Consider the following 143846-nt stretch of genomic DNA (forward strand, 5'->3'; position numbering starts at 1 on the left):
TATATAGCCAAGAATAACTGAATTCACAATCTTTCTCTTTCTACCTTCCAATGGTTAAATTACAGACCTGTATTACTATAGCTAATTTACACAGTGCTAAGGATCGACCCCAGGGTCCCATGGATGGTTGGCAAGCACTCTACCAACTGAATTTTCTCGGAAAAGAACTGATGAGAATAGGCAAGGAAGTTATTTGCTTATGCTGGTTTTAAATTAACCCCTGCCCTTCTCTTCAAAGATTGAAGCAGGTACATCTTACACTGCTTTTTATGTTCAGGAGTTTTCACTGATGTTGCTCTAACATTTGGCTGAGACAAGGTGTCTTGTAGTTCTGTGACAACATCTAGCATTTTAGGTGAACCACACACTTATCCCACTCTGTTGCTCCCCAAGGTATCCCATCTTTGTCCGGTAGTTCTTTCTTCTGTGGATTCGAGGAATCTTTTTCTATCCTATGTTATAAACTTCCTGGTTTTCTTAGGTGTATGTATATATTGAATTCCGTTGAAAGCTCCGGAATTTCCCTTAGGGTTTTTAGATTCCACTTCTTCCACCGTATCACTTTGCTCTGTCACACAAGCTTGTACGTTCAAAGGTCTACATTTAAGACTTTGCTTCCTTTAAACAGAAAAGGAGACACATTCTTCCTGTGCCAAATTCTGCTAGTTTGTGTAGAGAGTAAAAACTTACTTAGATCTTTAACCGTGTCTTCAAGTTCTTCAATTCAGGGGCTTCTCTTTATTTGTAGGTATGCCAGTTAAAAAAAATTAAATATGGGCAGGCACGTGTGCGCGAGTGTGTGTGTGTGTGTGTGTGTGTGTGTGTGTGTGTGTGTGTTTGATGTGAGTAACTGCACATGTGCCACTGTGTACAATATGAAGGGCAGAGAATAACTTGCTGATGTCAGTCCTCTGCTTCTACCATGTGGGTCCCAGGGATGAATTCAGCTTATGGGGTTTGTCAGCAAGCACCTTTCCTTAATAGGCCATCTCTTGTGCTCTAGATTGGTGTTTAGCACGGTTTAAGGTTTAGAGATCAGTGACTTCAATTCCTGAGCCACTTGGCTGAAACATGATTTCTAACTCTTCTTTCTGTCTTTGGTTCAGAGTCACTGAGGTTTTCTGGATGCCTGTAGCTGACAATTGAATTTGATGGTTGACAATTCCCTGGCTTCTGATCTGTTTAAGTTCTTTATGTTGGTAGATTTCATTTTCCACCTATTAGCTCTTCCTTCTACATAGCGAGTCTGAGCAATACTCCTGAAGGATCAGCTTTGTCTTGTAACCAAATCGACATTAAAATCCACATCATCTGCTTGGAAAGCTAATGCATGATTGGTACCACGATGGAATGTTTGTACAGTGCTCCTCTGCATAATGACAACCTCTGTTTTGCATTGTTGTTTTACTGCTCTCTGTAGCTGGGGCTGACCTGGAATTTGTGATCTTTCTGTGTCAGCCTCCTGAGTAGCAGATTTCAGGCCTATGTCACCACTGTCTAGTTTCAGGGTAGCAGCTGAATGTAGTGACTCAATGGATGACTCAGGTTTGACAAATGGTTTTGAAGTCCTGTCTGTTTTGCTTTAGTAAGTCTTGTTGGATGGGGTGCCATAAGCCCATTTGTCCAGTGGAGGCAGGAGGATCAGAAATTTAAGGCCATCCTCAGATACAGGAGATTCCTCAGAAAAACCAAACGAAACAAAAGCAGAACAAAGGCTTTATCTCAACACTTCCTGTTGTAATTAATGTTGATGATTTGCAGTTTTCTGCTTGACTAGAGGCTCCACACTCGAGACGTAATCACTACAGATTTTTAAATTTCTTGTTTTTTGAGCTCAAGATGTTCTTGGCATTAGTTACTTTGCTCTCCATTGTAAGGAAATTCAGGACAAGAAGCAATGCAAGGTTGGAAGGGTTTAGTCCAGCTTTCAGTTGGAGGAAGGGATGTCTTCCGTGATAAGGCACTGCAATTGGTATTATGAGCCTGCTCAAGACCATACTGCCTCCATGTTCAGAAAGCAGAAGATGAAAACTTCCAGCTCAGCTAGTTTTCTGTGGTCTGGGACCATGGAATGCTGTGGCTCACATTTAGAGTGGGCCTTTCCATCTCAATTAACCTGATGTAGGACATACACAGAGATTTGTTTCTAAGGTGACTCTAGATCCTGTCGAGTTGACACTTTAAACCAGCACACAGCCTGTAAAAGACGCCAGAGCCCACTGGATGTAGTGTATGTTGAGTATATGGAACCAAGGCTGCCAAGTCAGGAGACATGGCTGCAGGTCATAAAACTTACTTGATTCAGTTGGATGAAAGGGTTCAACAAAGAGAAATGAAATGATCCCACCAAGCTTCCCAGCTCCACTGCAGGGCTGGGAATTGGAACCTTGTGGTCATTTTAGGCAGCAGGGACTCTGAGGCACATCAGTTCAGGGGCCTAGTGAAGGCCAGTTTCCTTTGGCTGGGGGTTCTGGAAGTATAATCGATAGGTGGCCCTCATCTGATTGACCCTACTCATTTAGCTGTTCCATGGACCAGTGAGCAGCTCCTGCAAAGAATCGCAGGCCTCCTTGACATGCTCTCTCCTGATATTTTGCCTTTGGTTAGAACAGAGGGCAAGGGGTTTAAGGCATTGAGAGTGCGGAACTTGTTCACCCCCTTGATCTGCTTCAGCTCATTCCTTCCCTACTAGGATATACCCTGGTCTGACCGCCGCTCTAGGTTAGGTCCATTCTTTTCAGTTCGCCCTCGCTTGACTCGCATCACTCGACTAGGACCACTCCTATTCTGCTCCCGACCCCTCCCCCTGGCTGGCTTGACTCCCGGGTCGGGCTGGACAAGGCCCCATTCCTGTGTTCCGCTTTGCCGGACCGGATCAAGATCTGCGAGAAGTTCGCTCGCGTTCTAGTGGTTCTGTTCTGCTCATTCCGCCCAACTCTAATTCAGAGCCGCTGGATCCAAGGGCCCTGCTGGGCTTGTCTCGCTCTGGTCGGCAGAGCCAAGCTCATCCGACTCCGATTAGCTCAACTCCATCCCTCTTCGCTCACCGATTGGCTCAGCTCCACCCCTAAACTCGCCCAGCTCTGCTTGGTCCTGCTGGGCCTGACTTTTCAGGTTTCGGTGGGGCGGGGCCTAGCTCGGCTCCACCAATCTGGTTTCCGCCCTGTTCGGCTAAGCTCCACCCACCACGGCGCGACCTCGCCGGTCCCCGCCCTGATCAGCTAAACTCCGCCCGTCTTGGGTCGGTCCGCACCTGTTCCACCTCTCTGGTTTCGGCTTCTTTCGGCTCGGCTCGGCCCCTCTCGTGGAAGGGGCGGACGGCGGCGCTGGAAGTGACGCGACGAGGGCGGGGCCGAATTGTAGCCTCCGTCACCGCCTCCCGGGCCGGGAAGCGATGTAGGTAGGACCCACCAGACGGTCCCCAAGCTCTCCCCGGCCCGAGTGCCGCTGCCGCCACCGCCGCCGCCATGAAGAAGCAATTCAACCGCATGAAGCAGCTGGCCAACCAGACCGTCGGCAGGCGAGTGCGCGGGGCGCGCCGGCGGGGGGCGCGCGGGGGGCGGGCCGGTCCTGCGCGCAAGGAGCGGGGGAGCGGGGAGAGCCGGGCGCGGCCCGGCCTGGGCCCCGCGGGGCGGGGGTCTGCGCCAAGTTGCCGCTTGGGCGCTGCCCATTGTCCTGCCCCGAGGAGCATCGCCCTCGGGAGACCCACGCGAGTCTTTACTCCTCCCTGTCCCCGCCGGCCGGAGCTCGCCGCCTGGTGCGAAAACTCCGTAAACTTGTGTGCCTCACGCAGTGCCAGGCGCTCAGCTTTGGGACTGATGTTCTCAGGCTCTCCCCGCAGCGATCCCCCCCCCCCCCCAAGAGTTTGCTGGTCACTAGGAACCCAAAGGGTGTTAGTCTTGTGTGGCTTGCCGGGTTAAGTTCAGCCCCTCCCCTCCCCTCTGAAGGAATCGAGAAGTGCAGTCTCAAAATCCAGGCTTTTGGGAAATTTGCTGAGAGTTCTTGAAGTCTAGAGGTTTGGAAAGGGAAAAGGATGCCTTTTCTCACCTTGAATGTGGTATTTTGTGACACTGCGTGCTTGACAAGAAACAGTGATTTTCTTTTTTCAATTTGCGGTTTTTAGAGCTTTCAGGAGGCTGTTGTCTGTGCTGTGCTATCTGGAACAAATATTTCAAGGTCTTGCAGGGCGGATAGCTGTGCTGAACCAATTTGCCTTTTATTCTGCACGTAGATTCTTCACAGCTCTTGCTCTTTACCTCCTCCCTTAGCAGTTAAGGGGAGTTTGGTTTGGTTGAAGCACGTGAGACACTTCTTTTTTTATGTGTAGAAAAATACTTTTACTTCCTCTTGGGTTTTCTAAATTTTCTTTTTGCAGTGTTTCGTTTCCCTCAGCCTTTTGCTAAGTTTTGTTGAGTTTCTAAAAAGAAAAAAAAAAAAGGAGAGAGGGAAAAAAAAACATACACACACACCAAAACCTGTAATCTTGGTATCCTTTATTCAGACTCAGCCCCTGCCCCTTAAGCCCAGAAATGCCTATTTTTTTGTTGCTTGTAGAATTAGAGAAAGCGGAGGATCAAGGCAAGTGGTCCTCATGGCTTGAAGAAGCGATGTTATGAGAAATGAGAATTTCTTATGAGTTCTGTACTCCTTTCAGAGTTCTCAGTTGTATGCATGGCAGAATCAAAACGTAGTGGATACCACAATGTCTTTGATAGATTATTATTTATTTGTTAGGTTTTGTACTGTGTGGGACAAGGGAAGGTTGCTGGTTTTATGCAAAGTTCTATGAGCTTTCTGTCTTGAAAACTGGTTAGGGTTTTGTGGGCCCCTACTCCTCTTTAGCCTCTCTGCCTACTTTTATATTCTGGCCGTACTTGCCTACTTTCAGTTTCCATGGGAGGCCTATGTTTCTTATATGTTATCCTCTTCCTGGAATTCCCAGAATCCTTTCTTACCACACCTAGCTGATAGATAACCTCATTCTCATTTTTCACTTCTCTCAGTTTCTGTGCCTTAGAAGATCCTCGGTGTCTCAGATAGGCACTGTCTTGATACCATGCACTATCTGCTTTCTAAAATCAAACTGCCTCTTTACCTGCTTGTGTTGGCCATTTGAGCACCCTGAGAATCAGACAGAGTCTTTCCTATGTGTCTTTGATTCCCAGGGTCTGACTCCCATGACGGATGATCTGTCAAAATTGTCAGGTAAATTCATTCTAGGATTCTAACTTGCCTGTTGCCGTGGGATTTAAGTTTGGGAAAATATGAACAGGATAGGGTGGTAGTGATTCATACTGGGACAGTAATTCTGATCCTGACCTTTGACTCTGTTTGAAAGTCTTTATTGCTAGATGCCAGGGGAAGCTGCAGCTATTAAAGAGCTGTAAGGGTGGGGCAGCCATGAAACTAAAGTTAGAACATCTGTTTTTATTGGGGGGGAGACCTGTTGCTCTCTTGTTGTTGATTTCCTAGATAACCTCCCTTCTATCCCTGTGTGCGTGCGCGTGTGAGGGTTTGTGTGTGTGTGTGTGTGTGTGTGTTCCCTGTTAAGTGACCCTAAGAGGGTAGGAAGAAAAATGGAGGACAAAACTGAGAATTATTCAGTAAGCCAGATGGTTGGTACACATCAGAAGCAAATCGAGGGTGTATTTGGGTAAAAATGAATGCTTTACTAGCACAGATTTCTCCCAGCTGTGATCTGGACAGAGAAGGAGTTTATATATGTGAACCTCCACCGTTATCAGTTTGTGGAGCTCCAGGTGCTATCTTGCAGTGAGGAATTTCTGTAGGATGGAATGCTCGTGAGTAACTCCACTGAGAAGTTCCATGGGGCTGTCAAGGTTGAGGATTAGTAATGCCTAGAAAGAATGAGCTACCATGATGCAATTTGTGTACAGATGGATGATGGATGCGTCTGTGAGCAAGGCTTGTGAGCGGTCTCACAGTGTGGGTGCCCTAAGAAAGAGTAGTGGGACGGATGTCCTTGTCACCTGCTCTTTGTTGAGTCTCATTCAGAACACTGAGGCTACAGTGTATACCACTGTGAGATATGTAAGAATTAAAGACCAATACTAACGAGATCTCTGCCCTAGAGCTGCTCAGTAGATATATGGAGGAGATAAGCAAACCCCAAGTAATTGTGAACACAAGATAAGCACTTCCAGAAGGGTAGCAGGTGCGCAGAGGAGAACCTGTCTGCCACTGGATGGAGGAGCTCATAAGAGCTGCTCTTAGGAGGTGTGAGCAGAGCCTTTGCTTTCCTTCCACCCGCACACACTTTTTTCAGACTCTCTTGCAAGAATTAGGTCTCTTCTGGTAAAGAAAAAACATAATTCAAGGTGCCTGAACAGAAAGGAATTCTTTGGCCTGTGAGCAGCAGTCTAGACACAGGACTGCTTTTGTTTGAGACAATCTCACTGTATAGCAGAATTCCCAGTTCTCCTGCCCCAGTCATCCCAGTGCTGGATCTCAGGGCATTCTGGAGGGTTCACTCTTTAGACAGGCTGTGTTCACAGACTTCCATTATCCTCAGCCCAAGTCTCAGAGGAAAAGAATACTTTGTGACTGTGGCCAAAGTCCCGGGATTGGCTTTGTTTCTGGGTCACATGCCTTTCCTGGGAAATGGAATGGACTCAACCCCACCCACATAGAGAGTGGAGTAGTGCTGATTCCCTAAGGTAAACCCGGGAGTGGGGGGCACTGTTACCAGAAGAAGGAGAATGGGCAGACACTGATTAGGCAAGCAAGAAATGCCCTGTTGAGTTTTTGCACTATTGCTGTGGAAAAGGAGAAGCAATCTCTTGGCTTCAGATAATCTAGAAAGGGCAGATGGTGCACCAGGGAGTCAAGGAGTGGTGGTGGGCGATTGTTGTCTGGATAGAGGAGACTGTGCAGGAGGATAAGGAGTATGAAGTTAGGAGCTGTTGTGTGTCAGCAGTGGAACTGGACAGATGTAACTTAGGGGCACAACTCTGGCAGTTTGCCGTCATAGGAGTTGTTCTGAATGCTCTCATTTGGCAAGACAAGGTTACAAACCCAGGTGTCTCTAGGGCTAGGGAAGAACTGCAGGGAACCTGAAGGGCCATGTTCTAATAAGAAGGTGGGGTGTGCCTATGGGACTGTGAGTCCCAACCTCTGGAATTCTCAGGAAGTTTCCTAAAATGTAAGTTTTGGGGAACATTAGCTGACTCGTAATTCAAGCAAGCACAGCAGTATTACATTACACTACACAGACATTTTTGAGGCCAGATGTGGTCTATGGCTGTGTTGGCAACTGCTTATCTCAGAGGACCTGGAAGTTTCCACTTCCTGGTTCCTTCTTTACCTGACACCATGGTGCCATTGGTTCTCTGGCTCTGGAGAGCTCGTTTTCATTTGCTGAGATCTTGAATAGGGACATGGTAATCATTTCTCCTTTCTACAGTGGTATGTCTAACCGAGGACTGCGCCTCAGCACCTGGCCTGGTTCTCACCCACAGTGACTACCATTTATATTTTATGAAGGAGGACAAATGATTTGCCAGGCTGGCACATCTACTCAGTGACCCACACAGGAATATGCCTCCGCAGCCCATATACTTCTGACCACAGAACTCAAGCTGCCTTACACCAGGAAAGGTGGCGTGTTTATGAACAAATGTCTTGAATGTCTTCCGTGATCATTAAGCTGATGCCCTTCTCATAAGGAACCTACTGCATTCTCCGAGCAGCTCTGGGGTGGTGTTGTTTATTCCTGATTTAACAATAAGGAAGCCAGAGATCAGAGAGGTCACAGAGCTGGCACATGGCGGAGTTGTGGATCCAAACCAGGTTTCTGATTTTGAAGCAGACATGTATGGTGTTTGACTCTTCAGTGCTACCTCCATCAAATCTTGGGAGCTGTGAGTTGGGTGTTACTGTAATCCAGTAGCATGCTTCCTTGGCTGTGTTTCCTCAAGGGACCCTAGGCAGTAAGTATCTAGATGCCTTTAGAGGCTTGGCTTAGGACAGGCGCTCTACCACTGAGCCACATTCCAGCCTTGATGGTCATAATTTGGGTAGGTGGGGTGGGAGTTGCTGCTGGCATCTTTTGCTGGCATGGGTCCTGACAGTACCAACAACAAAGAATTGTACAGTACCAGCTGCATTCGTGCCGAGACTCAGAACCCTGACTTAATCCTCTTTAATGCTCTGGATATATCCATGGTCACAGCCAAAGCAGACTATTGGCTTCCAGGTCATAGATGTATTCTCTTTGCTTTATTTGGAGCTTCTTCATTTATTGTTACTTCAAAGAATAAATATTTGTCATCAAAGATACAGATCTCATGCTTTTTACAAGAATCTTGGAAATTCTGTCCGGATCTGATATCCCTGTCCAGTACAGGTCCTGAAGAAAGCCACAGCTTTCCCATTGGCTGGCCATCAGCTTCCTGTGTGTAGCCCATGGGCAGTGGGCTTAATCTTTTTATATTCCTTGCTGACCCCTTCCTGATCATTGAGATTTAAGGACTCTCTCTAGGAGCAGAGGTAAGCTGTCCATTACAGCAGCAGGAGTTTTCAGTCAAAGTGCATGGCTACCTGCTGATGTCACAGTGGTACCATGGTGTACCCCTGGTACCATGTTGTATAAAACTTCTCTGTGAGGCAGCATTCACTGCCTGTGCATGCCTGTCACATACCAGCTCCTCGCTTTGCCTGTTGGAACAGTCTGTACTCCTCACTGACTTAACAAGCTTCTTCCCTCACTTGGGGTTTGCTCTACCTTTCCCCAGAGATCTCTGAACAGGGCATCTGAGGAAAGCGAGGTACCAAGCCCAGTGGCTTTCATTCAGCCTCTGATAGAGCAGGATAGGGAAAGGATCTCTATCTGAGCATCTTCTTAGGCCTACTGAGGCCACCTTGGGTGGGTTGCAGGTTGTGGAATTCAGAATGCCAAACAGCTTATTTACAGGTATATAACCCCCCCCCCCGTGCTGACAGATTCAAAACAAAACAAAACAAACAAACAACAGCCACAGAAAGATGCAGTCACCTAGCATCATCTTTATTTATGAAGGTAACATGGGACACTGTTATGAATCATCTGGTGACAGAAGTTCCTGTTCTGGGGAGAACCCTTCATACTTTGCAGTTGTAATGGAGGGTGAACTATGCCAGACTATGGAATATTTTGATGTATCATTCTGATGTAGGTGGATACCATGGTAACCAAGTAAAAATTCATTGAAACAAGTTACTGCACTCCATCTACTGTTCATGTAATTTCCCGAAGGCAGAAAGACCCACGGTTCCAGATGTGAAATCCTTCTGGTCTTTGTTTTGATGAAGGGTCTTGCTGTATAGGCCAGGGTAGACTTGATCTTCTTGCCTCAGCCTCCCATGTGCTGTGGTGACAAGGATGCTTCTGTGTCAGCTCCAGACGAGTTTCAGGATTCAGGACTTTGCAGGCTCTGGAGAAGCCATATGTGTATATATGCTGGTGTTATAGGTGACCTCCAACTGAATCTGGCTAACAGCTTCAAACCTAGTGTGTCATTTCTATAGCAAAACATATGCATATAATTGCCCCAAAGGATACAAAAAAATGTAGCTATCCATGCATGCTGTGTTCTTCTCATCACAGTCAAGTTTATAGTCAGTGGGTTTCAAGCTTATTTTTATATTTGTCTCCCCAAATAAAAAGAAGTGCGGATCTATTTTAGTTTTAGTAATGTACCTATATGATTGTCTGAAAATCTTCTATTTCAAATAATGTCTCCCACACTCTAAGAGATTAGAAACTACAATTAATAAGCAAGGCTCATACCCTTAAGTGCCAGGACAGATAAAGAATTGAGGTGGGAGGCGGGTGTGAGAATGAGAAATGGTGGGGATTGTGGAGCACTTATCCCTCTCAAGGGGGACTGCTTTTGGCTCTAGCCACTTGTTACCTTAGTGAATGGGCATACAGTTTAGCCACAACTACCTTTTTAAAAAGAGGGACACACGTACACATGCATATATTGTGTAAGTGTGTGCTGTGCATATCTTTGTGCACCACTGTATGTATGAGCCTTCAGAGGTCAGAAGAGGCATCACATCTCCTAGAGCTAGAGTTACAGATGGCTGAGTCATTATGTGGGTTCTGGGAACTGAACCCAGGTCCTCTGCAAGAACAACAAGTATCATAACCAGCTGACCCATCTTTCCAGCCTCACATCTCCTATTTTTAATGATGTCCCAGAATGCTGATTTTCCTGCAAAGTTTTATGATACTTAAATGTTAGCAACAAAAAAGAAGAAAAAATTCCATCCATGTAGGCCAAAGAAAACATATCTGCAAACTTTATCTGGCCTTGGGCAGTCTGCCTTGACCTCTAGCTCAGAGGCTAAAGCTTGTGGCATGAAAAGTTGTCTGACTAAGCTACTTCCTAAGATCTAGATGGCTAATTTTTTTTCTCTTTTTTTTTCTTTTTTAACGTATATGTTACTTTTTTGCATATACAGTAGCTTATTCTAAGAAGAAAACAAAAAGTTGGTAGTGTTTTATTTTAGAACTGCCTTACTTTCTAGCCAATTGGAGAGTTTCCTTTTAATCTACCACTACCAGTAACATTATTTACCTTAGACAAGGGAATGGAGCTGCTGGAGCGATGGCTCAGACCTTAAGATTACTTGCTGCTCTTCCTAGCATCAAAAGTCCACTCACAGCTGTCTGTAATTCCAGTTCCAGAGGACCCAGTGCCGCCTTCTGGCCTTCAGAGGCACATACATGATGTATATGCATGCGCGCAGTCGTACTCATGAAATAAAAATAAATAAATCTTTAAAATTGAGGAGCTCCCCCAGCCCCCTGCTTTTTTTAAAGACAGGATTTCTCTGTGCAGCCTTGGCTGTCCTGGAGCTCTGTATGTACGCCATGCTGGCCTCAAACTCACAGAGATCAGCCTGCCTCTGCCTCTACCTTCCAAGTGCTAGGACTAGAGGCTTGCCCCAGCATGCCCAGCAAGAGGAGCCCTGTTCTTTAAAGGATGACCTAAAGAAGGTTGTGCTATGCTATCCCTACCTTCCTGGGCCTTGATGGCTGTAAATGACACTGTGCACTCCTTGTGTATTTGTCACCGGGCACCTTTAGAATTGGTCGTGGCTCCCTTCAGATGTGAAAATTCTCAGATGTTCAGGTCTCATATAAAATGTCAAAGTGTGTGAACGTAGCCATTGAAGTTCTGTGTACTTTAAATCATCTGTAGATTGCTCACCATAACTAGTATATTGTAAAATACTATATAAATAAGTGTGATGCTGTATATTTCAGGGAATAGTGATAAAGGGAAAATCTGTTCAGATCAGAAACAGTTTCCTCCAGATGTTTCTTACCCAGGTTGGTTGGTGCTGCAGATGGGAATACAGGGGAAGGCCAGCTGTATAGGTACCGGGAAGCGCTGTTGGTCTCTTCTCTTCCCAAGCCACACTAGGTGATCTTAGCCCAGTAACTCTCACCTCTTGAATGATGATTGCAGTTTTATGTTCTGGTCCTGGCATGACTCTACTCCTAGGTGCTACTACCAACTCAGTCTTGACCGTCAATCAGTAAGTGTGCTATATGATGTCATCCTTAAATTCTCATTTTCTAAACCATGGATCACTAGACTTTTGCCTACAGGCGGAATCTGACCCATCCTGTTTTGTCAAAGAAGGCTTTTTGTAACCAACACAGTCACTACAGTAGTAGGGTTGAATAATTAGAAAGGTAACCTGGGTGACCCATAAAACCCAAAGAGCTGACTGAGTTTGCTGGGCTGGGGATGTAGCTCACTAGTGGAATGCTTGTGTGGCATTTGTGAATTCTGGGGTTCTGTTCCCAGCAACCATATAACAGAACAAAACTTTATTTTCCTTCCCCATAGATGCAAATGCCACCAGCTGGGGTTGCCCCAGCCATTTACAAGTCCTGTTTCTCCCTCATATTTTGAATCCTGCTGTCACCATCTCCAGATTCCTATTCTTATCCTTTCATGTGGTGTCCTTGATGGACATCCATCTTTCCTGTCACTATGGTTAGCGTCTAAGTTTTCACCTGAGCAGAAGATTGTCTTCCAACTAGTTTTGCATGTGTGGAGTAACATGTTCTGGACTAGCATGATTCTAAGAGAAATTCTAGGAGATAGGTCAGATCTGTGGGAAACCATGTCAGATGAAGTGAGAGTGTGTTTGCCTTGAAAACAGTATTCAGTCCTTTTTGTCAGATGTAAGGGCTGGTGACCATGGGTCACACTCTTTCCTTGATTGCAAGTTTGTGGTTATTTTGTTATTGGGTAGTGACTGTCCTAAAATGTATCTTTCTTCCACTCCCTTCCCAGTTTTCCTTTTTAAGTGTCTGCCTTATCAGAGATGCCTTCTGGTCTTGCCATCCATTTGATCTCCCCTTTAATGTTTCATTAGCATTTCTTCTCTAGTTTCTCATGTGCTGTCACGTGAGTCGGTAAAACATTTGCTTCATAAATGCTTGAACCCATAAGTCATGGAGCAAGTCAAGAGGGATTCAGGTGAACACAATTTTTCATTCAACAAATGTTGAGAGGTTCATGGAGATTCTTCCAGCTAATAGTTACCTGTTAGTGTAAACATTTAGAAACCCACTAGCTCAGATTTCACATGGTCATTGGATACTTGCAGAGGTGTGGGTTGAAGTGGCTGATTGAAACCAAGTGCAGCCAGACCTGGGGGATACACCGAATATTCCACTCATGGCATGTGGGACTGCTAGAGTTCCAGGTGTTTGGTGGAGCACAGGGGTCTCTGACATGTGCTGGGGGTAGGGGAATGTGTTCGGCTAGGGCTTCTTTGGATACAGGGCACCTGGGCATCATATGACAAGCTGGTGGAGCTCCTAGGTGACTTAACAGAGTTGCAACAGGACAGAAATAACCTTAGGGGACATGACACTCTGTGTTTTCCATCCTTTAATATCTTCTGCTTATAAATCAGACAGATAGTAGGGTCTGCTTCTCAGCAGGGGACAGTCCTCTCTAGCACTTTGGTTTTCAGGATGCTTGGGTAGAGGATAGCATGCACTAACAGCCAGTGTAGAGTGTAACTTGGGCCTTGAAAGCTTTAAGAAATGTTAGAATTGGTGTGCCTTTATTTTCTTTACCTGGTATCAACTGATGAACATCTTTTCTCCAAAGAGAAATTTGGTTGCACATTGAAATTCTATTGTGTTATTGTATTTATTATAGTCAACTTACACATATTTTATATTTTCCTATTAAAAATTCTTGGTAATTTCATGCATGTGTATAATGGATTGTGGGTCATTTTTACTCCTGTTATGCTCCCACATCCTCCTCCCTCTCCCAATGAACCCCCTCTTTTCAATAAGCCCCACTCCTACTTTTATGACTTTTGTGTATGGCCACTGGTTATGGTTGTTTGTGTGAGCAGGAATAGATAATAAAGAATGATGCCCCCTCCACTAGAAACCATTAACTGCCCACAGTCCTTCAATGGTGGATGGGGACTCACAAACCCCTCCCATAAATGTTGAAATGGTGATTGGACCTTTTTTGAGCAAGTTTATACTTCTCTTCTTCAGGCCATTATAATTCCCTTACTGTGTTTTCATTTTGGAAAATTAAGACTTAATAATGAACCTGTAGTAGTAAACCTACCATGCTATACCCAGCTATTCTCTGTCCCCAGTGGTCTCTCTGCCCCCATTGCTAGCCGCATGCCATGGCCAGTCTCTCCCTCTGGCTCTCTGGTGCGAACTCTGCTCACATTCCCATTTGCCCGCCCTCTGGGTTATTGTCACAATTCCCAATAGCCGGACAAAATCAAAACTCGAGAGGCTTGTAAATTGTCAATCAGATTTTTATCAGTAAATTCTCACATCACAAAACATCCACACAGTAAACTCAAAGCCAATTGATATGAGATAATCTGCCCACCTAGATAAGACAAATTGTCCTGTAATAATTCATCCCTTATAAGATATTCATAGTTACCTGTGACTATTTAATGCCACACGAAGATGAGTCATCTTCCTCCTCCATCTTGGCTTCTTCTTCTGTCTCTCCTGCCTTTCCAAAACTCTCTCTTCACCTTCCTTTTTCACTGCCCAATCACAGGCCTCGTCTTACTTGTGTCTGCCCTCACGTCTATACCAACCACAGTACCTGTGACATCCCCTGAATTCCCAGATTTCAAGATTAAAACACACAGTCTTTGACCACTACCACCCACTGCTGGAGACAGGCAGTATTGATAGCTTTTGCCTATTTGTAGCGTATCATTAATTTTCTTTTCCAATTTGAAGAGATCATGATTTGCATTCTACCACAGTCAGATTTGAGGGTCCTTTGTGGAATCTAAGAAGTGAAGATGCTTTGGGCTTGAAGTCTGGGAGCTCGTGTGTCTCGGATGTGTTAGGAGAGTGGCGAGGAAGCTGTGGCACTAGGCTTAGAGGAGAGGACACATAGACCTAAGGTGATGGCACCTAGACTGATGGGGAACCAGGACTACAGTGTTCAAGCTTCAGAAGAAGGACAGGAAGAACTGAAGACAAGTCACAGTTGGCTGCTCTTTACTGAAATAGGCTACAGGTGACTCTTCACCTCTGTGTTGTGTTTACAATACTCTTTCTTATTTGTTCTTGTGTCTTCTGCCTGCCCTCTGTGCTCCCACTGTTTCAGGATCTGCAAATGTGTGAGTGCCAGTTCTGCACTGTCTCAGTAACTAGTGGTCATAATCTAGTTTATTGATTCTTAATCTGCAATTATCCAGTCCTTTTTATGTGATCAGTTTTTTTTGTTTTGTTTTGGCTACCCCCATTCTTGTTTAAAAAGGAATATGGATATTACGTTTTTTCCCCAGCTTCTAGGAAAACCTACAATGTTGTTGCTTAGAGACTCATCATTAAAATATTAATTGGGCCAGGTGTGATGGCACATTCCTGAATCCCAGGACATGGAGGGAGGAAAAAGGAAGATGGTGAATTCCAGACAGCCTAAGCTACATAGTGACAACTTGACTGAAAAATAAAATAGACAAATTAGTAGTAATATTTTTAGGTACCTTTATGCTAGGCCCTATTAATACAAAAGTAAATGAATTTATTTGCCAGAAGTGCATGGTTTAGTATGTCTGATTTAGTAATCTGTGACTGAACCTCAGGGGACTTGGTAGATGCAGGTCTTTCAGGGACCATAGGGAGATTGAGCATAGCACTTCTTTTTATGTACACAGACTTTTATGTGCTTCCCAAGTGCTTTCTTATTCTTGAGGACCTAACTAACTGCTTTTATTGGTTAACCTGGGTGATAATAATGTAGTGTGTATAGTTGACTAGTTACAACTGATCTCATTTTATTATATCTTTGGTTTATTTGTGTATGTGTACACTATCTATGTCTGTTGTTCTATTTTTTATTATTTCTTTCTTTCATTCTTCCTCCTTTCTTTCTTTCCTCTCTTCTCTTCTCCCCTCCTTTTGGAAACAGAGTTTGTGCTCCCCAAGCTAGCTCTGAGCTGCACTCCCTTGGGCCTTATCTTTCAGAGTAGTTGAGACCATAGAATATACCATTGTGCAGTGACCTCTTCCTATGATTTCTTTTCTATCCTATTGTTCAGGCTCCAAGATATGTGTTGCTGTATCCTTATTGTTGTGTGGTGGGCCTGTGAGTCTGTTGCTACCTGGCTTTGCAGAAACATGATGAGGAATACTTGAATCCTGTCTTAGTAGGGTTTCTGTTGCTACAACAAAACACCACAACAAAAAAGCAAGTTGGGGAGGAAAAGGCTTACTTAGCTTATACTTTTACATCACTGTCCATCATTGCTGCAAGCCAGGACAGGAACTCAAACAGGGAAGGAACCTGAAGGCAGGAGCTGATGCAGAGGCCATAGAGGGGTGCTGCTGACTGGCTTGCTCATCATGGCTTGCTCAGCTGACTTTTTTATAGAACCCAGGACCACCATCTCACATTGGACTGGGTGGGACTTCCTACGTAAATCACTAATTGTGAAAATGCTGTACAGGCTTGCCCTCACCTGATCTTATGGAGGAATTTTTTAAATTAAGATTCCTGCTTCTTAGATGACCTTAGTTTGTGTCAAGCTGACATGAAACTATCCAGCACAAATCCTGTCTAAATGCAAGTGTTATACTCTGGGTTACTAGTGAAGCCCATGTTTTAAGTTAGGATTTTACTGCTATGAACAGACACCATGACTAAAGCAATTCTCATAAGGACAACATTTAACTGGGACTGGCTTATAGGTTCAGAGGTTCAGTCCATTATCATCAAGTCAGGAACATGGCGGCATCCAGGCAGGCATGGTGCAGGAAGAGCTGAGAGTTCTACATCTTTATCTGAAGACTGCTAGCAGAATACCGACTTCTAGGCAGCTAGGATGAGAGTCTAAAAGCCCACACTAACAGTGACACACCTACTCCAGCAAGGCTACACCTCCTAATAGTGCCACTCCCTGGGCCAAGCATATAGAGACCATATAGTCTACAAACAGCATTCCTCTCTATTCTAAGACACAGCATGTAGTGTGTCTCTTATTTGAGGCTGTGTTATTGGCAGGAGAGTATTTTTTTTCAAAAGAACACAAACTTGTCCTTTAATGACACTTCTAGGAGCTGATTGGCTTTGACCATTGGCCAACATGTTGACAAGTCATTTTATTTTAGAATGAAGTGTTCTCATGGGTATAATCTGAGAAGGAACATGGCAGATATACTTCTCAGATGTTGCTTAGAGTTGAGGAGGAACTATTATAGTCTGGTGCTGAAGCAAGTGAAACTGAGGCTTGTAAACCAGAAGAGAGGACATCCTTCATGAAAATGACAGGGTCTCAGCCCTCAGAAGCGTGAAAATGGTAATGGGACCTGCTAGGGAGGCCAAGCTAGGCTGACAGGTTTGCCTCTTACTTTTGGATTTTTTTTTTTTTTTTTTTCTTCTTGAACTTACTCCCTCATATATTTGAGTTCTCTCTACAACCATTTTTTGATGGCTGCCTGGAATATGAGTTTTAATAGGAAGATAGGGAGGGTGACTCTGTATTCCTTTTACTTGTGTATGTGTAGGGATGGGAGTGGGATTCAAGGTCTCGCTGTATATCCCAGGATGGCTTGGGATTGACTATGTAGCCCAGGCTGACTTAGAGCTCATGACAGCCCTTCTACTTCAGCCTTTCAGGTGTTTGGATGGCAGGCATGCACCACCATAATCAGCTGTCAACTATGCGTTTCTTCTAAGAGTTTCATGGGCCAAGTCCCTTTGGTTTTACATGGGCTCTCTGTTCTGTGTGGCTGCCTGGCAGGTGGCTGAGTCTTTACTACTCTGACTCTGAAGAAAACAAACACACTTCAGACAGAACTGAAAGAAGAACAATGGTAGAGGACTTGAAGTGGGTTATTGGTGACAGTGTTCATGTTGCTTTTAAGGAAGTGGTCAGCAAGTCATGAGGCAACAGACTTAACTGTAGGCTCTGACTCTTTGGGCATTCTTAAAGAATAGAAGCTTTACTGAAAATTTTAGGTGGAGGTTGTAACAGTCCTCGGGCCAGAACTCCTCCCACTGTCTAAGAGAATCTGGATGTAATTTCATAGGCTCTAGAAGCATCAAGGAAGGCCAAGGCCAAGGACACCAAGATGAGGAGACCTCACTTCCAGTCTGGCACTCAGCAAATTCAGCAGTTCTCAAAGAAGCTTCGCTAGAGGTCCGTGCATGGCCACTCTCTAGAGAGATGCTAGACTCTCTTTCGCTAGTCTTTAGAACACTTGCTTGCGTGTTAAATATGAGCTCCTCCCAAGCAGAAGTTTTCTCTCAGGGATGAGAATTCATAGTCATCAAATTATTTCCTCACAGAATCAGTTTCTTTGCACATAGTTGACTGCATTGTTCTTAAGACCATGCTGTGGGGTGTAGTGAGAGAGTGCTGAACTAAGCCCAAGGAGGTGAGGTGCCACTGTGCTGATCTCTACCTTGCCAGGGACTTTGCTCTCTGTGCTGTCTCTCTCCCTCTGTCTTCTCCCTCATTTCTCTTCCTCCATCCTTCCCTCTCTGTCTTTCCCTCCATCCTTCCTCCTCCCCCGCCCTCTCTCCCTACCTTGCCTCCTTTCTCTTTCTTACCTCAGCCTGGTCATTCCCCATGCTGTACTCCAAAGTCTTCTGAAACAGCAGTAGAACAAGCCCCAGTATATTTAAGACATTGGCATGTAAGAAAGAGGTATCATAAGACATCGAGGAAATAGCATGAGACAACAGGTTAATTAGTTAGCATTGTGGGCCAGTCAGGTTAGATTTCACCTTACCATCATATGCCGGAGTAAATCCCAACTGGATCAAGAGTTTATACAGTGGCTGCGGTCAGGTCAGTGTTAGAGCACTTGACTAGCATGCTTGAATCCAGTGGTTCCATGTCCAGTATAAGGAAAAACACCATAAAAATTAATAGAAATGAAAGCAGTTTATCACAGAAAGTACTTTGTGGTTTGGCATAAAAGTGCAGAGAAAGAACAGTAGGTAACCTGCAGATTTGAGCAATTAAATTTTGGGCAGAGCTCAAAAATTGCCTGGGTGCTTGAGGTTTTAGGTTTGGTCCTCAGCACTACAAAATAGTAGCCTTGTCTGTTGTGGTTTCATAGTGAATGCTATGTTGCATGCTATTTGGAAAAACCAGTAGCCACAATGGAGGGTTAACACCTAGTGTGTGAAGCTCTCACTTTTTTTTTTCTTTTTCTTTTCTTTCTTTCTTTCTTCCTTTTTTGAGCTTCATAGAGTCTATGAGTTGTTTTTTTGGGTATTCAGAGCTTTCTAAGGCTAGTGTCCAATTATCAGTGACTGCATATTGTGTCTGTTCTTTTGTGACTGGGTTGCCTCACTATTCTCTAGATACATCCATTTTCCTAGGAATTTCATAAAGTCATTGTTTCTAATAACTGAGTAGTACTCCATTGTGTAAAATATACCACAATTTCTGTATCCATCCATCTACTGAAGGACATCTGAGTTCTCTCCAGCTTCTGGCTATTATAAATAGGGCTGCTATGAACATGGTGGAGCATGTGTCCTTATTGTATGTTGGAGCATCTTTGGGGTATATGCCCAGAAGTGGAATAACTGGGTCTTCAGGTAGTACTATGTCCAATTTTCTGAGGAACCGCCAGACTGATTTCCAGAGTGGTTGTACTAGCTTACAACCCCACCAACAGTGGAGGAGTGTTCTTTCTCCACATCCTCACCAGCAAGTGCTATCATCTGAGTTTTTTATCTTAGTCATTCTGACTGGTGTGAGGTAGAATCTCAGAGTTGTTTTGATTTGCATTTCCCTGATTACTAGGGATGTCGAACATTTCCTTAGGTGCTGTGTGAAGCTCTCACTTTAAAGAACACTGGCCTAATGAGCACATAAAACAGAATGTTTATGGCTGGGTGCAGATGACCAGGAATGGATGAGACTCTTCTTTTTTCTTTCTTCTTTTTGTTGTTTGTTTTATTGAGATGGAACTCTGCTGTATAGTTCTGGATGGCCTGAAGTGAGTCTGTGTAGACCAGGCTGACCTGAAACTCACAGCTCCATCCACCTCTGCCTCCCCAGTGCTGGGATTAAAGGTGTGGTCACTGTGTCTGGCTGTGACAATTTTCAGAAATACAAAGCTTCAAGATTTAATTTTTTTTAATAAAATTTATTTGCATGATCATGGTGTGCTGCTGTCATAGAGGCTGGAAGGGTGTGTCACACACTACTGCTGGGGATGGAAATGGATTTTACACAGCTTCTAGAAATGTCACACTGATCCTTGGTCTCTCCCTTCTTAGAGTCCCCCGCCGAGGCAGTTCCTTCCCAGCTTCTCGTGTGACTAAGTCAGTGACGCTATTTCCTTTTGGACATCACTTTTAAGACTCATTCTAGCTGGCCTTTCCTTTCATCTCTCCTGCAAAATACCTAACTTTGGCTTCCCTCCTGTACCTGGGATGTGGGGTGTAGTGCGGAGAGTCCAGTTGTATAGGTTGGCACAGCCAAACCTTCCCGCCTCCAGCTCCTTTGGGCCTTCCCATCCTCAGCTCTGTTCCCAGTCCATTTTCCTGAGTGCCTTGACAATTTTCACTTTTATCAAGGCTGGCACACCCACTCCCCTTGATTACCTCCAGGTTTTCAGAGAACACTGGAGGCACTGCTGCCAGCCTCATGGTCTAGTGGACAGGCTCTGTTTTGCCGTGGCGACAGGTGTGCCCATGTCATCCCCCTTCCCAGACCCCTCTCTCATGCACAGAACTCTTGCCTTCTTGGTTGATAACAGCTTTCTCCTCCCTTCTTGGTATTGACTTGTCAGTGGCTTGCATCTTGACCTTTGATACCCATTTGGCTTATTTTTGTATCCACAGGACATAGCTTAGAGAAGGCACCTAACAAATACTATTTTAATGAATGAGTCCTAAACCATTGAAACTGAAAATAAAATTTTTTATTTATTTTGGTATTTTGAGACAGGGGGACTCTGTGTAGCTTTGTTTGTCCTGGAACTGATTTTATCGACCAGGCTGGCCTATGCTTCTGCCCCTGCCTCCCAAGAGCTAGGATTAAAGGTTTGTGCCACCATGATCCCATTTACTTATTTATTTATTTATTTCATGGGCATGGCTAATTTGACTATACGTATGTCTGTGTACCACATATGTGCCTGTTGTTCATGGAGAGGCCAGAAGATGGTGCCAGATCCTCAGGAACTGGAGTTACAGATGATTATAAGCACGCTGGGAACCAAGCCCAGGACCTCTGGAAGAGCCATCTCCCAGTCTCGAACTGAAATCTTTAAGTCAGCTGTTCTAGGAACTAGAAAGGGAGTGATAGCAATACTTGCTTTTAGACAAATACAGGGAAATCATTGAAGTGGGTTTTGAGGGGTGGCAGCCATCCTCTCCATCCACATACTGTCCTTCATCCCAGCCTCAGTCCACACCCATTCCTATCCTCAACTCTCCTGCCACCTGTCACTCAGCCTTGGTTTCTGAACACCTTTCTTCTGCCATTTTCCCTTTCTTCTGCAGGGACTCTATTTCTGTTCCCTGATGTGGGATCTCCCTTGTATGCATGGACATGCCTAGTGGCCTGTCTTCAGGTCTCTGGAACTCAACATTTCCAGAGCTGATCTCATTCACCCATTAGATCTCTGAGATAGTTTATTCAGTAGGTGCTCTTGGTGGTTGTGTGAAGTTCCTACTTCCCACTTACAAGGGCATCACCATTGGGTCAGTTCCTGCTCAGTCCACAGTTGGAGCACTTTCCTGACCCCTCTGCAGATGCCAGCCTATTTGTTTAGGCCCTCCCCTTCTCACCTGAATCACATCTTTTGTATGGCTTTTGATAGTTTCTTCCTTGGCCTCTTTCTTAGTCAGGCCTTACTGTGACTGTGATGAAACACCGTGGCCAAAGCAACTTGGGGAGAAAGGGTTTATTTAGCTTGCACTTCCACATCATGGTTCCTCAGGACAGGACTCAAACAGGGCAGGGAGGCAGGAGCTGATACAGGCCATGGAGGGATGTTGCTTACTGGCTTGCTCACTCACTTTCTTAAAGAACACACTTGCCCAGGAGTGGTACCACCCACAATGGACTAGTCTCTCCCACACCAATCACTAATTAAGAAAATGTCCTACACATTTACCTGTGGCCCAGTCTTACGGATAGGGGAGCAGAGGTAGGTGGGTTTCTATATAATAATTCTATGTAATTAGTTTCAGGACAGCCTTCTCTCAGATGATCCTAGCTTGTGTCAAGTTGACATAAAACCGTCTGGCAGAGCCTCCAATATGTGATCCCTCTCACTTCTTCCACACAGTTGCCTGGAGAACTTTCTGGAAGAACAGCTACAGTAATGATAGCTAATACTTACTTGATGTTTACTAGATATCAGCAGTTTTCAAATTTAGTCATGTACCAGCCCATTTATACTTAGCAAACCCTAGGGAATAATTGTCTAGTCCCTTTTTTGCCAGTAAGACAGGAGCACAGGTTACAGACCTGGTACATCTGGTTTTTTGTTTTGTTTTGTTTTCTAGGAAGCAGGCACTTTGCCCATCTATCTCTTTGACTCTTTCAAGTCTATAAGGTGGATATTCTTCCTAATAATTCCTAAGGTGGATTTATTTTCTAATAAGCACAGGCGTAGAGACACCACATAGTTTGTTCATAGTTTCTCAGGTCTTTTGTGGTGACTAGATCTGGCTCCAGGTTTACCTCTTACATATTTCCCCACCCTAAGGAGCTAATACATTCCTAGGAAGAGGCTTCCAGATAAATTTGTGGGTGTTTTGGGTTTTTTCTTCAGTGTTCTGGAGTAGTTGTAAACGTTTGGGGACAAGCAGGAAATAGCCCTGCTTCTACTTAGCGTGATCAAGGACCAGCACTATACCAGAGTGCTTGAAGATGTTCTCATGATTTCAAGAGAAAACTGATAGCCTGTTTGAACAGCATCCAGATAAGTTATGCTGGAACACTACATTTCCCCAGTAATCCTAGAGGTCAAGCCCTCCATGCCCTGCCTCTCTTCTCTGGGTTCATTAATTGACTTCATGAATTGATATCAATTTGTTTATGAGATAGGATGTCTTTGTAGGCTTAACTGTCCTGGAACTCACTATATAGAAATCCATCTGCCAAGCATGCACCGTCACTCCCAGCTTACAAATTGATTTTGACAGTCTTAGGTATATAATGACCACAATGGCATGTTTCAGCTGCACAGCACATTGAAGTTCTGTCTTTACCTCCTGGTACATATCTGAAACCCAGTGAGGAGAGAAATATAGGGCATTGGGGAACATGTCAGTTCAGTGGTTCTCAACCTTCCAAATGCTGGGGCCCTTTAATATACTTCATGTTGTGGTGACCCCAACCATAAAATTATCTCATTGCTACTCCATAAAGGTAATTTTGCTACAGTTATAAACTTCAAAATGTAACTATTTGTGTTTTTGATGGTCTTATGCAACCCCCTGTGAAAGGATTGTTCAATCTCCAAAGAGTTTCAACCACAGGTTGAGAACCACCGCATTAGTTTGAAACGATTAGCTAAACATGTTTAGTTTTTCTCCCCTATTTAAGTCCATTAAATGCTATGAGACATTTTTAAAAAATGATTTGTTTCTTTTTATTTATGTGCATTGGTTTATTGCCTGCATGTATGTCTGAATGAGGAAGTTAGATCCCCTGGAACTGGAGTTACAGACAGTTGTGAGCTGCCATTTGGTTGCTGGGAATTGAGCTCTGATCCTCTGGAAGAGCAGCCAGTGCTCTTAACCACTGAACCATCTCTCCAGCTCTGACATTTTCTGTTTTTTAAAGTCTTAGGGGAAAAAGGAAGCCATTTAGCAAAAGTTCCAGGTGTACCTATTAAGAAGTGGGTCACTGGACAAGGAAATCAAGTACAGTTTGTTCATTCATTCTTTGCCAGATCAGGACAGGAGGACATTAGATTAAACTTCAGAAATGCCATTATATCTATCTAGCCCTTAAAGAAAAGTGGGCAACCAAACAATGCAGAGTTCACAAAAATTAAAAACGGTCTCACTGTGACATGTTCAGAAGCAGAAGTTAAATTCGGACAGGAAGTAAAGCAAGTTTATATCCTCTGCTTTCCCAGAACCCAGGGCTTTCGATTTACACAATCCCCAGAGAACTGCCTGGCTACAATTACCTGGAGTAAGACACATAGGTCCTCTCACAGACACACCCTCCCTTTCTCTAAAGGATGTTTGGGAGTATCTGCAGACATTCTTTCTGTGAACTGTGGAGGAGGAGAGAATAGAACACATTATCACTCATTGCTATGTGGGTAGAGGCCAGGATGCTATGAAATACTCTACAGTGTTCAGGTCAGCCCCCACAGGAAGGAATTACCTACATCAAAATGTCATGAGTGTCAGGTTTGAGAAATATTGCAATTCTAATTGTAATAGTCTAGCTAGCTAGCAGCCCAAGTTTCTCTATCCAGGACCACAGAGACCAGAGAAGTCCAAGTCTTAAGGTTGAAAATTGGTAATCTTTCAGAAGTCATTGTATTCTGAAAGTCTCCTGGAAAGTAGTCAAAATCTTTATTTAAACTCTTCATTGTTCCTTGTGTATTTGCTTGAATAGTGGGGCTGAAAGCATGATCTCCAGACTGCCAGCCTGGAGCAGGGATACCCACTCTAGATCTCTCTCCCACTCCCTTGGGGGAGGGGCTGGGTGCAGCCTCCTTGGGGTTGGCTTGCTGTGAGAGCTCTTTGCTGTACTTCCCTAGGAGACTGTCTCCTGACTTCTCTTCATCTGCCTTTTTCTCGCCTGCCTGCCTGCCTTGTGATTGATTGTGTGGGTGGTTGGGGCTCAGGGGAGGCCATCAAGTGTTCTCTAGCACCCTCCACCTATCCCCAGGAGGCAGTCTCTCCCTGAACCTGGCCTTGTGTTTCTTCTGCTGAGCTGAAAGTCAGCAAGCCCTGTCAGTCCTTCTTTATTTCTTCCCACTCAAGATTTGGGGTTACAAGACTAAACGGGGCGGGGGGGGGGATAATACGCAGCTTGTTATGTGGGTGCTAGCATTTGACTGCACTCCTGGCGATTGGGTGACAGATGCTCTTAACTGCTGTGTAATTTGTTCATGGTTGCTCAGGTCTTTGGTGGTGGCTGGATTGGCTCCAGGCTTACCTCTTAGACATATACCCCACCCCAAGGGCCAGTACATTCCTGGGAGGAGGCTCCCACATAAGTTTATGGATGTCTAAGTTCCATTTTCAGGGCTCTGTAGGAGTTGTAAGAGTTTGTAGGAGTTTGTTTTTTAGAGTTCTTACGTGTTGACTCTACATGCTTCTTCTGTCCCTGTTCCCTCATTTCCCTACCTGGGATTAATAACACGCATGATAGACTTTTGGTTTTTATCCTTTAGATCCTGGGTACTTTGTTCTACTTCTTTTTCCCTGTGTTTTAGTTGGGAGAATTTCTGTACATTTCCAGATCCCTCATCTGCTCATGGTTTTTTTCTTTCCATTTTACTGACCCCTTTTATATATTTATCATACTGTTTTAAAGTCCCTGCATGACAGTTTGAGTCAGTGCCTTTGCTGTCTCAAGAGTTCAGTTGGACTGGCTGTCATGATACCTTCTGGGTTTTTTTCATAGTTATTCTTGACCAAATGTGTATGGAAGGTGAGAATGGCCCCTTCTGCTAGGCTGCTCGTGTGTTAATTTAGCTTGTAGTTGTTTAGGTCTTTGCTTTGTGTTGCTTGACATAGTTTCCTCTGGGCAGGTCTTACATGCTGCCTGGCCCCAGAACGAGGAGGACAGGCCTGTGTCCCTGCACTGAGGGCTCTCTCAGCCCCCTGTCCTGAGGAGGACTGCTGCCTGATACTCACTTTAAGGTTCAGAGATACACAGTGCTTCTCTCAGGCTCCCACTGTTCTTGAGCAGGCTCTGTATCCCCTTACCTCAGTTGTCCTAGAGGAGCTGAGGTATGTTAACACTGTCCATCCCCTCAGTGCTCTGCTGTGCCTACCTCTGCACAGGATAAGACCAGGATAGGGGATTACACTGGATAGACTGACTCGCTCTGACTGACCTGAGAATCATGAGAGAAAGACCAGCTCCCAAGTTTTTTAGTAAAATTTGAACTAAGTTTTAATTAAAGTGAGTGTGAATGATGGTGGCTGTGTCTGAATTCAGTGCCTCTGCATGTCCCCGCTCAGTTTCCATAGTTACTCTGTGGGTCCTTTTGAGAACAAGCCAGTTTCTAAAATGAGTTTTGATGTCTGTGGTAGTATTCATCGCCCAAGCACAGCCCAGCCTTTAGAAAGAGTGAGTAAGGTTTATAGTGTTCCACACCCAGGGTCTTCCTGTTCGCCACTGCAGCACAGCCTCACCCAGTTTCCAAGTGAACACATTTTCCTCTCATTTGTGAGCATGTTCATCTTGGAATCCTCTGATTGGTGGTCATTGTAGAAACCTGGATGAGTCCAGCTATTCCGGTTCTCAGTACTTCTCCTGTCTTGAAATGTTTGTAGAGACAGTCCTGCATTTTCAAAGCAGATTTGGATATTCTCTTTTTGGCTGTTTAATTGTATCATTCTTAGTGTGGAAATGATCGTGCAAATATAAATAAAATGAGGGCTGGAGGGTAAAGAGATGCATTTTTAGATCATGTGATTGGTTTGTGGTAGCATCAGCAACAGAAGAGAATAGAAGAGGAACCCAACTTTGGTGCTGAGGTTTCTTCTTCTCAGGGCTCAGAGGCTGGTCACATGGTGTCGTTCTAGCAGATGTCAACCTCAGAAAGTAAGGATTGGGCTGTAAAGGTTTCTATCATCTTATTAGTGTATTGACAGTATCCTCATAAAAGATGATAATGTCACATGTTAAGTTTTTAAACTGTTATTTGTAGTAGTGGGGTAGCTGTGAGGGGCTTGTATGTGCTAACCAAGTGTTCTGTATTGAGCCACACCCACTCCTGAGGCCTTTCTGAGTGATAATATCAGCAGTCTGGTTGTAAATGGGAAGCTCTCTTGATAGCCATTCTAGGTTCCCAAATCTTTTAGTTTATAAATTCTGCCCCTCCCACCCCCTGGTCTTTCTGACCTGGGTTTCCTGAGTGAGCAGTGTGTTGCCAGTGATGTTGCTGTACTACCTAGCCTGTTGAAATGGCTGCTTACCTTTGGCTTCGGGTCTGTGTTCTTGAATGTGCCTTGGCAGCTGAGAGGCCTGAGTCAGTCCCTACCTCTGTTCTTGTATGCCACAGTCAGAACTTTAAAAGACTTTTAAGCAACATGAGCATGTATTTTATCTGTGATGTTGCCACATAAACGCAACATTTCAAAACACCAATTCACTTAAATTAACGTCAGGCCAGGAGTGGTGGTATATGCCCCTTTTCCCAGTACTCAGGACATTTCTGTGAGTTCCAGGTCAACCAAAGCTAAGCTACATAGTGAGGGCCTGTCTCTAAACAAACAAGAAACAGTATTTTCATTTGAAAGCCCAACCCTGGGTCTTTAGATGGCAAAGATCTCATGGTATCCTTCAAAGGTGGCAGGGATCCTAGCCAGATCCTTGCCCTGCCCTGCCCTGCTTTGCTGAATCTAGACATTTTCACAAGGCTTTGTCCATATCCTTTCCTAGACCCTTTTGAAGTTGCAGGGATTGCTTGGGAAACCTGTCCTGGCCACACAGATGATTACTCTCCTGTGAGTAAGGTTGTTTGTGTACATTTCTGTCTTTTCCCATAAGCTTCTCAGGGATGGGGTGTGACTCCTCTCTGACTCTTTTTCCCTCTCCCCAGTTCTTGACATTTAGTGTTCTCCATAAATACAGGGCGAGCTAATGGCGAGCTAAGATCTGAATGCCTTAGGGCAAGTTCATTCTGGGCCTGGTACTTCAGGATGAGGCTGGCTCTGGTGGTATGAAGCTGGCTCTGGTCCTGTGAGCACCCGTCTGGGAACATCCCGTAGCTGAGTGTTTTGCAGCTCCAGATGCTGAGTCTTTAATGGAGGCTACACTGCACCTGCAATCCTGTTTCTTCATGTCCTGTTATTGTGTACCTATCCCACAGGTGTCATTACAAACTCAGTTTTCCTGGATGGCTGTTCTGCCCCTGCCCTCTCTTGGAGGTTGTCTTTTGTTACCACGAGATCTCTTTGAACAGCACCTTATTCCCAAGAGAAACTAGAACGGCTTAGTAACTTGTGAAAGGTCACCTTTGAATACAGTGTAGTTTTTATCTGAAGAGTGTTTGAATTTGTTGTACCTCTGAACAGCTGACAATCCCATAGACCATCACTGGATGCCTAGGATCTTTGTAAATGAGAGAAGTAATCAGAAAGGTGGTGTTGGGGCTGGAGAGATGGTTCAGTGGTTAAGGCCCTGGCTGCTTTTCCAGAGGGCCTGGGTTTAGTTCCCAGCAAACAAGATTCCTTAACTCTAGTTTCTGGAGATTCAGTGCCCAATTTTGGCTCTTCAGACACCAGGCACACATGCAATGCACATGTATACATACATGCAGCCAAAACACACATATACATAAAATACAAATAAATACATATGAAAAAGGAAAGAGTTGTAACCAGTATGGTGGTATTACTATTTTTATTTCTGCTTGTAGTTATAATGACTTCCATTTTACACTGGAATAGATACTTACACAAAGTCAAGGACATCTGGCTTCACAGACCTACTTCCTGGTTCCTAAATCCCTCTCTTTCTCTGAAATGAAACTCAGACTCTCATTCCTGGGTGACTTCCTGGAAGCAAAGAAGGTAAGAGAGTAGTTCCAACCATGAGTCACAAGCTTGAGATGTACTCCAGGCAGCCCTGAGCTGGGAAGAGTGTACTCTTGGCCTAGTCTGTGAGGAGCTTTAGGCTAGCCCTGTACCTGGCAGCTGTTCACTGCAGGGTCCCACTGCTCTGCTCTAGTGACTCTGTTGTCCCCCAAGACTTCCACTACCATGTCTCCCCCATGCCAGCTGAGCTTTTTCTGTAAAGGAATGCAACAGGAGAGGCAGAAGGCTGTAAAGAAGATTGACATTGACCTCTGCCTCCACATGTGTACAAAGTGCACACATGTGCATGCATACATGCTATAAATGTTTAATATCTATAACTAACTCCAGGGGTTTATGTGCTGGATCCAGGCATGGAGATTCTGAGTCATGTTTCCCTTAGGACTGGGGCACATCTCAGAAATGTACTATGGTTTTATTTTTGTGGAACCATTATGGAGTATACTTACACATCTAGATGACATACTTGCCCTGTGATATGGCCTGTTTTTCTGTTGTACAACCTATAATAGAGATTAAAAAAAACCCAAGAGACAATGATCAGAGCCAGAGAGTCAGCTGTAGGAAGCTATTACCATAGTAAATGAAGTACTTCTGTCTCTCTGTTTGTCTTTCTCTCTGTCTCTGTTTCTCTCTGTCTCTCTCACTTTCAGGACAGGCTCTCTACTATGTAGCCTTGGCTGACCCGGAACTAATTCTATAGGCCATGCTGGCCTCAAACACAGCAGTCCTGCCTCTGCCTCTGAGTGCTGGGATCAAAGGCGTGTGCCACCATGCATGCCCAGCTTAAGAAGTATTCTAAAATAGCAATGAAAAAAATGTAGTAGTGATGATTAGCATTGATTACAACTTGACACATCTAGAATCACCTAGGAAGAAAATCTCAATGAGGAATTGTCTGCCCTGGTTGGCCTGTGAGCATGTCTGTAGAGGATAGTCTTAAATTAATTGATACGGGAAGACCCAGCTCAGTGAAGGCATCACCATTCCTTTGGCTTGGGAATCCCTGGCTGTGTAAGAATGAAGAAACAGAGCCGAGTGTAAGCACAGGAGAATGTGTGCATTCATTTCTTTCTGACTGTGGGTGTTATGTGATTAGCTGCCTTGAGTTCCCGTCAATGGTGGATTATAACCTGGAACTGTAAATTGATACAAGCCTCTAACCTCCCCTTGAGTTGCTTTTTGTCACAGTATTTTATCACAGCAACAGAAATGAAACCAGAACAAGTAGTAAGAACGGAAAGTGGTAGCCATTGTCTTTAATCGTCATCTAGTACTGTATCCCCAGACATAACTGTCTGGGCAGCAAGGGCGTGTTTACAGCAGCATCTGCCAATGTGTGAGAAGTGCCCCGTCCTTCAGTGATGGACTTCCAGCTGCATCTTATGGGACTGCTTACCTGTGCATGAGTTTGGTCCATAAGTGATTATAATGCCATTAGGAGACACTTGTTATACATGTCTAACTCACTTCTAGTAAATTTTTCATCACCCCAAGTAAGAGTCCTCTTTCCCTTTTACAGTGAAACCTGATAACTGTTCCACTCAGCTGGCCATCCACTTACTGCCCATCAGTGGCCTTTTCTGGCCATTTTTGAAGTGCCAGGAGTGATAAGAACTCACTGTTTTTATCTTTAGTATTATTCTTTCATCACAATTCTTTGGGTCTGGAGTGGTTCACTAAAAACAGTAGGTCGTTCCCAGGGCTACATTTACATCAGCCGAGTGCCAGAGCTGCTTTGTGAGCCGAATTAGGAACTGAGTCATCTATAACCTGATTTCCGTAGAAACTCACTTTCCAAAGTCAAGATGTAGCAGCACTGAGTTAGCTTAGAGAACATTTACATTTGTGGTCTTTTGTGTGTGTGCACTCGAGCTGCGGTGACTCCTTTGTATCTGTGTGAATAGAACCTAAAGCCTTTGACATCTCTCATATGCTAGGCAATTATTCAGCCAGTGAGCCCCACCCAGACTGCTGGAGACTTTATGTGGTTTTCAGCAATTCCTGGCCTCCTGTTGCCTTGCCTAGCAGTGAACAGGTCTGCTTCCTCTAACTTCTCTCACAGTCCAAGGTGGTCCATGCCTTGTCTGCTTTTAGTAACCTGAATGTTTTATTTTTTACCTGTATCTGATTTTCAAAAAGAAACTTTGTAATCTGAAACTCTCCTCCAGGTGAAAACAGACCACTTAAGTGGACTAGGGGATGTGGAACTTTGGGGAGTCCTCTAGGACACCGCTGAGAGAAGTACAGTGTGCTGGTGGCAGAGAAGTTTCCTTGGACCCTACCATTGGCAAGAAGGTTTGGTGGAGCTTTAAGACTTAGGCCACATGGTTAGAGTAGGGCTAGCAAAAGATTCCGTTTCATGTGCCAGAGGGAAAAGACTAGCCAGCAAGCAGAAAGCTGTTGACACACTCACATATGTGAGAGAACAATAAAGTGTGACTGTTGGGCTTAGTCACTGACTGGGATTCAATGATCATCTGAAAAGATTGAGTTAAAATTGATAAGGCTTTATGTCTGTTAAAGTAAAAGTAAATAGATCAGCTCCATCTTAGAGAAGCTGAACAAACCCTAGGTTAGAATTCAGAGTGTAGAATGCTTAGCTTTTTTTTTTTTTTTTTTTTTTTTTTTTTGGCCTGGGACATTGCTTAAGTACTCTATATGACCTTTTCCAGGAGAAGCACCTTTTGATTCTGCATGTCATGCATGGGAAACCCCTACCCCCATATGACCCCTTTAGGGTTTTGTGAACTCAGGACTTTTCTAAACTATTTAGTGGAATGTGAAACAAATCGTTTGATGTATAAAGTATGAGAGGAGCCTTTATTTTTTTAAAATCCAATTAAGCAGATTTCAGATTCCTTTTTAGCAGCTCAAGAAGACAGCAGAGCTGGTGAGAGAAAACAGAGCTCATTGGGCCTGCAGCTCATTGGGTTTTGGAAGCATTTATAACAGGAGATGACAAGATCACACAAACTTGAATTTCTAGCGACAGAGAACCACTTATCTGTAAGCCTGGCCTGTGTCATTTTCCTGTGGATATAATCATGTGTGCAGTCTCCAGCTGTGTAGAACACTGGGGTTCCTTGACAAGCTGTAGCCTCCCTGTTCTTCACAGATGCATTTATGTTTCTAGATAACTAGAATTAAAGTTGGTTTATTAAAAATTATTTCAGCATTCTGTGGTAGATTTTTGTTGTTGTTACATGTCAAGGTGATGTGTGGGCAGGACTGTAATCTTACATGTGAGTATATAAACCAAAGGTAGCTGTGTGGTCTCAGACATGGGATGGCATTAGTGTTTGGTATCAGTATTGGTGCCCCATTTGTATGCTTGCTTACCCCAGACACCATATCAAGGCTAGAATTATGAGCCTCTACACTGAAAAGAATCAATTTGGTGAGTTCTTGGGCAGAGGTCAAATTCATCCATGTATTATCTATGGCTACTTTCAGGGGAGCTGAGCAAAGATAGCACAGTGTGGTCTGCAAGCCTGGAACGTTTATTCCTTGTTTTTTACAGAAGAAAACTAACTGAACCTTTCCTTATGTAGAGAGCTGTGCTCATTTCAGTTCTGTCCTGGAGTTTGTTTATGAGGAGACCTAAGAGAAGATAGTCTGTCTGTGCCTGAGGGATGGGGAGGGATGAGGAGAGACACATACTTTGTCACTGGTTCTGTCACCACCGACTATCCCTGAGATGTGCCTCTGCTTCAGGGCTATATCAGTTCAGCCACCACCATCCAGTGTAGTTAGTAGGCACATCTTGAACATAATGCTGAATATTAAGAAAGAAAATATAGTGGATACTAACCTTATACACCAGTCCACAGAACGATGCTGAAAGGCTGACTTTTGAAGTCTGCCATGCCCTGTCAGAGCTGCTAGTGTGGACCAGGTTGGGATGCACATTCCGTAAAGGCTCTGATAGTGAGTTCCTAGAGCTCTGATGACACTGACTCAGCTCTGCCCCAACTATCCTAGGTAGTGGCAGTGTGAGGCCTGGCAGTGTTTCAGTCAACTTTATTTATAGACTATGTTTATTTATCCTAGCTTCATTTCTGTTGTGCTGATAACATGCCCTGACCAAAAGCATCTTGGTGGAGGAAAGGTTTATTTGGCTTGACATCCCAGGTTGCAGTCTATCCTTGAGGAGAAGTGAAGAGGGGAGCTTAAGCAGATGATCATTTCAAAGGCACTGTCAAGAGAAGACAGAGCCATTGTCTGCTCATTGTTGCCACTGTTGCTCTAGGCTTGCTTCTTCCTCTTACATGGGCTGGGATCTTCTGCCTAGGGAATGGCACTGCCCACAACTGTCTAGGTTCTTCTGTGTCAATCAACAACCAAAATAATCACCCACAGACATGCCCACACCGTCAGCCTGATCTAGACAGTTCCTCAATTGAGGCTTTCTTCTCAGGCGATTTCAAGTTGTGGCAAGTTAAAGTTTTAACACTGACCATCACAAACATACACACGCTCATGCACACACACCTAATCGCACATGTTAACAGTTGAGTTTCAGGTGCTATAAAAATTATTACTCTTTTAAAAAATTGTTTAAAAATAATTTAAAAAATTCTTAGCTTTTCTGACTGGCTTTGGCTTGCAGATGTAGTTTGCTGAACTCCGGGATAAACAAGGGCTGAGGGTTCTGACCTGTGAGAATGAGTGTTCCTCAGGTATGTCTGCCTGTCAGACCTGTCTGGATGGGTGTCATATATGCATGATTTTATATTAGTGTAAATGTGTCACTGAAATCGAGCTCTTCAGCCTTGGCACTGTTCATATTTAGGACCTGTAGTAGACAAAAGGATGCTTGCTGTTCTTTCAGGTGTTCACACAGTAGTCTCCAAAACTTGTGCATGCATGACTTTGTAATGGCAGAAGGGAGCCATGGCTCCATGTAAGGGGACAGGCAATTACACTGGGTTTTCGGGTGGACCCACTGTCATCACAAGGGCCGGTAGCCATGGAAGGAGGGAGTCACTGACAGTCCTGGGTAGGAAGCTGGGACTGAGAAGAAAAGCACAGAGTGCACTTTTTGGGCCTGAACAGTACAGGAAAGGACCAAGGAATGTGGGTGGCTTCCAGGAGCTGGAGAGGAAGGAAGTGGATTCTCCTCTGAGTGTCCGGAAAAGTTTCTGCCCAGAGTCCTGCTTTGAACTTCTGACCTCTAGAATTGCAAGCTAATAATACATTTGTATGGTTTAAGCCACTCTGTGTGGCAGGCTGTTCAGCAGCAGTGGGGAGCCAATGCAGCTGGAGACTCCACCCCTCCTTCTCCCACTGTTGAGGAGAAAGCAGTGTGCTGTGGCGTGTGAAGGCCTCTTCTACATTCTGTCATTGCAACCTCCCAGCACAAGTCCAGACTAGATGTCTCTGGGGGTTGGGAGTTGTAAGGGTGCACCTCTTGTTGGGAATCACTAGTTTAGATTTAGAGCGAGTGACACAGGGAAGGATAAGTTGGTAACAGTAGCTCCACCTGCATTGTGGAGTCACAGGGTAAAGGGGTGACTTTCTCTCCTCTCTAATATAAAAGCTAAATATCTGCAGTAATATAGATGGGTTTACTCTTTTGATTTTTGTTTTGGCTTTCTGATAAATGATCTTACTAAGGCCAAGGCTGGCATTAAACTTGTTATTATTTGCTGAGGATGGCTTTGAACTCCTGACTTCCTGCCTCCCCCAAGTGAGCACTGGATTCAGACCTACACTACCATGCTCATTTCTTTCCTCCTAATTTTTAAACGCATTAATTTTGAAAACTACTGCCCTCATTGTGTTTAGTGGCAGTGGGTTTTGCTGGGGACGGCAGTCCTGTACACCACAGCTGCTCTTCTGCCTGGCTCCATTGGAATTGTTTTACTACTTCTTTTGAAGTAATGGTTAGTTTTCAGCACCACCCACCCATCACACAGTGAGGATCTCCTCAGCCCCTGCTGCATGACACGTAAATTCTGTACTCCTTGCTCTGGAGGAGTGATGGCTGCTCTCGGATGCTGGAGTGCCACAGTCTGGTCAGAGTGTTCACTGATGGCAGCTTACAGCTTACTGTGATGGTGTGGACTTCTGGGGAAGCCTGAGGTTCCCATGGCGGATGTTCTAGGCACCTGTTTGTGTGGAGACAGCATGGGCGTTTACAACAGTGGCATTTGTTTGTGTGGTGCCACCATGACAGTAGCTTTGCTGTAAGTCTGTGATTCCATGTGAGGATTGTCAAGCCACCTAGAGGTTTTCCTTTGAGGCTACTGTGCACTACTCTGACCACTGCCAAACTCTGCTTCTGTAAGTTGAATGATCTGGTTTGGAAATACTTATACTTTGTTCTTGCCTAGTGAGCTAAATGAAACATAACTGAGGGTGGATCTTCCCGGCCCTCATCCAGGGACAGGCAGGCATGTGAAGGCACCCACAGCACTGCTCTGAGGTCTTGAGAATTCCAGGGTGAAATCTTAGGGCTTTAGAAAAACTACAAGAAAAATCCTGCCTGAGCAGGTAATGGTAGGTTGGGGTGGGATAAGGTTCAGCACCGTCTTGGTTTGAATCCCCAGCACCCACATAAGTCTGTAATTCCTACAATGGGGCAGAGAGACCTACAGATTCCTGGAGTTTTAACTGCCAGCCACCCTGACCAAAACAGTGACCTCCAGATTAAGTAAGACCTGGTGGCCTTTCTGGCTTCCATGTATGTATACACACACACACACACACACACACACACACACACACACACCCTTTCTCTCACACACAAACACACAGATAAATAAATAAGTAAATAATAAATAAAGGAAAACAAATATTCTGTGTGGGGTAAGCCACATGTGAATGCTTTGTGGGACAGCAAAGGCCTGCGTAGGAAACAACAAGCCCCAGAGTGACATAGCAAGTGGGAGGTTCCTTCCTGAGTGCTATTGTTCTCCAAGTTATGGACAGGAAACTTCGGACACAGAGAGGCTCAAACAGTACAGAGTTTAAGTCTGTAGCAAGATATCTGGCTCAGAACTCTTGCTCAGCAAACATTTTACAATTGGCGTGTTTTGTACCATTGTTTTTCATTCCCATCTTTAGGTATCCTAGTTCAATCCATTGTCCTTATCTTTTTTCTAACAAGTTAAAAATGGAGACGAACAGTCAGTTAACAGCCCATGTTCACCTTGTGGAAAAAAACTATAGTCGATAATTATGATACAACTTAGGAAATTCAGCAAGCTTTTATACTGGATTTACTTGCTTACAGAGTGTGCACCTTAGCTAGTATTCTGAAGAGTTGCCAGCCTTTCTCTGGTAGGAATTTTACACCTCTGGTAAAGATGAGTACTTTAAAAATAGTTACTAAAAATAGAAAGGAGACTGTTGGGAAATAGGAAGGAGCCATGAAGGAAGGTGGGAGGATAGATCCTAGGACAGCATAAGTAAAATAAGTGTCATATACACATGTGTGATGATGTCACCAATATACACAGATGAGCAACAGTGGCACATAGAGAGTTGTGGACATTCAGCGAAGAGGGCAGGCTGGGTCATTGGGACTATATCTGGCAGTGAGGACGATAGTAATTCTCAACTGAGGTAGAGCTAGTACAGGCCAGCAGCGAGTCTGTACATAGAGCTCTCCATCCGCCAGTTACACCCTATAGTGAAATATCTACAAAGGCAAAAACAGGCAGATTCATTTTTAAACAGTATGTTGTTAACAGTTCAATGTAATATGGTCATTGTATTTTTTTTTTTGGCTTCCAGTACCTTTACATTACAGACCAGGTGTCTCTTAATTCAGTCACTTATTTTTATTTTATGTGTGTGAGTGGTTTTGCATATATATATCTGTGTATCATGTGCGAGCTTGGTGCCTGAGGTCAGAAGTGGGGCATCAGATTCCTTCGAACTGGAGTTTTAGGTGGTTATGGGTGAAATGAACTCAGACCTCTGTTCTTAACTTCTAACCCTTCTCTGCAGTTCCACCTCTAAATTTGAAGCAAATGATTAATTTGAAATAAATGATTGATTTAAAGCAAAAGTTAATTTGGGAAAGGATAATAATATTGTAGATTTCTTTTCTATTTTAGATACTTTGAGGGTTTAAGTATTTTGGTACTCTGTTAGCTTTTGTAGAGATTAATAGTTATGCCCATTGCCTTAAGTAACAGGTAATTCTAACCATATAAGGCTCATAGTGTAAAAATGTGAGTAACATGCTGCTTTGAAAATGTCGGGTGGGTGAGAGCTATTGAGATAACTTAGTCTTTAAAGCACTTGCTATGCAAACATGAGGTTCTGAGTTTGATTTCCCCAGCACCTATATGGAAAAAGCCAAGTGTTGTGGCTCACACCCAGTGCTGTGGAGGTGGGGATTGCAGGCCAGCCAGTCTGGCAGAATCGAATAGCTCCCATCCCAGAAAATAAGGTGGAGGTCAAAGAACATACCTGACTTCTACCTCTGCCTCCTCCACACACACTTTAGGTGAAGGTTACAGTTTATTGATAAATTGTCTAATTGCAAAGCCCTAAATCTGATCTATAACACAACACAACACACACACATACACACACAGACCGGGGAGGGGGGGATTGTAGTTACAGTACATTCTCCAGTAGCAGCTAGTAAGGAATTATAGCCATTTTTCCTGATGGCTACTTATATCAATGTTTATAAACAATACGTATAAGCAGTTATTCTTTGATTAGAGTACACTCGTAGAACCTCTCCCATTAACAGTTATGATATAATTTCTGGCTCTATTACCATTTGATATCTAAGTTATTAAACTAATTATTTGCAGCTCAGTATAGATGTTTTTAGGGTTTTGGGGTTTTTAAGGTTATTACTTGCCTTGTGTTTATATTAATTTTATTTAGGCTGTTATATTAGTGTTTACAAACTTACAAATTGTAAGCCTAGATCTCAAAGTTTTAAAAAGGCCAGTATGGTACTACACCTCCATAGTCCAGGGCTTAGGAGATGTAAGCAGAAGAACCAGACATTCAAGATCACACGTAACTGCAGAGTAAGGCCAACCTGGGCTACGTGAGATTCTGTCTCAAAAAACAAACAAACAAAATATGTAAAACAACCAAAGATTTAAAAGGCAATAATTTGAATTGTTTATGGTGGTTGTATTATATTTGTTTTTCTGGTTTTCTTCTTTCAGTCCTAGGGGTCGAATGCAGGGCCTTGCACGTGCCATGTTTTATTTCTAAGCTGTACTCCAGCCCTAATATTCTATCCCAAGGCACCCATAGGAGTCAGTGAACAGAAACTGGGAAAAACGACACATAGTCAGTTCTCCTGGAGCAGCTAAAGTGTCCCTTCGAGCTGCCTCGTGCCCACAGTAGGACTGTAGAACAAGTTTCCTCTGCTTGGTATGTGTTAGGTTTCCCCTGTTGTAATCTGACGGGTCTGCTCTTCACTTTTATTCTCTTTATGTAGACTTGTGAGAATGTTTAATAGGCCTTGGGACTAAGCAGCTTTAGAGCTGACAACGGTTCAGACAAGCTTACAAGGCCCTGTGCTGATTTCTGGGCCCTGGTGAGACAGGAAAAAGAAAAGGCTATACAATCCAGGATGGCCCTTTACTAGAGGAGGGTTGTGGCTGTCTGCATGGACATGGTAAATGTCAGCATTTACTAGAGGGGCACGGAGGGATCTGGGTGCCTGCATGCTTTAGAGAGTCCCTCGGAGTAACCTCAGGCTTCCTTCTGGAGTGTGTTTCAATTCATCTCCTGGTCAGTGGGCCCCTGCCACACTTCCCTGGCTGGCATGATTACCAGTGTTGGCACGCCAGTGTCCACACTACTCAAGACAAGACTGAGGGCACTTGTAGGCTGCTGCTGTGGAACTCCCTCACAGAGTTCAGAGCTCTACTTGTGCTGACTAGGGCCTTGGCTGTTCCAGCCTCAGGTCTAGGGAGGCCTGGTCTGTGTTGACCTGCAGAATCTGGTAAGCAAGCCACTCCTCTAGGTGTCTCCAGTTTAACCAGGACACTGTGTGACACTTGGTGCTGACATTTTGTGTAGTTGTGCCCATTTTGGTAACCATGCCACTGCTGTAAGCGTAGGCTGGAGAGCCCGACACTTCTCTCCCTTGCCCGCAGGTGGCATGACTCTGAGTGGGGTGTCCAGGTCATTCTAAGGGTCACCCTTATTTTTTTGCCAAACAGCTTTTTTTTTCCTCTTGTGTTAGTTCAAGGCTAAGATTATGCAGCCCTACATTCTACCGTAGTTTGTTAAAAAGTCATTTCTTCTAGGTGTGTGACACACTTTTAGACCCATTATTTGGGAGGCAGAGGCAGGTGGATCTCTTTATTTGAGGCCATCATGGTCTACATAGGTATAGGCCAGATAGTGTTTCATAGTGAGATCCTATCTTCCAGGGGGCCTCAGGCTTCTCGTTCATTTGGGCCTGTCCTAAGTATTCGGCTTTTCTCTCTCCTTAAAACTCTCCTTGTTCATTTTTAATGGAAATTTGGTAGGTTTCACAAACAGCTTCTCAAATCACTAGTTGAACCACAAGTCCAAAATAACACTTTAGACTTTAGTAATTTGGAGTTTTATATGTCAATAAGCAGCTGTAAGAACTGCAGACAAAAGCATTCTCCACTTGTGACAAAGTTCTTGGCACTTGAGAACCGGGTGGCTTGTGAGATGCACAGTGGTTAAAGTATTTCCCATGAGATTGTGAGGACCAGCGCTCAGGTTAGAAAGCAGGCAAGTATGGTGGCCTACCCTGGGATCCTCAGCACAGGATGGCTAGCTAGATTAGCTGGGTTGGTAAGCTCTGGCTTCAAGTGGCAGTCACTGCTTCAGTATAGACGATGGGAAGTAACTGAGGAGGATACCAGGCATCAACCTCTGGGTTTCACGTGTATACCTACCTACACACATGTATGTGCACCTGTGCACACATGAGCTTCCACACACTTAGGAACATGTATACACATGCACAAACACATATGCACATGCACATGCATGCATGCTGCATCCATGTCAAGCAATTAAGGAAGAAAGGGGTTTTTTGGCTGCTGGCTCCAGAGGTTTTGGTCCATGGTTTCCTGGTTCTGTCACTCTGCACCTGTGGTTGCACAGAATGTCATGGGAAAACAACAAACAAGCCTGGTCTCTTCATGGTCCAAAACGTGAGAGACAGGAAATCTTATGCAAGGCTGTGCTTCAAGACCTGCCTTCTTCAACTTGGCATGATCTACTAAAGGCCACCTTCCTAATAATGGCAAACACCCTTTAGCAATTGGGTCTCTGGGCAGTTTTATTCAGTTTTGGACTTCAGCAGCCTAGATGTGCCCTGCTTCCAGTAGCTGGCCACATCTGTTCTCTGTGAAGTTCAGCAAATCTAGTAGTTGATCTAAGCACTGCAGAGAGAAAGCTGGGAAATACCTTTGTTTCCATTAGAAATTAAAGGAAGAAATGTTTCTTGTTGTGGTGTGATGACTAAGTTTCACAGATTTAGGACCTCCTTTTCTCCATAGGTCTGGCTGTGAAAACTCAGCTGTGATCATTTTAGAATTTGAAGTTAAGCGTTCAAAGTGTGGCTTGTGTCGACCTCTGTCATTTAGAATTCTACTCCATACACATGGAGTCAGTCTAGAATGCTGTGTGGCCAGCCTGGAGAAAGACTGAGTGACCCTCCACAGCAGGCTGAGGGCTGAGGGCCACTGTCCCACACCATGGGCTCTTGTGTTGGTTGCTGTTCAGTCAGCCTGTTTGTTTTCCTTATGTTGTCCTGTGATGTAAATTTCCTCCTGCCTGTTTTGTTAAAAGTCCCCAGTTAACTGCTTTTAAGCTTCACAATTACTTTTCCTACACTTCTAATTCTGAACTTCTTTTTTCCCATAGAGCTGAGAAGACAGAAGTCCTTAGTGAAGATCTGCTACAGGTAACAAGATACATTTCCCCTGACTAGGGATCCTATCCTAAGCTCCATGCATGCTGACTGAGTGCTCTACGACAGGGCCGTACTGCACTGCCTAGGCTGGCCTTGAACTTGGCCCTCCTGCCTTAGCCTCCCCTGAGCTGGAATCACACATCTGTGCCTCTACTTGTCTCAAAACAGTCTCTTCAAGATATGGAATGGAAACAAATAATAAATCTGGGCTGGCGGCAGCTCTGGTAACGTGCCCTCTACCACACACGCCCTGCATCAGACCCAGCATGGGAGATCACTGAGAGAGCACGCAGATACTGCGGGGAAACAGACACAGGAGACTTCCCCTTTCCTGGGTGGAACAAAGTAACTGAATTAGCATGGGATTGTGTGGAGAAAGAGACAAATGGGATGGGATTGTGAGAGGAAGGGGATCTGAAACATTCTGTCATGTTCTGGAGTACAGATGGTGCTGGTCCTGCTCTCAAGTGACAGTTGTTAGGTGGGTGAGGCCTGGTCAGTCCCCAGCACAGTGGCCTGCTCACGGGTCCAGAGCAGGCTGGCACTCTGATACTGCTGTGATACTGCCCTTGCTGGAGAGGTCCTGCTCACTGCTTAGAGGCCCCAGTGGCTCCAACCTCGAGTGCTCTCTCCTGCTCATGCCGTTTCTCCCACCTCTGGCCTGCTTGGTCTTTGGAAGCTTAGGCTTGTAGTAGCATAGCAGATAAGGCAGAACCATGTAGAGGCCTGGGACACTTTGTGTCCTCACCTCAGACCGTCCTTCCTTTTCCTGCCAGGACACTTTTTGGCCAGGGCTATTCTGCTCCGTCTGTCAAGACGTTTTTCTAACTTTGGTCTTGGAGAAGACACTGGGGCCTTTATATGCTTCATCTCTGTTCCTGTCTCCACCCACTGCTGAAGGCTGAGGGAGGGCTAACCCCAGCTGCATAGTCTTTGTTAAGCAGTGTGTCCTGCCTACCTGCCTCGTGCTTCCTTAACCTATACAGCAGTCTGTCTAATCAAGTGTGGCTCTGAAGACCTAGAGTTTGACCCTAGGAGTTTGTCCATTTCTTCCTGTGGAGAGAGAAGCTGGCATAAGTCGGAAAAGAGTTTCCCTCCTTCGTAGCCTGCCAAACAACCTGAACTGCGTCAGCCACCTGCAGACAGAATGTAGTCGCTTTGGTTTCCACAGACAGATTTGTTCTAAACATCCTCATACAAACAGTGCAGTGTTGGAATTTAGCTTGCACACATCCTTTTGATAGCATCTTTATTTGCTTCTTGTTGTGGTGCTGAAAACCAAACCCAGGCCTTTGCACGAAGTAGGAAAGTGGTCTGCCACTGAGCCTCAGTCCAGCTCATCTGTACTTTAAACCCCTTCCTGGTTATTCACACTGCTGAACTTGGTGTTTGTGCTGTGTGCATAGTCCTCGTGCGGGCTTGTTTAGGGAACAGCAATGAAAACTGTGCAGGTCTTACAAAAAGTGTTCTTTTGAATAGTTTTGGTCTGTGGTTGGCTAAATATGGATGTCCAAATCCATCCATGGATATGAAGGCAGGAGGGCCACAGTTGGTTTGGGTTTTGGTGCTGGGGATTGAACCAAAAGCAATCTAAACTTGTATTCTGCTTTGAGCCACACCTACAGTTATTTTAAAAGCTTTTTTTTAAGGCAGGCAGAATCTAAGTTCAAGGCCAGCCTACAAAACAAAAAGGATTTTTAAAGGAATTACATTCTTGAGACTTCTTAGTTTGGGGCACATGTTTTAAATTCACTTCCTTCCTGAAGTCCTGTTTGTGCGCTTTAGCTTCAGCTAAGTTTTCAAATGTTTTATGCCATCCTGACTCAGTACTTAAATTACATTTAATCCTTGATGTTCTGAGATGAGACCCGTGTAGTTGGAAAAGAGTTGTCTATTGTCTGTGGGTGTGAAAGCTTTGCCCCTCTGGAACACCCTAGTTTGATAATGCAGACTCTTTGCTCTGTCATAACTGCCACAGATGTTTTCTCTCTCTCTTTTCTGCTGTTTTTAACTTAAAGGAAAATAACCACCACCACCACTACCACCACCCAAAAAACAAACAAACAGTGGTTCTTGGTGCTAACTCTACTGCCAGGGCTGACCCCGTGGCCTCGGGTTGAGTTACTCCCCCAATGCCTCAGTTTCCACTAGACTCCACTGAAGATGCTGGCAGTCTCTGCCCCTTGGGGAGAGACTAAGGAGGGAGGGCTAATGAGGGAATGGACAACATGGTGGGCCCTGACAACGGAGCCTGAGAAAAAGGTTTGTTTGATTCTTCTCTGATCTTCACTACAGGTCACCAGGTTTGTGTTGCTGACCCGTCTCTGAGGTAGCACTACCTTCTCTCATCTCTTTCTGCCAGAGCTGCCTTTTATTTTAATGGCATAGTGTTGTACCAGGAGTCTGAACTGCAGCCGAGAGGCCAGCATGCCTTCTCTGTTGCTTTTCTAGTAGCAGACACAGGAGAGCACTCAGCACTTGTCTAATAGTCAAGACACCTGTGACAGACGCTGAGCCAGGCACCTGGGGGCCAGTGAACAAAACAGACAGGGCTCTTGTCCCTGTGGAGCTGACGCATTGATGAAAAGTTCGGGGATTCTAGGTATTCATTTGCTCTTAGGACACATGAAGACTGCTGGTTTTCTAATGCAGAGTGGCCACTGTAGGGAGGGGGTGCTGTGGCACGTGCTCCTGAGTGTCAACTTGCCTGCAGGTCATATCTGAAGAGACACTGTGTCTGAGTACCTGTGAGAAACAGGCACAAAAAACTAGGGGTCAACATGCATTCTGCTTTGAGTTTGCTGATTGTTTTATTAAAATAGAAAGCGTCCTCGAGGGCTCGCTCTCACTCTTCATGAGTCATCAGAACTCACATTTTTGGCATTCCTTCCTGTATCAAGCAGCCTTCTTTGCCATAAACAGCTCTATCCCAGCAATCTTATTCTGGGAGGCTATTCAAGATGTGTGGGTTCCTAGGCCAGTATTCCCTCCAGCTAGGTATCCATTCTGCTGTGGGGGCCTCATTAAAACAGAAACAAAAGCCTACCCCAAACTTAATATGGAGGAAAGTTTATACTGATCTTGTTTCGGTTGTGCCACATGGAGTTTGGGCCTGTCGCCTGTGCTTCTGGTCTCCCTATTGACTTGTCCCACATGGCAGTAGGTAGGAGTTGGTGTGAGTGGACTGGAGCTTTGCTGGTGCTCTAGCTGGCGAGCTCACTGCCACTACCAGGCCTCATAAATGTAGACACAATTGTCCCTTAGCCTGACCAGACCTTTGGAGGGGTCTCAAGTATTCAACATAAGGAGGCTAGCTGTGTGCTCTCCTGGAGATGACAGCTTGGGGAGTGGAGTGCTCCTTGAAAGTAGGTAGAAGCCAGAGATTCCACCAAACACACCACAATGTACAGGACAACCTCCTGCAACCCAGGAATATTGAGTGTCAGCAGTGAGAACCATGGTATGAGTGGATAGGAACTGTCTGTCAACACTCAAGAGCTGACAAGTTTCACTGCAGCTTGCTTTTTCTACCACCATGTACACACCACCCTAAAGAATGGCTCTTTTGTCTCTGCTCTGACAGATTGAACGTCGCCTGGACACTGTGCGGTCAATGTGCCACCATTCACATAAGCGTTTGATAGCCTGCTTCCAAGGTCAACATGGCACCGATGCCGAGAGGAGACATGTGAGTATCAGATGCGCCTCAGAGCCACATTACAGTGGCCGTTCCATGGCACATCATGAAGCCAGGCTTTGCTGCTTTGTTCATCACCAGACATGGGAGAAAGAAGAAGTAGTATGCAAATAACTGTGTCACCCTTTTGAGCTTCCCACAGTTAATTACAGGGCACCTGACCACAAAGTTTTCCCTCCATTGCATAATGGTCAGGATTTTGCAGTTGTGTAAAGCTAGTGGGCATTTGCATACACCCGTGTGTCCAGGAATGCTTGCTTTGGTCTGTCTCTCAGAGACTGATGTCATTGGTTCTGTCCCCACTGTTCTTGCTCTAGCCTGGCTTCCGCTCTGCTGACCTTCTGCTCTCCATCCTCCCATAGCTGTCTCACTGGTTAGCCTTGTAGTTCTTGTTGTGGGCGTCTTTAAAATTCCTTACCCCTGCCTCATCCCTACCCTCTCCTCAAGGTGAGATCTGGTTGTCATAAATACCTGAACTGTCTGGGCTCTCATCCTGCTTTGGTTTTCTTCTGAACCACATTTCCTGACTCTAGTTTTCATCCTTTATAGTCAGTCTTCAGTCTGCTTGTCAGAGTCATTGCCAAGGTGGGAAAATGCTGCATATTCTGTGGTGCTGGTGGCTGAGCTGAACACAAGGAGGTGCCCAAAAAGCTGCTGAGACTTCTTCAGGGGTTCTGCTGGTTGCCAGTGCCTGGAATGCAGTTCAAACTCTTTAGCATGACATAAACTTTAGTGTTCTAATCCCCTTATGCTCAGTTCTGTGTTCCTTTCTCATTCCCACTGCAGTCCAGCCACATAATACCCAATCATCCCTAAATATCACACTGTTCTTTACCAGCCACGTCCTGTTGTTCTGCTGCTCGACTGTCACACCTCTTCATTAAAAACAAACTGGATTTTTATCAAATGCCTACTGTGTTTGGGCACTCGAGATATAAGAGTGCTCATGGGCCGGTTGGGTGATGGGTGCCACCAGTAGATAATTGTAAAGCAGCATGTTGAATAAATAGGATGCTATGAGAGGGAGGGCTGAGAACAGAGAGCAAAGTCAGGTAGGCTTCCTGAGTTGCTCAGTGCTGAGCTGTAGATAGGAGAGTGGCTGGTGGAGGGAACATAGCAGCAGGAGAAAGGGACTTCGTCTTAGTTTCTGAAATGTTGGATGACTTAGTCTTCCCTTAAAACCTGAAGCAAATGTGCCAAAGAAAAGACTGAGTAGAGACACGAAGAGTTGCCATGACAGTATTGATTAAGACAGGGAGTCCTCAGGAGAGCATATAACATGCAGAGGGGCTCCAGGAAACACAGGCAGAGCTCCCAAGGGCAAAGCAATAGCTCCACCACAGGAAGAAGCAGGAAAGGGTGGAAGAGAGATGGGCAGCTGTCAGCTCTGAGAGCCTCCACGCACAGCTAGGCTCACTCACCTGTCTGTCGTTGGCACACAGTCACCAGTGGAGAGCTTTCAGTTCCTCCTGATGAATGGAAGCCGGCTCTTTCCTTGTGGAGTTTCAGTGTGGCTAGATGCACCGTTGTTAATAAGCGCATTTGTTCAGCAGACTTTCTCTGTTTATGTGTCCCTGGAAACAGGGCTGTTGAGTCAGGGGTGGAAACCACAAGTGGGATCGTAAGTGGTACTGATTTAAAATAGGTTCTTTGTGATTTTCCCTCAGAGACTCATGGAGTTCTAGAATTGCATGACGTCTGTCTTTCTCGATTACGTTGTGTATCTTACATTTCATCTCTTTGAAAGGAGCTTACCTGAACTGTGACTTATCCTTAGTTATGCTCAGATCTTTCTTTTCTGACAGCATGACAGCCAGCCGTGGTCTCCTTCTGGGTGCTGGGAATGAAACCCAGGTCCTCTAGAAGAGTATAGCAAGTGCCTTTAACTGCTGAGACATCTCTGCAGCCTCATGGATAACTAATTCAGAATGTACAAAAGAACATGAGTAAAGTTTGTCTCAGATCTCCTCCCTCCTCCAGAACCAGCACTGTTGGTACTTTCCAGGATAGAAGTCCTCCCAAGTAGCACAAGCCAGTGCAAGCAGGCAAGTTAGATGACAGGTGGTGTCTGACATAAATGTCCTTCTCACTGGGGAGGCAGAATGACATGGTTTTTTAGAATGAAAGCATCGTGTTTTGAGCACTGATCATTAGAAGCATCCTCTCTGTTACTTTCCAGGCCTCTTCAACATGTACTCTGAGATAATGCCAGTCAATGGTATAAAGGTGCTGACTAGTGTTGCTCATTTATACCAAGGTCTGCACTTCCACCCTCTTTGAGGATCCAAGCCAGCCACATCACCCCCAGTCAGAAGATCCTGTTGATGATTAAGAACAAATCCCTGATAGGAAAATGATCGGCTTCATTCTTTAAAACACCACAAAACTTGCTTAGATATTTTAGGTACTTAAAACTATTTTAGGATTATAGCCAAATCAAGACCCAGTTTAAGAATGTTCTAGCCAACATTTTGCAGTTGACCATTTTGTTACAGTTATTTATGATGCTATTTAGAGAGCAAGTTCTATTCATAAAACACAATCTGAAACTCTAGAATCCAGAGGCTGGGGCTCTAGTTCTGGTAGGATGTTGGCCAGGCATGCACAAAGCCCTAGTGTCAGTCCCCAACACCACACAGAGAGAATGTGACAGTACCTGCCCATAATTCTAGCACTTTGGGATGTGGAAACAGTAAAGTCACCCTTAAATACAAATGGAGAGTTCAGGGCCATCGTGGGAGACACGAGGTCCTGTCTCAAGAACAAACATGGGCTGGCACAATGACTTGGATGGCAAAGGTGCTTCTTTCATGCTTGATGAGCTGAGTCCCATTTGTACTGGTCTAGGCATCCCCCCCCCCCCCCAAGTGAATGAATTCTTTTTAATAATTTTGAATTTTAATTAAAAATTAAAACAAAATCTGAAATCCAAAATGGTCTGAAATCAGAAACTTTTTGAATGCAGACTTTGGACCATTACACAGTTTAGATTTTCACATTAGAGATACTCAGTCAATAAAGACATTGCACCTGTTCCATATTCTAAAAATATAAAACACCAGTTCCAAGATTTCAGACAAGCATACTCAGACTCTGCTCACCTGATTAATTAGTGACAACAGCAGCAGCAGCTACAGTAGTAGTGTGGGGACACCGGCCATGTGCTGGGCATGCCCCATGTTCGAGACACCTAAAACTAATTTAGTTAAAGGACAACCATGGGGACAGTCCTCTTCCTGGTGCAGAGTGGCCTGAAGCAGACAGTGAGAATGACTGGGAAGCCACACATAAGCCACCTTATCTTTGCCTTCCAGAAAAAGCTTCCTCTGACAGCTCTCGCCCAGAACATGCAGGAGGCTTCAGCCCAGCTGGAAGAGTCTCTCTTGGGGTAAGTGGTACTTTTGGAGAGCCCTTGGCCTGGAACCCCCTCCCCGGGGTGGTGGTGGTGGGGGCAGCTATTGTATCTGGCAATCCCCATAGCAATTGGGAGCACAATAGTGGAGGCTCTTTCATCAGGGAGCAGCTTAGACCTTGGGGAGAGATACCTCAAGGCTGTGATGCTAAGGAAGAACTTGTCTGCTAGGAGCTTAGCCAGGCACAAAGGCCAGTCCATGTTCCTCCATGCTTGAACATGAACACATGCACCCCTCCCCATGCCAGTGTGTATCCTCAGAATTAGTACTGGCCAATCTTTAGTCCTTCGGTATCACTACAAGTGTGGCTACCAAAGCACAGAAGCGGTGTTCTCAGATGAGTACGTTTCCTGAACTGTGTGGCTTATGTGGTGCTATTCTAACTTCAAAGTGCTAATACACCTACTATATTTTCTTTTTAAATATATTTTTATTTTAATTGACCCATATATAATTGTATATATATTAGTCTAAGATATGATATATAATGATTGTATCTGGGTAACTGGAATACTTAACATACTCTCTCTCTCTCTCTCTCTCTCTCTCTCTCACACACACACACACACACAGACACTATTTTTTTCTCTGAAACCCATACAGGTTTCCATCTTTGCTTCCTTGTACTGTCATTTTCCTCAGTGACATCACAGCAGTGATGCTGTGTACAAGCCATTGCTGAATGCTCTCTAACTATTAGTTCTTAGCCTTCAAAACAACCTCGGAAGTAGGCAGGACGGATGCTTGCGTTCGTCATCACACGAGAAAAGGGGTAAGAGAGCTGCCTGAGAGCACACGGCTGCAGAGCACAGAGCTGTGTGCAAACTCTTCAGCTTGGGTCTGATAGGACAGCCACCTCTCACCACACCACATCCTTTTCACAGAGGGCTGGAGGGACACAGTGGAAAAGGAGGGTAGGTGGGGTCTGTGGGGTCACACATTTGCACATGTATTTGAGGTTACATCGGCTGTGTGTTTAAGGAAAATAAGGAAGTATGACCTTCAGTAGCACAGCGCTCACGGCATGTAGTGTTAGTCAACCACCTCACCTGCCATCAAGAACCCTGTCTTTATGGTGCTGGGGAGGAACCCAGATTGGTAAGCTGGAGACCCAGTTTTTGTGTTGACTCTGGAGGAAGCACCTCTGTCTTAGTTAGGGTTTTACCGCTTTGAAGAGATCCATGACCATGACAAGTCTTGTAAAGAACAACATTTAATTGGGGCTGGCTTACAAGTTCAAGGGTTCAGTCCAGTATCATCAAGGCAAGAGCGTGGCAGCATCCAGGCAGGCATGGTACAGGCGGAGCTGAGAGTTCTGCATCTTCATGTGAAGGCTGCTAATGGAAGACTAACTTCTACGAAGCTAGGGTGAGGGTCTTAAGCCCATGTGACACACCTATTCCAACAGGGCCACACCTAATAGTGCTACTCCCTGACCCAAGCATATACAAACCATCACAACCTCTAAGGCTAGACTCAGATACAAAACCACGTGTGAGGAGTGACCTTTGCACATGTTAAGTGTTTCGGGGTATTTTGAGAACACTCTTCTCACCTAACTTGAGAACCTAATTCTTGTTTAAGTTATGATCTCACTGTTCACACTTTATTTCCACCCACATTAAGTTCATGCCAGAGACAGTCAGTTCTTCCCCTTCAGCCTCCTGTTCGCAGGTTGGAACCTAAAGCCTCATATATGCTAGGCAGGAGCAGCATCAGTAAATCGTCTTTCTGTCTCCGTTCATTTCATTTTTAAAGCCCACATCTGGACTTGTATTTTAGGTGATAGCACACATGCAAAGCATTGTAAAGGTTTTATTGGGTAGTACTCTGCTGTGTTCCTGTCATAGCAGAAAGCAGCCTCATGACAGCTTGGTTTAACAAGTTCACAGCTATTGTTTGGGTGTCTTGTCCCTAAAGGAAGATGCTGGAAACCTGTGGGGATGCTGAGAATCAACTGGCTCTTGAACTCTCACAGCATGAAGTCTTTGTTGAGAAGGAGATCATGGACCCACTCTACGGCATAGCAGAGGTGGGTGCTCGTGCTGCCGGCCTTGCAGAACTCAGATAGTAAGCGGCTAGTGTGTTCCTATTTAACAGTAATCAGCGGCTTTAATGTACATCTGTTTGGGGAAGTAAGGGAAGTTTGTGTCTAAAAGAAAACTTTTGTAAAGAGGTAATTGCTCTCTGAAGAATTCAGCTAAAATCTCCAGATTTATCTGTGTGGTCTGTTTTTCCTTCTAGGTGGAGATTCCCAACATCCAAAAGCAGAGGAAACAGCTTGCTAGATTGGTATTGGACTGGGATTCAGTCAGAGCGAGGTAAGGTGGTGGTGAGAGAGTAGTGAAGAATTACAGCAGTTTGTTCTACTCCTGGGAAAATGTATTGCAAAAAGGGTGGGGCTGACAGTTCCAAGGTCCCAGTTCTCAAAACACTGGAGTTGAGAGATAACAGAGCTGTGGTCCTACCAGCTTTTGAGAGTCTCACCACGCCTTAAACCCTCCATGGTCAAGAAGAACCAGGACCATGGGGCTGTTGATCCATTCGCGGAATGTTAGAGTGGAGCCCCTATGACCTGAGCAGGCTGGCTGCCCCAGCAGCTCTGCCCTTATTTTAGCCATAATTTACATGCTTTATCCTGTCGTATGGGGGAACAGAAACAAAGGACCTACAGCCCAGTCCTTTCTCTTACTGCATCACAGTGGCCAACAAACTCCTATAAAAGGCCAGGCAGTGAATGTGTTTAACTTGCACCTCAGATTTGCTCAGTGTAACCCACCTCACTCTCCTGTCACAGCATAGAGCAGCTGTGGCCCAAGGTAAGCACTTGCCTGTCCTACAGAGAACCCTCTATTCCGTCCCCAGCACTGCAGCAGTAATTGAATGAGTGGGAGAGAGGTGCGGGTGGTGTATGCATGCTCCAGTGAAGCCTTAGTCTTGAGTTCTTTTGAGCCCGTGGCTCTGTGAGCTAAGGCGATCTCTGCCAGAGTGCCTTGGAAAGCACCTCCTGCTCTGGAGCACATGCCTATGGTGATGCTTCGTTTCTGTTGTTCCTCAGACACCACCGAGCCATCTCTAAATCAGCACCCACTTACAGGGTTGTGGGTGAAGGAAAAAGTGTCAGCCTATTAACTGTGTAAATCAGTTGCTCGGGATTCAGTGTAACTATCTGGTGGAGGAAATGATAGGAGGTCCAGTGGCCAAGCCTGTGTGACTTGTGGCGTGCCAGGCGTCAGTCTTCATGCACTGTTTGATTCTCCCACTGAACCCTCTGTTTCCAGCAAATACTGCTTGCTTCCCATTTAGTGCAGAGGAAGGGCCAGGATGGAGTTGGTACAAATGCCCTGTGCTTCTGTGAAGAGAACTGTTTCACATACAGGCTGGGACCCCACATGCTGGCTGTATGATTTGCTCCATACCCTAGAGATAGCTGGTGCTGGAGCTAGTACTCTGATAGAGGCTTCTGCTCTGTCCTTGTCATTTATACGTGTGTGTCCAGAACCCTGCATGACAGGGAGACCAGGGACTATGCCCTAATACATGCATTTTTGCTTAGAAGAAAGAATGTGTACCAGTTAATTTGGTGAGGTCCTGTGTGTCCCTCATTGTGCTTGGCTAAGCAAAATACAGATGTTTATCAGGCATCAACGTCTCAAATACAGATATCCAACATGGACTCTTACCATGTGTCCACAGTCATACTTGCTTAGTTAACCGAAGTGGGTGTTGGAGAGACTGCAGTGGTTGTATGTTCATTTGCTTGTTCTTGTTCCTGTGGCCCTGCTGTCCTTGAAGGAAAACGGTATCTAATGCAGTGAGCACCTGTTGTGTGTGCACTGCAAAGGACTGTGCCTATCCCCTCCTCTTTGGATTTGAGATAGGGTCTTACATATAGCTCTGGCTGTTCTTGAACTCACTATTTAATCAAACTCACAGAGATTGGCCTACCTCTGCCTCTCGAGTGCTGGGATTAAAGGTGTGTGCCACCATGATTACCTGCTTATCCCCTCCTTTACTCCCTGTTCTAGCCCTGCAGGGTAGACCGTATTCATCAGCTTCACCTAACAGGTGAGACAACCTAGGCAGTGATCAGACTCCAAGTCACACGGCTACATAAGATAGAATGCTCTTCACACAGATGTCACACTCCAAGTTCTGTGCTCTTCTCAAACTCAGCACTGGCTGCTTGCTTCTTGGGAAACATTCTGTGCATCACACCAAGAGTGGGATAGGGGGAAAAGGTGGCATTTGTGGGGCAGGCAGCAGGCTAGTGTGGGTTTTCATGCTGTGTCTGCATAGTTTCAGTGTTTCAATTTTCAACAAGACCAGCATCTGTGTTCAAAAGGAAGCATATTTGAAAACCAAAAACAATGTTGCAGATCCATTATTCTCATCTGCCCACCCCTGTTGCTGTATCTGAAGTGTTGCCATAGTTGTGAAGTTCTAGTTTTTACAGTGGAAGCAGCCCCAGGTCTCAAGTGGTAGAAAGGTACATCATGAGGTGCATCAAGAGCAGGGACTTGTTCTCAGAGGACAAGGAACCTTCCAGATCAAGCCAGCAGGAGGGTGCTTCATGGCAAGGATTTCATGATTGAGCCCTAAAAAGCAGAGGCTCCTCAGAGGTTTCACTGTGTTCCAGCAGTGGTGTTTGCATGATACGCAGGGTGCTTGCTATTACAGGGGTCCTGCCATTTGGGGACACTAGTACTTCAATTTTAGAGCCTGGACACAGGGGGAGGCCCTAAGAATCTGCTCCAAGGGAGTCGGGCTGCAGGAAGGATCTCTCTTCAGTCCTGAATCCTAGTTGAGTTTTTGTAGTTCCTTCTTAGCCTGACTCTTCCTCTGTTTTGCAGATGGAACCAAGCACACAAGTCTTCAGGAACCAACTTTCAGGGGCTTCCATCCAAAATAGATACTCTAAAGGAAGAGATGGATGAAGCTGGGAATAAAGTCGAACAGTGCAAGGTATGGGAACTCCCGTCTGGGTGGACTTTCAGCCGCCCACTGTTTTCTGTATGGTGGGTAAAAAGTCTGTTTGTTATAAATTCGTCAGTGTTTTGCCTACTTCATACTAGAATATTATGAATGATATTGAAGAGTTCTATTTTCTAATACTATAAATTATTTTATAATAAAAAATAACAGTCCAAGTGGGGTCTGAATTCAGAGAATTCAGAATTGGAGAATTGGAACACCCTCTCCTGGCTTCTGCAGGCGCCTGCACCCAAATGTTCGTATCATATACAACACATTCACATGCATGCACCTAAGTATAAATAAAGTAAATCTAAAGAAATACAAATGGGATGTTTAAAGAGAACTCGACTGGACTTACTTAAAATGATCAGTTGAGAGAGAGAGAGGAAAGTATGTATAATATAAAGTTATAACTAAAATGACATGACAGGGCTGAAGAGATGGATTAGCAGTGAAGAGCTCCGGCTGCTCTTCTAGAGGTCCTGAGTTCTAGTCCCAGCAACCACATGGTGGCTCACAACCATCTGTAATGAGATCTGATGCCCTTCTCTGCTGTGTCTGAAAACAGAAGTATAATAGTACAGGTTTTCTAATTATCCTAGAACTCACTATGTAGAGCAGGCTGGCCTTCGAACTCCCAGAGATTTCTTAATCTTAATCCCAAATACTAGTATTAAAATTGTGTTCTACCTTTCCAGGCAAGAAGGGTTGGTTTTGTTTTGTTTTTTAAGTTTCTACAAAGTTGGTTTATAAATTCTATTTCTGATTAGATGATTGAATGATATTATTCTCCTCAGGTCTAACCGTATAAATAGATGGACACTTACTCAAATGCTTTTAAAGGTCGTTAAAAAGCCAGTCCTTTGTGATCTTGGGAGCTTCAACATTGTTTTTTCTTGCCGATTCTTGGTTTTTCCAAAAATGCTCTTTTCCTCCTAGATGTGACCTTGGACTTCTTTGTTCATGTTGTATTATAACCCCTCCTTTGTGATAGCAAAAATGATGCTCTCTAAACTGCTGTTAGACACTGAATGCAGTAGGTAAAACTCTGAGCATACCTCAGAGTTACATCGTAGTTTTTGTGTTCATGAAGGATTGTGTAGACACAGTGCTGGCCTGGGATGCACAGAGCTCCAGGCTCAGTCCCAGAACCACACAGGCTGGGGGTGGTAATGCTAACACGCTTGAGACCTGGAAAGCAAGAGGAGCAGAAGTTCAAGGGCACCGTTGGCTACAGGCTCGTTTGCTACATGAGACTACCTCAGAGAGAAAGAAAGAAACAAAAAATAGGAAAAAATCATATTTAAATGACGCTAGCAGGGCCTGGAGAGATGATGGCTCAGCGGTTAAGAGCACTGACTGTTCTTCCAGAGGACCCAGGTTCAAATCCCAGCACCTACATGGCAGATTACAATTGTCTATAACTCCCAAGATCTGACTGACACCCTCACACATACATGCAGGCAAAATACCAATGCACATAAAAATAAATAAGTAACTGACACTAGCAGTTTGCTATGTTTAAGAGTGGCATTTGTCTCTGGGGCACTGGGAACTAGGGGCAGGTGTCTTAGCAGGCAGAATCTTCTTTCCTACACTCAGCCCAGCCCATACACACTGCTCAATTCTTTCCATGTACTGGTGAATGAATTGCTGCAATCTTTCCCTTTGTTGGCATATAATTCCTTAGAAATGCTGTCCTTAAGTAGGTTGGGCATGGTGGTACACTCTTTATTCCCAGCTCTTTAGAGGCAAAGGATGAGTTTGAGACCAGTCTGGTCTGCAGCTGAGATACATGAGATCCTGTCCTCTCATCCCCCCCCCCCAAAAAAAAAGGAAAAAAAAAGGAAGGAAAGGAAGAAAGATACACTGCACAGAAAACAAAGTTTTCTGACCCTTGAATGTACACAATCCAACACGCTGGACAGCACAGGCTGCCCCCAGCTTTAGTTTGTGTTTTGTTTTTTTTTTTTTGTTTTTTTTTTTTTTTTGTGATTGAACATGTAATTTATTTATACATGAGGAAAGCTCATTTTAGTAAATGATGGGAGGAAGCTTGAAATTTGACACCTGTCTCTTTCCCATCACAAAACATAGAATGGAATAAAGATCTAATTTTGTTATTTTTTTTAAACTTTATTTTAAAAAACAAAGATAAAAGAAAAAATTTTAAACATTTTTGCATAAATGTATACAAATACATTTTTGTCAGTGCTTGGCTTTTTTTTTTTTTTTTTTTTTGCTTTTTTTTTTTAAGGTTTGATACTCTGCATTAAGGTCTTACTAGTTACAATGAGCAAAAAGTACCTGTAAAACAGGATGTAACCTGGAATTAGTCAACGTTTTCTTGGTGTGTAAGGATTGAGCATAATGGTTTTTTTTTTTTTTTTTTTTTTTTGTTTTCTTTTCTTTTCTTTTCTTTTTTTCTTGAACTTCACACAGTCTGTGAGTTGTTTCTGGGGCAGTGCGAGCCTCTGGGGTTAGCATCCCACTATCAGTGACTGCATATTATGTCTGTTCTTTTGTGGCTGGGTTATCTCACTCAGGATGATATTCTCTAGATGCAACCATTTTCTTAAGAATTTGGTTAAGTCATTGTTTCTAATAGCTGAGTACCCCATTGTGTAAATGTACCACAATTTTTGTATCCATTCATCTACTGAAGGACATCTGAGTTCTTTCCAGCTCTGGCTATTATAAATAGAGCTGCTATGAACATTGTGGTTCATGTATCTTTGTTGTATATTAGAGTGTCTCTGGGGTATATGCCCAGAAATGGAATAGCTGGATCTTCAGGTAGTACTATGTCCAATTTTCTGAGGAATCGCCAGACTGATTTCCAGAGTGGTTGTATCAGTTTACAACCCCACCAACAGTGGAGAAGTGTTCCTCTTTCTCCACATGTGTTTTGTATTTGACTGTTCTTTTTTTCCCCCTCTTTTTTTGTTAGGAGCAAGGTGAGAGCTTAGGAAACGTACTTTCTTGTTTTCTCACTTATTCTAAAGGGATATTTGTCGCTCCTAACGTGCATTTCTGAATAAGAGAGTCCTCATATTACTTTGTGCACCTTGGTGGCGCCTCTCTCTTCTTTCTTTTTTGATATGTGTGGGGTCAGAGGACATCCTTGGGTGTTGGTTCTTCCATTTTGTCTGAGGAGGTTCTGTTGTTCACCACTGTGTACTCAAAGCTAGTTGGCCAACAGGCTTCCAGAGTCTTCTACCTGGTCTACCATCTTGCTGTAGGAGCGCTGGTCTTACCGATGTATGCACTCATGAGGCAAGTGCCAGTCCACTGGGCTGTGTCCCTGTCGGAAAGCTTTCTGTGTTTCGGGGCACAGTTGTCACTAGGTCAGCAGGCGTTTCACCTGTGGCTCCTGTCGTTCCTTTCATTTGATCTAAGAAATCTCAGCACTACTTTCACCTTGATGCATCTTCTCCCCAGGATCAACTCGCAGCAGACATGTACAACTTCATGGCCAAAGAAGGGGAGTATGGCAAGTTCTTTGTGACGGTAAGCATCTTCCTTTGACTGAATGCTAACACGTTATAAAATTGAATCTTTGAAGCTTTTTTGAAAGAGTTCATTTTCAGTTTTGCTCAACCACTGTGTCTGTGTCCATCCAATGCTAACGTTACTTTTGTTTTTGAATGTGGGTCTGTTCTCAGTTATTAGAAGCCCAAGCAGATTACCATAGAAAAGCATTAGCAGTCTTAGAAAAGGCCCTTCCCGAAATGCGCGCCCATCAAGGTAATGTAACCCGTGCGTCTCTTGACGCCTCCTCTCGCTCTGCCTCTGTTCTCTTCACCCTGGCTCCTTTGCATGCCTTTCCTTGGGACGAAGCCTCTCTGCTTAGCACTTCCCGGTATAATTTCATCCTTCTTGCTGCGTTCTCTAATTTCTTCCAAACTCAAATTAACACACTAATGGAGCATTGCACTTCCAACATCTTCCGTTAAAGAGAAACAGCCTCTCTGCTTCTTCCACTGGTTTGAAATCTCTGCTATCTAATTACCCTTTCCAGTCAGTTCCATTGGGAGCATCTTATCTGTTCTAGAGAAAGTATTCCAGACTTACCAAGGAAGAATTCGACAGGCCAGCCGTTGAGGCCTCTCTCTAACCTTCCGTGTTCATAGCCCCTACTCTTAACAGCTCCACTGAAGCACTTAGCCCCTTTGTCCAACAGTGCTGTTTACTTTCAAGTTGGATGGTTAAAGCCTGCACCCAGTCTCTCACTCAGCTCTTGCTATTGCATTTCTGTGGCTTACCATTAGGAAAGTTATTAGCAGACGTGGTCAGAAGTTGTTGATCCTGTCATGTTTGAGTTGGACTGTATTTGTCCCTTGGAGTCTGTGAGGGGTTGGCTCTCCAGAACAAAGGTCCCAGACTTGCAAATCCCTTATGTGAAGCAGCATAATGTTTGTCAACACCCTCCATTCACACACACCCTTGTGTTTTTAATCTCTAAATGACATAATGTCTATTATAATAACTCAAGTACTACATAAAGGAAATTGTTAGTTTATATTGTTTTGGAAATAACAACAGAAAATGAAGGTTTTTACATAATTTGGTACAGATCAGCTTTTTCCCTGTAGTACTGGGATGTAACACAGGGTCTTGTACATGTGAGGCAAGCATTCTACATACCCAGATACTTGTAGTGTGTACTTGTTGACCGATGGCACACAGTTACAGAGAGTGAACTCTAGGTTTGTTTAGTGCATAGAACTGACATCTGGGGCTTACATTCCCTGTGGGGCCATTGGGTTTGTAAGGCAGGGGGTCTGACCAGGTGCTGAGTGTGACAAGGTGGGTAAATGTGTGTGTTCGCCATTGTGTGAGGAGCTGGTCCTCTAGAGAATCCCATGTCTTCCCCTAAGTTTCAGGAAGCACTGATGAGTTACTCTGTGTACCTGGATGCATTGCACTATAGAGTTAGAGCTCCTTCGGCCTGACCCCTGACAGAGTGAACAGGGGCTTGAGCAGTTGCAGGTACAGTGCAGTGTTTCATTACTGGGCCATTCTTTGCGTGACAGGCTGCCCTTGTTTCCTAAATCCCTTAGCTTCCCAGTTCCTGGATGATATGTTGTGTCTCAGCAGCAAGTGTTCCTCATTCCAAGGGACAAACTATTGCTGTCAAGTTCAGGGCATTGAGAACATGTATTTGTGATATGTCCACTGCTGGGCACCATATGGAACAAGGTGCACATGTCATTCTAGTCTTTGAATGGTGAGAGCTGTGTTGGGAAGAACTGAAGATTAACATAAGCAAGAAGTTGGATTTCTTAGTCATCCTCATTCAATGTTCTTCTCCAGAGAAACAGAAAGTTGTGGGAGCAAAGAGGAGTTTAGTGGAAGAGGGAGTGCTGGGGTGTGAGGAGCCTGGCTATGTGCTGTCTGTCCCAGGCCACGTCCTCCCTGGTTGCAAGCTGTCTCCCTGACCTCCACCTGTCTATGCACTTACCTTTACCCCTGCCTTTTCTGTGGTAGTCATCTCTCAGCATATCAGAGAAATGTCATACAATGAGGTCCTCCTGTCCCCATGCCTGGGTGACTTCAGTCCCCTCAGTTAACGAGTGGTTGTTCAGCTCTTCCTGTCTTGAACTCATGCGCATCTAATTTTGGCTTACGCCTTTTTCTGAGGGATGCTGAATGAATTTCCACCTTCTTGTCTTCCTTTCTCTCTATCCTTAGCCCTTTGCAGTTTTACTTCTGTGCCCACTCAAGTATTAAAGGAAATTACATTTCCCCAAGGGCAGCAGCCTGTTTTTCCAAATCTTGATATTGGACACAGCCCAGGCCAGCACTCTACTGATGTTCGCTTCCTAATTCAGTCTCTCTTCACAGTTAGGACTCCACACGCCTTTGATTCATTCCTCTCATCAGTCTGCATTTTCTGAGGTCCGTCCCTCTCTCCCTCCCTCCCTTCTCCCTCCCTCCCTGTCTCATCCCTTTTTCTCTAGAAACCCCTCATCCAGACGCCTTCCCCAGCACCAGCATCTGCACCATAAGCATCAGTTGGTTGTGGGTCTGGGCTTCCTTGGACTTGACAGACCTCAAACAGCATGAGAGGCCACCTGCCCCAAGCTGCCTTTTCCTCCTCCTCTTCCAGGGCTGCCTTTCTCATGCGCAGCTGTGAAACCTGGGAGCGGCACTCTGTCTTCTGCACCCCTGTGGCTAGGATCTGGGTGGTTGGCATTGAGTTCCACCCCCTTCTATCCCACCAGCACTCTGATTGCCTTGTGTCTCAGTTTCCAGCCAGCTCCCTCACATGTGCTTGTCTGCTTCTTGATGCCTGTGAGTCCCTCTGCCTTCTCACTTCCTATGAGACGCTTCTCTAACCACTGCTGCCAGCGCTGAGTGCTTTGTCTCTTAATTGCTGTCACATTGATGGTCTGTACCAGAAGTCGCAAACAGCCATATCTCATTCAAATTTATTTTAAAAATCAGTTGCCACTGTTGAAAAACCAGTCAGTTTTTAACAGCCCTGACCTGACCTCTGGCTTCTCTTGGGCATTTCAAAGATCTCAGCACAGCACACTTTCCTCTGTGGAAACCTCCAATCAGCTCTCAGAGTGCTGCAGCCTTAGCTCTCCAGCCTGGCCCACAGACCTGTTCTACCTGTCTCCCCCAACAATTGTGTTTGCGACCCTTGTCTATACCATTGATTACCACATCTTAACAATACACTCTGTCTCTCTCTCTCTCTCTCTCTCTCTCTCTCTCTCTCTCTCTGTGTGTGTGTGTGTGTGTGTGTATGTGTGTGTGTGTGTGTGTGTGTGTGTGTGATGTGTCCATCACAGCCCAGTTGCTTTTACTGTGAAAGTGGGGAGTCCTTAAGAGTTTATGTGCCTCCTATGTGTACTTGACACATGTAGGCCTGTTACTTGAAGGCCAGCTCTTGAGCTAGAACTGTCTAGGCCAGAAGCTTTATGTGTTCCCTCTGTGGTTAACACTTTAAATTGAGTGTTAAGCCATACTGTGCTTGGTGTTTACTAGAACATTCCAAGAGAAGACTGGAGTATGGTCATCTTTCAGTTTAATGGGGTCCTCAGTTCTTGTCTTCTCATAGGAAAGTGAGAGACACTAAAAACTTAAGCCAAAGTTTATTTAGCAAGACAGGCACTACAAAGAGAAATTACAGTGGGCTGCCCCAGAGGCTGGAGGTCACACAGTGGGCTCTGTGTCATTGACTTTAAAGTCTTCATAAATGTATATGAGGTAGGTACATATTTATAGGGAAAGATGGCCCTTTTCTCATCCCAAATCCTAGTGGACTCGATCGCCCATTTAGTGTTCTCTCTGTGGTCCTCTGGTCAGGTTCACAGAGGAACAGAAATGCCGGCCCCTTGTTGGTGCTTGAGTGTAGGGAGATGTCCTAGATTCCTTGTGATCAGTGTAGCAGTAAAGACCCCTGTGCAGCTTCAAGGACATTTCACCATGGGGCATTCTGCCTGGTAAAACATAGCCACCAAAATGCTGCTGTACTTTTCTTGGTTCTCTCACACCTAACTTCCTTTTGAGATTATTCAAACTCTATGATTGAACTCATAACTGTCAAGATATTTTGCTGTTTTAAAAATTAAGTTTTTTTTTTTTATTAAGCTAACATGAGAGCTGGGATCATAGCTTTACATAGACTGTACAGATGGGAAACAGGACTTGGGTAGGGTTTAGGCTTCTTCCTTCCAGCTTGTATCTGTCTTCTGTTTGACATCAGCATCTTGGGGTTGGACATGTTGTAGTGACAATTAAGTGCAAATTCAAGTGCCTCCTGTGTATCCACAAAGAGAATGATTACATGCCATTTTGAGCCTGGTTGACCATCATTGCTTTAGGTAAAAGGGACAGAGTAGTCTAGGTAAGATCTAGCCTTCAAGAGAACTGTTACAGACCTGTCTTGTGATACAGGACAGATCCTTCAGATAGTTTCCTGTTAGAAGGCTCCTTGGGCCAAGGCTGGGACCTGGCCAAGGGTAAAGAGCTGAGAGTAGCAGATCCTGAGGTCTATGTTTTTGTCCACTGTCTTCCATCCTACACCTTTCTCTCATCTTTCCTCACTCTCTCTTACCATCATTTTAATTTTTCATTATATTTATGCCTGTGGATCCATGGCATTTTGTTTGTCTCCCTTCCTCTCTGAATGGGTATAAGGGGCGCCGCCCTGCACAGGGAAGTGAGGGATGGGAGTATCACTAGACAGCCTTGTCCAGATCCAGCCCTCCAATAGCAGTGTGACAGGAGGGACATCCATCAGACTAGGAAGATGCATGCTCTTTAGCTGAACAGGATCATGTATTGGTTTCTGTGTACCTCCCAGGTAACACTAGATTTATCTCTGCAGTATCCACAGACAGATTCACAGACAGTACCCACAGACAGGATCCACAGACAAGATCCATAGACAGTACCTATAGACAGGATCTACAGACAGTACCCACAGACAGGATCCACAGACAAGATCCATAGACAGTACCTATAGACAGGATCTACAGACAGTACCCACAGACAGGATCCACAGACAGGCCAGACCATCGAAGCAACTCATTATCTAGTTCAGCATGTCTGTGTTCCAAATTCTTCCAATTGCTTTACTGTACACATTCTTACTGAGCTGCCTCAGATGTGTAGTGTGTGAAACGGGGCCTGTGACCTGAAAGTCATAAATGCTGTTGCCGCCATCAGCACAGCCGTCAGCCTAAACTACTTGGGAACCCCAGATAATGCAGTTTTTTGTTTTTGTTTTTTTTTTTTTAATTGGATACAGATTGGTAGGCAGTATTGTGTGTCACAGCTTGGTACCTACTTTGTGTTTACATTGTCCTCTTTTGGTCTTGACACCCCTGCTTGGAATGCCAAGGATTTTCCTGCTTTCATGTGATGGAGTCTTTTTCTTATTCTCTGCCCATGAGCCACTGCTTCTTTGCATGACTAGAGTACATTCCTTTTCAGTAAAGCCAGTGTGCTCAGATGCAGCCTGCGTTTTAATGCAAGGCTTCTTGCTCCACATGTGTTGGTAGCTTGTAGTAGTGTCCAAGGCCATCATCAGCATCAACCTTGGGCACGTCGAGCCATGTGACATCACTGTATCCACCAGTGATTGTCCCAGACTGACACATGTCTGTGCTCCCATAGTTGCTAAATGACAAAAGCTCACCAGATGTGTGGGTATTTCTTTTCTCCCTGAGCCTCAGCCACCCTCAGTCTTTTAGGGAGTCCTTGGGTGCTATGGAAAGGAAATGTTCAGAATTTGTGAGGTGGCCAAAGCTCTTTTCGCCTATTTCCTGCTCTAGATAAGTGGGCAGAGAAGCCAGCGTTCGGTACACCTCTGGAGGAACACCTGAAGAGGAGTGGGCGTGAGATTGCTCTCCCTATTGAGGCCTGCGTCATGTTGTTGCTGGAGACTGGCATGAAGGAGGAGGTGAGGGGCACCCCAGGTCCTACCTACCAAATCCTTTCACCCCTCGTCTGTCCATATCACCGCCCTCACACACTTTCTACAGCTACTACAGAGGTATAGACTAGTGGCTTTCAATCCTTTGTCCCCCATGACCCACATTTTCCAGTAAGTTTATGGACCTTTATTCAATAAATAAATTGGGGCCTCAGAACAATGGGCACTTATTCTGCTTGTAGTGAACTCTGACCTTTAACCATCCCGTCTCTTTCCCTTCAAGCTCTGTTTATGATTTGAGACAATGCTCTGGTGGCCAAGAATGTCCATGATCTCTTGTTCGTGACAGTCTCGAATTGTGTGTGCAGTGCAGTGGTTTTTTATGTATTATATAAGATCCATACCAAAAATACCCACTTGAACCAAGCAGGCAGCTCTTAGTCCTCCTTACATAGAGGTAAGCATGCACGGAGTTCATGCCAGGACAAAGCTAGATTCACAGATGCACTATTCTTTATCCTTTAAAGAACCTTTCCTTACAGTCTCATGCATACAAAAGAATACAGTAGGTGAACAGCACAGCAGGTTGTCACAAATAAAATTTTAGCATCTAATCTAGCCCAAATCAAGAACATCTGGAAACTCTCACGTTGACTTCTGGTGCCCAGACTCATCTTTTAATAGTTCCAATGCATGCTTCTCCACTGGGCCTGCTCTTGCTTTCCAAGAGAGCAGTGGCACTGTTGGTTGTCATTGGCACTGTCACCACCCCCTCCTAATCCCCAGGGAAGAGTCACTGTGTGTATAAAGTATTGAGAAGCCCACTGGTTTGCTGCTTAAGTCTTAAGTCTTCTAAATTCTGGCCCACTGTCCTTTATATACTTGGCTCTCTTGGTTGGTTTATAAAATATGTAGTAGTCAGTGCTCTGCTGTGAAAGAAAAGGCTTTCAGGAGATTGAGAACTAGCATTAAGAAGGTGTGTGCCCTGCTGCCATACACTAGCTACATACGCACTCTCTATTCCTAAAAATAGGGCAGCGTGGCTCTCACAAGCAGGCTGAAGTTCCCCAGGGTGAGACACAGCTCTGACTGGCTACTGGCATTTTGCTTCTTTAGGGCCTTTTTCGGATCGGAGCTGGAGCCTCCAAGTTGAAGAAGCTGAAAGCTGCTCTCGACTGCTCCACATCTCACCTGGACGAGTTCTATTCAGATCCCCATGCCGTCGCAGGTAAGTTCCTACGGCTTGGCAAGCTGACTTTCTTCCGTGGTGAGCAAGTCCTAGCTCAGCTCAGCCGGAAGAACAGTTGTCATTTGAGGACTCCCCTGATTAAATGTCCTAATGCACACATGTGCACACTCGTGTGTGCCTGTCCGCTCTGAGTCCTCTTCTCCCCTTACTCCCTGTTAGCAAGCAAAGGGGAAGATAGTGTGCATGTACTTATTGTGGAGATTACTTGACATCTTCCTTCCTGTCACACCTATGACCTGTCTGCCTGGAGAAAGGATGTATGTTAATAGAATTACCTTAAAGCTAATTTTATTTTTCATTGCTATCTTGGTGTATTTATACAAGGAACTGAATTTCTTTTCTGAGGTTTCATTCTCTTAAGCATGTCTGCCCCAATTATTGTTTATTCTGTTCATCTTGGAAGACTGTATGTGAGATACTTTCATTTGTAAACTGATGCAGCTTCTGGCCCTACTACATACTCAGAGTGTGTTCATGGTTTCAGGTGCTTTAAAGTCCTATTTGCGGGAATTGCCTGAGCCCTTAATGACTTTCAGTCTGTATGAAGAATGGACACAAGTTGCAAGGTAAGTTTAAAGTGTTCAGAATTTTTTAAAGTTCAACAGAACAATGTGACGCTGTGCCCCACTTGTAATTGTACTTTCAGGAATCATAATCGGACACTGGACTAGCATATGTGAGGATGTCCTGTTCTGCCTGGATCCAGAGTGAACATGCTCAGTATTGTTAGCATAGAAAGCTGGTGGGGCTTCATCCACATTAGTTAATGGGTTAGCTCAAACCCCAGTGTGGTGAAAACAGTTCTGCAAGTGAGGCATTGTGGGATAAGTGTCTGTGCTGCTGCTTGGAGGCTCAGCTGTTCAGCAATAGGACGGGGGCCTTACTTGCAGAAATAGTGTTTTCCCAGTGTCCACTGTGTGCTGCCCCGCCCCCACCTGCTGTTCTCTTTTCAATTTGTTAGTTTGTTTACATCTCAAATACTTTGCCCCCTCCCTGTCCCTCTTTCACTGATTCCTCCTCCCCCCCCCCCAATCCTCCCTCCCCTTCTCCTCCGAAAGGGTGAGACCAGCCTGAGTATTTCCCACCCTGGCACATCAAGTCTCTGCCAGATTAGATGCATCCTCTGCGTCTGAGACCAGAAGGGCAGCCATGGAGACTGAGCTGGGGCCTGGAGAAACTGGGCCATGTATGTTCTTTGGTTGATGGCTCAGATTCTGAGAGCTCCCAGGGGTCCAGGTTTGTTGACTTTGTTGGTCTTCCTGTGGAGTTCCCATTAACTTCTAAGCCTTTAATCCTTTCCCCAACTCTTCCATAAGTGTCTCTGACCCCTTAGGTATCTGCTTCTGTTTCTGTCCACTGCTGGGTGGAGCCACTCAGATGACAATTATGCTCAGCTCCTATCTGCAACCATAACTGAGTATCATTTATAATGTCAGAGATTGGTGTTTGCCCATGGGATAGTTTTTGAGTTGGGCCAGTTATTGGTTGGCCTTTTCTTCAGTCTCTGCTCCATCCCTACATTTCTTTTAGACAGGATAAATTTTGGGTCAAAAATTGAGTGGGTGGGTTGTTATCCCTATCCTTCCACTGGGGTCCTGCTCTGGCTATAGGAGGTGGCTTCTTCAGGTCCCATGTCCTCACTGTTATATATCTCAGCTAAGGTCACCCCCCACTGACTCCTGGAAACCTCCCCTATCCCAGGTCTCTGGGACTCCTAGAGATCCTCCCCTACCCCCAACCCCAGGCAGCTGCAGATTTCCCTTCATTCTCGTAGCCCACTGGGCATATCTCCTGTCTCTCCCCTCCCCAATCCTGTCTCCCCATTTCCTTGTCTCTCCCTGCCCACCAGTTTCCTCCTTCCCTCTGCCTCCTGTGACTATTTTGTTTTCCCTTCTAAATGTAATTCAAGCATCCTTGCTTCGTTCTTAACAAGCATCAAGCATCCAGAACAGGCACATTCTTCATTATACAGACACAGAAACTGGGAGCTAGACCAAACAACCCTCAGAGCAGGTATCTAGAGGGAGACTGGTCTTCCCCAAGGCTCTTTCCATTTTTAATCTTTTCCTCACTGCTTTGCCCCACAACTTGCACATGCCCAGTAACAGGACAGTGTGTGTCAAGTGCCATCAACTTCTCCTTAGTTAGTCCAATGATCTCCTTGTCACCTCTTTACTTTCTCTCTTGTCTAATTTTTCAGTCCTGAGGAAGAAAGGACCAGTCTCAACTTCACCCCTGTCCCTGCCCTTTAGCTCACCCTTTGTGGGGAACACAGTGCTCCTTCTCAGGGATCTGCAGTCACTATGAACTGAGAGACTCTCCCTGGTAGGTGGTGAGTTTTTAAGTTCAAAGACAAGTTCTCAGGCTGTCCTGGGACTGAGTTAAATAAATCAAGAATCAGCATCCGTGGAATTTCTTGTGTAGAGTAGCCTCAAGTATCCTTTGGATTCCTCGACTCTAGAAGTCTTACTTAAGGTGGAGGCTTGTGTCTGGTGGATGGTAGGTACTGTCGTTGAGAAATGTCAGCATGGGCCTCCGTCCTTGGCTTGGTGGCTGGCCTCTAAAGTGTAATCAGGTGCCCCTCTGTTCTGCAGCACATCAGCATTCGTGGGCAGCTGCTTCAGTCTGTGTGGAGGACAGAGTTGCCACTCGGTCGGTTCTTTCTTTCCATCTCCTGTTAATGGGGGATTGTGCATCAAAGCTGTATAGAAACAGAGCTTTTGTAACTGCTGCACACAAGAATTAGCTCGAACAGCAAGAAAGACCTGGTGTCTGGGCCCCTGGGAGCTTGACGGCTGGTCTATGACTAGGCTGTCTTTATATTAAGGATAGCTATTTCTGATAATGCACCTAAGTTTTTTCTTAAGATTTATTTATTTGTTTTATGTAAGTATACTATACACTGTCATTGTCGTCAGACACACCAGAAGAGGGCATCAGACTCATTACATATGGTTGTGAGCCACCACGTAGTTGCTGGGAATTGAACTCAGGACCTCTGGAAGAGCAATCAGTACTCTTAACCACTGAGCCACCTCTCCAGCCCATAATGCTCCTAATTAATTTATTGATTCGTAGAATTTTTAGTGGCATCTTCTGTGCTGAGTTTGGGGCAGGTTCACAGGACTCTGCCTCAAGCCTTGAGATCATTCAACAGAATCAACATTAGGTGAAATGAAATAAAATACCTGCTCCCTATCAAGTAGTGTGGAACTGGGATTTGACTCCAAATCTACTTTATTTGGAAGATGAATTCTCTCTTCCAGTTTGGAAAACAGATTAACATCACTGTTGATAAAGAACATGTGTTAGCTTTCTGCTCTAAGAAACATGCGACAGTTAGCTTAAAGGAGGGCAGGTTTATTGTGGCTTGGATTCAGACACTCAGTTCCTGTTGCTTAGGCTGTGGCTACCTCATACATTATGGTGGTAGAAGAAGCCTGTTTATCTAGTGCTGGAAAATAGAGAAGCAAGTAGGGACTGGCCTCCTAACACCTACCCCTAGGATCCAAGCCCTCCAACTAAGCCCTACCTCAGAAAGGATCCACAGAGCACCACAGACTGAAGACCAAGTACATGGGCCTTTGAGAGATATTTCAGATATGAGCTATAATAGCATGTTAATATGGGTATTAATAATGTGTGCTTTTATATATTCTTGTGTACATTTACTTCCTAGTGTGCAGGATCAAGACAAAAAACTTCAATATTTATGGACAACATGTCAGAAGTTGCCGCCACAAAATTTTGTTAACTTTAGGTATGTATTTGAGTTTGTCTTTCTGTTGTGATAAACATTATAATCAAAGGCTACTTAGGGTGGGAAAGGGTATATTTGGCTTACAGGTTATAGTCTGTCATTGAGGGAAGCTAAGGCAGAAACTCAGGGCAAGAACCTGGAGGCATGACAAGCAAAGACTAGAAGACACTTGTTTTCTGGCTTGGTCCCAAATTTACTACTTAGCTATCTTACATAGCCTGGGCCCTCCTACATCAACCATTAATCAAGAAAAAGCATCACAGACATATCCTCGGGCCAGATTGATAGATGCATTTCCTAAATTGAGGGTCCCTCTTCCCAGGTGTGTCAAGTTGACATCAAATTAGCCAACACAGTGTATATGATTCTGTAGAGGAAGTTTCGGTGACCTTGGAGTGAATATGGTTCCTCTGAGATGACCCTAACTCTAGCATGCTTGGCACATTCAGAAGGCTTTGCACATAATATCAAGCTTCTGGGATGGGATGGGCATGCATGTACTGCTGGGCACTAATGTGTGGGTGTTGTTGATATATAGACATGCAGATGCTCTGATCATTTTGACCCTGTAGCTGTTAGCCAAAACATGCTGTGAAAAGCTTTGCTGGCTGTATGAAGTATTTGGAGTCCAAGTTGTCCCAGATGTGAATGCAGCTAATAAGTAGTTACTGTTTCTGTGCCTGTTCATAGATAATAGTGCCCAAATTACTGTACATTGGAGATTATATTTCAATACATTATTAAATATGTCTCTTAAAGAAACTTCTCATTGGACAAACTTGTGGGACTTCTCTTTCCCTTGGATTTCTATGCTTGGTAGAGGCATAGATGAAAGGTAGACCCAGGAAATTGTCAGTTAAAGCCAAGCAAAGGGTCCAGCAAGGTGACTCAGTGAGCTAAGGCCCTTACTGCTTGGCCTGAGAAACTACATTGAGTTCCTGGCACCTACAAGATAGAGGGAGAGAATTAACTCCTGCAAGATGTATCCTTTTGTCCTCTCCCTCTCTGTCCCCACTTCTTTTTCTCTCTAATGTATACATAGGAGTAAATGTAATTAAATTTTAAAAACAAACTCTTAAAATTGGACATTTTTTTCATAAGCGATTCATTTAAAATCCACTGTCTAGGTGATTTGTGTGACATGTTCCCTGACCTTAAACTTGGCCTTGGTCTTTATCTTAGCTGCATCACATATTCCCTCTCCACATGTAAAGGACTGGCTCAGCCTTATGAGTTGGCACTCTTTACTCTTCTCTGTAACATCCCTCATTGATCACAAGCCTGGCTCAGAATGGCAGATAATAGAAATCTGTCTGTGTGATGTGGTGGGATCTCAAGTTACCAAACTTAGTGTGTTGAGGTTTGATCTTTTAGCTTGCATCGTTTTCTCTGTAACTTTTACTAATTATTTTTAAATAATGAAGGGCATCTTGATGGTTCCAAGCTCAAAAGATACACATTGAAAATTTTCTTGTCTCTAGCTACCTGTTGTCTGAGATACAGTATCAACAATTTCTTTAGTGTCTTTCAAGAGCTTCTTTGTGTATGTGTGTGCACATATATGTGTATGTGCATGTGCGTGTATGAAGTACATTCATACATACTTTTCTTTCATTGTCCACTTTTAAAAATAATATTTTTATTTTTTGAGAATGTAATATATGTGTACAACACATTGTGATTATGTCTAACCGAGTCACATGTCCATCTTCCACCCTTTTGATAATGTATATTTTCTGTTGTCATTCTCTCCTTTGCCTGCTTTGCTCCATAGCTTTGCTTAACACATCTTGGAGATTTTTCTGAATCACTACATGATTTTTTGGTCACATTGTACTTTACTGTAGATCAAGATAGACTATAATTTACCTAACTAGTTCCTTGTTAATAGATAACTTGGTTGTTTATGTTTAATTTTTATACTACTAATGTGTAAGAATATATGTCTATGTAATAAATATTTTCATAATTAAAATAAAGGTTTTCAAATACAGTTTCCTTTTTTAAAACTACCGTTTTATTAAAAATATATTTGGTCCACTATTAATCATGTTAATTAATGTAGGGGCAAAGTAAATAGATTATAAAGGAAAAATAAATTAGAAATAAGTAAGGTTAAAACACTGTGAAGATGTTGGACCTGTTTTCTCCTTCCAAGCCTTCAGTAATCTGTTCTGAATAAAGTGCCGAGGCGTGTGGGCAGCACTTCACAGTGGTGGGTCCCAGTCAGTGACAGCTGGTAGGAAGTGGCTGAGCTGTGTGTGTCACCCACAGACAGCAGAGCAGGCACACTCCACAGTGCTTCAGAGATGCCCCTGGCCTTCTGTTTTGTCTCACAGGTATTTAATCAAGTTTCTTGCAAAGCTTGCCCAGACCAGTGACGTTAATAAAATGACTCCTAGCAACATAGCCATTGTGCTGGGCCCTAACCTCCTGTGGGCCAAACAAGAAGGGTAAGTGGTTCTTCTCCACCTCATGTTTAAGCTTCTTCCTAGTGGTTAGCATGGGGAGTGACAGATTTCAGGAGACATACTCAAACTGCAGGTGCCCAAACAGATCTTTGCTTCCTTGAGTCACTTTGCCATAGCAGTGTGAAAGTAAATAGTACTGCCCTAAGCAGAAGGGCTTGACAGTGTTGCCTTTAGGAAGCCTTTGCTGGCATTGAGCCATGTGAGTTAAGTAGAAGAGATAAGCACAAGGGCTCAGCTAAGGATGCTCTCTGTCCTCTCACGGTATCTTTTGGAGGAAGTGCTATTCTCAGGTCCATAGCTGAGGATGCTGAGTCTGAAAAGAATCAGTAACTTGCCTGGGGCTGCATGGCAGGACAGTGGGGTATAAGCACTGGCCACAGAGCCCATGTCCTTACCTGCCACTGCCTTGTTGCTGCCTGCTAGCTTAGCAAATCAGTCATTCAATTGCTTGTGTATGCCCAGTTTTGTCTCAGAAAATAGTTGTAAGTATATAGTGACATAAAGCAAAATTACAATTAATTAGGAAGATGGGCTAAGTACATAGAGCATATAGTAAATAAACCCTTGACCTAAGATATCCACATAGAAAGTAATGCAATGTAGCTGTGGGGACAAGAAGACTCTTCAAAGGGAAACAAAAAGACAAAATTTAAAAAGCAGTATGACTTAGCTGGTTAAAAATCAGGACATTTAACAGTAATAGACACAGCTTTCCAATGCCCAGAAACTTGTCAGGAAGCACCATAGACCAAAGATAGGAAGAAGATGCTCCAATACCTGAAAGAAAGCTGTGTGAATAATCAACAGTATGTTTTTTTAAAGACTAGGACATACGTGGTCATGAGAGCTGATCCAAATCTTCACACGAGGAAGGGTAGAAGAGCACTTTGCCAGGAGAGCTTGTGCCATGCTGAAACGTGAAGGAACTCAGTGGTTTGCTTGGTTAGGACGTGGATGACACTGCCTGAGAACTGAGGCCCAGTGACACTAGGACAGGAGAGGTTGGTTTGAGGCCACCAAACCTGAAAATCAAGGCTCCTAGGAGTCCAGTGTCTACTCCTAAATTAGGCTCCTTGTGCCTCAGACTTCATGATGGGACAGATACCTGAGAGAACACCTCACAAGTAGGAAGTGTCATGTACATCTCGGGTGTCATCTGGCTGTGTGGCTGTGAACATCTCACAAGGCAGAACCTCATAGCTGCAGGAGATGTGGCAGAAAGTCTTACTTAGCTCATGCTGGCCAAGGAACAGCCAGAGAGGAAAGGAGCAGAGCTCTTTAAAGGTCTTTAGAGGCCTGCTGGCAAAATTCCTTCCCAGAGATGTGAAGCAGCATTTGTCTCTTCTTCCAAGGTTCCAACCAAAACCTGAGCCGTGACTGCCACAGTGGGGAACCAGTAAATTACTGGGTTTCCGCATAGAAACTGGGGGGAGGGAGTAATAGGGGTGTGGCCACGCCTCCTGCAGCCCGCTGCAGTGGATGAGGGCTTCTCCCAAAGCCACATAGATAAAGCTCCAACTCCAGTCTCACTCAGCCTGTATTACTCCATTCCTTCACCCCACACCAGGCCACTTCAGGCAGTTCCACTCTGCTGAGGGAGGATTGATAGTAGTGTGTGGTTCTTCCTCTTGGGCCATTACTGCAGACTCATAGGGCCTTGTGGTTGTATTTCTTATATCTGTATGCACATATTAGCAATCATCGAGATGCCCTGACAGCTTGCAGAAACGAAAGGCTGCCAAAGTGGAGCATTTTAATTGTGTGAACTTCTTTGCAGAACACTGGCTGAAATAGCGGCTGCCACATCCGTCCACGTGGTCGCAGTGATTGAGCCTATCATCCAGCATGCAGATTGGTTCTTCCCCGGAGGTACTCATGGTTCCAGGCTTGCAGGCTGCTGAGGCTGTGTGACAGTAGTATACCACAGTTTTTAAAAGGAAGAAAACATGTCAATGATTATGTAATTGGTTTCACTTTCTCACACTTCAGATTTCTCTCATGTGCATTCACATTTTGATATGTTGCAAATTATATTCTTTTCCATTTCCCTTAATCTCACTAAAATATACTTGCATAGTATATATTGAATGTCCTTCAGTTGCTATGTCTGTATACTTGAGAGCAGCAGTATATTGTCTGTGCTGAAGGAACTTGGATTCCCTGAGAAGGCAACCATATCAACACATAAATTATAAAATTATCAAGTGGCAAGTTAGAATATTAGATAAAAAAAGATTTGACAAGCTCAGGTGCTGGGGAAATGGAGCCACGTCTGTTTTTCAGGAGTGACGCTGACTGCACAGGGGCCCTTCACTCAGCACAGGGTTTTTGGTGAACTTGGATAGTTGTTTGGACTATACAAAGGTAGAAAATAAAGCAGGCAGGGCTAGGGCTGGTTGGAGCTAGTTTGTGACGGTCAGAGGATTAGGGTTTCATTCTGTAGCTGGTGATCATGGGATCCACAGAGGTTCCCATGGCCTCCTCTTCGGGAAATGGTTGTATGTATGTTGCGTCCCCATGTCCTGTCCCTGCTTTCTCAGTGCAGCGCAGCTGCCTCGTCCACTGCAGTGTGAGCTCCTGATGCAGGGCTGGGCTCAGTTCTCTTTGTCTTCCTGTCCTTGAGATCACTCAATGCTGTTGCTTAGCGAAGATGGGTCAGAGAATGAAGACTGGCACGCTGCCTACGAGTTCCTAGCTGCCACAGGCAGTGAGCCTTCTGTGCTGTCTGTCATTTCTGGTTTATAGCAAAAGGATTGGTTTCTTTCACTTTTTAAATGATTCAGTAACTTCCCCATGTGTCTTGTCCCTTTCTGAATTCTTGGATTTCTCTTAAAGAGCAGTAGAGCTGTGCGCTCAGGCTTGCATCACTGGGTCAGGGGCTATTGGTCTTGAGCTCCGCCTGTGGTATGCGGAGGCTCTCATTCTGCTGGGGCATTGGTAGGCTCCCCTTGTGCCAAGTCTCACATTTGTTTCTCTTCTGACAGAGGTAGAATTCAATGTATCAGAAGCATTTGTGCCTCTTGCTACCCCGAATTCTAATCACTCATCCCATACTGGCAATGACTCTGACTCGGGGACTCTGGAGAGGAAGCGACCTGCCAGCATGGCAGTGATGGAAGGGGACCTGGTGAAGAAGGAGAGGTACGTGGAGAGTCGGTCATTCCACAGAAATAATGTCATGTAGGAGGGCATGTGTCTGGTACTGGCCTAATGGCCCACTGAGTGACCCTGACCTACAGACTCTAGATAATTCCAGAACCATACTGTTCATCTCTACGGGCATTAATCTGAGCATAAAGTAGAGGGTGTAGCTTGTCTGTTAACATGGTATTAAAGGCTTTTGCACCAGTGTTTACTTGATGGCCTGTTATGTGCCCCACAGTAAAGTGTGGCACCACACACTCTTAAGTCCACTTACATATGTCTTGAGTGTTAAACATAATTAACACATGTGGATTTTGGCTGAGGATAAGAAGACAACTACATTTCCCAGTGAGCTATGGAGAAACATATTTTCGGTCTTGATACATCTGCTTACTGCTGAGAGAAGCCCCAGAATTCGACATCCTGGATGGGGAAAATGTACATTGTAAACTTAAAGGCAGTTTGTTACCATCCTATTGTCTGTGGACAATTTATGGGATGTTCAGTGCTAAATAAGACTATGCATGAGTCTTGCCTTCAGTGGGCAGTGTCGCCCCTAAGTGAGGAAAACGCTAGCAACTTATAATTTCTCCAAGTAAGAACTGTGGGCAGCAACACGCTGTCTTATACACCTGACAGACTGTCTCAGCAGCTTCTCTTGTTCAGAGTAAGCTTTACTTCCATAGTCTCTCTCCCTGAAATTCACCATCATCCTTTGTAACTGAGCACTGTTACCTGAGCCGCATTCAGACCTTACCATTGTCCCTGGTGGCCTATCAGAATGGTTAGTCTTCTGGATTTAAGTTACATGAGGTGGTACAAGTCTCAGTAGGCCATGACACACCATTCTTAGCTGTCTGCTCTGCTTAATCTCCAATAAACATCAGTTAATGGAGTCCAGGTTCTCAGTTTTCCAAACTTAAGAAAATTAGGTTTTCCAGTGTATGCCCTAATGCTCTGAATGAAGACTGTCTTCCTTCTGCCCCACCCTCCAGATACCGTCCTTTCTAAAACAACTATTTTTTCCAGCTGTCCATAGCTCCAGCCATATCCTCATGTACACACATGATTGTGTCTGTATCTCATGCAAGTTCAGAGGCAGTGTGCTCTGATGTGGCACAGCCACTGGTATGCTTCTGGGTTTGGCTTCTACCTCCTCACATTTGAGATGAGAAACTGATTGGCACAGAACATAAGTGTCACTCAACATGAGGCTGCCTGTTTGCTCTCAGCTGCACACACCCACCCGATCAAGGGCATTTGTTGATCAGTATGTGAGGTGTTGGCTTTGCTAAGGTTCAAAGCCAGATCCAGGCGCTTGCTTTGGGAACTGGGATGACCACTGATGTCTTGTCACTTATCTGCATGCTGGGCAATGTGGGCAGCTGTCCCTTCCATGGTTTTAACCTGCGAGAACCAGCGGGCTTCTGTCTCTTTAGTCAGCATGTGCAGTGTGTTGACTGTTTCTTCTCTCTGTGTAGCTTTGGTGTGAAGCTTATGGACTTCCAGCCCCACCGGCGGGGTGGCACTCTAAATAGAAAGCACATATCTCCCGCTTTCCAGCCGCCACTCCCGCCCACGGATGGCAACGCCTTGGCTCCAGCAGGCCCAGAGCCCCCTTCTCAGAGCTCTAGGGCTGAGAACAGCTCAGGGGGTGGGCCTGTCCCCTCTCCTGCGGGCATATTGGAGCAGGGGCTGAGCCCAGGTGACAGCAGGTAAGGAGCCTACTTCTCCTGGCAGTCAGGACTAGATGCCCCTGCCCTTTTCCAAATGGCAACCTTTGGCATGGTTGCAGAGAGCAAACCAAATTTGCTTTCACTCCTTTGGTTAGCGGGGAGAAAGTTTGCAGCTTGCTTGCTTGCTTTTCTGTTTTCAAAAGAAAACAGCACTTGTTCGTGTGCCCTGGTGCTGGAGTAGAGACTAACAGGTGTGTACGGGTGTGCTCAGCCTCTGCCTGTTCGTGTAGCTGTCAGTGTTCACGCACCATTTGCCCATTGTTGTTCAGGGTGCTAACTAGGACATTTGAAAGCAGAGAGCTAGCTGACTCACAGGACTCTTGCCATTTTTTATCCATTTTGCTCATTTAATAATTACATTCAGTTGTACTAATTCACCAAGTAGCTGCTGTGTACCAGGTTGCCAACACACGGTGTGACTAAAGGCCCCACCACCCCTCAGTGCCTTCATGTTTATAGAGAACTGGCACATAGGTTCAAGGAAGAAAATAAGGCAGCATGTTTTCTGAAAAGGCTTGTTCATTTGTTTGAACTTCTGACAAGATGCTGAGAACTGGGCTTCACAGTGGATCACCTTAAGAGACCTTTGGGTTAGAGGTTTCCACTCTGTATCAGGGCCAGTCTGGGTAACTGAGGTCTTGTCTCAAAGTAAAAACTAAAGCATGGGGCTGAAGATACAGCTCAGGCAGAGCACTTACATGGTCCTTCAGTATACTTCAGAGAGAAGCACAGGACTCTGCTCTGTCGCCATAGCTGGACTCAGTGCTTTTGTACATCCGTGAGTCCCCCTCGACACCTATAATCTAGGGAAGTCCATCTTCCTGTCGAGCAGTCTTACAGTTTTGCCCTTGGCTGTGCTTTATGAATGTGCTGCAGGTGCCATGTTGTCTGTGCCCAGTGCAATATACAGGCCTTGGCTTAGAGGAAATGGTATTGTTTGTCCAAGTGTATAAGCCAATGCACATCTCTATTTCCTCATGACACTGAGTTTGTTTAACCAAAGCTGAGTATTTAAGGACGTAGTCAGTCATCTGCAGAAAGAGGAGCACATGTCAGCCGTCAGTCTCCCTTCTAGTTTCTGTACTTGAAAGTGGCATCTGCCCTTTGGTGACCTTGACAGAATGTAATCTTTAGTATAAAAGCTGTGGGCCGGGAAGTAGGGGGCCTGGATGGCTCCCTCGGCTGCTGCTGTCAGCTTTAGGCTGAGTCATCAAGCAGCTTCTCAGAACTTCTCAGGCCAAATAACCGATGGTAGTTAAGCCCTTTTAATCAAAGGTATTTTAGTACAACAGCTCGTAAAAAGTCCCCAAGCCTCATTTTCTTAAAATAACACCCAACTTAAGTACGTATAAAACAGAATTTGAGACTTACTGAGGATGCTTTGAAATGCTTGATTTCTGTGGCAAAGTAGCTGAAACTTAGTCTGTTTCATGGAATCTCAAGATGCCTAGTTTCTGAATAAATATCTACTTATCTGCCCAATTTGGGCTATTTAAAATTTCAGATAATCTTTATTTCTCTGGGCGCTTATATACATAGGTCCAGCCAACTATATTTCAGATAATTTTTAAGACTCTTTCTGCAGAGCTGGAGAGGTGCCTCAGTGCTTAAAATACTTGATGTTCTTCCAGAGAACCAGAATTCAATTCTCAGCACCTACCAGCTTGCAACCACCTGTAACTCTAGTCCTCCTCTAATATCTGTGTGCACCTGCACACACGTAACATGCACACGTGCTCGCGGACACACACACACACACACACACACACACACACACACAGGTCTTAAAAACAAAGCCCTGTTGTATTATACACTTTTTTGTCTGCCATTCTCCAGACAGTACAGCATATCCAGCATTCCCATTGCTTCTCCACTGTCTTGGTTGTTATGAGAGGTGACTGTAATGCACAGGAAGGTGTTGACAGTTAGGTTCTAATGCCATTTTGTATACAGGGCTGCCGCAGCCTTGACTTCAGACTCCCAACCCCCGTACAAGGATGAACTAACTGTATCTTAGCTTTTTACCAGGGAATGCCTGACCTCTAACTTTACCTTTACCCCCTCAGTCCTCCAAAACCCAAAGACTCTGTGTCTGCAGCTGTCCCTACGGCAGGAAGAAACAGCAACCAGATGACCACTGTCCCAAACCAGGCCCAGACAGGTGGCAACTCCCATCAGCTCTCAGTAGGCACACCTCACAGTGCAGCTGGTCCCAGCCCACACACTCTTCGGAGAGGTAAGAGTCCTACATTCCTTGTGCTTGGGGAGAGTGTAAGAACTTCCAGAAGTTACTGCAGAGTGTCAGGAGGGAAAGTTCTGAGAAGTCTTTTTTATGCCTGTTACCAAATAACAAGCAGGAAAATCAGTCATCAAAGAGGAGAAAACATTGAAGAAAACTGAAAACCTAGAGACAAGAAATGCCAGAATTATACAGCTTAGGCAGCAGAAAGTGACTTGCAGAGTCACGTCTGGGTTTCTAGGAAGCCAGTGTTAGCCACTGCAGCCTCTGATCCTAAGCTTTGTGAGGCAGACCTGCAGGTTTAGGGGTAATTAATCCAAACTAATCCCACCTGTCTCCTTAGCCCTCAACCCAGCAGCCAGGGCTGTTGTTCTGAAACACAAAGAAGCCACGTCACCAACCCATCTCTCCCACAGGCATGAGCCATTTCTGTCATGCCAGTCTTTGCTTTTTTTGTCAGAGCATTTACTTTTCTTTCTTCTGTAATTCCTCCCACCCCCTGTGCCACAGTGCACATGGAGGGTCAGAAGACAGCCATGGGTTTTGTTCTCACCTTCCACCTACTTTCTCACTGTATGCTAGGTCAGCTCCCCAGGGGAGGTTTCCCACTTCCCATCTCTGTTGGAGAAGCATCACAGCTGTGCTCCTGTGCTTGGCTTTACATGGCCCTGGTCCTCACATAGCAAGTGCCTTACCTGCCTGAGACATTGTGTTCTAGCTGCCGAACATCTTTCTTGACCTGAATTTGTAAATCTTGTTTAGTTCATTATTCTCCCCAAGATCTTAGGGAGCTCAGTTCTTACCTGTCTCACGCATCTTAACATCTTACCCTCATGTGTGCCTGCCAGAGATGGCACTTAGTAAACTCGGGTTGGCTGGAGCTCTGGGTGCCTCAGAGGTCTAGAAAAACTTGCACTAACTTTATCCCTACTTTAGTCAGTATACTGTTGCTGTGAAGAGACACCATGATAAAGGCAATTCTTACAGAAGAAAGCATTTCACCCAGGGGTTTGCTTACAGTTCCAAAGGGCTAGTCCATGATTATCATGTCAGGAAGCAGGCAGGCGCTGGAGCAGTAGCTGGAGCAGTAGCTGAGAGCTTTACGTCCGGATCTATAGGAAACAAGCAGGCAGACAAACAGACACTGGGCCTGGGAGGGCCTTTGAAGCTTCAGAGCCCACCTCCAATGACACTCCTCCAACAAGGCCACACCCCCTGTTCCTGCAAAGGTCCACTACTGGTAACAAAGCATCCAAACATATGACCCTGTGGGGAGTGTTCTCATTCAAACCTCCACAATCCCTAACTCTGAACCTTCGTTGATGTCTGGAAGTAGCTTTGGTTGTCACAAACGGCAGGTGACAACAGTTAGGGAGCAGAGGCAGGAATGCTATAAGCAATTTCAGAGTGCGGCACAGCTGCTAGTGCTGCTGAAGTGGAGACCATGGTCTAGAGAGGGCCATGTTCCAACGAACATGCATGAAGAAAGCCACACCTTTACTCCAGGTCCAGCCAGTTGACCAGGGTGCCCTGTTTCCTAGCTGTGTTTATTAATAAGCAAAAGATCATCACCTCAAAGTGTCTCATAATTGTGATTGCTCAAGAAACAGTGAATTTAACATGACAAGGGGCACATGTATGCTGAAGCATGTTTCTGAGTTTGTATTTTTTACATCTCTCTAAAATTAAGACTGGGCAAAGGCAGTCCTTTACCGTCAGAAAACCTCCAGGTAGGAATAAGGAGGATATGGATAAGGAAGTCACATGAAGACTCTGACTTACAAGGGGATTTATAGTCCTGGAGGTTTGGCAATCCAAGGGTGACGTGGTGTCAGTATTTCAGTGATGTCTCATGCTGCTTCAGTTCCTGGAGCAAAGCAGAAGGGAAGGGGCTGCAGGAGGGAGCCAGGGAGCCAAAGGCAGGAACGATTCATGAGGCTCTTCCTTCAGGCCTCCCACTAATCCTTGCCGCTAAGAGATATCAACACACAGACATGGGGCAGGGAACTGAAATCACAGCACTAAGCACATTATAATATATTTTGCAGACTTCTGCACACATGCTCACAGGCGTGCACAATGGCCCTTAGGGGGGAGGTGGTTAAAAGAAGAGTAGACATGAGCTGCCGAACTTTAGAGAAGCTGCAGCATGTTCTCCACAATCAGCCCTTAGAGCAGTGAATGCACGACAGACTGTGAGACCTCTTCTGTACTAGATCTCAGAGATGACGAGTGTGTGCAGCATAAGAGATGCTCACACTCAGGCATGTGGGCTGCACCCTTTCTTTCTGGCCGTGCTCTAGTCATTACATTGCCATGCGTCCTAGCACCGTGCCGTGATGGGGAACAGAGGCACTGACTGATGGCTTCTCAGAGGCATCGGGATCGGGCTCTAGTGAGAATGGGTTGTTCAGTTTTCACTACAAAACCAGCTCAACAGTAGAGCTGCCGGGATGGGGCAGTCCACAGGCAGTATTGTCAGAAAGGGCCACTGGACTGTTGCAGGAAGGTGGCACTGGCCACAGGAGAAGAATCCAGAAGATGGGACCTGTATCTTCAATGCCACTCTTAATGCAAGGGCATTATAGGAAAGGAAAAAGACCCTGAACTCCAGATGTGTTCTGGCTTTAGTCTAAAGGTACACACTGCTTACAGGATGCTAACTTGACCTTTTCCAATGTGTCCTACACACACACACACACACACACACACATATGAAATAAAAATATGAGGAGTGTCAAAAGAGGGAGCATTGCAAGTATTAAATTCATTGTTGGATTTTTTTGAGACAAGATCTTGCTGTGTAGCCCAGGCTATCCTCACATGCTCCAAGTGTTCCAACCTCAGCCTCCTGAGCACTGGGATTACAAACTTGTGCCCCCTCTCCCTCTCCTGTGACATAGGTACTATTTCTAAAGCACACCACAAATGCTAGTGAACATTAATGCACTTCTTAAGCAGGAAGGCAAGCTCTGCTCTGGTGTGGTCACCACTTCATCTTTACTTCTCTCCTGTCCTGCACTCCTGTCCTCTCCATCTGTCCTGCCTGCAGTCCTCCCCACCTGAGCTCAGCTATAGCTCTGCTTTTGGAGAGATGGCTCCCCAGAACCCAGAAGGCCCCATAGGACATGTTTTATTCTGCCTCTCAGCACCTCCATCATGGTCCCAGACAAGACCTGCTTTTCTCCAGCCCTGCTGCCCTGTGCACTGTTCTCGAGCTACCTCACCTGAGTCTTCTGCATTGTTAATGTCAGGCACGAGTTCATCCTCAGTGTAAGTTTACAGTTAGTACTGCTGAAAGCAGAAAACCAGACTTCTCCTTGCCCTTCCCCTCCCCTTCTTTTGCTCTTCTTTTTTCTTCTTTTCCCCTCATCCTCTTCCTCATTGCTTATATCAGTCAGAATGTGGCTGATATTCTAAAGAGCTTTTACCTTTGTAAGCTGACTGTTGTTTCTGTAGGGAAAGATTTTATGAGTCGCTGGGCTCAGAGTTTTAGGCCAAACAAAGCAATATATTAGAGGAAACACCATGTAACCCCTCCTGCTGGGCCCTGGGAATAGGAAGAAAAGCAGTGTGGGAAGGAAGAGGAGATCCAGGGAAAAAGAATCCAGGGAGACCACATGAGCTAGGTTTGAATTTGTTCCTATTAGCTATACAGTTGTTAGAATCTGGGCCGGTCCCACAGCGATCCAGTGAGAGGGGAATGAGAGGCCTGGTTTGCAGGTGAGTGGTACCTGCCTATTTCTGTCCTGAGTCCTGTCTCAGGGTTCTCAGTGGGACCTTTACCCCCACCATCCTCTTCTAACTGCCAGATTCTGTTCAGATCTAGGCTGGCCTCAGAGCAGGGGTTGTGATTCAGTTCATTTTAGGGAAATGGATGCAGACTCATTTGTAATTGATTCTATCTAGAATGTGTCCAGAAGTGATAGAATTTCCATGAGTAAAAAGCAAAGTCAGGGACTGAGGATGTAGCCCAGTGGTAGAATGCGTGCCTAGCATGGAGGAGGCCCTAGGTTCAATCCCCAGTGACTACCCTCCCCTACACCTTTCTCAGATCCTGAAGAAAATGCTTGGACAGTTGTGAAAGGAGTGGACTGCCTCTGTTCTTCCCTCCTGGGTTTGTTCCCATATCTGAAAATCAAAGTGTGTGGGGACTCTGAAAACGGCCATTCATTAAGAAGCCCTCTGCTTTCTGTTTTGTATGGGATGTAGACTCTCTTAAACTGCGTTTTCTTCCTTTTGAACTTGTAAAATGACAGGTCACTAAAGGCCTTAATTTTTTTTTACATAAACTGCTTATATTAAGTTTACAGTTCTGTTCCCACTATGCCTGAAACCCATTGTCAGTGTCTGGCTTTGTCACAGTACGCTTGTCAAGGCCGATACCAGTATGGGCGTCAGTAATTCCACACGGGATTCAGGTTTTCACTTGTCCATAGTGTCCATCCTCCTTCCCACTTCCTGCCCAAAAACCAACTTGGCACAAGAGTTCTCCTGGCTCCTCAGTGTCCTCAGGTTGGGAGTGGTTGGGTCTAGAGCTGGGGGCTCATACAGCAGGCCTCCTCCTGACATGTCTGTACCCTTCCTTCGACCATACCCAATCCTAGCCCCTGCTCTTACTGACCCTGTTTTCTCTGTCCCATGCAGCTGTGAAGAAACCTGCCCCGGCACCCCCCAAACCAGGAAACCCACCTCCTGGCCACCCTGGAGGACAGAGCTCTCCGGGAACAGGCACATCCCCAAAGCCAACCACCCGAAGCCCATCACCACCTCAGCAGCAGCAGCAGCAGCAGCAGCAGCAGACCGCAGGCACACGCCGCTGCTCCAGCAGCCTGCCTCCCATCCAAGCGCCCAACCACCCACCACCACAGCCCCCCATACAGCCTCGGTTGGGTGAACAGGGACCAGAGCCAGGCCCCACACCACCTCAAACCCCCACACCACCCAGCACCCCACCCCTGGCCAAGCAGAATTCATCGCAAAGCGAGACCACACAACTGCACGGAACCCTCCCAAGGCCACGGCCGGTACCTAAGCCCCGAAACCGGCCTAGTGTGCCACCACCCCCGAATCCGCCTGGCACCCACACGGGGGATGGTGGCCTCACACCCTCAGTGGCCACAGGCTCTAGAATCATCACTGGTAAGTAGCACGGGCTCCACTGTTATCTCAGGCTTCCCTTGAGGGCAGTCAAGCCAGATTGGGCAGGTACACACTGGGAGCATAGCCACACTTTCTTCCTTTGAGCCGTTTGTGGCTGCTCTTACATCGAGACAGCAAAGATGGATACTGTGGAACAGGTTGTGAAGCCTGCAGTCTCTGGGTGTGAGACTCTTCAGGTGGGAAGTATTGTATGGCATAGACATGGGGTTCATAGTGAATTCCTTCTCACAATCTGGGCACAGTGGCCAATACTTGGTGGCAGGAGTCTCATTCGCTTATTCTAAAAGTAAAAATACATATACTAAGTACAGATTTCGGAAAGCACCATTTATGCTAATTTGAATGCTCTGGGAGGGCAGATCTTCTAAGCTGATCATATCACTGTGCTAGCCTCAAATGGCTTAGTGGGGGCAAATGTAGATTTTCCCATCATTCCCATGGGTCTGCCCTAGGCATAGGGTTGATTGTATATTGTAGAGCTATCTTGTGGGGTATAATAGATAGTCCTATAAAACATGATTATTTTATTTAATTCTAAGAAGAATGTTTCCACCTGGGTACTGGACTTTCTTATGTAGTTTGGAAAATAATGGGTTCTTGAGTGTTTTTAATGGTCACACAGGCTGCGCATCATTTTTTAACAGCAGCTTGCTTTTAATGACTGCGACCTTGCTGTGGGTCGTCCTATGTGGGAGCATGCTAGTAGAAGCCATTGAACTGTGCCTCCGGCTCCCCAGCCCTCACAAGTGATAACCAATGCTAAACCCAAAATAATAAGTTAACTAGCTACAAAAAGATTTTTTTTCAGGAATATAATGCCTAGTTTAACGTATGCTATCAGTAGTTAATAACCTTTTCTATGACAGCAGGTTGTTTATTTGAATAGCACAAAGCCACATTGGTTTCTTTGCTGTGTGTTTCCCACTAGATGCCCTTCCCGGTGCCCTCACAGGTGGGGAAGGTTTCCAGAACTAAGGTCTGTAACCCCAGCAGCTTGAACTGCAGCTGCAAGCACCCCCGCTTAGCCATGTTCTGTGTGTGCTTTTGACTTTGTGCTCAGAGTGGCCATTTGTCCTCATGCCATGGCCATCAGTCAGCCATTCATTCTGTAGCATATAGTTATTATGCCTTTGACCCATCAGAAGAATTTGGGGCTTTGGATTTGCCCTAAATCTAAGAAGTGGCTGTCACTAGGATGAGATCTCAGTTTGAAGCCCAGAGATAAGATGCTGCATCGTTCTGTTGTTTCTCTGGGTAAGCCTCTCCCAGTGTTCTGCTCTTCTGGGTGCCACTTTCCTGTCACTGACCTATGAGTATCCAGCAGAAGAGGCCCAGGACACCGACAGCACAGAAATGATGCACCCCTGGGTTTTGTGCTTTAGTTTTTAACTTTGTATCTTAAGTGCAAGGTAACTGCATGGAGCTTCTTAATTGATGTCTAAAACTCTCAGCCCCTCCAAACTTCTAGGTTCCCTTTATACTCTATGCATCCAGCATGCTTACATTTTGCTTTCCCAAGCCATATGAGCTTTTAAATGACACAGTGAGGCTCTGAGCATATCTTTGGGCATAAGGTATATAGTGTAAGTGTTCGAAGCTTAGTTCAAACTTGGAATGGTGCAGGATATAGGCGTTCATATGCTCTCCTCGGGACCTGCTAATTAATCCATTAGTTAAGTGACTAAACCTTAGATAAGGCTGAGCCTTTAAACACGTGAATACTTACGACACCAAAATTTTACTCAGTTCTTCTGAGAATCTTGCACATCAGAAATGTGCCTATTTTGTAATGCCATGGACACCCACGGTATCGCCATGTATGTGCATTTATTGCCAAGAGATCGTTTTAATTGATTTCTGGTGAGGTAAAATTTTACTTTTTAAATTGGTCTAAGATGTTACCTGTTTTTTTAATCTTTGCTATAAATTTTCTTAGCACAAGAAATCCAGAGTCCCTGTGATTTTCTTTATACTGAAGCATTAAGCTAAGGTATCTTAAACATCTCTAGTCTACACACACTTGGAAATGTATAGAAGGGCAGCCTATGGAATTTAGGAATCCCCTAGCCAGGATCATGCTGTTAGTGGATATCGTGCTAGGGTTTTCAAGATAAATATACAGCACAGCCTTTTACTATGACATGCTTTAACTTGGGAACGTTTGGAAAGATTCCTGAAAACATCTTTTTTGTATCATTTAACTTAAAGCTTCAGGTGTTAGGGTTTGAGCGAACACTTGTGGGCAGAGGGTACTGCCAGGCTGACTTGTGCGCACTCCCCTCTTCAGAGCTTGGTCTCAGGGCTCTGGAGAAGGGAGGGCTTCTGGGCCATTCTATGTCAAGCTCGCATTGTAATTCTGTAACACAGTAGGATTTTAGCAAAGAGTATTCTAATTTAAACATTTTATTAAATAATTTAGATGTATGACCTGCCATATTCAGTAAGAACTGAAATTGGAATGTTTAATGGTAAGGAAAAGGCAACTGATTGGCCAAAGCATTTTTGCTACTTTATGATCGTATTTATGCACTAATGGCTGTCACTAACCAAGTCACCCTAACCCTGCCTGCCCGCACCCCTACTAATAGTGCATGCACTAAGGAAGGCTGGCCTTGTCCATGCTTGCTCTTCATTGTTCTAAGGACTGAGTGTGTTCACAGATTTGTAACAGGTGGTCACTGGGCTGGCCTTGCTATTCCTTCATTTGCATTCTTTCCTCTTCTAACAGGCTTGAGAGGTAGTGGACAGAGATGTGCTGTAGCCCTGGAGACACTCAGGAAGGCACAGCCTGGTTAGGCACAAGGGGTAAAGGACTAAGTCAGATAAAATAAGAAAGGCTCTAATGGCCCGTAACAGTAGTGCGTGAGCAAATGACAGTTACCTGTTATCATGTTATATGACAGACTAGGCCTTATAGGACCCAGAGAGAGACAAGAGGTCACAGACACCACCTAGGTTTTCAGATCTATATTTTCTAGTTGCAGAAGTCTGCTTCTAGCCTGCCTTTTTTTATTTATGTATGTATGTATTTATGTATTTATTTATTTCATGTATGTGGGTACACTGTAGCTGTCTTCAGACACACCAGAAGAGGGCATCGGATCCCACTAAAGATGGTTGAGAGCCGTGTGGTTGCTGGGATTTGAACTCAGGACCTCTGGAAGAGCAGTCAGTGCTCCTAACCACTGAGCCATCTCTCCAGCCCTAGCCTGCCTTTAAAGGATCTCTCCGTCTGTTTTCTGAAGGCAGGAAAGTACATGATCTCATTTACCCTGTATGAATTTTATCCCAGCATTGGGATTTCTTTTTGCATTCTCTGCCATTGCCCACATAGGTACTCACTATTTCATCAGCTACGTGTGCTGTTATCGCTTGTAGCTGAACATTTACTGGGCTTCTGCTTCTAGTTGCAGCTTAATATGTAGATGGCATATTCACGGGAAGTCAGACATTCCGTGAGATTGGGTATAATCCCTCCTTTAACTAGAGCAGTGGTTCTCAACCTGTGAGTTGTGACACCAAAAGACCATCAGAAAGCACAGATCTTTACATTAGTTGATAGTAGTAGCAAAACTACAGTTATGAAGTAGCAATGAAAATAATTCTATGGTTGGGGTCACCACAAGGTGAAGGACTGCATTAAAGGGTCACAGCAGCAGGAAGGTTTGAGAGTCACTAGGTAAGAGTAATGCGAAGCTCACTCTGTTGTTCACAGACCAGAACTTGGTACGGGGTCTGGGGCTTTCAGATCTCAGAAGAGACTGGGCGGTGACAGTGATGTTTGGGGCTTCACTTTGCATTGGGTTGCTTTCCAGGGTGTTAGATCTGCTGCTTATGTGAGTTGATATCACAATATACTCTTGAAGAAAAGGGTTGCAGCCTAAAACACATAATCAAAATTACTGGAGTGAAATTTTTTTAGATTTATATCTTAAACTCTATAGAGTGCCAGTCCTGCCCCTTAGAGACCTATCTCCCAAATTAAGACACTCACACCAGAAAGAATGAGTTCCATTTGTCAGAATCCCAGGACCGTCTCGCTGTCCTCCCTGTGCCTTGAGGCCAAGCAAGGCCTGTTACCTGATGCTCTTTTTTGGGCTTCTTGTTGTCATCTTTAAATTATCTTTAATATAAACTTAACTCCAAGCAGCCCTTCTTGAAGATGTGTAGAATCATTAAAAGAGGGGGGGAAAGAAGGCTTGAGGGTGTCTTCTAAAGTGACACTTTTCTTTACTGCAGTGAGTTCACGACGTCAGCCATTATCTCTTCAGACAGTGTTTTCTCACAGAGGATGCACATGGTCCTCTGGGAGGTGGGGAAACACAGTGCAGTCCAGAGAGCCCAGACACGCCATCTTTGCTTTGTGTCTGACCTGTGCTGGCATGTCACCTGGTACAGTGGAGCCCCTGTTCTCACAGGGAAGCTGATGCTGGTGTAGTGTATGCAGCTCACCTCTGTGGTATGACAGTCACTGCGGATTGCCTGTGCCTTCATCCTGCAGCAGATGCACAGCCCTCATTGCTGTCTTTCCAAAAACTGGCCCTGCACACGGTGCAGCCCATTCTACCACTCCCTGCACACACTCCAGTGTTTGCTGTCGCAAAACAATTTCCATGAGAATGAGAGAGGCTGGTAGGGGCAGATGGGACAGACAGGAGGCAGAGGAAAGCCATGTCCCTTACACCTCACCACATGGGTTTTGTCCTAAATATATTGTTTTTATCATAAGTAGAGAATTTCAGAAAAGTACAAATTAAGAAAATCCGCCACAATGGTGATACACCTTTAATCCCTGCACTTGGGAGGCAGAAGCAGGTGGATCTCTGAGTTCAAGGCCAGCCTGGTCTACAGACCGAGTTCCAGGACACCCAGTGCTACACAGAGAAACCCTGTCTTTAAAAAAGAAATTAATAAAAAACAAAGTGTATCTAGACGAAGTAGGAAAAGAAGAGCTAATTTGTCCTCTGTAGTAGCTGGCCACAAGCAGAAGCATTGGCAAGTAGACACCTGGTTAGTATGCATTCGCGTTCTGCATGCTCCGCCAGCTCATGTCTGTTCCTCAGTCTTTGGGAACTTCTGGTAGGATAACAGGGGAAGAGACTGAGTTTTCCATGATTTTCTTGTTCACAGCTGCCTTGAGTCATGGCCACCTCTCTGCCTGAGAATATGAGAAGGGAGGGTTGGAAAGTTGATTGCACCAGCCCACTATTTATCTGTCCATCTACTACCTAGATTTATAGGGTCTGCTTTGTGCCAGGCATGGCTGTAAGCACTGAACAAGACAGATATGCCCTTGCCCCGTGTGAGCCACAAGTCTGAGACGTCCTTAATTCTGTGTACACAGACTGCTTTTGATTTGTCTCTGAACCACGAGATTCAGACCCATTCAGTTAGTTTTCGAGTTACTATAAATCTGGAGTGTCTGAATGGCACTGAGCACCTAGACCCTTTAACTCCTTGGCATCTCCATAATCTAAAAATTTTCCCTAGTTATGGTACAAGAACAAGTTTCTTGACCTAGGAAAAAGTAAACTCACAGCTTAGAACTCTAGGAGAGAGGCCAGGAGGGGCTCTGGGAAAGGGAAGGAACCATTCTCCTGGCTTACCTAAGGGTCTCCTCCAGGGCTTGTCTGTCTCCTTCACTATTGTGTCGTCTGCAGGCAGAGCAGGGCCGAGCCTGTGGTAATGAAGAGAGCTGTGGTGAATGAGGGGGTCTTGTGAGCATGGAAGGGGAGGGGCAGCAGCTTAAGGCCTGTGTATTTGCCATCTTACTGAAGGAATTTTCAGTCACCCCAAGACATAAAAAGATATTTCAGTGTATCCATATTAGAAAAATAGTATTTAGAGATTTAGTGGTCTACTGAAATTGTCACAAGGAGTGAATGCGTCCCACGAGGGACACTTAACAGTGCCTGGAGACATTTCAGATTGTCTCTGGACTTCAGTAACATGTGTGCCACCAGCATCTTGTTGGTAAAAGCCACCAGAATCTACCCAGTATCCTACAGTTCAGTGGACAATCCATGCTACTCAGAATATCCAAGCTTTGATTCAGTGCAGGTTGAGGTCACAGCTTTATTGTCCAGATGCTGTTAGGAACCCACAGTTGGTGCACCGGAGGCTAGGTGAGAGTGAAAGCACACTTCAGGTTATATCTCTGCCTGCACAGCTCTCAAGAGTCCCAGTGCACTGTGGTAGCCAACTGCTGCCTAGGGTCTCAAGGACCTGAAACCTGTGGAAAGGGCTGTGTTTGTGCATGGGCTGACTCAGACCCTCCAGCCTCCTTCTCAGGGCATTGGTAGCATTTGGACCTCACCTTCACTGATACCATGTTCCTTCGTGTTTTTTTGTCCAGACACCAATTCTAAGGTTTCTGAATCACTGCGAAACATCTTTCCTGAAATACATTCAGACTTGGCAAGCAAGGAAGTGCCTGGCCATATCCTGCTGGACATAGACAATGACACAGAAAGTACTGCATTGTGAAGAAAGCCACTTGCCAGCCTTTGACCCTCCATCCCAGTGAGCGGGACTGGGTCAGGCAAGCCTCTGTCTCTGCAGACCAAACAGTGAGAAGCTTTCAGTGGGGGAAGGAAGGTCTGACCACGAAGGACTAGACTCCCACGGCCCAAGGAGACGGTGAGGGCCAGTCCTCAAAGCTGAATGACCTGTGTCGTAAAGAAGTTGGCTTGCTTTATCTAGGATGAAAAACATGCCAAAAATGATCAGGACAAAGAAATGTCTAGAGCAGAAAGTATTATTACTGCCGAGAAATGTAGGAAGCCTTTGCCAGTGCTGTCAGCTCAGCCCTGGGAGTGACTAAGAAGAGACTCACCTACCTATTTAATAAAACATTAATTATGCAAGTTGCCTACTTCCTGCTACTTGGACTTTGGTTCTCACGTACCAGAGGGAGCTTCCGTTTCTTCAGACTTGCTGCAGAATCATTTTGTATTAAATACAGTCTGTCTCCAAACCCCAGAACCTCGAGCATTGTTGGCGACTGCTGGCTCTGTTGCCTCATCAGAATGATGCAAGTCATGCTTTGTGGATCACCAGAATATGGAGAGAAATATACCTTTCTTTTTTTAAAAAAACAAAACAAAACTATAATTGCTACTTGATAAAGAATGAATGTTATTCTACTTTCATGTTTAATTTGAATTAAATATATTCTGTGGTTTATATGAAAACTTGCTAATTCTTGTAGCCAAGCTCTGGTATATGCATGTGTGTTTGTGTGTATATGTACATGTGTGAGTGTGCCTGTGTATGTGTCTTTAAGAATTTGAAATAGAGAGATGCTAGTGTGGTAATTTTAGCACTTGGGAGGCAGAGTGGGGAAGCAGGTGTGGGGTGACAGGCAGAAGGATCAGGTGTTTAAAGTCATCCTTAACTACATTATGAGTTATAGGCCAGCATGCACTCTATGAGGCCATATCTCAGAAAAACTGCCCGGCTATGACAGCTGCCTGGTCCTGTAAGGAACATCCATGGTTAAAGCCTCTTTGCAGGTTGCAGTCTTGATATCTCTTTCTGATCTGTTCAGAAAGTCTTGGACTCAGGTGACTTTCAGGGCTGTGTGTGTGTGTGTGTGTGTGTGTGTGTGTGTGTGTGTACACGTGCACGCGCAAGTGCACGCAAACATCATGAGATTGTCAGTCTAGATGGCTGTTCTTGTGCCCCCTCCTAGTGGCCTACCTGGGGTGCTTTTCTAGATAACAGAGGAGCAGACACTGACATTGGTAGATGCCTGGGACTTTGATCATTAGACGTCTGATCTGCTTTGCCTTAGAAGACATTGTGACTGGGAACAGTATCTGCCTGCTTGGAATCCCAGCCCTCAGGAGGCTGAAGCAAGCACATCATGAGTTCAAGCCTCTCTGAGCTGCAGCAATCTCATTAAATAGACCAAAAGTCTGTCCATCTGTGTATATGTTCTTATCTATACACACACATGCAATCTAAGGAAGATCAAATCTCTCTTCCCTTAAAGTTCCCTGTACCTCCAAAGCATGTTAGAGCACATGTAATTTGTTAATTACACTGAATTAACAAATTCAGTTAATTCAGTGTAATTACACATGCACCTAGAAACATTTTCCCCATCTTTTAAATTTATGTCTGGGGCTGAAGAGATTCGCTCAGAGGTTAAGAACATTTGTTCTTGCAGAGGACCTACATAATGGTTCACAACCATCTGTGACTCCATTTCCAGGGGTTCCAGTGTCCTGACCTCTGTGAATGCCAAGCAACCTTGTGATACACATACAGAAATACAGAGAAGACACAAAAAAACTTTGTTTTTTTATGAAATTTATTTATTTACATTCCATATGCCCCCCTCCCAGAATTCTTCACCCACATTAAGTGAAGTGGTTGCTAAAGCATCCCAAACTCCGTTTGCTTGGTTGTCCCATCTTAAATTCTGACTTCCCGGTCCTTAAAAGAAATGAAAAACTTAGTTTCACAATCTCAAAAACTATGGAACTGAAACTGCCACTCATCCTCACTGAGGGCCAGGCTTGTGTGTCACTGAGTGGCTCAGCTCGTAAGCTCCAGAGTCAATATCAATATACAATGCAGAACCAAGCCTGGCATCTGGTTATCCTTTAAGTCCTTCTTTAAGGACTTGTCATGTACCCCTTTGTGACACTACATGTGAGAGTGCTTTCCCCTTGCCTGACATCATGGTGACATCTTTGGCAGTCAAAAAGGACGATGGTCTCCAGAAAGATGCTTCTAGAATCTACCTTCCAGATGGTTTCCTTCCTTTGTTTCACTGTTTCTCGAAAGTTCTGGGGCTGTGTGCTCAGAGTGCTCTGTGGCCACACAAACACTAGGGTCATGGATCCATTCCTTTTCCCACTCCCAGTGCAATGCCCACTTAGACTTCTAAAAGGAACCTGCTTTTGATCCACATCATGAAGAGGTGGCCCCTGTCTGATCTGTACAGTGTACGGGGTTGTACCCTGTGGACACTCGAGTTAGAAATGGTTAGTGTGGTCTGCTCCCTGGAACTAGTGGAAATAGATTCCTCTTCTTGGGACTCCACCTCCCAGTGTGAGCTCGTTTGAAAGTCTTAAGACAAAGCTTCCCCTGGTTGCTTGTATGTGGTCTATTTTCAACATTCCCTCTATGCGGTAGAGCCTCAACCCTCTCCCTTCACACTAGAGCCTGCACAGACTCACACTCAGTCTTCAGGTAGCATTTGTTTGAACACTAGCAGATGCTTTTAGACAAGTACCTTCTACTTTTCGTGTGTAACATTGATGGAGCCAGGAAGGAGAAATATACTGGCATGGTGCAACCAAACAGTATGAACTGCCCACATTCCCAAGACATTTCTTCCCCTGCTAATGTAGATTTACACAGCTTTGTACATTTATGAACCCCTTAGCCAGGAGGCAGGGACACCTCTCTAGCACAGTGCTTAAGAGTTTTAAGTGACAACCAACAGTTACCATGTGTGCCAGAGAAAACCATCCTGTGAAGAAAGAAATCTAACTGTATTGGGAGATGGATGCAAAAGCCGGAGTGGTGTCCACGCTTGGTTTCTGAGTCTCTACACGTCTTGAGGTTGTTTTGTATTTCCTATACTACATCCTCATAGTGAATTGGTTTGTCTCGTTTGTTTATCGGTGCTTTGCAGGAAGTTCTAGGGTTTGTTTCTATTACAGCCAATCAAAAGCCTCATACTAATCTGAGGAAGCTGACTGCTTCTCTGGTAGCCAAGGCCTGTGCACCCCACACAGCCATCAGGTAAACATGCATCCTCCTGCTCCCAGCTACCCCGTTGTTCAACACCACACCTATGCCTGTCTGAGAACACACTTCACAGCTTCTGTGGGTCAGGGGGCTAGGGAAAGCTCAGCTAGGATCTCAGGGCTACACTGAAGGTCAAGTAGGGGCCATGATTTCATCTGGAGTCTGTACTGGGAAAGGAAGATCCAAGTTGTCAAACTCCATTTCTGTGTGCTTGTGTGTGGCCACAAGGTCTGAGACCCTGCCTGCTTCTTGGCCATCATTTGGAGGTTCCTGGAGTCTGCAGTAGACCCTTAACTTACTTCATGCCAGCTCAAGTTGCTTCATCAAGCAAGTCAGAAAGGCTCCGTAGTGAGTCAGCTAACAAGACTCTTAATTTCTTTTTAATTTAGATTTTATTTATTCTATGAGTGCTTTGCCTGCACATGTGCCTGGTGCCCACAGAAGTCAGAAAAGGGTATTGCGTCCCCTGGAACTGTCGTTACAGATGGGAGCCACCGTGTGGGTTCTGGGCACCAAAACTGGTCCTTCTGCAAGCACAAGTGTTCTTAACTGCTGGGCCATCTCTCCAGCCCAGCGGTCTTTTTTTCATTACTTAATGTTTTGTGTGTATACAGGTGAGTGTGGGCATGAAAACCAGAAGATAGCTCTCATGTTCCTCACAAGCTGTTCACCTTGTTTATTAAGAGAAGGCCTCTCTCATTAGCTTGATGCTTTCTGAAGAGGATAGGCGGTCTGGCTGGCTGGTCAGTGACCCCCGGGAATCTACTTGTCTCACTTCCCTAGAACTAAGATTGTGTTTACCTCATGTCTGGCCTTTTATTCATGTTTTGGGGCTCAAACTAAGGTCATGCATTTTACCAAACTGATCTGTGTCCTCAGCTGGAGAGTCATATATAAGCTAATCATTGCACATAAGACATTACAGTGACATCCCATGACCGTCACCCATGTTCGGCCCACATGCAAAGGAAGGGAACCAGGCAGAAAGGATCACTGACTTCAGTTTCATCTACCAATTGTTAAAGGTCATCATAGGCGACAATTGTAAGGTTACTTGATGAGGGGACACCTCCTCAGGCTTGTTTCCATTCTTTCTGCCTGGATCAGAGTCCATTCTCTTCACACAAATTATACTTGTATGAAAAAAAAAATAAACAGGGTATGACATTTCATGTAAAAACATTTTTCATGCAGAGGACCCTTAGAATTGAAGCCAGGAAATTCAGTTTGTCCTCCAGGGAAATGTTAGTGGCTCACTCTTCCACATTTCCCTGCTTACACTCTGAGGAGAACAACAGAAACCGGTGTTTAGGGTGATGAGCAGCAAGAGAACATGTGGATGTCTGTACCCTAGGAAGCTCAGAGCTCAAGTGGACAGTCCACGAAGAAGGGCTGGCTGCAGGTGTAGCTATGAGGTGGATCTAGGGAAATGAAGCTAGAGTGGGAGATGGAGCTTGAGTTGGGAGATGGAATCAACAGAACAGGAATCTGAGAGGTGGTGAAGAAGTGGGGAATGGGGATGGAGTCAGTGGGGGTGCTGTGGTGAGGAGTGGGATCGGAAGATGGGATCAGCAGGGTGTAAGACCAGAGCAGAAGGTGGTTCTGGGTTAAGAGTATTCACTGCCCTCCCAGAGTACCCAAGTTGTGTTCCCGGTGCTCACATGGCAGCCAGCAGCCATCTGGAACCCCAGTTCTTGGTTGAAGAGGTGGTTCCACAGGTGGAACACATACATACCTCAAAATACAATAAGAAAACATTTGTACACATAAAAATCAATCTTTAAAAACTGCTAGGCCTGAGAAGCAGAGGCAGGCAGATCTGTCTGAGTTCAAGGCCAGCCTGGTCTACAAAGCAAGTTCCCCGTAAGTCAGAGCCACACAGTAAGACCTAATCTCAACACAAACAACCCAGAAAGTGCTGAGGAGAGATGGTGGAGCTAGAGCTGGAGGCAGCAAACAAGCTGGTGAGGTCAGCGGGAGCTGGGCATGAGGGCCTGTAACAGTTTATAAACTTTCCCGAGGAGAGTGAGCTAAGAGCGGGGGAGAGGAGGTTTGTATTTAGATCTCTGCAAGCCTCTGTTGTAGAAGAAATTGGACCTGGGGTGAGGTGAGACTGGAATCAGGGAGGCCCCTTTAGGAGAACCCATGCTGACATTGGGCCAAGTTAAGGACAATGAGTAGTGGGCAGTGGCTCCTTCTGGGAGGCCGAAGCAGCATTTTCTGCCCGATTCTCAGCCCTTCCCAGACCTCAGAGTTGACTGTTAAGAGTGGCCCAGTTATAGGAGGACTTGGAAGGTCCTCTGCAGAAACAGCAAGTGTTCCTAACTTCTGAGCCATCTCTTCAGCCACTAAGCTAGAATTGGAGAAGTGCACACAGTTACCTCATATTCTCATTTCTTAATTTTTCTTATTGTATTTTGAGGCAGGGTTTCATGTCGGCCAGGCAAGCTGGCCTTGACCCAGAATTCCTGGCTCTCCGCTTCCACCTCCCATAGCTGTGGGCCATCACACCGTGATTTAGCTTCTCTCTTCTTTCCTCTTTCTCCCTCCCTCCCTTCTACCTCCTCCTCTTCTTTTCTCTGTCTCTGTCTGTGTGTGTGTGTGTGTGTGAGAGAGAGAGAGAGAGAGAGAGAGAGAGAGACTGGCTAGGTAGCCCAAGCTGGCCTCAAACTTGCAATCTTCCTAATTCAGAAGTGGCTGGGGTTATAGGTATGTGCCACCCCACAGCCTCGGATTTTTCAGTGTGTAAAGTTTCAGGGCACTGCACACAAGTCTGCTTCTCACAGACTCTAAACAGGAGCAAGTACCACAGTGAGGAAAGCTCCAGGGTCATCTGTCCATTTCTTTTAGGAAGGAAATGCCCACTGGCTTGTCAGCAGCACCTCTGAAGCTCTACGGTAAGCAGACACAGCTTTATTATCATTTCCTGGCTCACCCTGAGTTACGCAAAATATCCCCAAAGGAAGATACCACAGCTGATGCACACAATGCAGTTGACATCTAGCAGGGTTTTCACCAAGGGATTTTCCTCCAAGGAAGCTATTACAGGTTCCGCTTTGCTTGGGGGCTCTTCTTTGTCCTTTTCCATTCCGCAGAGCCACAGGATAGCCCTCATCACCTTGGACTGTTTGGGAGACACACCATCTAGAAAGAACCCAGCAAAAGAAGGTCACAGGGGAGCTGACTCTCCCTAAGAGGAAGAGGAGGATCAACCACATGTGTCCATGAACTGATGAAAAAGTCTGTACTTCTCTGAATATTCCTGATTCATGTTTAGTTAAACTATCAAATATGGAAGGCCAACTACCTTCCAGGAGAACGTGAGTTCCGTATCTCAGTTCACCCAGCACCATCTCCTGCACTTGTGTCTAGCATTTGTGATATTTGCTTTGGTAAGCCACCCCTGGGTTGGACCCCAATATTAGGGAGACACCAGTGTAGGAAACTATTTGGAATAAGACTTCCATTTTTAGTAGGGGTCCAGTAAATTTTAATTCCCAAGACCTCCCTGGGAACTGACATCCTACTTGGCAGAAAGAAACACATGTGTGAGTAACTGACATCTAGTTGACAAGTTAAGACATGAATATTAGACGAGGCAAGTCCCCTGCCTCAGTTGAATACCCCAACCAATGGGAGCAGGATAAGTGTACAACAAAGACATGTTCCTAAGGAAATCCCCTGTCCCTAAACCCTGATTGGGGGAATAACTTGGCACAGATGTTTGTGGATTTTAGACTTAAAAGCCCTATAAGATCTTAACTCAATGTCACAGTCCAACTCCCTAATCTGTACCACAGCCCTGATCATTCAGTCCTGGAGCACACACTCAATAAACTATCCCTTTCTGACTGGGACCAGTGTTCATATGGTTTGTGAGGCAACTCCTGGACCACAACAGTCTAGTTTTTAAAACATGTGACCTGGAGTTTCTCACTTTCTAGGCTGAGTGGCTGAGCATTCATAAGGCCCTTGGTTCAATCCCTAGCACTGGAAGAAAAAGTCCAAGAGTGGAGGAGGGGAATCTTTGGAGTTTCTTACCTTGAGTTGACATAGGTCTTTTTTTTAATGCATCATTTTGTCATGTAAACATGGAGACCTTATGTCACCAGATTTTCCCATCATTCATGAGATGGAAATAGAGACTCTCATATGAAATCTCCAAATTTAAAACATTACCTCGCATCGTATAAAAGGAGTTAAAGCTGAAATCAGTGATGTGAGGATTGCTGTAGTGCTCTAGCCTACAGTGTGAGATTACATGAAGTCTTGGTAGGCTCTGGGTTTGCTGTTAGTGTGTCTCTGAAGAATCCCCTCTGGTCGGTGGGGAAAGCCAGGCATCAAGATCAGGAGATGCTGAAATTCCTAACCTTCCCCTTTTCTAGATCATGATCCAACAGAATCCCCCTGAACACATAATGCTTCTTAACTTCTGCTGTAACTGAGACCAGAGGCAACTCACCACTCTGGGCTTTGGTCGTGTTTTCTTGAACTGTCTCCAACTGGATGCTGGTGCCTGTGGCCTCTGTAGTCCCATTCTGAGAAAGGGTTAGAGACAGGGGGTTTTCTGGTGGCACTGGGTTCTTCTGGGCCACAGGCTCATGACGAGTAAACCAAGTCAGGCGGCTGACCTGAGAAGCAGAGGCAACCATGAGACACAGGTGGAAGCTGCCATTTTTTCCTTATATTTTCCAGCCCTGCACCCACCTCAGCCTTCATGTCAGACACTGCCCTCCAAGCAGTGTCACTTCCCTGGTTCCTCAGAACCACTGTCTCTGACAATCCTCCTCCCGGTAGTATCTAACTGTCCTACCCCTAGGGTACAGCCCTGTGAACCACAGATTGGCCCTTAAGCTCAATCTTTCTTCTGTTTCAAGGACAAGGTGACACCTGAGCTGACAGGAATGTTTGTGGCTTTACACAGTGGGGGTCGTGACCCTAGAAACTCTCTGGCTCCCCACGGACCTGTGAATGGAAACAGAATTGGAAAACAGAGTCTGATGACCAGTTCTACATTGCTGTGTCCCTAAAGCCCTACTCCAGACTTTCTCAGTATTTCAATCATCTTGCTTAAACCTGGAGTCCGTGTTCTGTTCTTTTTTGATGAGTCTCAGAGGTTAGGCCTGTCACCCAAAATGTACCATCTCTTTGGAGGGTGTCTCTGTGAAGCAGCTCACAGTGAACACAGTGATGAGGGTGGTAAGTGATAGGATCATGGAGAAGTAGAGGTAGTGGACATCCTTCACCACAGATGGGCGCTCATCGGGCTGGTCACACCGAGGCTGTGCGTAGACAAAGTCCAGGATCAGCCTGACCAATCCTAGCAACAAGCCCAAGATCAGGCCTGAGAAGGCACCCTGCAAACCAAAGGAAAGCCATCTTAGGGATGCCAAGGTCACCAAAAGTTCCAGAAGCCATCTCAAGAGCTTGTCTTTCTTGTGATGCTCACTGTATTGCAAAGGTGTAAAGTTATGGACCCGTCCAGGTCCCCCAAATGCTGTCAGCCTTTGGTGTTCTGAAGGATCAATTCTAGGTCCCAGAGATAACAAACTTCAGATGCTCAAATTCTTCATATAGAGTGGCATAGTGTTTGAACATGGCCTATGCGTATCCACTTACTTATATTAAATCATCATTAGGTTATATATAACACAAGCACAATGTAAAGATCATGTAAATAGCTGCTATACTATATCTTTTATATGGTAACATCAGAAAAATATCTGAACCTGCTCAGTAGAGACACAGAATTTTTTTTCTTGCAGATATGTTTATCCTGCTGTTGATTGGATCTGACTGAACCCGCAGGTGCAGATGCCTGGCTGTAATAAACTGATTATACTCATTCCCTTCTAATTTGGTTTCCCTGTTGGTGCCAAGAGTGTGCCTCGAAGCCAAGCGTGGTGGTGAACACCGTTAACCCACACACTCAGGAGACAGAGGCGGGAAGATTGCAGGCTCGCGGCCAACCTGGGCATGATGGTTACTTTGTCCACTTGACCTAGGATCACCTGCGAAGGGAGGCTCAGTGAGGGGCTGTCAGTGGAAAGACTGTTAGTGCGGGAAGGCTCAGCCTAAAAGGGGAGCTGGCTGGACACAGAGAGTAGGCATCACCCTCCCTACTTCTGACTGAATGTGACATGACCACCTGCGCCAAGTCCTTGCTGCCTTAATGGCACCAGAATAACGGGCTGTGACTGAAAGTACCTGCCCTGTTCTCCCCTACATTTTTTGTCAGGATATTTTAACATGGAAATAGAAATGTGCCACATTTAGTAAGGCCCTGACTCAAAAACAAAACAAACACAGGAGACACTTCTGAGAACACATTACCCAGTCTTTTCAAGGCCTTCCTGTGGCTCCCTGGCGACAAGGCTAGCCCACACAGGTCTCTGCCGGACCACTCCCCTACATTTCTCCTAGTGCTTACGGACAGCACCCGGGTGTTGTGTAGCTGGTCCAGATTTACCTTTTCATTGGTACGCTTCCAGAAACATCCCATAATAAAGACCATGGCCACAGGCGGCTGCAGGTAGGAACTGATGGACTGGATGTAGATGAACAGTTGACCTCCCTGGCTGGCCTGCACGACGGGGATCCAGAGGATGGAAACCAGCACCAGTGTTAACACAAATATCCTGTGAGGAGAGAGGGGAACGTGCCTGACTTCTCCGGACACTGGCTTTCCTCCCTTATTCTGCAGCTTTGCCAAGCTGTGAGATCTGTAAGACGAGAGCTGTCTCCCCGCTCCCCCCACCCCAAGAGTACAAGGCAGTATCCTCCGCTGGATTCGAAGAACACCATCAACCCTGAGCACAGGCGTCATGCCAAAATACCCCCTCCCCCATTTACAGCTTGTTCCTGCTGCCGCTGAGTAACTGTGGAGTGCTTGCTCCCTCGGCGTTCGCCTTCCCTGGGGTTCCTACAAGTGCCCTGTGCCATTCAGAGTTTAGCCTTCCGCTGCTGCCTCAGCTGTGCAGTCTCTGAGGTCCATCGAAGGGATAACACACATCCATATTTCATACTTCTTTTCAGAGACAGGGACAGCACATATCCAGACTGACCATGAATTTGTAATTCTCCTGCCTCAGCCTCCCAAGGGCTGGAATAAAAAGTGTGTGATAACTCCTCAGGATATTTCATTGATTTAAAAAACAAAACACGAGGGCTAGAGAGATGGCTCACAGGCTGCTCTTCCAGAGGACTTGGGTTGTAGTCCCAGCTCCCACACAGAAGCTCGCAACTGTCTGTAACTACAGCTCCAGGGATATCTAGTGCCTTATTCTGGCTTTCAAGGGCAAAAAGCACATGTATTATGCACAAACATACATGCAGTCAAAACACTCATACACCAAATCTTTAAAAATTTATTGTGTAGAGGGGCATTCAGGGTGCATGACTCTCATGTGAAGGTCAAAAAACTTAAAGGAATTAGCTTTATTCTTCTACCATGGGGTGCCTGGGTATCACGCTGGTAGTAAATATCCTTACTTGTTGAACCATCTTACCAGAGCATTTCATCGCATCTTATGATTGAAAAGTGTGTGCCAGGGGACTGGAGAGATGGCTCAGTGGTTAAGAGCACTGACTGCTCTTCCAGAGGTCCTGAGTTCAATTCCCAGCAACCACATGGTGGCTCACAACCATCTGTAATGAGATCTGATGCTCTCTTCTGGTATGTCTGAAGACAGCTACAATGTACTTATATATAATAAATAAATCTTAAAGAAAGAAAGAATCACGTGTGCCATGGACACGCCATTCTCTCCCTTTGATTGTCCTTCACCAGCTGATGACAGCAGTCACCCCTCTATCCCTACTGTAAACTACTTGTATAAACATTTGAATACAGCCCTCTGGACATTTGTTCTCATATCTAAGAATACACACTTTTAAGAGGTGTGGCACATTTATGTTGGACGTTATAAGGAACCGCAGGGCTACCTTTAAATGGAATCATTCCTACTCTCACCTGTGCTGCATAGGAATCCTATCTTCCTGCATCAGCTTCCCAAGCACTGGGGTGGTGGACATGCTCCATGAACCTGGCTGCCACTGGCATTCTAGTGAGAAGTGGTGTCTCCTGTAGTAAATGATGCTAAGCATCTGGCTGCAGACTCGTAGCCATTTCTACATGTTCCTTGTAGAAATGCCTACTCATCTGTTTTGGTGGTTGGTCAAACGATGTTCTAATAGAGCTTCATATTTTCTAGATTACAAGTTCTTAAGCACGTAATGTGGCTTGCAAACATTTTCTCCAGTCTGTGGCTAATCTTTTTCATCTCTTTAATGGTGTCTTTTCAAGTGATCAAGTCCAGTGCATCTGGCTTTTCTTTAATGGGTTAACATTTGGGATCAAGTCTAAGAACCCTTTCCCTGAACCATGGCTGAGACAGCTCTCTACATGCATCCTCGTGAGCGGCAGAGCTTCAGGGGGTGGCTTATCTGTGTCTATTTTATGTCACATTATCAGGACGCTCGTTTCTGCTCCCCTACTGGACTTCAGAGACTTGGAATAGAAATGATTCCTGAGCCAGCTTCAGAACAGCCCATTGCCTTACCCAGATACCCCCTACCATCCCCCAGGTTCCACTCTAGATTGGTGTTTCCCCTCTGAATGTCCAGGTCTCCTGATTCCCAGTCTGAACACTCATCAGGGTTTGAACTGTCTGACTTCTTCTCCACTTCTAGCGTTATGCCAACAGATGCACATCTTTTAGTGTGTTCTGGCACTGCAGGGTTGTTTTCAAATACTGTATTAGAGCACTGTTCCAGTCCCGGAACACAGCAGGCATTCACAGGACATCTCTTGACTAAGTGATTAACTCTTACAGAGGTCCCGCTCCCCAGCAGCAGCAGCTGAGACCAAGGCAACTTGACTACTCTGACGGCCTGGCCATGAGCTCAGTCCCCTCTTTTCTAGGTATTTGGACTTTTCACTGCCCAGAGTCCTACCCTATAAAGCCTTACCTGCCCACAATCATGAGCTCCCTTTCAGATGCCCGTGGCCGGATGTGGTTCCACAGGTCCATGGTGAAAATGGTGCTGGCACTGTTAAAGATGGAGGTGAGGGAGGACATGAGAGCCGCCACCATCACAGCCATCATGAGCCCACGGAGTCCTGGTTAGAAGGGACAGAAGGGAGGTCTATAGGCCTTGGGCTTTTTGATGGCAGCTTCTGTCTTCATTTGTGATCCTATTACTCCAGACCCAAAGCTGATTCTGATGGCTCAGCTCTGAGGAGGTAGACCTTCTATTGGCATAGTTGGACAAAACTTTGTGGTCCTGCCAAATTCTGGCCTTTAGGGTACCCATAGCTCTCCATCCCAGCCATACCTCAGATTAGCACCCAGGCAGTATCCTTTCTGGGTGGTCCAGAGGACTAAGTGTTGGGGTGAGGGGACATTACCTGTGGGCAAAAGTTCCAGCACAAGTTTGGGATATGCGATGTCCGAACAGCCAGAGGGGTTGCTACAGACCCGCTGGCAGATGTCGGGATGCGCACAGGCGACTTGATCTATGGAGGAAATGCAAGCCCACAGTGAGACAGACAGGTCCTGAGCCCAGGCCCAGTTACAGGGTGCTAGAAGGGTCTGTGAGCTGATAGCCAAGAACTAGAAAAGAGCCTCAACTATAAGCTGTGTCCATGCCCCCTTTGGCTCTCTGAGCTCCTGTACCAATCTGTAGATGACATACTACTTCATAGCATTAGTGTGACTGTTGTCAGCCAAAGCAACTCTGCTTCAGATTAGAACAGGCTGGCAAGATGGCACTGACCAATGCCCACAACCTGTTTGATCCCTGGGTGCCCTGTGGTGGAAGAAGAGAACTAAAGCTCACATGTTGTCTCTGACCTCCACAAGGATGTCAAGACATGCGCATGCATTCACAAAAACATACTTACCCCACCCCAGCCCCCACATACACACAGTTCCTAAGTACATGAAGAGTCAGCAAGCCTGAGGTCCTTTGTTTAATCTCAAGGTGCCACATTATAGAAGGAGAGAACAGACTCCTGCAAGTTGTCCTCTGACCTCACACAGGTGACAGGGCACACTTGGATGCATAGGTGTGCACACACAGATACACACACATACACTAAAATAATAATTTTAAAAATAGCTCAATGGGAAAAAAAGACCATATCAACTTAATGCACATTAAAATTCCAGCACCCAAGTTTGATCACACAGCACAGTATCACTACTGTCACCCAAATGGAGCTGTGACACCTAGTAGCCAGTCATAGAAAGAATCCTATCTCAGACTTCATGCCCTCGACTGTCAGGGTGGGGGACAAGTAACCACATATACAGTGATGTCCCTCTGTGTCACTTTAGAAGTACTTAACTTTGTTCTTCTTGGGAGTTGGGTCTAGGTCTCAGGGCTTTGTGTACAGTGGGCACACCGTCTGCTACTGAGCTGCACCCCAGCCCTGTCAGTGCTTTGAACTGCACCCCTTTCCCTCCGCCCTCAGCTGTTCATAGGCTTCTGTTACTGCTGAACCCTACAAAGTTTAGATTCAAACTCTCCATGGGTTTTCAAATCCTAAATATCTTTCCTCTTTTTTCTCATCCTTAAAAAACAAAAAAACAAAACAAAACAAAAAAAAACCTTTATTTTAGCCATGTGGTGATGGCACATGCCTTTAATCCTAGCACTCAGGAGGCAGAGGAGACAGGTAGATCTTTGTGTTCAGGACCAGCCTGGTCTACAGAGCAAATCCTAGTGATTTCCAGGACAGCCAAAGCTACACAGAGAAACCCAGCCTTGAGAAACCAAACAACAAAAACCTTTATATGTAAGTTATATATCCACATATGTGTCTATAAATAAGCCTGCGCGCATGATGACAAGAGGCCAGAAAAAGGCATTGGGTCCCCTGGGACTGGAGTTCCAGGGGGTTGTGCATTGCCTCGCCTGGATCCCGGGAATGAAGTCAGGTCCTCTGGAAGTGTATTAAGAGCTCTTCACTATGAGCCATTTTTCCAGCCCCACTGTTTTACTCTGTGCCCCCCAAGTTCTTTCCTCTCCTGAGAAGTTCTCTAATTTCTCCAGTATAAAATTGCCTACCCATCCTGGTTCTCTAGTGTGTCTAAGCGGTGCACCTCTGCTGTGGCTAGGGTGTCGTTTGAATTCACGTCTTGGGAGTTTGGGTCCTCAGTGGCAATATCTGGAGGCCCTTTAATAGGTGGAGTTTAGTAGGAAGTCCTTACATCATTGGGGCTGTATCCCTCAGAAGGAGCTAAGATTGGGCTGGGGAGAGATGGCTCAGTCAGTAAAACGCTTGCTGAGTAATCATGAGGACTAAGGTCAGCTCCCAGAACCCATATGAAAAGCTGGGACAATGGCATACGCTGGTGATGCCAGCCCAGGAGTGGGGGATGGGGCTGGAGCTCGTTGGCTAGCCATCCTAGTCAGATCAGTGAGCTCCAGGTTCACTGAGAAACCTTGTCTTTAATAAAAATAAGGTAGACCGAAATAGAGGAAGACACTCAATATTAACTTTTGGTCTCCACAGGTACCTGTACACATATGTATTGTATCTGCATACACACACAATACCATACACACCCATAGGCCATATACATGCACACTCCACCCCTCAGAAAAACCAAGGATTAATGGCTTTTGAAGAAACAAGCAGAGAAGAAAATACTCAGAAGCCTCACTGTCTGGGCGCAGAAGCCTCTCGCTGCTGAAGTGTAAGCCTGTGTGTTTCACTCTGCTCTGGGTAAGTTCTCTTCTCTATGCAGATGGAGAAGAAGGAGGGTCCGCTCACAGACATCTAATCATTAACTACCAAGGGCTTTTCCTAAAAATGAAACCTTCAGGCACAGGCAAAGCCTACAAAGCATGTTTAGTGGAAAACACAGTGTTCTTCCTACAGTATCTTCAGGCCCAGGAAAATGGCCTGCAGGTAAGGTACCTAGGCCATCTAAGATTCTGTCTCCAAAAGAAAACCTTATAGTGTTTGTGATGGTGGTGGTGGTGGTGGTGGTGGTGGTAGTGGTGGTGGTGGTGGTGTGTGTGTGTGTGTGTGTGTGTGTGTGTGTGTGTGTGTTCCTATAGAGTTGTTGATGTCCCCTAATATTTATTGTCACAGGAGAGGCTCCAACAGGCCAAAGTTACCAGAACACTGAGCTCAAATCCTAGAGCACAAGCACATGACTTGTCATGGGGGAATAAGCATGTGGAACCACATGACCTTAGTGTGTGGTATGAAAATGCAGACTCCCACAAACATCCACCCCAGTGGGTCTTGTGTGCTGAGTCAGCATTGGAGAGCAGCGTGAAGTCAGTAGATAGATCGGGAGTCCATTTCCCAAAGCCTGAGCTTTTCAAACAGACCAGTGACGTCTGCCCCAACAGCCTTCTTACCTGGAAAGAGGATTCTGCTGGCCATACCAGGGAACACCATTAGGAAAAGAGGCAGCACCTTCAGGTATGCAGCCATCAGGGAGCCGCCTTTGGCATGAGACAGGTTCTTGGCGGCCAGACTCCGCTGAACAATCACCTGGAAATAGTGAAGGTGGTTAGAAGCTGAACACAGTGCGCTCACTGGCCATGTGTGGTTCCTCAGTAGGAGTGGTGGACCTGAGATCTGGGTCCTTGTTTAGGAGACGGCATCCCCTGATCTGACTGGGGTGGCCATGACTCCTTCACTGTCCCCTCCCTATTATACCCAGAGTTAGACCCTAGCAGTTACAGTTCACTCCAGAATTAACCCACCTCTTCAGCTATTGCAGTCAGGTAAAAGAATGTGCCAAAGACAGTCCAGCTAAATCTGTCAGTAGAACTTCATATATACATATATATATATATATATATATATATATATATATATATATATATATATATATAAAATTAATGTATTGTGTGTATTATATAAAATATGTATATGTGTGTATATGAATATAAATATATATACTCATATATTGCATATATATACATATATGTGCAAAGGAGGAGCCAGAGAGATGGCTTAGCAGTTAAGAGCACTGGCTGCCCTTGCAGAGGTCAGTTTCCAGCACCCACACGGTGACTCACAAGCATCTGTTATTCAGTCCCAGAGAATCTGAAGCCCTCTTCTCACTCACAGGCACCAGGTACACACATAGTACACCGACATACATCCCAGCCAACACTCAAAGACATACAGTAAAAATAAGTAAATGGTAAGGAAGGCAAAGGAAAGATGTACTACCAGGATAGCCCCAGTGGGGTCGCTAACCACGGAGGGAACAAGTCCTGGCAGGCTGCACCCTTGACATCTCATAGGTAGGCCTCTTGGGGGATGACATCACCGTGATGACGTCACCTCAGAGGAACTTTAGAGGTGGAATTACACAGTCTGTCTCCTCACCGCCTGGCTGTGTGCACTGGGCACCCAGTGTTGCCTCTCTTTGCCTTCATATTCTCACCAATCAAATGGGCAGCTTTGAAATTATGTAGAAGTATTTGGAGTACTCTGGATAGTGAATAACACATACTAATTTTTCATCAATAATAATTGCCCTAATTTACATGGAAGACTTTTCCTTCATGTTCTGCTTTTGTTGTTGTTGGGTTAATTTTTTTTAAATATCCTTTTGCGTTAAAATAACTATTTTCCTTACTAACTGGAGTCCTCACTCAGGACCCTTAAGAAGAGTGTGCAGGGTTGGGGTTTCCCCTCTAGACCATTCGCCTAAGTTTTGCTAGACTTTACACTACAACATGTGCAAATTTAGGGCAAAAGTGAGGCTACCTTGAGGCCCATTCCTCTGAAGAAGCCACCAGACCGAACTGCATCAGACAACCACCAGAGGTGTCACAGTGTCAAGGATGGTGCTAAATAGAAAACTACTGCAGAAGTAGTGACAGAAACTAAGCCAGGGGACATGTGTTGGGACCCAAGAGATTCATCCACTCAGAACTCAAAAGCCCTGGGCATGACTGAGACAATACCAGTCTGTGGCTTTTAAATTCTGAAACTGGTAGAAATTGTAGCAATTGGGTGGTTCTTTTTATTTTTGATTCATTGTGCTTTCATTTCTTTTGTCTCAGCGTACTTTTTAAAAAGTACCTTAACCTCTCACAGGACTTGCTCATCTGTCATCTCTTTGTGTCCCCAGGCAATGGCAGAGTGCTTCATATTGGATCCAGGTTCCTAAGTGCCAGGATTGTCTGGGCTGTTTGCTGAATAAATGACATGCAGTTCAAATCTTGAAATAAAATTTACCTTCTCCTTACCTTCTTATAAGGGAGCTCATGACTGGCTCTTCCCAGACCTCGGGCAGTGATACACCGCCCCCCCCCCCCCTTTGTGACCAAGGAGCTCTTGATTCACCATTAGCATTTGTAAGACTAAGAAGCAAAGCAACTGGTAGAGGAGAGGATGGAAGAAATGGAGGAGGTGGGAAAACAGAGGACAGCAAACAGCAAAGTCACACCACAAATGTCAGCCACCCCAAGGCATCTTCACCCCAAGGGAGGCCTTCATCCAGCTCCCGTACCTGATCTGTACACCAGTACCAGAGAGATGGGATGGACATTCCAAACAGGATCCCGGGCCAGGGGAGATCAGAGGTCAATGGATCTCGGAAGATGTGGAAGGCATCTTCTCGGGGTAGTCCACAGCTGCTGTTCTCACTCCGGTTACTGGCCAGCGCTAAGAAGTACTGGTCCTTCAGGCCTTCCATCCCACCAACAGCTGCAAAACCTAGGGAGCAGAAGAAGCCTAAGATTGCCAGGACCTCGTGGAGAACATAGCAAGGTAGAGACAGGTGGTGGCCTAGTTAGAACAGAGCTCCTGAGGAACGGTGTCCCCTTAAGGGTTCTCAGTTTGTCCCTTTCCTCATGTCTTCCTACGGGCTGTAAATTGCTTCTCAGAATAGTTTTCTATTAAATTTATCTGTTTTACACACGGAAAGTTGGGTGTTTGGGCAAATGGGTATATTCATGTGCACATGTCATAGTGTGAGGGTCAAGGTTAGATCAGAGGGCAACCTGAGGGAGCCAGTGTTCTCCTTCCACTGTGTGAATTCCAGGGATCAAGCTCAGGTCACAAGGCCCGCCAGCACAGAATCATCTCACTGCCTACTTTCTGTGAATGCACACTATAAAGCATTAGGGACTGTTAAAAAATAAAAGCATCGGAAGCAATCCGTCAAATAAGTCTCTGATGTCAAATAATAAAATAGTGGGTCTTAGAATGGTTTAGTTATGAAACTGTGAACACACACACACACAATAGCAAGGAGCTGGGAAGATGGCTCAGAGGGTAAAGTGCTTGCTTCACACACACAAAGGCCTGAGTTTGGATCCCCAGCACCCCCATAAGAGCCATGTGTCATAGTGATCATCTGTAACCACACCATTGGGATAGCAAAGAAGAGGGGTGGATCCCAAGGGTCTGCTCCTCATCTAGTTTAGCTAACGGGTGAGCTTCAGGTTCAGTGGGAGATCCCCGTCTCAAACAATAAGGTAGAAAGAGATTGAGAAAGACACCTGACATCAACCCCTACCCTCCACACGTGTGCTCATGGGCAAGCACAGCCATAACTGTGTACAAACACCACACACACACACACACACACACACACACACACACACACACACACACACAATCAGCAACAACTCTAATTCAATTAAAAGAAACTTGGACTATCTCCCGATATCAAAGTCATAGGTCCTGCTAATATTGATGCAGTTTGTGACCTACCTTTAAAATTTGGAACTGTTGAGAGGCCCACCTGCCACAGTGGCCATGGAGGTTGGGTTGGATGAAGACACCAGAAGCCCCTTTGCCTTGTGGTCCACCTGTATGGGAGCCGCTATGAAGTGCGAGTGTGTGGTGGAGAGTTGGGAGAGGAGAAGATGCTGAACAGTTTGCACATTGTGAAGAAAGGTAGAGATGGAATCGCAGGGTAGTGAGGAACAGTCTGGTGTGAGTAGCCTCTGCTGCCACCTGAAACCACGTCATGGTTTCTAGGGGCCATGTTTGTGTCCCTGTCCATGCAGCAGCAGGGGTTGTGTCAATGTCAGTGGCTCATATTACCACCAAAGGCCAGGCAGATATCCCTGGTCTAGGCTGCTGCCTGAGACAATGTTGATGTTCAAGGACTGTGCAGAGCTAACAGCTCTCCTCACCACTGTGGCACTTGGAAGAGTGGGCCCCATACCTTACCTGGTTAGCATAATACAGCTGGTCCTGGTGGCAGGACGAGAACACAGGTGAGCCGCACAAGGGTGCGAATACAGAAGAGCTGGCCCCACCCCTTGTCTGGAGAGATGGATCAATAGTTAAAAGCACTTACTGGAGTGCTTAAGAGGAATGGGGTTCAATATCCAGCATCCACATAAAGGCTCACAACCATCTGTAACTCTGGTCCCAGGGGATCCAAAGCCCTCTTCTGGCCTCAGCAGATACTGCACACACAAATGCACACAAGCATGCTCACAGGAACACACACGCACACACACACCAATCTACCCCACCCCCATATATACACATAAAAACACACATGCACACACAGACAGACACATACATGCAGGCATATATGCAGATAAAATACCCAAGCACATAAAAGAAATTTAAAATCTTTGAGAAGCAAGTGAACCTGAACAAACCACAGCAGATAGCACAGTTGGGTATAGAATTGAAACAGGAGTGTGAGCAAACTTTTAAGTTAACATGAATCATCTGGTGATTATTGAAGTTCAGACTGTGGGCCAGAGTGAAAGCCAGGCCCTGGGATCCTGTCTGATTGAAGAACAGACCCTGACTTTACAGATCAGGCCTGGGACTGGGATTCCTTTAATGAGCTCCAAGGTGACACTGAGGTTGCTGGCCATGGACCACACTCTGGTAGCACCAGTGTAGGAGCTATCAGGGTACCAAATAAAATTCTACTTAGATAAAAGATAATGGCTTCTGGATTTTGGTCTTGATCTACTCAACCCCCCCCCCAGGTCATTTTTTTTTTCAGATCATTAAGCAGCCAGTCATCTCAGTATCTGTAAATAATGTCATCTCTTTGATTTCAATAGATGTATCTTATATTTTATAAGGCAGCAAGTAATAAAAATGTCTTTTTTTTCTGTTTCTACTAAGACAGCTTATAGTATCAAATGTTCTTATTTCTTCTTTAGAAATTGAACCATTAAGGTTTTCTATGTTTTCTTGAATCAAATTTAATAAGTCACAGCCTATATATGAGCAAGGATTGGTGGTTGTCTCTTGACATGTCTGTCTCCTGTCATCTGGCTGATTCCTGCTGTACTGATGTAAACTTCTGTTCCATAAGGCCCTCCCCACAATGACAGACTAAAATCTCTGAAACTGTGAGCCAACACAAATCTTCTCTGTTTCTGAGTTGTCCATGTCAGTAACTCTATTACAGCCACAAAAAAGCTAACACAGACATAAAAACAAAACAAACAACAAAAACCCTGTGGAAGACCGTACTTTATCACAGAACAGGTAACAACTGCAGCATTTGAAGCTGGAGGGGTCCAAAAGAGCTATCACAAAAAAAAAAAAAAAAAAAAAAAAAAAAAAAAAAAAAAAGAAAGAAAAGAAAAAGAAAAAAAGAAAAAAAAAAGAAAAAGAAATCTAAACTCAGCTCAGCCCCTAATCAGATCGGCCCCTCATTATCGACCTGGCCAAAGAGCTAAGCTCATATCCAAACATAAATTCAATTTACTGAACATCAAAGGAAATAATCAGGTGCCCAAGAAAGAAAGAAAAATGACCTACCGTTTTGAAACAAAGTGATAAAGGCCAACTGAGAGGTGACCCAGATGTTGCAACTGTCAGACAGGAAATGAAAAATAACCATGATTAATTGGTTATATAGGCTACAGTGAGCATGTGGGTAATATTCATGACTAGAGGGACAATCTCAGCAGAGATACACAAGGAAGGACCAAATGGGACTGGGGTGGAGATTGGTGGTGGCGTATATGTTTAGTGAGCATAAGGAGTTTGGTTTGCTCCCTGATAATGGAAAATAATGAAAGAGAAGGATGAAAGCGAGAGGGGAGGGAGTGAAAGAGAAGAAACGATGAGAAGATATAATGGAGATGATACAGGAATAGCAAATCGCTCTTCCATCAGCAGACAACACAGCCAAAGAAGCCATCAGCAAGCTGGGAAACATGCGGAGAGAAATAACTCATGCTGAAACAGAAGAGGCTGTGAGGAGGTGTGACACGGGGGGGAGGGGGGTTGGTGAGACTTGGAACTAACCCGATGTGGTGATGTACACATTTAATCCCAGCGGTAACCATGACCCTGAGAGGCAGAGATGAAGGCCAGCATGATCTACAGAGCAAGCTCCAAAACATCCAGGAGAAGAAGAATGAGTGGGAGGAAGAGGAGGAAGAGGAGGGGAAGAGAAAAAGAGGAGGAGGAGAGGTGTGGAGGCAAGAGGAGAGGTGAGAAATCAAAATGTGCCATTAAAGAGTCTCGATGAGGAAAAACACAATCCCCACCCATTTACATGTCATATTAGAAATGCCGCAAGTGAAGGGTAAAGGACCGAGGCACAATGGCTTACAAGTTCAGGGATGGCCTCAGCTACACAGTGAGGGGGGAAAAAAGCAAAAGGTGTTAAACGTTAAACAATAAAAAAGATGATTCAGAAACCTTCAAGGCAGGCAGGGAGGGTGAGGGGGGTCTCAGGGAGGAGTAGAAGTGAGAACAGCAGACCTCCCCGCTGCGGTGCAGAAGCCAGGAGAGACTCCTCTAACACACCGGGAAATCAAGTCACAACCAAGATTATTATATACAGTAAAGGCGGTTTTCAAAAGTGATCAATAAATGGGTGGTTTCAGACATACAAAATTTTACTGTGACAGGGAGAGAAAATAGAAATGAAGAACTTTATTTTTCTTCACCAGGGTGCAGAACCGGCTGACTAAAAGCTAGCGAGTGATTTTTGTTGTTCGCAGCATGAAACAAATGTATGACTCTCTGTGGTTATTTCTTTGAATTCTCGTTTGAAGGTTGAAAATGACGTATGTCCAAAACACAGTCCGTGCCCCGTACAGTGCTAAAAACCAGATTCTTCCTGTACCTTTGGCACCCACTCCCAGGCTTCTCCACAAATGTTATGTTTCACAGCCAGTGGCAAGATGGTTTAGGTTTGAAGTCTGAAGCCGCTATGTTTCCCTAGCTGACTATGAGCTCCTGGCTGTTATCTTACATGATTAGCCTTGTTTGGTCGTCACTGCCTTGAGTTTTGCAATTTAAAAGACTAACAGGCCTAGGGGAAGGCTCAGTAGCTGAGGCACTTGCCATGCAAGTGTGAAGACCCAAGCCTGGAACCCATGGATGAACTAGTTGTTCGTGGCAAGCCACCTGTAATGCCAGCGTGTAGTGGGCAGAGATTGAGTCTCCATAGCGAACTGATTAGCCATACTAGACCTGGTGGGTTTATGTGGAGACCTGAAGACACAAGACACCAAGTCAACCTTGGACCTCCACGTGCAAGTACACACACCCCACATGTATGCCCCCACACAAGCAAATATGCATACATACATGCATGTACCACACACACACACACACACACACACACACACGAAGATCTCCGATGTCACTGTTCCGAGTCTTACATGGATGTTTGTCTGAATGCCATATACTTTGTTTGATATGTTGTGTGACACAGTGACATTGGGTACAGAGGACACGAGAGCACTGTTCTTCTGTCCAAATCTCAAAAGGTCAAAAGCACCACTGTCTGTCAAAGTTTGACAGCTCCCTCCCTTTCGTTTATTTATGTGATCACTCATCCCTACCAGTATCAGAAAAAGATGGTCCGTTTTTCACCTTGAAAAATAGCCAATTCATTCTCTACCCGCTACAAACTGGTCAGCTCTGAAACTGTATATACACAAGAGACAAAGTGAGACTTAGCAGGTTGTTCTTATATACACCTATATGAGTACTAACCACACTCAAAGAGACCATCAATGTGAGAGGGAGTGGGGGGGGAGGGCGTGTAGGAAAGGTTGGAGGGAGGAAAGGGAGATCAGAAGGAGACATCATTATGTTTTAATTTAAAATATTTTTTAAAAAAATAGTAAATTCCAGGGCTGGGGGTATGGCTTGCTAGCACCCATGTGAGAGTGCATAATCTATAAGCTTGGGGGAGGGGCAGAAAAGTGAAACCAGAGTTGACCTGGCCAGTCAGTGTAGGCAAATGAGTGAGCTCTGGGCTCAAGGAGAGATTGTCTCAAAAACGTTAAGGTGGAGGAGAGTAACTGAAGAAGAAACCTGATTAGCATGCGTACAAACAAGCATACAGGTGATACCCCTCCTCCTCTCCCCTCCCCCTCTATCGAACGCACACACGGACTAGGAAGAGCAGGCAGTAACTAAATATCCTTCCTGATCTCTGGGTTTGCTTCTCACAGTGATGAAAACAGAGTTTCCCCACTTACTGTAGCCCATCAGGATGAATGCTCCTATGAGCATGATACCAGTCTGCAGAGCGTCTGTATAGATAACAGCAGCCAGACCTCCTGCAGGAAAGAGCACAGGTTAGGGTCAGGCACTCCCACAGGAGGATTACTCTGGGTTAGAGGGTACCAAGATGGAGATTGCACAGACTTCTTAGGATTGAGGGGTTTCCCGGATGGCTACCTTAGCTGGTCCCCCTGTGCTGTGTTTGCATGGGACTCCACACCTTCCCTCTAGGAGCCCTGGGACTTTGTTGCTCTGAGAACAGCTTGCTTTAAGAAGCCTCGGGAGCTGTGGTACCACACACCCGGGATCCTAGAAAGTGGAAAGTGGAGGCAGGAGAGTACTGTGCTCGCTCGTGATTAGGCTAGGGAACCTAAGACCATGTTCCGTAACAAGGTGGCTGGAAGGAACGCAGAGGCAGAGCACTTTGCGAACCTTGGGTTCAGTCCTCGACCCCACTTCATTCAATGGAGGGGAAGCTGCTCCCCACAGCCTAAGCCAGCCCCCCCCCCCCATGTGAGGGAGGCCATCTTTTCACCCAGCCATTCCAGCTGACACCGAAACATAGTTCTACAATACCATGTGAGACCGTCAAATCGCCCACCCGGGTAACTCATGCACTTCTGGGATTAACAGGCCAGGGTTTAAGCCCCACAAGCACATGGACGCCTTGTTACATGACATGTGGGTTGTACATCACCCTGTACACACACACATACACACACACTCACCACAGCTTTGTTCTGCCTACACTTCCCTTGTGCCCTGCTGCCCTCTGCCTCTCTTCAGGAACATCTACATCATTCAAGAGTTGTAGTTTATTTTTTAATATTTTGTTACATCTACTTGTGCGCTCACACATATGCCACAGCTTGTGTATGGAGGTCAGGAGACATGTGGGTTCTAGGGGTTGGGCTCATGCTGACAGGTGGGTGACAAGCACCTTTACCCCCTGAGCCATCTCTCCTGCCTAACACCTTTATTTTTAGGGTTAGAAAAAGAATGTGAATGAGTTCTGGCTATTCCAAACAAACCACCAGGGCTTAACACCATCACAGCGGCCTAAGAGGATTCTCATTGAATTTGCCCTCTCAAAAAAAAAAAAAAAATTTTTTTTTGTGGTGTTCACAAGTCTATAAACACGGGGAGAGAGCAATGGCCCCAGCCTCCTCTGGGTGTCACCCTCTGTTAGGGGAAAGGAAGACTGACCAGTTACCTGATACGAGCATGTTTACCAGAGGGCACATTACTGGGCATTTAAGAAAAACATGGAAAAGGGTATGGGGTCCTCACTACCCCCTTCCTGACTAGCATTAATGGAGTCCTCTCCCAAGTGATGGGCGACCTGGCTTACAAACCCACCCAAGCTTTCTGCTGTTCTCTCAAGGGAGGCAGAAGTCACAGAGCTCATAGTTTGGTGCCCGCTGAGTCCATCTTATTTCTATGACACAGTTTGGTACCCACTGAGCCCTTCATTTTCCCCATACCATTTGATTTAATTGGTCACCGAATATCTGGTGGCCCCAGGCTCTGTGTGCCCACCAAGAGGCATGTTCCCGCTCTCATAGAACCTCCAGCCAAACAGAGGAGACAGACTCCTCCCTTCAAGGAACTCAAAGAGGAACTGGCCGTGACAAAGATGAGATGAACATGGCAATTAGCTCACTCCCCTCTGCTCTGAGCTCATGGGTTCCGGTCGTCTTTCTGCATTAGGGGCCTCAGTGTGCGTTGAGATGGGTCCTCTCCCCCCCCCGCCATACCCTGATTAGAGCCTCCAGTGGGGTGGTTCTCTGACACTTGGAGCAAGGGTTTCCTTTGTTTGTTTTATCCTCCAGAGCAATAGTCCCTTCCATGCCTCCTAGCCAGGAAGCACCCACTGAAGCTCAGTGAATATGGGCACATTGCCATTGTCACTGATGCCTGGCTGTTCCGTGGAGGATGGGAGATGTGTGCTCTCATCCCTTAGACTCTACAGTTTGCTCCCCCTATGTTTGGAACTCTCCACCCTTCCCATGTCATTTAAAATAGATTGAAAGATCAACTTTGAGAGCCCTTGGTTGAGTATCCTATGTTTTTAAAAGAGCCTACCCTTTCAAAGAGCTTCCCCAACTCCTTAGTCACCCTTGATAGCATTTATCAAGTGTAATAACATACTCTGACATTGGCAGTTGACTTGTTCATGATTTGTTCCCTCAGAGTCACTAGGAGTTGTGTGTGTGTGTGTGTGTGTGTGTGTGTGTCTAAAGTTTTGAGTTTTGTTGCTAATATGGTTTCAGTAGTTTTCTTTTGGTATGGGAGAGGTGTTCTGGAATGACAAGATCTCTGTATAGCCCAGACTGGCCTTGAACTCAACATTCTCCTGCCCCAGTCCCCCTAGTTCTGGGATTATAGGCCTGAGGCAGCACAGCCAGCCTAACAGTAGAGACTTCTGTTTAGCAGGTTTATTCCCGTGCCTGGTTTTCTAAGGTGAATGGCAGACAAGTGGTCACCACATGTGAGTGTGTGTCGGTGCACATGCATTTGTGAATCACAAGAGGATGCAGACAAGGACGAAGCCAGAGTAGATAAGCAGGTGACTTCAAAAAACAGCCACGTGAAAGCCTATTGCCAGGCACTATGTGAACACACATTTAAGAGAAAAAAAATGATGCTTCCAAACCAGCTTCACATTGCCCAGCTTTGTATCATACATGTGGATTCACATGCTTGGCACTTAGTAGGCTCTCAACAAGTCCTTCTGGAATACATGAGTAGGAAAGCATTGTGTAGCGGTGTGAAGATTGGTTTGTTTGTTGAAACAGGGTCTTACTACACAGTCCAGTCTGGCCTCAAACTCAGGATCCTCCTGCCTCAGCCTCCTGGGTGTTGGGATGATGGGCATGATCCCATCTGCCTTATCTGGCTTGTTTGTGGTGCATTTAAATAATCCCTTTTCTTATTGAATAACCATCTTTCCTTTGGACAATAATCTTTAACATGTGATTGGTCAGGACAGTGGAGTGAGAGTGTATCAGAGAACATGTGTCAGGATAAAGTGGGTGGCCCACAGCCCTGCCCACCAACTCTCTAAGTATCACCCAAGATACCTGCAACGGTGTACAGAGCTGTGATTGCCAGCAGTCCTACTATGGCCAGGTACAGATCCAGGTGCAAGGACTGCTGAATGAAGATGGCCCCTGCATACATGTCCACCTGTAGGATGGGAAGTTGAAGAGTGAGTAGATGGGTAGATGGACTAGGGAGAGGGTGGGTGGATGGATGGATGGATGAACAAGGAGTGTGTGAAGGAGAGTGTGAAGATAGACAGGCTAGGGAGTAGGGAGATGGATGGATGAATGGGTGGATGGATGAGTGGATGGATGAGTAGATGATGGATGAGTGGATGGACTGATGGATGGTTGGACAGACAGACAGATGGATGGATGGACAGATGGATGAGGGGAGTGGGTGAATTCATGGGCTAGGGAGCGGATGAGTGATTGAAGAGGAAGGAGTGGATTATGATGGGCATTCACAGCAACTCCCCATGACCAAGCAGGCTCCCTCCCAAACTCACAAATACAGAAAAGCTACACGCATTACTCCCTTATGCATCTCATCCTAAGCTGGAGGAAAGGGGCTCAAAAAGAAGCCCCGTGGGCAGCTAAGTTTGAGAGACCTTCCCTGCACTCTGGCAACAATCTCATGGCCTCCCCACTTATGCAGTCTTCCAACCTACCCTCCTCCTCACTGTGACCTGCATGTTCCAGCCAGGGCGATCTTGTTCACCTGTGTGGCTCTCAAATCAACTGTAATAGGCAAGCAAGAGCTATACACCAGGCCCTTCAAAGCTGGCCAGTTGTTAGCCTCACATTCTTTATTTACTCTGTATCTCTATGGCTTCGGGCTCCATCTCTTAACATATCATGATTTTGTGCATCTTCCAGCTCTGGTTTGTGTTGGCCCAGCCATCTGGAATGGCAATGCTTCTCTTTCCAACTGGGGGATTGCTCCTAAGGTAAGTTCACCCTGTGCCAGACTATAGGAAAGCATTCTAAAAAGAACTCCTTGAGTCTGCAGCAAGGGCAGTGTTTGTACTAGATGGGATTTCTTCTGCCCCTGCAGGACAGACATCCATGTGGGACAAGAGCATCCCCACCCCCAGGGGTGACATCTTGAGCTGATCCTGCTGAGCAGTCCATGCCCAAAGGTTATAGTGCATCTGGTGTTTGCCACCTTCCTGGAGACCAGCCCATCCAAATGTCAGCATGAGGCATGCCCAGGCAGTCCTCAGTACATCTGATTAAGATCTGACCACTCTCTCATATCTGGAGGAAGGTCACAGGGCAGGGAAGTGGGTGTGGTTCTTGGATCTCCATTCATGCTGAGATGTCACCAAGCTTTGGCTGGCCTAGGGAGGGATTCCTTGCCTGTCCTTTATGCATGATTCTTCTGCCTCCTCCTCCTCTTTCTACTTCCCTCTGCCATCAAACCTGCCCCAGGGAGAAGTGACGGGGAAGAAGCACCCTGCCGTATACTGCGGTGCTCAGCAGCGTGGCTAGGCCTGTGTCTGCCTTACCGAGATTTTGGTGAAGATGTAGATGAACAAGTAGAGCACAGCCAAGGTGATGGAGATCCTGCTGCCCCCGAAGCGGCGCCTTAGGTATTCTGGCATCGTGGTTACCTGGGGGTTGAAACAGCTCATAACTCACATATGAATGACCTTTACCTCCTCCACCCGGCCACTGGCCCTGCCCACCTCTCCCATCCTCACTGAACTCAGAAGCATAGAATATATCTTTTTGGGCTTTTTCATGAGAAACACAAGGAGGAAGAAGACTTGGGGAAGGGCAGACTGTGGAAGCATTTGGGCTAGACAAGGTTCTGTACCTGTGTTTCATGTGTGTGTGTGTGTGTGTGTGTGTATGTGTGTGTGTGTGTGTGTGTGTGTAAAACAATTGCATTCCACAGCAAAAATGTGGAAGTCACAGGACAGCTTGTACAAGCTGGATCTCTCCTTCCATCATGTGGGTTTGAGGATGCCAGGCTTGGCAGCAAGCCCCTTTCCCATCTGAGCACTTTACCACCCCACACTTGGGGGGGGGGGTGTTTTGCATCCGAGAGTAGCTGTAGGCTGGATTTCTTTAACTTTTTTTTTATTCTATTTAAGCAAACTTACCTTTTTACTCAACTTTATACTAAAAATTTCATACTTTTGGGTTTTTTTTTTTTTTTTTGAGGGAGATATTTCAAGATAAGGTCTCTGCATGTAGCCCTGGCTGTCCTAAAACTCACTTTGTAGGCTTCAGCTGAGCCTGCCTCTGCCTCCTGTGTACCAGAAGCACCCTGTGCCTGGAGATAACTTTCTTTTAAATAGTTCTAGAAATTGAATTCTGGGCCTCTTGTATCTTAGGTAAGTGTTCTACTTCTGAGCCACACTTCAAGCCTTGGAAGTGAAATTTAAATTACTACTATAAGTGGAAAACCAGTCCCAAATTTAAGGAAAATCAGAAAAATAAGTAGAGGAAAGATGGAGCAAGGCACCGGGTATCTTCTGTTCTCTTTCAGCGACTTCCTGTTTCAGAGAGCCGCTCATGGGGACAGAGAGAGGTATGAACATAGGCAGTACTAACTGGACATGGCAGGGGGAGGAGGGGACAATGATAGCGTGCAGTTGTAAGGGACACACTGAGGAAACCCAGGGTGGGGAACTGGAGGAGAAATGTGGTATATGGTCATAACATGTTGTATACATGTATGAAATTGTCAAAGGATAATTTTTAAGAAAATTAAAGAGAGGAGCAAGAGATAACATTGCTGAAGTCCTAAGGGCGTCCAAGCTGCACAGGAGACTTTGCCCTCTGCCCCATGATAACATGAGGGGGCCCCACACCATACCACATGAACAGGCACAGTGATTGCATGTCATTAAAAACAAAATGAAGCTCACTTCAAAAATCAAGGGGAAAAATGTCCATCAAGCAAGGTGGTTTAGGCTTACAATCCCAGCATTCGGGAGGCTGAGACTGGAGGATTGGGATTTTAAGCTTATTCAGTAAGACCCTGTTGTCAAGTAAAATAAAAGGAAAGAAAAGGGGCAACCCTGAAAGACAATGGAAAGAAAAGTTTTATCCCGTGGATCAGTGTAGTAATAACCATTGCAGGAATCCCTGATTGCCCATCCTCCAGTGAGAAGCAAGGAATTCTGGGAACAGAACGTGTAGACTTGAGAAATGGTGAGCAGAGAACATCTTCATCCAAGGGTCACTGAGTTCTGACAGCTCCCAGACATCTGGGATGGGAGGCTGAGGCTGAAGCAGTCACTACCATGTGGGGTGCTCAGCCACCCTCAGAGATGACCACTCTTAGGGCCCTGGCCGACAGTGGCTCTGCATTAGGTTATACACACACTGTCTCTCTTGATGGTGGGGCTTTAGAGAGAACCTCAGAAACTCTCTCCAGATAAGATCCAGTCTGCCCCTCATCTATGTCCATGGGAACCCCTCACTACTCCTGTAAAAATCAGTGCCACCTGGTTATGCCCCCGCATGAAGCTTAATGCATGATCTTCACTAGATGAACGTACAAAGAACATGACAGACGAGCCTGTGGTTGCCTGTTGGGCACCTGAGGCCTATGGCTCAGTCACCATGTTCATAAGCAAAGTTAGTCTCTAAGGATGGAGATATTTGATGCTGTCCTCTAACATGGAAATAAGCAATAACATCTGAAGGCTGGGGAGCTGCCCAGTCTCTGCTTGCTGGGCTAAAAGAGGGTCATGCTTTGATTCCCCAGAACCCATATAAAAACCTGGGTGTGGTAGCACACTTAGAAATTCCAGTGCTGGGGCTGTTGAGATGGCTCAGCGATTAAGAGCATTGGCTGCTCTTTCAGGGATCCTCAGTTCAATTCCCAGCATCCACATGGTGGCTCACAACCATCTGTAAGGGGATCTGATGCCCTCTTCTGGCCTGTGGATGTATATGCAGCAGAACATTCATACATTCAGTAAATAAAATAAGAAAATGCTGAGGAGGCAGAGACAGAAGGATCCTAGCCAGTCAGCCCCATTGAATCGGTGAGCCTCAGAACCCAGTGAGAGTTTCCATTTTAAAAAATAAAGTTTGGCTCCTGAGAATCAAGACCCAAGGCTGAGCTCTGGCCTCAATGTGCATGTGCATAAATATGCATGTTTACCCACACATGCGTTTGCACACACATGTGCACACACAAGTAATAAATCTCAGTGGATAACAGCAAATTTATGTTGTTATGATTGGAGAAGGCCTCACTCTATAGGCCAGGCTGGCCTGAGACTCATGTAGCCTAGGATTGCCTTAAACTCATGGCAATCCTTCTGCCTCAGCCTCCTGAGTGGTAATATAACAGGCACGAGCCATCACATCTAACTAGGAAAAGACATTTTTAAATGAAACATTGAAAGGGAAGGTGATAAACAAAACTATGGCAAAACTGAAATCTGTTTATGGAGAAACTCCAGTAATTAAGTGAATAGTTAGGTGAATCTTTAGTGGTAGAATACCTCCCTGACCTGTACAAGGCTCCATGCCTGGTATCACACACATGCACACACATACACCCATGCACACACACACACACACACACACACACACACACACACACACACACTACACACATGCACCGAAAAGAGAAGCCTCTGAATAAAAAACACATTTATAACTCCTAAGTTCCTCCAACAGCTTGAATTTGCAAATTTCAGAATTTATAACCTGTAATAAAGTGACATTAGCATCATGGTCCCCCACAGCCCAGTAGAACAAACTGAAAGCCCAGAGAATGGTTAGTTACAAGATCTGGAGTGACTCTACACAACCCTACACCACAACAACAGGTTCTCATCTCGACCCACTACACGGCTAAGGATAGCCAGCTGCATACATCCCAATTCCATGCACACATGTCTTTATGGAGTCGGACCAGCTGCATGAAACTCCACTGAGTAGGGAAGCCAGGAAGTGAGCAGCCATGACTCAAGGGGAAGGTTTACATCAGGATATGGGTGTTCATCTTACAACACACCACATTTGTGCTTTACGGCTTGACTGTATGCTTACTGTCTGCTGCCACAGCTGCCTTTGTGTCCCGATAAAAGCAAACTGGGTGATGGTTTATGTTCTCACTACCGTTGCACTTCCCCAGCGCGGGCTCACTCTCTCCTTGGCACCACCCAAAGGATGTCTTTTTTTTTTTTTTTTTTTTTTTTTTTTTAATCCCAGAAATTTTATTTTATTTTTTTCCTATTTTTGTGGTGCTAGGCACGGGACCCAGGGTCTGTGCGTCTGGGCTAGCAGAGTACCACTGGCCTGCGCTACAGCCCGATGTCATCTTGTTACAGGACAGTAAGAGTGTACAGCTCTAGTCACATTGTCCTTTTCCTGGCTTTACGTGGATGTCCCCTCTGCCTTGGAAGGCACTGTGGCTATTGATAATTTATCTACTGCAAACGGCTATAGCAGCTTGAATTATCACAACCTCACCCCACTCCCCATAGCCAACCTTCCAGCATTCGATGTTGCTTGCCAGAGAAAATGGGATTCATCATCTGAGAACAGCTGCCTGTCCCCCGTCAACTCTGATGAGAGCCTGCATCTTGCCACCCTTTCTCCTTGCTAACTGTCTGATCAGTTAGCAAGCCAAAATTAGACAATCCAAGGTCAACCCTGCCAGACTCATGGAAGGAGACACATGCACACATGAGCACACCTGACACAGACAAAGGCCCGAGGAACACAGGGACAAGCAGCTGACGGTGGCATCTAAAAGCCTTTGCAAACTGATTTCTACTAAGTCTAAGTCAGGGGTGTGGTTCGGGGGCAGCATTGATGGATTCCATCCCTAGCAGACACGGACCAAACCCTAAGTAGATATCTCGTTTTTGTTGACATGTCATCTCAGTCAGAAATGGCTCAGCCACTGTGTCACACACATGCACACGGACGTATATGTGTGCATGTGTTTTAGCTCAAAGCAACATGTTGTGGCTTATGCATATGGGGATGATAAGGCTGACCTTGGGGTTCTAACATTGAAAAGATCTTTTTGATCTGTCTCTGAGTACCCCATGTGCAAAGTGGATATTGGGTGCCAGTCAGGATTGCAGGGGGCGGGGGTCCTTTTTTTCTCTCTCTCACTTTTACAGTATCCGTCCCCAGTGGCAGAATTAGTGGCTGTCTGGTGGGTAGCCGTAGTGTGGTGTGCATTGGTCTTCCCAGGGTTGCTCCCATGCCGAATTGCCCACCCCACTTAACACTCACCTGGCCAGCAATGTAGATGGGAAGGAAGATCCAAGCCAACATCAGCACAGAAAACAAGCCCTGTCAAAAAAAAAAAAAAAAAAAAAAACAGTCAGAGCTGCCCTGCCCACGTCTAACCTGCACTGCCCCGCCCACGTCTAACCTGCACTCCATCCCTGGTTTAGTCCCTTCCTTGATGAGTGCTTCGCTTTCCTTGACTTTTATATTTCTGTTCTTAAAATGCCAAGAGACTAACAGCAGAGGGAGGAGTCCTTGAATTTTCCGCTTCTTAGAGGTGAGATGGGAAAGTTATCTTAGCTAAGGAGTTTGAGGGCAGTCTGAGCAGGATACTGAGACACTCAACAACAAAAAACAACAAAACAAAAGCCCAAAACAAGCAAACAAAAGAGGATAAAGGGACAAAAAAACAGGAACAAAAGACTTGGGGGACATCTATTTCTGTCTCCTAATATCATTGTCTTCTTTGGTCGATTCTGCACCCCTTTCTATTCCCCAGCAGTCGGGGGCTATACTAACAGGGAGCTGAGGCTTCTGGGAAAGTTAACACAGGAAAAAGATCTGGGCTGCTTCAGAGTGAGCCCAGTGGTACTGAACGAGCATTTAGTCCATGCCAGGCACTCCTCTGCAGCCTTCACAGTCAGGAGTTCCATTAATCTCCGCACCACCCCCTAACACACACAGGAGGTTCAGAAAAGTCAAGCAACTTGACCATGGTCACCTGGTTCTAGCCTGTAGGGGACTCTTACTGTGTGAAAGTGTCTGTGACATAACTCTGTGGCTGGCACAGGGTACGTGCTTAAAAATATTTGTGATTGTGAATGACACAAGCACCCCTGGGAAAAGCTACTGTGTGAGATGCCTCCAATGGAGAGGAACTCAAAGAATGCATCTGTGTCTCCAAAGACGTGAAGGACACATAGAGCTGAACATTTCATCTCAGTGATGGCCAACTGATACCTAAAGTAGACAGCTATGCATTTTGTCACTTGCTTCCTGCTGCTTCCTACATAGACGAGGAAGCATCCTGAGCCCGAGCCCTCTTGATTTGGGGGGTTTTGACCCTATAGGTTCCCATCAAGCAGATACAAAAAGATACAAATAGCTTTTGTTGTCCAGGAGCACCTGAAGCCTCCTGTTTGCTTAACTAAAAACGCCATTCACTTTTAAAGTACCAAGTAAGTACTCTTATGCCTTCCCTGGTTTCTACTGTAGAACAAAGAGATGTCTGGATCATGGCAAAACTCACATTAAGCTCATAGGCAGCAACAGAAATGCCCACAGCAGCGCCAGACCCCGCTAGACCAATGAAGTGTCCGCTTCCAACATTGCTGGCAAACAAGGAGGCACCCACCTGCGGGGAGATGAATGGGAGAGACCCTGGAGCTGGGCCTGGAAAAATGTCCCGTCTCCCAGTTCTGACCACTCTTGAAAAGGACCAGGACAGGTGGGGGAAGTAGACTGTGGGACCATTCTCTCCTATGTGCCTTATCTGTGCAGTGTACAGCTCAAGAAAGTGTCTGTAGCTTCCGTGGTCGGTTACAGGTAGATACCTCATGATGCAAATCAGCTCTGCTTCCAGCTCAGCTAAGTGTGTGTGCCTGTATATTCATGTGTAGGTGTATGCATGTGTGTGCATGTGTGTGTGCTTAAAAAGGAATAGCTAATTGGACTGCCGTGTTTGTTATCTGTGCCTTCAACATCCAGTCCACTTGATCCCATGAATAGCATCCATTTCGTTCCAACATACAGCTCAGCTCAGGTGTTGAGTGTGACAGCCTGGCTTGGGCCCAGGAAGGGCAGAAGTCTACCCTAGCTGTGACAACTGGTACAGTGATGAGCTTGAGGTACAATCAGGGATACGACAGTTGCCAGGGATACTGGCAGGAGGGAGGCAGATGCTCTTCACATGCTGGCCTGGACCTGGAGGGGGATGAGCAGTCTGGAATGGTGTTCTTGTGAAGTTGAGAGTGTTTAGCTGTAGAGACCTTAGAGAAAGAGAGAGGCTAGAGCAGATGCGTGACAGACAGGTGACCAATGATGGGATGGATCGATGGATGGATAGATACATGACAGATGGTGTATGTACATTGATTGCTAGACAGATGACAGGTAGATGCTAGATCAATAGAAGGGAGAGAAAGTTTGAGAAGTTAGGTAGTTGGGTCATAGCAATGTTGGTACGTTGAGCCTCTGCAGTTATCCTGTAGGTGGGGCTACAGATTCTTTTTGTGTAAATACATTTGAATCAGAGCATGTTTTTCCTCTAGCTTTCACTCCAGCTTGAAGACAAATGGAGCGAGACAATGTCAGAGCTTGACAAGTCTTTGAGGAATGATGTAAACCACACAGTTTTGCAGTGCTCAAGTGGGAACCGGAGTCTCGTGCACACTAGGCAAGTGTCCACCACAGAAGAGATGGATTAAGCCAGAGACCACTTACTGGCCACCACACCATGTTGCCTCCAGCCAAGAAGTAGCCTTTCACTGTGTCACGTTTGGTCCTCACTGTGGACTGCAAAGAAGAAGAGGCCGTGTGAGGAGCACGCCATGCTCGCCTGTCTGGAGCAAGCAGAGGCTGCGAACTGCAAGCCCACATTTGGACCCAGACTCATTTTGTCTGACTGAAGCTTCGGTGTGGCTACCTTTAGGGCAGACCTCCTCTCTGCCAGTGCCCACTCCATGTCTGGGAGAAGCTGCATGTCCTCTAGACATCTGAGCTGCACCCCGGTGGCCTGGAAGTGCGAGCTCCAAGTGGATTTCATTGTTCATTGTTTTCAGTGCTATAAACTCTTTCTGTGTGGTTCTCCATAAGCACCAGCTTCTTCCTTCCTTCCTTCCTTCCTTCTTTTCCTTTCCTTTCTTTCTTTCTTTTTATTTTTCAAGATAGGGCTTCTCTGTGTAACAGTCCTGGCTGTCCTGAAACTCACTTTGTAGACCAGGCTGGCCTTAAACTCTCAAAGATTCCCATGCCTCTGCCTCCCAAGTGTTGGGATTAAAGGTATGAGTCACCACATCCAGCACCAAATCATTTCCCCCCCCCTCTCTCTCTTTAAGATTTGTTTATTTATTTTATGAGTACACTATAGCTGTCTTCGTGCACACAGAAGAGGGCATCAGATCCCATTACAGATGGTTGTGGTTCCCTCAGGACCTCGGGAAGAGCAGTCAGTGTCCTTAATCACCGAATCATCTCTCCAGCCCCATACTTTGGGGTTTTGACCAGATATTTTCTCCTTGCCCCATCTCTCACCTCATCTCTTGGCTTACCCATAATCCAACAGCCAAGACAAAGAGGAAGTACAAAACCAAGACAGCAATATCTGCAGGCTCCATGCTCTTCTGGGGAAAGGCCTCTAGGGCATCAGACTGTGGAGGCTGAGGCCTGGAGGTGGTACTCTCCATGGTGCTGAATGGGTCTCAGTCCTGGGGAAAGCAAGGCAATGTTAGAGTCCTTTCTGTGGCTGCCCATGGGGGTTGGGGGAGAGAGACAGAGAGAGACAGAGACAGAGAGACAGACAGAGACACAGACAGAGACAGAGAGATACCTAATTGAAGATTTAGGATGAGTTCCATCCCTCTGACTATCTACTCTTTCACCCACTCAGAAAATACACAGGAACTCACCCCATGGCAGTTGATTTGTTTGTTCTGGTTTTAACAATTCAACTATTCACTCAGAAAAAGATAAAGAACAAACAATTCAAAGAGTACAGACAACAGTGGGCATGTTAGTAATCCCAGCACTTGGGAGGACTACTGAATGTGAGGCCAGCCTGTACTACATAGCAAGACCCCGTCAGAAAGAAAATTAAAGAGAAAGTTCCAGCATGCTTTTTGTCCTAGCCTAGTTTCTGTTGCTGTGACAAACACTGCGACCAAAAGAAACTTGGAGAGGAAAGGGTTTATCTCATATAGACAGGCCTTCTCTGAACCAAGTCAATGCAGAAGCTAAAGGAGAACCACGGAGGAACACTGCTTACTGGCTTGATCCCAGGCTCATGTTGATCTGCCTTTCTCATACAGCCCAGGCCCACCTCTCAGGAATGGCAGGGCTCATAGTAGACTGAACCAACCCACATTAATTAGCATTTAAGAACATGTCTCACAGATAGGATGGAGGTGGTCCCTCCAGTGAGATTGCCTTCCCCAGGTATCTCAGTTTGCTTTCTACCGCTGTAATAAACACCAGGACCAAATGCAACCTGAGGAGGAAAGGGTTTGTTTGGCTTACACTTCCATAGCACAGCACATGCTTGAGGGAAGTCAGGAAAGGAACTCATTCAGGGACCTGGAGCTAATGCAAAGGCCACAGAGGAATGCTACTTGCTAGCTTGTTCCCCATGGCTTACTTAGCCTGCTTTCTTATACTACCCAGAATTGCCTGCTTAGGATGGCACAGCCCATAAGGAGTTCATCCCTTCCACGTCAACCATTAAATCAGGAAAATGGGTCACATTCTTGTCCCCAGGACAGTCTGGTGAAGTCAATTCCACAGCTGAAAGTCCCTCTTCCCATATGCCGTGTTTGTGTTGAATGGATGAAAAGTAACAACAGTTTTACGAAAACTGGTCAGCACACTCTTCTGCTTATTCTGCACGTGGTCAGAGTAGAACAAGAGGAGGCAGCCTTGTGCTAACGTTGCATCCTTCCATAAACTACTTATACTTAATACACATGCAGCACCCTCTGCCTGCCCGGATTCCCTCTAAAGTGTTTAGTACACTCTTGTTTGATCATCCTTATTTTGTAGAGGAAGTTAAGACAGAAACGTTAAGTAGCTTGTCCAGGTAACACAATTCAAGTGGAAAGCTTGGGTTTGAACTTGAATAACCTCAATCCAGAACCCATGCTTTGAACTACCATTAAAAACCGCTTCTCTGAAGACAGCATTTCTGTGGGCAATTTAAGAGCGTCCTATGATTGGCTGAATAATGGCCCCAAAATATTAATGTCTAATTCCCAGAACCTGTGACTGTATGATTGTATGGTTGTATGATTGTATGCTAGCCAGCTGACTCTAAAATAGGGTGACCCCTGGTGCAGCTGGGAGCTTCTAATGCACAGGATCAGAAGGGCTGGAGAAGCGATAGGGTAGGAAGGGTCAGTTCAGCATTGCTGGCTTTGAGCATGGGATGGATCCTGAACATCCCTGAAGGAATGCAAGTGGCTTCTAGAAGCTGACAAAGCAAAAAAGTGAAATCTGGCCCAGGGCCTCCAGAAAGAACTCAGCTCTGCTGAGACCTCTGTGTGTGTGTGTGTGTGTGTGTGTGTGTGTGTGTGTGTGTGTGTGTGTGTTAGAGAGTATTCAAGTCATATGTATGTACCTATGTATATGGTAGAGCATGTTCATATTTGAATTCATTCTAGAGTCACAGAACTTATGGACCGTCTTTGTATATTAAGAGAATTTGTTGTAATGACTTACAGTCTGCAGTCTGACTAATCCAATAATGGGCAACTATGACTAGGAAGTCCAAGAGGCTGGTGGTTGCTCAGTCCCACAAAGGTAGGTGTTTCAGCTGGTCTTCTGCATAAGCTGGAATCCTGATGAAATAGGCCTCCAGTAGGTGTGCTGGCAAAGTAAGTGCAAGTAGGTGAAAAATGAGACCTTCCTTTCATTGTCTTTATGCAGTCCCCCAGCAGAGGGTATGGCCCAGATTTAAAGTGTACCATCACTCCTGGACCTAAGCTTTTCTTGTCTTGGAACTTGCTCTGCCCCAGGATGGCCTTGAACTCAGAGATCTGCTTGCCTCTGTCTCCTGGAATTAAATGCATGTACCACCTTTCCTGGGCCTAAGATTTTCATGGCCACTATGCCTCAAGATCCAGATCATAAGCATGTGTCATTCAACACCTACAGGATCAAAAGCCTGTGCCTTCCATCCTCAAGATCTGGATCACAAGTGTGCCCTCCATTTTTAGACTGTAGTTCATTCCAAATAGTCAAGTTGACAACTGGGAATAGCCATTATAATCCACCCCTTGTCAACTTGACACAAATCATGTTTCATGTCTAAATGAAAATAAAAACCAATATCCCGTCCTCTGACGTGCATATGTGTTATTTACCAAAGAGTCCAAAGTGGTTGCTACCTCTTGCTCATTTTGCCCAATCAGCATAATGTTGTCTATATAGTGCCCCAGTGTGAATTTTGTAGAAAAGACATATGATCAAGAGCCCTTCTAACTAAGTTATGACACAGGGCAGGAGACTTAATATATCCTTGAAGCAAAACTATAAAGGTATACTGCTGGCCTTGCCAACTGAAAGCAAACTGCTTCTGGTGGTCCTTATGGGCAGGTATGGAGAAGAAGGCATTTGCTAGATCAATAGCTGCATACCAGGTACCAGGAGATGTGTTAATTTGTTCAAGTAAGGAAACTACATCTGGTAGAGCAGCTGCAATGGGAGTTACTTCCTGATTTACTCATCAATAGTCAACTGTCATTCTCTATGATCCATCTGTCTTCTGCACTGGCCAGATAGAATTAAAGGGAGATGTGGTGGGAACCACCAGCCCTGCATCTTTTAAGTCCCTGATGGTGGCATTAGTTTCTGAAGTTCCTCTAGGGATGTGATGCTGTTTTCAATTCACCATTTTCCCTGGCAGAGGTAACTCTAAAAGCTTCCATTTACCCTTTCTGACCACGGTGCCCTCATTCCACAGGTCAGGGAACCAATGTAAGAATTCGGCCAACTTCTTAGTATATCTATCCTAATTCTACATTCAGGAACTGGAGAAATAACCACAAGATGAGTTAGGGGAGCTACTGGACCTACTGTGAGTCAGACTTCACCCAAAACTCCATTAAATCACCTGTCCTCTATAAGTGCCTACTTTAACTGGGGGGCCACGATGTTTCTCGTGATCTCCCGGAATCTGCATCTGTTTAAAACTAGTATCCAATAGACCCCAGAAAGTCTGATTATTTCCTTTTCTCCAGTATAAAGTTACCCTTGTAAAAGGCCGTAGGTCCCTCTGGAGAAGAACAGGAGAAAGGCTAACAGCAAAACTTTACGTGTCTTATCAAGGTCCTTCCTCAGGGGAACCTGGCCACTCCTTCATTCAAGGAGGATCTTTGGGACTAGCCTAATGGGCTAGTCACAGGCCTCATTGAGACATTGTCTTAAACAAACAAACAAAAAGCAAGATGGATGGTTCCCAAGGAAAGAATCCTTAATTTGATCCATATGACCTCCGTTGTTCACATACATGTGCGTATACATGCACACATAATTACAGCACATATGAATTTGTATACATACCAAAGGAAGGAAGGAGTGAGGAAGGGAGAGAAGGAGGGGAAGAGAGTGGGGGTAAAAAGCTCTGAAGGCGCCTCGCTGCCCCGTTCCTTATCAGCCCCAAGAAGCCGAACATGCTGTGTAAAGCTACAGATAAGACACAACACGAGTTTTCTGCTGGGGGCTTTCACTACACAGTGCAGCTAATCTTCAACTTGCAACCCAACAGCTGAGCCCCCTGAGTACAAAGATCACAAGTGTGTGTCACCAAGACACTAAGTGCGGAGCCTTAAACTTCGTCATTGTATAAATATAGTCACCTCCATGGCCAGTGTCACCTGTTTTCTTTAGTACATGTTGACTGTTTCCTGTGATGTGGGTGAGGTAAGGAGCACTTCATTTTATGTGGAGGAATTCAGAAGATAGGCTGTGGTCATCTACCCCCATGACTGTCTGCTGAGACCGGCCCCAGTACTGTAAAACGAAACAAAAAGAGAAGAAACCCTAGCCTACTTTCACTGCTGTGATAAGCACCTCAGCCAAAGGGCAACCTGGGGAGGAGGGGGTTCTTTGGCTTACAGATCTTGGGTCATAGTCCACTGAGAAAAGCCAAGTCAGAAACTCCAGCAGATGCTATGGAGGGATGCTGCTGACTGGCTTCTCCTCCGGTCTTCTCTGCTTGCTTTCCTATATACCCTAGGGCCACCTGCCCCAGGCGCCACTCACAGTGGGTTGGGTTCTCCCTCTTCGGTCTCAATTAACAAAACCTCCACCGTCTCAGATAGAGGCCAGCTTTATAGGAACATTTACTCAGTTGAGGTTCCCTTTTCCCAGATGACTCCAGCTTGTGACAAGTGAATGAAAAATTGACCAGCACAGGAAGGAAGGAAGGAAGGAAGGAAGGAAGGAAGGAAGGAAGGAAGAAAGGAAGGAAGGAAGGGATGGAGGGAGGGAGGGAGGGAGGAAAGGAGGAAGGGAAGGAGAGAGAGAGGGAGAGAGGAAGGAAGGAAGGCAAATATTTAAATTTATAAACTGATTTATCACTATGACATACCACGCTTCTAATATAAGAAAGAGTCCTAAGAAAAATACTTCAGATAATAGCATGAATATTTAAAAACAAGTACACAGCTAGATGTAATGATGCTCGCCTTTAATCCCAGAGATTGGGAGGCAGAGACAGGAGGATCTCTGTGTGTTCAAGGCCAACCTGGTTTATATAGTGAGTTTCAGAACAGCCAAGGCTATATAGAGAAAGCCTGTCTCAGAAAACGAAAACAACACAAGTACACTGTGTCTTCCACAAATTGGAGACGGTTCTAGACTCATAAACCTACAAGCTTGGTTTTTAACCCCATGACCGTTTGGGATGTCTGAAAGCCTCAGCTATGAGATAGTCCTGTCCATTGCGACATGCTTTGCATCTGGTCTCTACATACTAGGTGTCTGATGGCATAAATTGTCATGATCAAAATCTCTCACATCCTGAAAGATCTATATTCCCAGTGCATACTTTTGCTCCTGGTTAAATGATGCTATAAAAGACTTTTTAATAAAGAAATAAACAGTCTGGGTGAAGCCTGGTGGTGGAGCACTTGCCTCGTACACAAGGCTTAGGTTCCATCCCCAGCAGTGAAATAATGATGATAATAACAATAAGGAAGTAGCATGAACAGATGAGGATGGAGAGAGAGGTTAAGTAGCAGCTAGAGTTGGGCAGGAGGGGGAGTGTGAAGGTCATGGTTCTGCCTGGGCCAAGCACAGGGTGGCTGTGCAGACTGGTTGGTCGGTTACTGCAGCTGTAACAAAACACTTTAGCCTGCATACATTTTTAAAGGTTTGTTTTATGTGTACGTGCGTGTGCCTGAGTGTATGTATGTGCATCAAGTACATGCAGGTGTCAGCAGAGCCAGAAGAAGATGGCAGAACCGTTGGCACTGGAGTTATAGGCAATTGTGAGCTGCCTCACATGAGTGGTGTTAACTGAACCCAGGCCCTTTGCAAGAGTAGCAAGTGGTCTTAATCATGGAAGTCACCTTGTCAGCCCCTGGAGTAATTTATCAATAGCATGACTCTGTTGGCTACAGTTCTAGAGAAGCCCAAGATCAAGATGACAACAGGTGTGCCACTATCTGGTCCTCATTAAATGATGCTTTTCTTTCATCCTCTCAGGGTGGAAGAAACAAGCAGCCCATATAAAGCTTCTTTTAAAAGGAACTCAATCCAGTCTGTGATGGCTTTGCTCTAGGACCTAAGCAACTGCTAAGCGGCCGCACCCCTACCGCTTTTGGGCTGGGGTTTGGGTTGTAGCCGATGAACTCAAGGAAGCACACTCACCAAACCACGGCGTGAGAGATTGGAGAAAGCATCTACAGTTTGCTTATAAAACCTGACGATAGGGTAAGAAAGACAGGGACATCTGAGAGCCATGTTCTGCCTCTGTTAGGAGCTGCACAGAGACCACAGCCTGGTCTCCTGAGCACGATATACTTGGCCCTTAGAGCTGGCTTTTCTTTCTCTATGCTATTGACTTTTTGGGTAGTTGGTGTTTTTGCTTTTACTTTTAGAATGGGTCTAAGCAACTGAGCAGGGATGGGAGGGAGTGGGTAGTGATGAGGTTTGTGTGTGTGTGTGTGTGTGTGTGTGTGTGTGTGTGTGTATGCACACTCTTGCACTATTGGTCCTTAGAGCTAGCTCTCTTTCTCAATGCTATTGACTCTTTGAGTGGTTCATTTGTTCCGATTTTGCTTTTAGAGTGGATCCTGCTATATAGTGTACCATGAATTATTATGTAGCCCAGGCTGACCCTAAACCTGCTGTGAGCCTCCTGCATCCAGCTCTCAACTACCAAGATTATAGGCAAGCAGCAGCATGCCCGGCCTGTTTATTGACGTTTTAGGCTGTCTGATTTGTGGTGTGTGTGTCACAACTGTGTGGGTAGATACAGGATTTTGTGCATGTGTGGAGTTGCAGGCCTTTGTAGAGCGTCTGGCTTGTCCAGTGGGTGCTGGGACTCAGACTCCTTTCCTTATGATAGTGCATCAAGCACTCTTAACCAGGAACGGGCTTCACTATCACAGTTTCACTTACATACCGTGGACCTTGCTCACCTCACCCGGCCGCTCTCATCCCTCTTCCTTCTTTCCCTCAATTCCCCCCCTTCAGCTTTCCTGTCACATACAAAATATATTTCCATATTGTTGTATATTGCTGTATGTTTTTTTCTGCTCCCTCAAAAGGGGTGCCTGTACTCAGATGAGGTCAGGTGAAATCTTAATGGGTTAGATAAGGCTAGAGCTGGTGATTGGGCAGTGGAAGGGAAGGGAAAGCTAAAAGTTTTAGAGAATGGGGGGGGCAGACAGACAGACAGACAGATAGAGAGAAGATGGAACCAGAAGGAGAAGAAGATGAAGCTGACCTCTGTGGTCTGGAGAAGCCACAAGTTGCTAGGGATTTCACAGATGGGCAGTAAGCAGCGTAGGGTACATTTGCCCAATCAACGTGTTCAGCTTGTGTTGATATCAACTGAGTTTTGTGTCCTTTGCGTGAGCATTTTGGGGTTGGAGATATACCATTATAAATCTGGCTGGCATATTACGAGTCTCCAGTGTTGCCATTCTGAGGTGAAGGGGATCTGAGCTAGTGGTGACTGGCTTTCTGCAGGACAGCCACAGCGGGTGGGTGGCCTGGGACGAGGAGCAGCATGGCAGCAGCTGGGAGCCATGGAGGCAGGTCAGGCCACTGCTGCCGGAGCACAGCTGGATTAGCGTGCTTTGTCTTTTAAAAACTACACTCAACACCATGTGAAAGAAAATGTGTGGCATTCTGTCTCTCTTCCCCCCTCCCTGTACCCTCTTTCCATTCCCTCCCCTTATCTTTGACCCCCTCCTCCCTCTCACTTCTATGCTCAAGTCACATTTATAGTTATAAAGTCTGGGCTCTGTACGTTCGAGAAAACTCGCAATGGCTGCCTTCCTGTATCTGGCTGATTTGCTCAACATGATGCTCTCCAGCTCCAGCCACCGACCTGCAGATGTTATCCTTTCTTTCCTTATGACTGAGTAAAATTGCCCTCTGTCTTTCTATCGGTTTTTAATTTATGCTGTATGTGCCGCATGAATAGTTAAACCAGGCGTCAAAGCTGGAGCTGGGGTTGCAGGCATTGTGAGCTACGGCACATGGTGCTGGGAACCAAACCTGGATCCTGTACATGCTCGTGTCTGTGGAGTCGTCTCTGCAGTCCTCAAGTTCCATTTTTGTGTTCTCGTCATCTGCTGACGGGCGTCAAGGCTGGCTCCACAGTGTGGCTGTTGTGAGCGTGCCTCAGTGAGCAGTTCACGCTGGTGAATCTGTGCACTGTTGACTCTGAGCCTTCCTGCACATGCCAGTGGTACAGCACACAGTAGTTCTGCTTTTCGGGTCTGGAGGAGCAGCTGCCTGATGCCCCCGGGATGACTGCACCGGCATGCGCTCCGAACAGCGACCAGAGTTCCTCTTTGCAGGATCATCACCTTCGGACACTTGCTTTACTCAGTGATGAGACAGCAGGTGAGATGAAATCTTCAATGAGTTTTTATTTTCATTTCCTTCTAGTTGCAGGATGTTGATCATTTACTCAAGTCTCTATTGCTCATTTCTATCTTTATTTTGGTGGGCACAATACAGAAAGTGCTGCAGTGGGTAAATTAACTCCCTGGAGACAGCCCACCATCTTCCTGGAGTACAGTGGGTATACTCTGAGAAGGCATGGCCGCAGAGACTTCGTCCCAGCATTGCTTCCTGCTACTGATGTGCCTCCTCAGGTTTGTCATTGCCACACTCCTCATGCATCTGGCTTGGTGTGAGTGGACATTAGGGGACCCTCATGCCTATTGTCTGGTGTGGTTACTTCCTGGGTGATAGCCCACTCTGTTAGACAACTTTCCTATAGATCAACGTGAAAGATGAAAGCTCTCGAGATAATGCTGTTCGGATGAATTCATGATTTTATGGAATTCCTGGTTTGACTTAAGGAGTTTGGGGAAGTTAGGGTCGTTGATAGAAAGTTTAAAGTCAGAATCAAGACTAGACTGTGTCCCTTTCTCGTAGAATGTTGAGAGCTGCGTGAGTTAGAGAAAGAACAGCGAGCGTTTACACGTTACAAGCACGTAATTATAGTAGAGAGAAAAATAGGCTTGGGAGAAGTTAATGATCAAAGAAAGCATTCACTCTGGGTTGGGCCTGAACTCCTTGATCTTGTGCTCTAGGGATATCAGTGTGTACCAGGAAATAATAAGGTTGTAAATACGGTGCAAACAATTCTTTATGAGTATAAAAACAGAGAACAGTCTAGCCAATCAAGACTTCAAAAATAAGACAGATTCAAAATATTCAAAAATAAGGCCTGTTTCTTAGTAAAGACGGATTGTCCTTAGCCAAGCATTAGGAGAAACTTATACTATAGACTTGGCCTGCTTAAACTTTGTTAATCTTTGATGATAGAATTTCTGCTTTGGAGGTTACAAATGAGCTTGTGGAAAGAAAAATGAGATTTGTTTTGTTAAAAATGTTTCCAAAAAAAAGGTGAATACATAAGAATGCTGTTGTAATTTCCTTTTGTGTAACAATTTTAATCTGTTTTTTGAAGAATGTGTTTTTAGTGACTGTTTTGAGAAAATGTGTAACTTATGGCCATGAAGTAATTTTCTCCTAAATAGAAAAACTTTGTCTTAACGGGTATGTATACACAGGATTAAGAGGAAAACTAAAACGCTGGAATCTGCTTTCGCCTCAACCACTCTTTGTGTGTGAGTTCCGTAAGCTGCTATCAGCACTGACCCTAGTCGTGAACGCCACACCTGTCAGCCTGACTCAGTTTACCTTTTGGTGTCATAGTTGCCCTTTGGCACTATTTTAGATAACTGTCTGCTTAGTTCATTTTGCCTCTTCATTGATTGGAAGCTTGTGGCATTTGGTATTTGCTTGTTGTAGCTCTTTACATATTCTGGATAGTGATCACCTGTCCTTCTCCCCATGCTTGAGGCTGTCTCTTCTCTGTGGTGATTTTCTTTGCTTTGCAGAAGCTTCTTAATTACACATAGTCCCATACATTGACTATTGCTATACATCCGGCACTGAGGGAGGACATTTAAAAAGGCCTGGCCAGCTCCTACCTAGAGTTTTATGCATTCAGGTCTTTGACCCATTTTCTTTTCTTTCTTTCCTCCTTCTTTCCTTCCTTCCTTCTTTCCTTCCTTTCTTCTTTCCTTCCTTCCTTTCTAAAGATTTATTTATTTATTTTATATATATGAATAAATTATAGCTGTCTTCAAGACACACCAGAAGAGGGCATCAGGTCCCATTACAGATGGTTGTGAGCCACCATGTGGTTGCTGGGAATTGAACTCAGGACCTCTGGAAGAGCAGTCAGTGCTCTTAGCCTCTGAGCCATCTCTCCAGCCCTTGACCCATTTTCAAGCTGATTTGTGTGAAAGGTAATCAGGAGGAATCTTGTTTGGCCGGGCAGTTGTTGTGGATTTTGTGGACATAACGGGATGCTGAGCAGCACCTCTGGTTTGTATCCCCTACATGCCAGAAGCATCTCCCAAGTTGTGAGAGCTAAAAATAGCCCCTCAATTGTAAGCTCTTCTTTGAAAAGCCATGGATGCTCCGAGACCTACAAGGTCCCTCTCATGGCAAGTGCAGCCCTGACTGTCTTTCCCCAGGCAGAGCTTTGCTAGGTCCTGATGCAACAGCACTCCCAGCTTTGCAAATCTGGGTAGAACACGAGACTCTCCAAGAAAGAGAAAACAAGGACAAGTGCCCGTATAAGCTCTTATAGCAAAGAGGGAAGCAAGAAAGAAAGGAAGGCATTGAAAGGCAGGCATTGTGTTTCACAGGCTATGAAACAGGAGAAAGGAACCGGCGAGTTCCCATCCAGCTCCGCCCTCTCCGGAGGCCCAGGCAGGTCTGGAATGTATGGCCCCTTGCTTCAGTGGATGGAGATGATGATACTTGAGCTGTGGTGTTATGTGGCCAGAGACAGGCTCTAGGATGGGGCTTTGTGGGGTGGAGATTCCAACTCTGAAAGACTCTGGAGGCTTGGGGAGGAGGTAGTTCCATGGCCTTGGGTGCTCTCTTAAGGAGCAAAGACCCGCTGGGTAGGAAATGTTCTCGCTGCCTTTAAAGGTGAGAAGGTTGTGGCTCCTAGAGGTGTAGTAGCTTCCTGTCTGAAGTCACACAAGTAACAAGGCAGCCAGGGGCTGAGCTTGGCAGACCCAGACCCACTGCTTCAGAAACAGGGGACTCTGGGGAAGCTCAGAATCCAATTCTGGTAGGGATAGTTGCTGTACTTGAGAAAAGTGGTGGATAGATCTAGAAAATCTGAGAAAAGGGGGGGAAAAGCAAGAGGGAAGGAAGGACAGCAGCCTCCTGCTTTGAACCCTCAGGGCCATCAGTGTCCCCAGCCCTACCCTCCCTAAACCCCACCCCCAGCTCCTTTCTGCCCATTGCCTGCCAGGCACTGAGGGGGCCACACATAAGCAAGTCTTTCATCGCTGCAGGGGAGGCTGGCACGGCTTCTAAGTGATTCAGAGTGATTGGAGCCAGGAGGCTGCATCTTCACGGCCAGGACAGGAGCTGGACCACAGATGCTGGGAGCCCAGGGCTGCCTCCCTGCACCTGCTTTACCCACAACACACAGAACAACTGTGAGCTTAGCAAAGTATGTTGTGTACTTTCCGTACCCTCTCCGCAACCTCCTGATCTTACCTTCAGCCCATGGGTGAGAAGTAAGGCACCGGGATGCCAACGCGAAGCCGAGTCAGGCCACGGGTGCTCTCAGAACACAGGACAGAAGGAAAGCTGTCTTGCTTTCCTCCCTTCCCTCTGCCTTCCTCTCCCCTCTCTTTTCCTCCCTTTGATTACTTTTCCCCCACAAACACACCTTAGGGCATATTTGTGCTGGGACTTAGGACTCAGTAAAGTATTTGTTAGGCACCATCTATGTGGCAGGTGCTATGTTATATGCCCTGGACATGCAGTAAGACATTTAAAATATTTTGTTTATTTTACTATACATGCATGTGCACAGATATATGCATGTGCACATGTGTACCACCTGTGTGCATGAGCTCAAAGAGTGCTGGATCCTCTGGTACAGATTATAGAATGGTATGAGGCACTGTGTGGTACCCGAAACGGAACCCAAGGCCTCCAGAAGAGAAGCCAGGGTTCTTAAGTATTGAGCCATCTCTCCAACCCCTTAGTAAGACATTTAGTAGGTACCAGCGGTGTGCCAGGCTCTGGGTTGGGCCCTGGAAGTTCAAAGGAACATCCATTAGTTGTCATCTGTGCGCCGGGTTCTACATAGTGAGCTCTATCTGACTTTGGGGCTCAGTAGAGCAAACTTCTATCAGGCACTAGTTGTGTACCAAGCTCACCACATTTAGGGGTGCAGTCTTCTTCCCATCCCCATGGTTTTCACCCCAGGCCCTTGCCTTGTCACAGCAGCCCAGAACCACCAAACGAAATGAGCTCCATTCGGCGCCTTTTGCACAGGGCACCATGATTGTTTGAACCCAGCCTACCTCAGAGGGCCCTGCGATCCCCTTCTCAAAGCCCCTGCCAGCTCCCTTCCGGAGGGGTGGGGTGAGGGCAGCCAGTCCTGACAAAGGCTTTCTTTGGGAGCAGAACAGGCTGCTCTTGAGGTTGCCTGGTGGCCAGAGCACAAAAGGAAGCTCAGTCAAGCAGGGACAGCTCTCACCCTTCCCTTCTGGCCTTTTACAGAACGACTGTGCTAAGGGAGATGTGAAAATTTTCCACACCACAGTGCAAGGGCAAACCAGACCAAACCAGACCAAACCAGACCAGACTAGACCAGACCAGGAAAGTAAGCTAAGTGAGAGGCAGCTGCAGCTGACCAAATTTGCTCCAGGTTTTTGTTTTGGCTTGGTTTTGGATTTTTGGTTTGTTTTTGTTTGTTTGTTTGTTTGTTTGTTTGTTTTTTGGTCTCTGTCTGGCTCCTGTGTGTGTCTGCTGATGAGAATCACATTCTTTACAACTTATGTTTTCCAAACTTTTCACAAAGGGTGAGAAAAAAAAAGTGTTACATCCCATTACCCGCAGCTTAAAGCCCTCCTGTGTATGTTAGAGACACTCCCCTCACAAAGTGTCAGATTTTGATGCTTCTGCCAAGATGCTGGCAAGTTTCCCAGGAAGGGGAAAAAAAAAAACAAAAACAAAAAAACAAACACATTTGAGGAGGCAGGAAGTGGTTCCCTTGAACCAGTAGAAAATGACAAGTACCATCTAATTATACATTTTGACTATGGGCAAAAGACTCCCTGGGAAATAGATGTATCATCATAAACCAACTGTGCAGACTTCAGAACCTGACTCAGCGCACTGGCTCCCACTGGATCTCACCTGTTTCCTCTAGGGAGGAGCAATAACTTATCCCAGGCTGTTTCCCCATCTGTAAAATGGGAATGACAGTCAGGTGTCCACCACAATGAACAAGTGAGCTGCCTCACATGGTTTGGAACAGGATGCTTCATAAGTTCACATCCTTCAAGTACAAGCTGTGGGGAAGAAAGAAAGGGGTGTGGACTTTGTGGCCAGGGAGGCCTGGATGCTTGTGAGTGAATCTCATTTGCAACTCAGCATTACAAGGTCAGGCCTCTAGTAACCTCCATGGTAAGGTAAAAGCACCCGCTGGTAAATGAAGAACTAAGCCCCAGCCCCGGTTTAACTCTTTGACTTCTACTCAGCGTGAGATAGGAACCTTTGGCAGGAGAAGCTCAGAAGTGACATCAAGCCTCAAGCTGTAGCCACTCACACCCTCCTTCCTGTGCCTCAGCAGGAACCTGCCACTCCATAGTTGGCCCTGTGACTGGCCCTGTGGGAGGAGATTTGGTGGCAGACTGGCCTAGCCAGGGGAAGAGGGTCCACTGCAAAGCCAGGAAAACTGAGAGGACCTTGGACTGCGGAAGAAGAAACTCACCAGACTCTGTGACCTCTTGCTGCTTAGAATACAAAAAGGTCTATGGAGGCTGGAGAGATGGCTCAGTGGTTAAGGGCACTGACTGCTCTTCCAGAGGTCCTGAGTTCAAATCCCAGCAACCACATGGTGACTCACAACCATCTGTAATGAGATCTGACGCTCTTTTCTAGTGTGCATGAAGACAGTATACTCATGTACATAAAATGAATCCTTTCTTAAGAAAAAAGGATGATGTTCAGACTCATCCTAGCTCATTAGAAAAAACAAAACAAAACAAGACAAACCAACCAACCAAACAAACAAACAAACAAAAAACCCCGTCATTCTGGTGGTTAGGGAAGAATTTCTAAGCATGACAGAGAAGGCAATTTTTTCTAATGGGTCATAGGGGTAAGAGATGGAAATACTGTACTGGAGGACTTAGATGAGACTTCTCCATCTACCTACCCCATTCAGGGATGGCCAGAGAACAGGAGTCACAAGATCATCTATTTAACCCAGATTATTTATGCAAATGTCAACATGGCGTCTCTCACGGATGCCCACAGATATCCAAAGTTAACCAAGTGCAAGCCTCTGGCCATGTCACTAACTACTCACACCTGAAGCCCAAAGCATCCTTAAGTCACATCCACCATGTATCCTGCTATCTACTAGTTTATTCATCCATCTTTCCACGTGTCTATCTACCCAGGAATCCATCTGACCATCCATCCGTCCGTCCATCCATCCATCCATCCATCCATCCATCCATCCATCCATCCATCCATGATTCATCTATATTTCCATCCAGACATCCAACAAGTGATGTCTGAGCATCTTGGTGTGCTAAGAACTATTTCTAAGAGCCAAAGATGTCATAGCATAAAGTAATTGATGGTGTTCTCAGTTCCCCAAATCTATTCCCCTGCGGTTCTATTTTCCTCTATTTCCAAAACATACCCTGAATCTACCCGTGCTTCTTAAATCACCATCATCCTAACTCATGTCCAGCCCAGAGCAAGGAGATATTCTCTTCTCTTCCTGCCTGCTGCTTCTAAAGATTTCTTCCTGCTGTGAAAGCCAACGAGGAATCTGAACCCAAATCAAACTCCTTGCTTAAGTCTGTCCATTCTCTGAAGGCTCGCTGTGAGCTCAGGGTCCTTGGCTTCTATTCCCCGTAGATACGCTTTTACCCACGGTTTCACAAAGCCCTCCTCATTCTTTAGACATCAGTGGACAGAGATCCCACCTGCCCTCTCTTGGCCTCAGCCTAAGTTAGGTCCCTTTCATATCAAATGTCATTTTGCTCACAGTTTAATGAAGCCTGGCACACGGTGTGTAGAACTCTCCTGTAATTCCTTGTCTCGGTATTGTGAGCAGCAGGAAGGCAGAGATAACTAGCTTGCCCTATCTTGTGCCCCCAAAGCAGGCACTCCATAAACACTCGTCTTACAAACAAATATCCCAATACGGGCAGCATTTGTCAAATGCAGAGTTCCGGAATCATCTACCAACCACCCTCCAGCACCGACCAGTTCACAACCATGGGGGCTAGGCCTGATGTTCTCTGTGTCACCTTGAGCAAGTTGTTCAGTGGCCGGAGGGTATATCTGTTTACCCACCCTCCCTGTGCAGTAGAAAAAGATCCAGGCCATGAAGGTGGACTGTGCAGGTAGGACATTGCTTTCCCTTGTTAATTAACAGCAGCAGTACAGCCTTCCAGTTTCCTGTGCCGGGCGCAGCTCTCCCCTTCCTTATCTCTGCGGAGTCTTCTCTGCCACACCTGAGGGCCGGGCCAGGCTGACCTGCAAATTCTCTTCTGACAGATAAAGAACCTGAGGCTTCTCTCCCTCAATGTTCCTGAAGAGCTGAGATCCCTGACCTATGCTGCCAGATGCTGATCTCCACCACCATCTCCCAAACCACAACCTGTAGGCCGGGAGCAAACAAAACTCTGACTCCCGTGAAGTTCAAAGATGGGATCTCTGCCAGAGTGGTTGTCCAGTCCTCAGACCCAAGGAACTTCTCAGTTTAGACAGTGGGTGTCTCCGGGAGCAGGAATCTTACCTTCTTCAGGATGCAGGCTCTACCCTAGGGTCTCGGGGACTTCAGAGGCAGGTGCTGTGAGAAGGGAGACCCCTGGGATTTCCTGTCTTTTTGCAGCAGAGAGCAGCAGAGGATAGCAGAGGCTCTGCCTCCTTGCCTGCTGCTGAGAAAGGTTTCACATAGGTCAAACTCCAAACTCCAGCCTTGGCTGCAGCAGCAGTTTAAAGGAAGCCTGGATGATCTCTCCAGAACCCTTGAACTCTGAGCAGGCCCCGTGAGGAAAGGGGCCTGCCCTGCCCTCATTGGGCCTTGGCCAGTGCCCTTACCTGGCAGGGGGCCCATGGCCTGGAGAGGCAGGGGAGACTGGAGCCTGGGTCCAGGGCTGCCTCACTCACCCAACTCTCCCGCCTCCCCTCCACTCTGGGAGCAGGCAGCCTTAGGATAGCTGGAGGAGCAGGGGGAGAAGGGGGGTGCAGGAGATAAAAGAGACATGCCCAGGACTTTTCCAGCCCCAACAGTGTCAGCAGCAGCAACTGGACCAAGGCAGGATAGACACACAGCACCCAGACTTCAGGAAGAAGCAAGCTCTGGGCAGAGCTCACTGGGTACAGGCAGGGGAAGAGCTTCGAGGCTTCCAGCCGTTCAGGGCTGCAAATAGTTTCATTCAATTCCTAGCATTTGCAGGCTGCTATGCTGAAGTCACTGTCGGTGTGACTGGGTGAAAAGCCACTTAGGTGACACCTGTCAGTGTGTCTGTCAGGATGTTTCCAGAGGGGTTTAGCCAGGGGAACCTACCCTGAATGTGGGCAGCAGCATCCTATGGGATGGGTTAAAACAAAAACAGAAGAGCAGGACTGTGAAAGCCCAAAAACCTGAGTTTGGATCCCCAGCACCCTTGTAAAGAACTGGGCATGGTGTATAGTCTGTAACCACAGCACTAGGGGGTTGGGGCCGGGAGGATGCCATGGCTCTCTGACCAGCCCATCTACCAATACACTTCTGTTTCAGTGACTGTCTCAAAAAGTAAAGTAGCAAAGGGGTGTAGAGGCACACGCCTTAATCCCAGCACTCGGGAGTCGGAGGCAGAAGTGGAGGCAGAAGCCAGCCTGGACTACATAGTGAGTTCCAGTACAGCCAGAGCTAACAGTAAGATTGTATCTTGAAAATAATATCATGGGCTGGAGAGATGGCTCATCAGTTAAGGGCACTGACTGCTCTTACAGAGGTCCTGAGTTCAATTCCCAGCAACCACATGGTGGCTCACAACCATCTGTAATGGATCCCATGCCCTCTTCTGGTGTGTCTGAAGACAGCTACAGTGTACATATATACATAAATAAATATTTTTTAAAAATCACCATCATGATGTAGTAAATGATAAAGGAAGGTTCCTGATTTCAACCTCCAGTTTCTGCATATGTAAATGGGTGAGTACGCCACACACACACACACACACACACACACACAGAGTGAGCTGAACACTTCCATCCCTCCCTGCCTTGTCCCTCATGCTGCTGCTGCTTTCTGTACCTGCTTTATCACCACAGCCTAACCTGCTTTGTCAGGCACATTTGTAACAGCAACCCCCAAAATAGCTTAAGTCTCTGCTCTGAATTTCCCACCTCTCTAGAATAAAATAAAAAGCAGGCCATAGACTCTGCGTTGGTCCCCAGGTCAGAGCATGCCAAAGAGAGATTTTCAAAAGCAGCAGCAGCAGCAGATGATGATGATGGTGGTTGTGGTGATGATGATGAGGATACTGGGAGTCGGGGCCATGTGGTCTGTTGCTGGAGGACAGACACAGCATCAGCTACAGAAGTAGGCTGTTGTAGATGACACATTGCAGTTCCAATCCAGTCCTGATTTCTTTGGACACCATCTTGGGGGACCTGGGGCAGGTTCCAGGAGCTTTCAGAGGAAGCCTGTATATCTAGCAAAGCAGGACATAAAGAGCTGCCACCAGTGGCAGAACATGCACCCCTGAGGGAAAACCATGACCCAGCCCCAATGGGGTCACAATGTAGGAAACTTTTGAGTTCTACAGAGCTCTGCAGAGCTCATGATGGTCATATATGAGGGCCAGAGGTGGCCCACTCAGCTAGGTTGTCACCTCTGACAGTGCTCTAAGCACCTGAGAAGGGGTGGGAGGTGGGTGGGTGGTAATGAAGGGTAAGTGTGCACACCCAGGTTTGTGTGTGTGTTTTTGTGTGTGCGTGCACATGTGAATGGTACCTGTGTTTCTTTCCCTCCATCTTCTGCCTTTGTCCCTCCGTGCTGCGTCTCTTTAAGATATGTCCTCCCCTGACTGCCCCCTCTACTCTCTTGCCATATCCACAGGTCTATTTTTGTTTTTTTTTTAACTCTGAATTGTGTGTATGAGAGAAAATGTGTGCTATTTGTCTTTCTGAGTCTGGTTTATTTGACTTTGACAGTTACTGAGGGTCACCCCTAATGTACTTTTCTAACTGCTGACCTAGCTAACTCCCCAGAGGTATGCTGCAAATACTTGCTGTTTCTCCGGACCATGCGTGCTCCTCTCATGGAGGCTTCCTTCTCTCTCCTCCTCGGTCTTCTTCCTCCCTTTCCTTCTGCCACCCCCACCCAGGTAACTCAAAACTCACCTACCTCTAATCCCTCCAGTAATTAGCTGCGGCCATTTTTATTTAACCAGTAGTTTTAAATTAAGGAACAAGGTTCGCACAACAGAAGCTGGTAGTGTGACCTGGAACTTCCAAGGTACAGAATTTAGCATTATAATACATCACAACAGATCAAACCTCAATACCTCCCGGACATAGGAGCATTGCAGGCGTCCACAGGTATGATAGTGGTTAAAGAAAGAAAGAAAGAAAAGAAAAGAAAGAAACACAGGAAGAACTGACCTGCAGACCAGTGAGCCTTGGCTCCCAGGCTCTCTGATTGGCCAAGAGCTGCCAGTTGCATTGGGAATTCTAAGCCTCATTCTTTCTCTTTCTCACAGGACAGGCACAGATGCATGCCGGCTTCATCACAGGACAGGCACAGATGCATGCCGGCTGCATCACAGGACAGTCACAGATGCATGCCGGCTGCATCACAGGACAGGCACAGATGCATGCCGGCTGCAAGGGTGCAGTGGTTCTTGGACCTCTCAGCCGGAGGAACCTTTGAAAGACTCCAGAAAGCCTTTGCAGTTGAATGTTCTGGCTCTGAGCTAACCTTACATGCAGGAACTTATGTTAGGTATTTGTTTCCAGAGTGGCGAGACACTTAAGAAACTATTTTAAATAGTTATTCATCCTAAGATAACAATGCCCCTCCCATATTTATTTAAATAGGTTCCACTTCCCTGTTCAAATCAGTTTTGTCCTCAGTGTTTGCAGTCTTTCTCTTCTTTCTTTTCTGTCACTATGGAACCCAGGATGGCTTTGAAACAGCCTGCCTCAGCGCCCCCTAGAGTGCAATTATAAAAGTGCACAACAGTGGGCTTCATAGCAGACAGCTGGATGCTTGTGGCTTCTGCCCCTGCACTGTCTGCCTCTGGAGAACTCCACAGAACACTTCTGAGCTACAGAGAAGAAAAAGGAAATGACCCCCGGGCTGGGACAGATGTTATAGGCAGCATCTCAAGGCATCCACTTGATGAACCGTCTAGGTACTGTTATCCTGCTTCTCAGATGAGAAAATCAGTGCTTAGACAC

At 45.7% G+C, this 143846-nt stretch overlaps 2 protein-coding genes across 11 annotated transcripts; one reads left to right on the forward strand and one right to left on the reverse strand.

Annotated features, from left to right (window-relative positions):
- Positions 1–3387: 3387 nt before the first annotated feature.
- On the forward strand, positions 3388–88584 carry ARHGAP17 (Rho GTPase activating protein 17). 5 transcript variants are annotated; one of them, XR_013974956.1, is made up of 22 exons: positions 3388–3520; positions 40125–40164; positions 43757–43861; positions 47185–47258; positions 49204–49315; positions 49528–49604; positions 52137–52248; positions 55702–55770; positions 55926–56007; positions 61554–61681; positions 62771–62882; positions 63388–63469; positions 66583–66663; positions 69003–69116; positions 70912–71003; positions 72119–72275; positions 73760–73993; positions 76081–76250; positions 80901–81395; positions 82345–82392; positions 83836–83884; positions 87772–87835. XR_013974956.1 is itself a non-coding variant. In XM_080913565.1 (21 exons), the coding sequence occupies exons 1-20, from the start codon at positions 3468–3470 to the stop codon at positions 82389–82391; spliced, it is 2436 nt and encodes an 811-aa protein (XP_080769691.1). In that variant the 5' UTR covers positions 3388–3467; the 3' UTR covers position 82392; positions 87772–87898. The 5 variants fall into 5 exon arrangements, 4 of the variants coding, with proteins under 4 accessions (XP_080769691.1, XP_080769690.1, XP_080769693.1 ...); XM_080913565.1 differs by lacking the exon at positions 83836–83884 and having other exon boundaries at positions 87772–87898; XM_080913564.1 differs by lacking the exons at positions 82345–82392; positions 83836–83884 and having other exon boundaries at positions 87772–88584.
- Positions 88585–94125: 5541 nt separating this feature from the next.
- SLC5A11 (solute carrier family 5 member 11) lies at positions 94126–124315 on the reverse strand (the record flags this gene model as incomplete). Of its 6 annotated transcripts, XM_080912841.1 has the most annotated exons (15): positions 94126–94328; positions 95647–95815; positions 96326–96541; positions 97654–97822; positions 100155–100305; positions 100594–100701; positions 103566–103701; positions 105683–105888; positions 111618–111698; positions 114726–114831; positions 116198–116302; positions 120915–120974; positions 122161–122265; positions 123354–123425; positions 124181–124315. In XM_080912841.1, the coding sequence occupies 15 exons, from the start codon at positions 124313–124315 to the stop codon at positions 94126–94128; spliced, it is 2022 nt and encodes a 673-aa protein (XP_080768967.1). The 6 variants fall into 6 exon arrangements, with proteins under 6 accessions (XP_080768967.1, XP_080768969.1, XP_080768968.1 ...); XM_080912843.1 differs by lacking the exon at positions 116198–116302; XM_080912842.1 differs by lacking the exon at positions 111618–111698.
- Between the last annotated feature and the right edge of the window lie 19531 nt (positions 124316–143846).

The sequence above is a fragment of the Micromys minutus genome (genome assembly GCF_963924665.1).
Source record: "Micromys minutus genome assembly, chromosome: 2".
Classification (NCBI taxonomy): Eukaryota; Metazoa; Chordata; class Mammalia; order Rodentia; family Muridae; genus Micromys; species Micromys minutus.

Excerpts from the sequence above, each read along its gene's own strand:
- ARHGAP17 (XM_080913564.1), top strand. The coding sequence starts at position 3,468 with ATGAAGAAGCAATTCAACCGCATGAAGCAGCTGGCCAACCAGACCGTC. Across the intron at positions 71,004-72,118 it reads AGATTGGTTCTTCCCCGGAG|AGGTAGAATTCAATGTATCA; the intron begins GTACTCATGGTT and ends CTCTTCTGACAG. Across the intron at positions 81,396-87,771 it reads AGGCTCTAGAATCATCACTG|ACACCAATTCTAAGGTTTCT; the intron begins GTAAGTAGCACG and ends TTTTTTGTCCAG.